Below are 144,179 nucleotides of genomic sequence, written 5' to 3' on the forward strand. Positions count from 1 at the left end.
CTGTTGTGGAGTGGCCCCTACACCTCCCCCCAGTAAAGGTGAACTATAGCTCTTCCAGGGACTGCTGCTGACTTCCTTCCAAAAACAGTTTGTATTTGATCAAAAACAAAGACACAAGTTGCCGGGGTGAAGAAAAAACCAATCTGCCACATTCTGGAAACACTGAAACAGCAAATATCAACAACACAAGCAAGTGTCAGGTGTCAGGCATCAGGCATGACCAATCAATCTACGCAGGCACAGAGCACTAGGCACGCCACACTGCCAGTGGCACTCAAAGATTATGCCCCACAATCATGTAGGTAATTTGACCTTTGAGACAAATTAATAAGTCAGTGTGTCCAAAAATGTTCTTACTGCACTTTGGCTTCGTAGTACTAACAAATATGATACTAAATTAGATTTATAGCCCATTTTTCTAAAAAATGTATGGTTCACAAACCAGTGAAAAGTTAATAATAATATTCCGGGCGTACGCACCAGATGTGGTGAAGATAGAGGTATAGGGCCAGGCTACATTGTTCGCTGTCTATGGTCGTGTCCAAAATTGGAGTAATTTTGGAGGGAGGTCGGGCAGGAAATACAAAAGATTTTGTCAATGTTGTACCAGAAACAAAATACTTTCTCCTCGCCTCTATCCACACCTTTCCTGGGCTGTGTGTGCTCCAGTTCCTGTCGATTTGATCCAATGAAAGCCAATGAAACTGGTCAGATGACCAATGATATCCAATGAAATCAACAGGAACTGGAGCACACACAGCCCAGGAAAAGTGTGGATACCCAGATGGACATAAAATACAAACAAAATAATGTTTATAGATATTATTAGAATAATAAAATCTGACACATTTAATGGAAGAAGCTGGAGAGTAGTGCTGTTGTTTGTTGTTAGTTTTTTTTCTCTGTAGCCTATGCGTGATTGTCTTGTAATGCTCATTGTTGTTTTATCTTGTAATCTATAAATATTGTTGAAAAAAAGAAAAAAGGATATTCAGCCAGATGGCTGTTTAGAAATATTTGGTTGCTCTCATGAGACAAGGAAGGGCCCTTCCTTCCCACCAAAGACAGATGATTAAGGCAGGTATGGTTGCTGCAAAATGGTCATCAATCCCACCCATTCGTCCCTTGTTTTTGTTTTGTTTTTTGTGTGCGTGTATGTCTCTTGTATAGGCTAGTATGTAGTGTTAAGTTAGATTTTCTGTAATTTGATGTCTTGTACTGTGTCTTGAATTTATCTGTATTTCATTTGAATTTGAAAATTCTAAATAACATTCCTTCACAGGATGCACACCAGTCAATGACAATGTTTAAAACAATAGTTCAAATCAAGGCAAAAGTGGCCTACACTTTTGTGTGCTAAATATGGTTTTCAACATTTTAGGAAGAAACATTTGATGTTGGTTTTCTTGGTAAGAATTTGTTTAAACTGTCTCAATACCAAGATAAACTATAATCTGCAAGACAGCAGATGAATTGAACAATGTGGACCCTGTTGTAAACAAGTGTAATGCTTAATTGGGTCGTCCACTCACAGTTGACAGTCTTTGTATTGAGTTTGTGCTTAAAATGTACTGTAAATTCTACAAACTGTTAATAAATATTTCAATCAATCAATCAAACAGCAGCTTGAAAACTAACAAATGCATGGAACTAAAGTAGGGAAAGATAAATCTTTGTATAAAGCTGCAGTGCCTATTGGAACAAAGCAATAAATTATATCCACAGATTAATTAAACTAAAATTCAACAAAGTACAAATGTTTCACTTTCCACAGTTCATCATACACAGTAAAATCCTCAAATGTGTATTCCTTTAATCAGCTGGATGGACTGGTTTGGCTGTGGCTGTGGCGCTATTCGTCTGTGTCCAGTGCGCATGCTCTCTCTCTCTCTCTCTCTCTCTCTCTCTCTCTCTCTCTCTCTCTCTCACTCACACACACACACACACACACACGCACACACGTGAAAGGGAGGCGTGGAATGCAGACCCATATCGGTTCAAGCACATGGCTGGCATCATGTCTGCATTAATGGGCCACTGCAGTGCCGTGCTATGTGAATGAAGCCCTCCACAGTATGAGACACATAGCACTGTCCAGTGTGCATTGAACCACTGCTTCTCAAACAGATTCTCTCTGCTTGCGCAAGTAATAATAATAATAATACTAATACTAATAAGGGTAATAAAAATAAGGGTACTACTAATAATAATAATAATATCTGGGGGTGGGGGGGCTAAGGGGGGGGACTTTATTTGGAAAAGAAAAAGATATGGATTAAAAGCAATAAAACACTACAAAGATTTAGGAGTTGAAATCAACGTCAATCCGGTAACATGTATTTGCCTTCGGCCATCTGAAAAGATTCTGTGACAGGGTCCGCCAGAAGAGAACATTTGTTAAAATATTTATAAATTACCAGTAAGACGCCTGAGGGTGTGAAGCGACCACACATCCGCCTGGTTGACAGCAGACTGCTGGGCGAGCGCTGGCGCTTTGCCATGGGGGGGTCAGATCAACATGGAATGAATTCTGTACTGGCCATATAAGGAGCATGTCTTGAGTGTATAGGGTTTGATGAGGTCAGATCAACATGGAATGTCAGAGGAGATCTAAGGGTGGTAGCGGGGACATTCTCTTGAGTGTAGGCCTACAGGGTTTGATGAGGGCCCTGGGCTGGGGGCCCGGGACTTAATTTTCGGGGCTGTTGAGAGTCTAGTTTTATTTTCGCTGGCTGCCGGGCACGGCTGCACTAATAACATTGGGGCAGGCCCGTCTAGAGTTTGAATGGACAGGTGGCCTTTTGAGAACTCTAGTTTTTGCCCGCTGCTGGGCGGGGCTGCACTAATAACATTGGGGCAGGCCCGTCTAGAGTTTGAATGGACAGGTGGCCTTTTGAGAACTCTAGTTTACGCCGGCTGCTGGGCGGGGCTGCACTAATAACTTTGGGACAGGCCCGTCTAGAGTTTACAATTTGAATGGACAGGTATAAGTCAAAAGGGAGACATCAAAGAGGAAGGATGGATGGGGATACATAAGGAATGTCAGAACATCAACTGTTAGAGATAGTTAACTGCGACCTTCGGTCGTAATTATTAATCTGCTATTTTTGAGGGGCGCTAGCCCCTCCTATGCTTTGTGTCCCGTCACGTCTAACATTTGCCATTGACAGTGAAAGGAGAATTTACGTCATATGCGCCTGAAATATGACGTAAATTTGTGGCAACACAAACATTAAATGCCATTGACAATGAAACGAAAATGTACGTCATATGTAGACGAGCAAACCGGCTAACCAATCACATAAATTCAGTTGTCATCTTACATGATCACGGTGAAAAGATAAGTTGTTTTAAACATTGTATCATGGTTAAAAGATACTAACATAAGTTGACAAATTAATTCATGAAGAAGTATATATTTTTTTTATTGGGTGACAAGAGCTTGTCAGGTTGATGTACGACAACACTTCACACGGGTGTGATTTTTTTATAGTATAAAAGGGTTAAAGTGATTACATTGATTATGATTATGAACTAATATTGCTGGGTATCACCTGAAACCCCTTCAAGGACCCCTGGGACCCTGAGAACCACGGTTTTTCACCACACTATAGTGTGAAATAAAAATGTCAATCAATCAATCAATCAATCAATCAGCTTCCCTACTAATACTATGGGTATGTAATTATATGGAAATTCCTGATCTTCCTGATGTGGTTAGACAAGTCATTTTACACATGCCTACTGACATGGACAGATAAGTAAGAGTAATTAACTTGAAAACAGCATTAAAAGGGAAGTCCCACACTGACTATACTGTCAGAGCTAAAATGACCACTAGAGATTTTGTCTATAATAAAATAAGCCAGGTTGGGATACACACACACACAGGCACACAGGTAGGCACAATTGTCTACTAACATTTCAATGGAGAGGATTTCATTTTCATCACAAATGCCTTTATTGACGTTCTTTTCATAAAATGTAGGCTACGCTACATTACAAACTCAACATAAAACTTGGAGTGTATTTCAGCAGTGCATGCATACAGCAAAAAGATTGAGTGCAAAAAAGAACAGGTCAGACTCCAATATACACACAAAAAAAGACAGGTGGTCACAGGTATGGAATCATAAAATAAAAAGTTTGCATAGGATTTTAAAGAAAGGGATGAAAGTATACCAGGCAGTCGTTATTCAATGACAATGGCTAAAAACGTTGATCATCTGGTGTTGACTGTTAAAACAGTGAGAGAGAAGAGCTGTAAGAGAAACTATACTAAATAAAATAGAACATTAAAGCTAGTAGCTATTCACAGTCAGGAGAAGGTATCGTCATATCCACAGGGATTTTCTTTGTCTTCACAGTTCACTACAGTACATTGGATACATAAGATTAGTCCATCTATCTTAATACATCGCTCACCACCCACCAACTACAATCATAAGTCACTTTATTGTCAGTCAATAATTATTTTTTAATTTTTTTAGAGCCATGCCCCTGTCTCATGATCTCTCATCTATAGATATGTTCCTGCAATAAATCAGATTTGTGCATCTCCATCCATCCTTTGCAAAGTGTCTATTAGCTAGCACACTGTTTCTCAATGTGTGGTCTGTGGATTATGATTCCCATGATGCATTCATTCACATTTTGGCATGGCTTCATTGTCAAATTCACAATAGTTTCTATAATGTGACACTTTTAGCCATTTCTAGGATCATTTTAAAGTGACTGAAGTTCAAAAGATAACTTATATTAATATCATATAAATTCGAAATAAGTGTGCTTTCAGATTCAATTGTAACAAGATTCATATTTTGGGCATCTGCACATGATCATCCAACAGCACACTACCACGCCTTAACCCTTAAGATTCTGCAATCCTGCTTCCGAAATGCTTCAAATGTACAGAACCTATATAGCACTGCACTGGAAAGACATTCAATATGAAATGTTAATGCATTTACACACATCAGTGAGTATATTATTAATACAGTGTATCAGTGAGTTCTGATGTGGAATACACTGTGTATAGGTGTAAATTCCCTATAAGTAGAGTAGAATCCTCTCTATTGTAAGGGAGGCCTCATTACCACATTGGCTTCACATATTGGTCACATATACCAGTCGAAAACCAGGTACTGATATGGAAGAATTCACTTCCAGAACTAATATCTCAAAATAAAGAGCCACGTGTAAGAAATCATTTTTATGATTTAAATGTGCTTCTATGGTATGTAGAACAATTGCACTTTTTTAGCATACTAATATCAACCTATAATGTTCTACATCAAAATTGTTAAAAGGAATTAATTACGTTAGTGCTCTATGAATTGATAAAGTTTGGAACTCAGAATTGGTATCAGAAGTAAGTTGTCTCCTCTAAGCAAAGCAGTGCATGGCAAACTTCAATTCCATGTGGAGATCTCACCTCACAGAGAGGTTTTAATATCATGATGGAAATAATAACTATATTGGCAACAGTACCGCACAGTCAGAGACCATCTCTAATGGACTGACTTCAGGACTTTTTCCCCAAAAAAATTAAGTGGTTATAGGAACAGTCCAAGTTTTTTCCATAACAAGTCTTAATGACTTTAAGTGGACTGTCCCACTGCGACCACCACAGTGATGTAAACAGAGGTGTGAACACAGAATTTAACTCTGCTTTTCATCCAGCTGAGCTGAGTTTTTAAGTAATATATACAGAATAGATTTTTGTTGTATTAAGAAGGCACAGCCCAGTTTTTTTTTTAAACAACAAAATGTATCGTCAGTAGATGATTAAAGAATATTCATATCTATATCTCAACCTATACCAATATTCCATTGAGTCAAGGGGGACAATTGTTGCAAAAATATTAGTACAATACAGCTGAAGCAATATCGTTTGGTTTTGTACATCCAAAACCAGTTATTATGACTGTGACCCTCTTAGCAGCAGTCATCATCACTACCAGATAGACATGCCTTTCTCTGAAAACATATTCACAAAGACAGTACAATAAGGAAATGATGTGTTGAGTTTGGAAAATGACCCGCATTTATATTTGTATTCATAGAAAAAAGATCTTTCAGTAAATAATAATGTCTGTTTCAACCTGAAGGTGAATTAAAATAAAACCTGCATTTGGAATATTGTGAGGTCCACAAGAGGTCTGAGGTAAAACGTACCCTTGCAAGCATGTCCATTATTGTCACAACAATCATTTTCAAGGGGTCTATCCATTCAGAACAAAATGTTCTGTGTAGCCTGCCTATTTACAGTAGAGAAAGGGAATGATGGGAATGGTGGCAAGTGCAGCAATAGTGCATCATTTGCAACGGCTAGTCTTCATCATGATTTAGTGAAAACGGTATATTATACCGTTTTCTATTAATATATGTTACAAAACAAATTGTTCTGCAGAGAAAACACTATAACTTCGGACTGAACATCCTGTACCCTGACTGAACATTCTGTACCTTTTGTGTTTGTGCAAGCCAGGGGGAAGGCATGACTCTGCCACTGGTTGGTCCACTCCAGCCACTTGCTTCTTATTTTCCAGTGCTCAAATCAAACATACTGTATGTACAGTACTGTATAATGTTTATTATGTGATCTGATAATATAGAAGCTTTTGGTGGAAGGAAGGCATTGTAAGATATCCGATGCACTGGATGCAACTCCCCATAAGGCATTTGGAATTAAATGACAGTGGGGAACAATAGCATTAATTCTCTTTAAAATAATTAACTGGCACACTTATTATTAAGACAATGGCAAGGTTCCTGACACCAAAACTGTTATTCTGGAGAATATGAAACATAATGCCGGTCTGGTTCATTTGGGGGAGCTATACGTGCGTCAACGCTGCTTTAAAAACAACGTATGCACTTTTTTAACTGTTTGAGCCAGTCTACAAATCTAGACACATTTTCCTGCGACTGTGAAAGGAAAAGTGATGCGTAAAGTGGCCATACATGTCATGATGGCGGGCACGTTTTGCCGTGGCACGTGTTTCGCTGTTTCATCGTTATATAACGTGTGGACGTGCCCTTATCAGGGGGTGCTGAACTGGACAGCACCCTGATGATAACAAAAAAATATCAAACAACTTCGCAGGCAGGCCTGAACCACCGGGCACCTATCATTCAAGGCTCATCTCAAACCTGTCAAATCTGTCGAGCATATTATGACTATAGAGCCAAGGGTATATTAATTTCAATCAATGTCACAAAATGACAGCTGAGAGTGACTGACAACGGCAGTAAACTCACTAACAACTGGCTATGATCTTCTCTTCATTAAGGTGCCCCATATAACCGTCTGCACGGCGATTACGCACAACATTAGAGGCCAAGACACTTTTAGACACCTCATCTCCGGTATTTAGATGAAGTGGATCCAGCCGTTCTCCCATTCACGCGGCGGGGACATCTTCAGCCTGTGACGCCGCACTTTGTAGTTGATTCCATTGTTATTGTCCCAGTATTCTTCCCCCCCGACACAGTACTTAATGGCAAACTGCAACGTGCCCCCGTTCTCCAGGAATGTCGGCGTGACGATCTTGAAACAGAACTTGTCGGTGGCGCCGTCGCTCGAGTCCGGCACGTAGGACGCCAGGCTGTCCATGAACGTTATCCAGTTGTTGATGGAGTACCTCAGGTGCACGCTCTTCTCAAATGCAATGTTCAACACGCGCACGATGCCAGAGAGACTGGACTCGTCCGCCTCGACGGTCTCCAGCACCACCTTCACCTCTCTCACCTTGTGCTCGAAGCCGGGCACCGTGCCTGGGTTCGTGAACTGCAGCTCCATGAACACGGCCTTGTCTGCGCCGCGGGGGAACTTGGTGTCGATGCGGTGGAGATGGAGCGGCCCCTTGGGGACCATCACCTTCGCCAGTATCTCCGGCACCTCCGGCATGTCCGTGTCGTCAAAGTGCTTCACCGAGATGAGCTCCAGGCCCAGGGAGTCCGCGAACCGGACCTTCTTCTGACTGGTGGGGCTCCGGCTGCGCGGGGAGATCTGCAGGCTCGCCCTCGCTAAGGGCGTCGGGAGAGACTTGCACCTCCGGCGCAGATTGGGACTTGAGGAAGGAGGGGGCTTGAGGAAGATCTCCCTGCCCCGCGGCCTCTCGTCCACCACGGGGCACTCGACGGGCTCGCACGTCCCGTTCATCAGGTCAAAGTCGTCCCCGTCTTCGAGCCTCGTGTTCGCGGCCGCCAGGCTCCCGAACAGTCCGGCTATGCAGCTGTAGTTCCTGGGGAGACAGTTCTTTGGAGGCAGCATGATCACCACGGTCTCCGTTTCCATAAAGCGGGACAGTTTGTTCTCCTCTCTGTGAAGAACCGAAAGTGGTGCTGAGGAGGAGGAAAAAGGACCGCTTGCGAGAAGAGACGAAGCCCGTCAGCCGTCAGGCGTCTGTCTGCGTATAGTGCGTCCGACGCGCGGATAGGATAGGCGCGGTGACACTGTGCAGCCCTGAACCAATAAGCCAAGCTGCTGCAGATGCACCCCCACTACATTTTCAAATTCTACCCATGCATGCGACGACAGCAGCAGTAACGGCGGCGGCTATAAATCCTATCCGTTGAAACCATGCAATTTAATTATTTAGTTTGCAACACTGGGGGGGTTTCCTTCCTTCCTTCCACGCGCGCTCTGCTCGTTTCCAGCAACGTGCCTTTTTTGCAGTGTCCTTTACTTATATCATGTATGCGGAGTGGGCAGAGCTTGATATAGCTCTTGCTGCTGCTGATGATGAATGAAGGGGGGGGGGGGGGGGGGGGGTGCGTGTGTGTTTGTGTGTGTGTCTCAGTGGGATGCTTGCTGCTGGGAACACGACGTACCAATCTGCTAGCTGCGCCACTAAGCAAACATGCCGCTTCCTCTTTGATTAAAGCGAGAAGAACATGCATCTTCCCTTTATATGTATTACTATGCAGACATTGTTTTGTATGCATGCACATATATCATTTGTTAATGTTATTATGCAAATATATCATTTGTTATTATGCAAATATATCATTTGACGTAAATTGACAATATTACGCGTCGGGTAATATTTATTATCGCATAGATAGTCAAACATATATACGCACAACATGATAGGACCCTGAAAGGTGACTCGGATAAAGCAAGAATCAAACACAATTGATCATAAATCAATCATTTGACTATGTTTCTATATGTCTTTCTGTTTGCAATATTTTAACCACTTATAGCTTTTAGTAAACTGGACCTGAGTTGGCTCGATCTGTAGGGCCTACAGAGCCAACAAAAACACTAAGTAGCCTACAGTGTTTTGGGCTGCTGTTCCCCCTGGATCAAGTAGCCTTTAGATACATATTCAAGGAGTTAATGTTGTGCTAATTGATCATTGGATTGGATTGCATCACTATAGTCACTATAATACTGGATGGTATAGGTATAGGCCTAGGCCTATACCATCCTACTTCTATAGTAGGCTACTATATAGATTGAAGTGGGGTGCACAGTGCACTAGTATAAGTGGGTGCACCGCCAGTGCTGTGCATCTCACCCCTCCCCCTTTCCCACTTTCCACTACGTCACATCACGTCTAGTGTGGCCTCTAGGGGTTGCCATGGTGACGCACGGCGTTCCCACTGAGCAGCACTCTATTAAATGCATTTCCGTGTCCGTCTCACTTCTTGTTTAGGTTTACTGCTCCTGATGACGAGCCCCAAACGTTGTTGTACGGTGGATAATCTTGAACACACAATGTATTAATAATGTAATGCCGTTATCTCTTTTAGACCGGAATCGCGGATATTGCAATATTTTATTTATTGGAGTAGTGCACAATCTCCTGCAACCTGCTGCTGACACGCACCAATGCGTGTGCGAATGCACTTCGAACTCAAACTGCGTTTTGGTGAGTGAACTTTTCAAAGTGGACGAACTGGATCTTAATTATAGGCCTACAATAGACTAATACGATTTTATTATGGATTACTTCAGCAGCACAGTCTCATGCAGTTTGCAATCGTCCAAAGAAAAAATAAACTGGAACGGAAACTAATAAACTACACTAAATCCATGAAGCATTTCTAAACACTTATTTGTAACACTTTTTGTAACGTGTCAGTGTTTGTAACACTTTTTAAACACATTTATGTGTTTAAGTTATACAATCAAAGTCAGTCATATATGTGTTTAGAATTAGAACACTATGGTGTTCTGTGAGGTGTCTGAGGTGACTTGTGTATACCAGTGTAGGCTATTTTATATTCATATAAAATTTAAATTTGGCATTTTGATTGATTGATTTATTAACAGTTTGCAGAATTACAGTACATTTCAAGTAGCCTACAACTCAATACAAAAGCTGTTAACTGTGGACGACACCATAAAGTATTACACAGGGCCCACCATGTTCAATTCATCATAACAATTAGAGACGTACAAATATACTCTTCTAGCTAAAAACAGGAAATCATCATAGAGGAGGTAAAAAGGGGGAAAAAACACAGTGAGGGGGGAAAGGGGTGGGTGGGCGATTCAGTCCGTAGGTGCCCTTTGAGAGCAGTTTTGAAGGAGTCAAGGGATTCGCATGTCTTGACTGTTGGTAGGGCGCTCCACATTTTGGTGGCATATAGGAGCAAAATGAATTTAGTCCCTTGTTTGTGCCGAATCTGGGTTGCACATGGTTTCATTATTACACACTGGTGTTTAGGTTTAAAAAAACGCGTCACATGTTCCAGGGATTAGAATCAGTATTAGTGGTGATCTATAGATACAATTAATCTTTATTCTTTTGATTTCTCTGTGTAGTTTTCACCCCCAAATTAAGCCTTAATTCTTCTCACATGATGGCAAACATAAGAGAATGTGACCAGACGACTGGGGAAGACTGCATGGATGAGCCACTGGAGTACTGGGAGCATCCAGGCATGGTGGCAGACCGGGACAACGTCGATGGACTTATAGATATCAGCGAGGACAACTTCTGGAAAGAGCAGGAGGAGCGTAGCGCGTATCACTGTCCCTCTGGCTGGGAAGAGGCTGTAAGTCACACTCACATCCAAGTAACCAGTGTTGATTTCGTCGACTAAAACTATGACGATGAAAATGTTCGGCGACTACCTTTTTTCACTGAGGAATACTAAATGGAAACTAAGCTATGATGACTAAAACTAAGACTAAATAATATATTGACAATTTTGTCAACAAATAAAAACTAGACTAAAATGTTAGGAAGGGACTAGTGGACAAGAGATCCAGTATAAGTCATTTTACACTTGGTTGCATGCTGAAAATAGCAGATCTACAAGCTCGTAGATCAGCTAGTGTAAAATCAGCCATTACGACGCCATCAAGGCCCGCCAAAATACCATTTAGTCGACTAAATCTACTGTAGATTAAATCGCATGACATAATAATAGACTAACACTAAAACATTCCAGGTGACTAAACAATGAGGCATAGAACATTTGTTGCATGCAACATTGAACAAAATCAATTTAGATGAAAATATCAGGATTATATTGGTTAAAAAAACCCAAATAAAAACCGGTAGTTTCATATGTCAACTTTTAGTATTAGTTAAATTATTAGATGCCAGTACTTTATTTACTCAAATCACTTAATAACCACTTAATGACCCTATTGCTTGGATTTTGATGATGTTTTGTTTTTTCTTTTAGTTGCTTTATTCTTTCTTCATTCTGCACAATGAGTACTTTTACTTTTGGAACTTTAAGTACACCAATGACAATACTTTTGTACATTTTGAATTCAGGACTTTTACTTGTGACAGAGTGCATCTATATTGCCGTATTGATACTTTTACTTTAAGTAAAGAATTTGAGTACTTTTAATTTCCACCACTGTTTTTGAAATATAATCAGTGCTCTTGAGCGCATATAAAATATTGTATTCCTGGTTTGGAAACGACATACAGGTCCAGGGCTGGGGCAGCATGTCTCCGGCAGCAGCCTGTACGCTCCAGCCTCAGAGGAAAGGGAATAAGAAGCCCAGGAATGGCGAGCCAGACCCACCACACTGCCTTTTGTGTGTTGACATGAGACTCCCTGACTTAGAGAGCTCGGCCATCACTCCAGAGTCCCACTGTGCTGTGGAGCCACATACTCAACCCCATCATGACACTGGCCTCCACAACACCACCACCAACACCACCACCACCCCGTCATCACGGCTCCTGAGCACCTCCTACAGTCACACCAGTGCATCAGCGGCCCAGCAGGCCAAGCAGACGCCAGAGTGCCTTGTCCTGAACGACCTGCAGAAAGCCACTCATCACCTCTTACTCGGTGGCGAAAGTACGGTAGCGGAAAGGAAGCTCGGGGAATCTCTCCTGCAGCCACACCAACTTCCTTCAAAGTACCGCCTTCTAAGGGGCAGGCCGAGTAACATACTGCTTTCCATAAACAGCTTTACCGTCTTACCTCCGGTCCATCCACCCCAGCTCAGACCCCAGGATATCGCCAGTCAGATCGGCCACGGTGAGCCTGGATCGGAACATACAAGTAGGACCAGCGGAGAGACCTTAGAATCGAATGCGGACAACATCGCCACTTCCAGGGAGGCAACAACAGGTGACGAAAGAGGTGAGGTAACGAGAGTAGACGACACCTACAGTGCAGCGTTCAACTCAAACTGTTGCCCATGTCAGCAGAATCACCACCTGCTATCCACTTTCAGTATCTGTGTCCCCGAGAGGTATGAGGTGTCCCTCACCTCCATGGCCGACACTGCCCCCCGCACCACTTATTTTACAGGCAGGCATCTCAGGCAGGCTCCACGGAGCAACAGTAGGCCCGCCAAACAAACAGCAGGGACACCACAGCTGCCTATACTGTTGGGCACCAAGGTGCCTATGAGGGCGTCTGCGCACAGACTATTGTGAAAAGTTAGTCTTGCTGTGAATCCTCACTCTGTATGAGTGCACAATTAAAAATAGGGATGTCCCGAATCCCGATACACTTCCCGATACCACAATTTCTGTGTTAGCCACCGATACCGAATACCGATACCAGTGTTGTGATCTTGTGTTGTTTTTATAGCTATATATATATATCTTGTGTTGTGTTTATAGCAGACTCCTCACTCAAATGTGCACTTGCAGTTTGGGCAACTCGAAAGCAAACTCACATGCAACATTTTATTTACCTGCCATAGTGTCAACCCCTTACCCCTGTGTCGGATCAGTGGTTAGATTCACCGATACCGATATGACAAATAAGGACCGATACAGTATCAGGACATCTCCAATAAAAAAAATATATTTTTGTAAGATTATATTTATACATAGAAATAAAGCTCAGGTCAAGGCTCAGAAGATTAAGGGGGAAAAAAACTAATTGTGAAATTGAATTTGTTTGTGGTTACAAGATGCATTCGTTAATTCTTTAATCTAGTATGACTCGGCATTCAACTCAACTCATACATTAAAAAGGATCTGTCCAGGTGACTTTGTTTTGTGACTTACTTGAGAAATAACGATGATGGGTCACACACACCAAAAACTGCTTTAGTTTACTTTTTATTCTTGCATAGTGAATAATAGACAAACGTTTCAACTATCCAGCCTTCATCAGTGTGACACTGATGAAGGCTGGATAGTTGAAACGTCTATTATTCACAATCACTATGCAAGAATAATAACTAAAGCAGTTCTTGGTGTGTGCGACCCATGAGTCAGAGTGCGGTGCTCACAAAGAAAAGTGATTTAGTGTGACTTGGAAATCTAGCACACTTGCAACCTTTCAAATGTTGGTTGGAAAACGCTGTATGAAAAAGAATGTTGAGCACCCCATTTTGTGCAAGCCTTGTTAAGCCCTCCTGCTTGGACACACACACACACACACTCTCTCTCACACACACACTTGAAAACTTTAGTTACTAGTCACTTTATATATTTTGATTATTAACATACACTAACCACTTCAGCCCGATATATTTATCGTGATGCGAGCTTATAGATTGGCTATTTTCAAAGGATATTAATATATTTGAAAACGTATGAAATGGGACATTCTGCATAATGAGTACATTCTACTTTTGGTACTTTTAGTACATTTCTATATGAATACTTTTGTACTTTTACTCAAGTAAAAGGGTAACAGCAGCAGTATTGATGCTTTTACTCAAGTAAAAACATGCCAGTACCTTTTTTTCCACCACCGACGTGTACACACAGAGTTCACGTGTACACTCAGAGCTACGCGAACACTCGTAGACATTACTGTGTACATGCTACAATTGTGCTGACAGTTTCCCACAAATGTTTCTCAAGCCGTTCTCGTTGCCCAGCAACTACAGCTGCCATCCAACTAAAAGCAGAGCTATGTGGCTTGCACTTTAAACACTCACCACACAAACAACAATGTGTGGTTGTCCTCCCGGCACAATCCCTGTGCTAAGTAGACTGTAAACTTGAACCACTGCCAATCGGTTAGGTCAAAAAAGAAAAGACAATCACATCTAGTCACATTCACACAATTGTAACTGTTTATCTGCCAGGATAAGCAGAGTATGCAGTTCACAATCTGGGAGATCTTTCTTGAGGAGCAAGGACAATTAGATTATTCCTGCCGATTCTTTGCCATCCAGACACTGGTATGTGTGGTTTCTATAAAATACCCGTGCAGTGTGCAGTAGACTATGGATATTGACGACATATGAATGTCGAATGCAGAATCTTCAAACATTTCATGTTTTACTCAGGGCCAGTTAATTACTTTATTGTTTGCAGGGACGTGCAGAGTGTTAGAGAGGCAGGGGCTGAAATCCCGTAAGCGTAAGCTCAGATAGCTCAGAACGTGTCACTCTGCGACGCGTTCTGAGGTTGTAGATCAGCTATTTTCTGGGCGCAGCCCAGCAGTCTTTAGCTAGTGGAGATGCGGTGTGCGACATGGATTTCTAAACAAATTTGTTCAATGCAAAATACTGTGTTCAACTTCAGGAAAAAAAGCAATTCTCCTGAATGCTGCGTTCCGGCATGGCATTAAAGGAGTGGCATTTGCATTTCTTCCACCATAGTAAATGCTGCATTTGTGGTCTGGAGAGGGCAGTTGTTTTACAGATGGGTAAAAGGGCAGGGGCTGAAGCCCCCTTTGATGTCTATGTGTGCACGTGCCTGTCTGTATGGATTAGTAGGACGAATGTGAACTGCTCCATTACTCTACCTCTGGGATGCTTATATCACTACTTTGTGGCATTGAACTTCTAACAGCAGCCACTATATTCAAATGTTGGATTTACCTGAAGGTGCAGCATGCATTTGTGCGCAATGACATGCAAAATAAAATAGTAAGTAAGTAAAGTCACTGTGTAGCGTTGTTGCTATATCTGGACACTTTGATACAACCCAGATTTCAGCGTTCTGTAAATTGATTAAAGGACCACTTCACCACTTTTCAACGTATCTTCATGTAATAGGTCCTCAGTAATAATCAATAAAATGGCACAATTTCTTTTCTACTCAATCTGTGTCTCATAGGAGGGCTGTGGGCAGTTCAGAAACCCATCCACCAGTGACATCATCGTTAGGCAGATTTTATTTTTAAACAATTTTTTTTTTTACAAAAATGTTTAGATTTTTCTTATCGTGATAACGATGGCTTCCATTTCCGTATTGCAACTTTTCAGGACTAGAAAGCGGGCAGTTTCAATTAGCTTGGATTCCCCATCGATGATGTCACTGGTGGACGGGTTTCTGAACTGCCCAGTCCTCCTATGAGACACGGACAGAGTAGGAAAGAAATGGTGCAATTTTATCATGATTATTAGTGAGGACATAGTATATGAAGAATGGTAAGCCTTTAACTGTAACACATATATAAATATGCTTCAATTGATAGAGACAAATATTTCATTAGCACTTTATTAAGAGTATGTCTTGTAACTGTATAGCTTCGGCAACTAAAACAAGGCAACCTTTAACTACACATTTAGGCAACAGAAACATACTTAAACAAAGGCTACTCCAAGACAAAACGACAATTGCGTTCTGTATCTGCATGCACATTAAAGAACTTTACCGACAACCTATGTAGACATTTACATTGTTTTGTGTGCAGCCCATCAATTCCAAGTTAATGAACAATAATTTTGAATTAAATCTGCTAATATGGAGAGACAACTGGCTGAGCTCAATAAAGCCAACAAGTTCTTGAAGAACAAGGCGTCTGCTGACACAACAAGGAAACAGATCAACTCTCTGATGATGGAACTGATGGAGGCCAGAAACAATTTGGATGCTAAAAACAAGGAGTTAAATGACCTGCACATCACCACAGAAGGGCAGCTGCAGGCACTGAAAACGGACCTAGTGCAGACCACTAGAACTGCCCTCACAACTCTCAGGAACCGAAAGAGTGATCTGGAGGACCTCCATCAAGCAACGAATTCAAGGAATGAAGAGCTGGAGAATGAGATGGATAGACAGCATGCACTGATGGAGGAACTGAGGGCAGAAGTAAGAGCTCTGCAGGGATACCTGGACATAGCCAACGATGAGATACAGGACCTTCTGCTGAAGTGTAATGAGAGGGAAGAGCCAGATGAAACCGCAACAAAAGTCCAGCAGGAGAAACTATGTGAACTAGAGAGAGAAGTGGAACGGCGCACTGTGGAACTGCAACACCTCATACTAGTGTCGTGCGGCAGAAAGAGGAGTCGGCGAGCTGTCAGCAAAAGCTTGGGGCCTCCCAGGACACTCAGAGACCGAGGAGAGACTTAACAGTTGCGAGGTGGAGCTGAGATGTTCACAGGAGGTGCTGGGCGACATGGCGGTCCAGATGAAAGAGACCAGCGAGGCCCTCGAGGAGTCCCTTGGTAAGGTGAGCCAGCAGGGGACGGAGCTGACCAGACTGAGGGACAATCTGAGGAGAACCGAGCAGGAAGTGGACGAGAGAACATCCCAACTCGCAGAGAGTCGCCTGCGCCACGAGGAAGCCATGAGCCGGATACAGCAGGAGGGCCTGAGGCGAGTGGAGGAACTGGAGACAGAGCTCGGTGGCCTCCGAAGAAAAGAACACCAAATTGATTCTGATGGAGAACAGATGTCAAGTGATGGAGAAAATGATTTAATTCTCAAAAAAGACAGAATAATGAAGCATGAGAATGGGGAGGTGAAGAGATGAGCAGGGAAATACCATCTCTGACAGCACCATTATGGATATAGATGTGTATATCTATCTAATTAACACATTGTTGTAGTAACAACAAGGTGGAGGTATAGAACTTTAGAAAGGCCTAACCAGGGACTGGGGTTGCAAATTAGCCTTGGCTACAAACCCATATACATTGCAATGGTTTCATGTTTTTACAACTTGATGCATTGTTTTTTGTATTGTCCCTGTTAAATAAACGTATAAATATTTTTGTTATAAATACAAAATATTTCCACTAGAGAAGCTTTAACAGTAGAACATAAACATTGAAATTCTATATAACAGTGTAGAATGGTTTGGATGCAGTGCAAAAACATGGCCATGTAACATCAGGGCACAGTATCTTGTACATTCATCAAGTTTCAAGGGAACATCTAGAAACGGAAAGAGGGTGAACCCACCCTCCTAAAATAGCCATTAAACAAATGCCTATAAAATAACACAATACTGCATTGACATGACTGGACAGAAGAATGCTTTTCAAACACAAATTACTGAAGGCATTCTAAGATTTCATGCAACAAAAATGTGATTAAACATGCAAATCAAAGATAAACAAAAAAAATATTTTGTACATTATTCAACATTTTAACCATCTAAGAGCAGCAAATTGTCTACAACAAATTATATATATATATATAGTATAATACTATACTATATAGCATAATACTATACTATATAGTATAATACTAGGTTTAAGGCACCAACATAACAAAATTAAGAAATACTCAAGGCCTACATTGTCCCTAGAAAACAGTGTGACTGGGGTGACTGTGCAAATGAGGTAACTCTGTAACATGGGTGTAAAGCCTAGATCAGATTTGCAACTAGACAGAACTGTTTAAGCTCAATTTATACCCGACAGTGTTGCATGACAAACAGCTAGCATCTATTTAAGAGCTTGCTGATCTGCTGTTTTTGGCATGCACCGCCCTCGTACGGCGGAGCACAGAAGAATTGCAATGGTCTGAAGCTCCCATACGAAAACCACATACATGACCAAAGCACTAGGTTACTTTGAACAGTAGCTTGTACAAGAGACAGAAGGAAACAAAGCACGTAACATTGGTAAAAGCTCAAATCCAGGCAATTACGATAGAGGAACTTCAACTAGTTACTGTATAATATGTCAGGTGGTGAATTAGGTGGTGAACATAGTCACATTTCACTCACAGGCAAAAGAGAGGCTAATGCTCTTGGTTTCTGTACAGCATTATTGTATCACTTTAACACAGAGCGCCGATACTGTATACACTTACAGCCAGCTAATGAATAAGTCAGACGGCGACAGTCTAGTCTACTAACTGTCTTTGCTTAACTATAGGGGCCAAAGACAGTACGTTGATTACACGAGACCACAGTTCACAATCACATATCAATAACTGGTGTGACAAGGGGAGAATTTAGCTTAGCAATTTCCTTACTTACATTTCCAATTAGTTCCCTTTGTTCCAGTTAACGGAAACCATAACTTAAGGCCACAGCTACAATGACATTTTTGTGCTTCCAATTTTGTGATGAGTTTGCAGAAGGCTCTTTGAGAATGACAATCCCCCCCCCCCCCCCCCATACAGAAACTGTTTGTTAACATTGGTGAGAAAGAACCTTGCTTGTCTGCAGTCCTTCCTGAACGTAACCCCTTCGAGCACCTTTGGCCGGAATTGGAACGGCAATGTGAGCCAGGCTTAATCGCCCAACATCAGTGTCTGACCTCATTAATGTTCCTGTGGTTAAAAGGAAGCCAAGCACAGACATTATTAATTTATTATGGCATTTTCCCCTTTGCCACTATAACACTACTATTCTGTGATTGCTTTTCACTAGTTGGATTAATTGGAACATTGCTGCTGCAAGTTGCTTCCATTCAGCCACAAGAGAATAAGACAAGAAGTCGCACGTTTACTTTGGATGATCAGGCCGGGCTCGCATTTGACATTCCAATTAATTCCAAAAAGTGTTTAAATGGGGCAGTTGTGATGATGAAAAACAGAGAGATAGACTCAGCCAGCACCTCAACTGAACACATGAAAACACAAGTTTATGCAGAGCAGGGACGTGGAGAGTGTTAGAGAGGCAGGGGCTGAAATTCTGTGAGAGGGCACTTTGACAAAAATAGTGAAAACAGCAGATCTACAAGCTCACAACGCGTCACGCTGCGACACGTTGAGAGCTTGTAGATCAGCTATTTTCGGGGCGCAACCAGGCACTCTTTAGCTAGTGGAGATGTGGTGTACGATATGGATTTCGAAAAACAAATTTGTTCAACACAATTATCCTGAATGCTGCCTTCCGGTATGGAAAGGAGGCGCATGTGCATTTCTTTCACCATAGTAAATCCTGCATTGTGGTCTGGAAAGGGCACTTGTTTTACAGACGGGTAAAAGAGCAGGGGCTGAAGCCCCCTTTCATGTCTATGTGTGCACGTCCCTGCTGCAGAGCACTGTGGAGAATCATCACAACCAACTAATGATGTCTAGGTCTCTCTCTCTTTCTGCACAGTGTTCCGAATCCAAGACAGTGCTCACGGGCACTGCTCAGTCACACTACAATCCCACAAGGCAGGAGGAACAAAACCTCATCTTTGAGAAAAAAGCTGCCTCAGGATTTGAAATTATTAAAACAAATTCCATCCATTAGGTGTCACACTGGAAAGACAAAACCCTTTAGTTTCATTCAGTAGTTTGTGGCAAATATTTTAGTCAGGAGTAAATACTTTAGTTATTTAGATAGTGACAAAGGATGTAATCAAAAGTAATATACATTCACCACCACTTTGTAAGTCGCTCTGGAAAAGCTAAATGCCTACTATAAATGCCATTCTGAAACAGGACCAGACAGTCGCAAAATGTTACCAACAAACTGGAAGCATACAATTCTCTACCATGTCAGTGTAGCTGTAGCAGTAAGATATCCATTCACTGGAACAAAGTGCACCAATTACAAACACTAATTAGACAGGGGACCCACTAACTCACTTGGTCATATACTGTAGTATACCTCTGAAGCATAACGGGTTTAATCGATGCTTTGCAGGGTGTATAAAAGGATTTGCTTCTGCCTTGCAATTATTAAATTGAAGTAGGCTCTACTGACAGAACAGCATGCTAAAATGAGAGGGTGCTGTCCATGAGGAAGTTGACAATCTTGCCCATGATATAAGAACAGCAGGGGCACGCATCAGAGACACAAGCAGACAACTGCCATTACTGTAAATGCATGCTTCAATGTTGGCCCTGCAAGTCTTCATGATTATTTCCAAACTGCAGTAGTAGTGATTGGTTAGAATAGCTAAATTGAATTGCATTTTTATAAAGGGTTCTATCGAGTACCAGACAAACTTTAAATTGATTCAACGAGGTGAATGTAAATTGTCTTGGAAAAGAGGACAATTCAACAGCTTTTGGAGGAGATATTCTCTAATATCATCCTCTGAGTGGAATCTTAACAAGGTAACAAGGTGCTAATACCATTTTCAAACTATTTTCAAAGCTAGTATGACCAAACAATGCCAACTAAGCTAGTGTTCATACACTGAGATGTAGGAGTGAACTGGCGTTTCAGATAAGACACATATAACAATAGTATTTCATGTGCAAATAAATATGTAAACTGGCAGAGGATTCAATAAGTCTTGCCCAATTAACTAATAAAGTGCAGCGGAGCGATCGGCATACATGTCTAAAATCGTTTCTGGACACGATGCCCCCCCCCCCCCCAATGGAATGTTCAGAAACTTGGCTGAATCCTTCCTGCTATGATGGACTTGAACTGTAGTTGCACAGTCGGACAACAGTATAGGTCTCCTAGACTCTAGAGGGAAAGGGCAGACACCAGAGACATGTGCTGCAGGCCAGGGGGGTTAAAGCAGCTCCACACGGGAGGCCTTCAGCTGTTGGGTTTCTCCGGCTGCTGAAAGAGAACAGCGCACAGCTCCTCACACGTCTGGGTCTCCACGGAGCTGAAGTGGGACTCCATGTTCCAGGCCATGTCTGCCGACAGGAAGTCGTCCATGACCGTCTGGGTTTCGTTGCTGGTGAGGAAGAGGTGTCCGAGGCCCTCTGCCTGGCTGCTCACAGTCTGGGTCTCAGTGCTGCTGAGCAGTCTCGTGTGCTCGCTCTGGGAAGCGGCGAACTGTGCCGAGAGACTCTGGGGTAGGGAAGGGATATCGGTTTGTGTTTCCGTGTCCGAAGACTCTGTGCTCATAGAAAAGCTAGACTGGTGCAAAATGCTGCCTAGCGGCATGTGGCTTCCGGCGTTCAGCAAGAAATTGAGGTCAGTCTGAGTTTGAGTATCAAACATGGCCAGCTCCAGGTCACTGGCATGGGTCCGACTCTGGCCATCGCTTCGGTCCAGCTGGGCCAGCAGGAGGCAGTCTGTCTGGGTCTGGATATCCAGAGACTCTAGTGGTGTGTCACCTCCGAGTGCTCCCAGCTCGCTCTCCTCCGTCTGTGTCTGGATGTGTACAGCATTAAGGAATTCCTCGAAGTCAAAGTCGATGCCGGTGTGCTGCTCCTGAACAGAGCCCAGGCTCGGCCCACAGCCTGCGGTGGCATCGGCGAGCACCTGGTGACCCGACAGAATGTTTTCCAGGTCAGTCAGCAAGGTCATGGTTTGGGTCTGGTTGTCCGCGACGCTGTTTGGGTTAAGCTCATCCGTCTGCACCCCAAAGCACATGCCCCCCACGGACTTCTCGTCCTCATAGAGAGCGTTACCTGCTGCTGTGAGGGAGACATCCATGGCCAGAGCGGTCTGGGTGGAAACGTTGAGTGAGCTGCTGTCAAACAGGTCAGAACACATGATGGCCTGGTCGGATTCTGGGCCAGTCATGGGCCGGATCGTCTGGGTTTGCCTGGTTATGTAGGGGGTTGACGTGGAGGAGGTGCAGGGTATCTGGCTAAGGCATGGGATGTCCGTCTGAGCTCCGATAGTGGAGGTGGCTTTGGATCTCGGTGAGAAGGTCTGGGTCTCCACGCTGACTGGCAGCAGGACTTGAGCACTCACACTGATGTCCGTCTGGGCGCAGGAGGACACAGAGGATTCCGCTGCGGTACACACACCCATCCCTACTCCTCCGTGCAAGCGAGATAGGCAAGATATGTCAGTCTGAATGTTTGTGGAAGTGCTCCTCCCCCGCTGGTCTCCGAGGCTGCTGGCGTCTTGGGCGTCCGCAGACTCCAGCCTCGCCTGCACTCCCGTGCTGGTAGGGCCCAGGCTGGAGCGAGAGCAGGCAGGCAGACCGTTCTTGAAGCCCAGGTTCTTGGCGTCCATTTGGGGTACGACGGCCCTCATGGCCTGCGGGAAGAAGTGGAGGGTGCTGAGGGAGCCTTGGCTGTCGACAGCCAGCACCACAGACCTCAAAGCACCACTCTCGGTGGACGGAAGGAGGACAGGCAGGTGGGCCAACTGCATCAGCGGCACGTTGACCAGGGCTATCTTGGGCTTGGGGAGAAGCAGCTTCTGGAGGATTCTAGGGGCTCGGGTGGCCTGCCTGCTCGATTCCGAGGCGTTGCTTATTGTCGGGTCATAACGATAACAAGCCTCTGACCACTCTCTGTCGCCACTCATGATCTGACAGGTTTCCTCTTTGGGCTTGTCCTTCATAGAGCCGCTCATCAGCTTCTCCATCTTGCGCTTTTTAACCGGTGGGATTCTGCAACACAGACACAAATGAAGATAAGGGGGGTGAAATTGTTAGCACCAAACTGATAGTGCAGTGTTACAAGTCAAGCCTATATGCCATATAGACTGTATATCGTTGCTATGTTGCCAACTCCATTTTTATGGTTTTAGATTTTTTCTCCCTAAATCAGTACTATAGACACATTCCGAGACGGGTCACATGGTCGTAAGCAACGTATTTCCTGTAGGTGGAGACAACATAGCTGCGGTGTGAACAGTCGGCTCTTCTACTACATTGAATGGTAAAGTGACTGATGCTGGTCTGCTCAAACGTTACTCTTTTACCTGCTTTTTACTAACACTAACTTTACAAAGATGCCCAGAACATCGGGATGAACCTGTGTAGTTTATGGCTGCTCCAACAATAGTGGCAACATTCAACTTTGAACAAAGAATACACTGCGGTGGCTGAGACCAGAGCCACAGAGTAATGGTTGAGACGAGGCAGTGAAAGGTCCTGAAAGATACATAACGTCAGTCTTACCCAATACCCAATATTTCTGTAAGAACAAATGGCTGCTGTACTTTATACCTCATACTTTAAATGAAGTATAAAGTAGAGCAGCCTTGTGTTGAATGTTGCCACTACTGTTGGAGCAGACATAAACTACACAGGTTCCTCCCGATGTTCTGGGCATCTTTGTAAAGTTAGTGTTAGTAAAAAGCAGGTAAAAGAGTAACGTTTGAGCAGACTAACATAAGTCACTTTACCATTCAATGTAGTAGAAGACCTGCCTGTTTACACTGCAGATATATCGTCTCCGCCTACAGGAAATACGTTCGCTGCGACAAGGTGACCCGTCTCTGAATGTGTCTATAGAACACCCTTTACGTCTGTTTTGAAAAAATATATATATAATGAAAAGTAAAAAAACACGTTTTGGACAAAACCTCTCAACTCCACTGGACCCTCAAACTGTCTGCTAAAGCAACTAACTCCACCACCACCTCTCATGCAATAGTAATTGACAATATAATATAACTTAGATGAGGCAGTATTGCTTTGATTTCAAAATATAAGGTTTACTTAATTTCCTGAACAATGTATATTTTTAATTTCCTGAAAAATGTACATTCTGGAGTTAGGTGGTTTCTTCCTGACAGGCATCAGGTGATGCTGCATGCATTCACCTGTGTTCTGTAGGGACCTCGTGGCCAGTTCTGTAGACATGTGACAGTAAAGCTGCCCTGCTGGCATAAGGGCAGCCACATGTACAGCAATAGGTCTTCCCACAATCCTCTGTGTGGCGTCTCAGGTCCCACTCCGTACTGTAGCCATTGTTGCACTTGGAGCACTTGTGTTTCTTCTCAGCATGCATCTTCATGAAGTGCTAGGATACAGCGGATAGAAGAACAAAAATATGGTCTGCACTTTGGTATTTGTCTGTATGATGGCTGGAGCTGATGCCATGATTTGCTGTTTTACACTAGCATATGGTCACTTTAATAAGAAAATGCATCTATAGTATTGTATACGATGCTGTAAATGACCCATTTCAATTCCTCAGGTCCTGACAAGTTTGCGTAGTCATTATGTTGTAAGGCTTACTTGTTTGACCAGAGAGAACTGGGAGAAGGGTCGGTTTGGCCCTCTTGGACAGCCTTCGATTGGACAACAGTACAGTTTCTTTGAGCCCTTCATGTCCTTACTGATGGTGGGATTGACAAAACCATCCTGACAGTGAGAGAGAATGAGAGAAAGATGTAGGAAAGGGTTTAAAGAATGTAATGTGGAGAAATGCTAAAAACACTACATTGTGTAGAATAACAAATAAAAAATGTTTAAGTTCTGGTTAGTGTGAGATTATTTTGTGCGTGTTTTAACCCAGATAACACAGCTCTATTAAAAGTTTGAAGATCGTTCTCAATAGCACTCAAACCTAAAACGCAACCAATATGTTTCAAATTAATTGTCCAAAACAAAACAAGGAAATCAGCTTGAGAGAGCCAATAGTCGGCAACGATCACATCTCACTCTGCTGACGGGTCGCTTACATTTTTGATGCATAATGTATTTCCAAGATGTTTCATGGTTTGAGAGATCTATGGCTACGTCAATGCATCTAGTTCATGTAGAGTGGCCATAATAAGTTACGTCAACCACCCATTAAGACCTGAGACCGATTCTACAAATGTCTTCTAAATCCTAACAGTTTCCTGAAAAACGTATGAGACATAGCCTGCGGGGTTAGTTCAGTCAGACATACTCAAGGGAGTTCATGCCGTGCTCAAAGGCGCAGTCTATACTCAAGGGGTTAACATGCTGACTTTCTATGTGGGTGTATAAGTGTGTGCAAGTCCCACACTTCATTCGCTGATGTGGCAGTCAGCTGAACAATTGGGTGGGCTACTTAAGCTCTTTAGACTGCATGCTCTTCCTGCCTTCCTCCTAGAAACATTAAAGACGAATGTGCACGGAGGTGCGGCCAGGGCTCCTGCAGGAGGTTTGCACATGTGCAGTGTAAAAAGGAACTGCAATGAGTGTTCCAGCAGAGGTTCTAGAGGTGCATGAGAGTTGCTGACCCTGAACTGAAATAATAAAAAGGATATAAAAAAAAGAGTTGATGTTTTTATTTTAAAAAGTATATCAATTTCATAACTGTGGAAAAAATGTGTATAACAGACTGAAAGATAAAGGACAAGAACATTTACTAAATGACATGTTAATATTTTTGTGGATTTTCCATGTTCTTTAGTACGTATGTGTCAATTTTTTGTGCCGTTTAATTCTCAACTGTTCTGGATCTCATTATTTACATCACAAGTTATGAGCTTTCTATCTAGCACCTCTGCTGGAACACTCAATCATCGCAGTTCCTGTTTACATAGCACCTCCCACAGGAGACCGGGCTGCACCTCTGTGCCTTATCCTCTTTATTTGTCCTAGCCATCCTCCTAGGACAAATGCAGCAGAGACAACGCCAACTCAAATATCATATGCACACTTGTATTCTCATTCTACAATAAATATTGGTTAAATCTATTCGTGAGTTGTCTGACTGAAATGTTGTTATTGGTAAGCCAGTGGAAGCCATGCAAGGTACCAACCAGCACACCGGGAGCAATTTGGGGTTCAGTGTCTTGCCCAAGAACACTTCGAACCACCGACCCATGGATCATTGGACGACCTGCTCTACCTCCTGAGCCACAGTCGCCCACTAGTGTGTGTGTGTATGTGTGAGAAATAAATTATATATACGGTATATATATATATATATAATATATATATATATAGCTTGGAGACTTACTTACAGTAAGCAGACATGTACAGTATATAGCCTGCTTACTGTAAGTGGCTCTGGATTAAATTGTATATATATATTCAAAGATTTGCACAAATGTTAACGCCTTTTCAAAAATAGTAGTTATACAAGCTCATAGTGCAGATCTGCTATTTTTGAATATCCAAATAAATCTAAAATGACAGATTTTCCCCAGATTCCTGAGTTTTACATTGGCTCCGGTTACATGAGGGCTTTTTCATTCAGAATGAAAACTTCAGAATGAATGAATTCAGAAGTAATGTTTTTTGCTGCGTGTTTACATGGGAATGGCCATTCCGAATGAGTGTTTACATGGACAATACTTTTAAATCCCATTATTTCATTCCACATCAGGTTTGGGGCTGGGAAGGCTTCTGATTGGATAGGGGCGGATATGTTTACGTCCAGTGGTGGAAAGTAAATAAGTACATTTACTTTAGTACTAAAGTACAATTTTGAGGTATTTCTACTTTACTTGAGTATTTTCAATTTCCAATACTTTTACTCCATTACATTTCAGTAAAACAAAATAATTATAAAAAAACACTTTTATGCCGTATTACTTTATATTTGATGTAGCCTACTATGAGAGGTTTCTCTCAGAGATGTGAAATTCTAGTGTCTAGTTTCTTAATATAATTAATCGCAAAACAAGAGCATAATATAGCCATACCAATTACATGCACAGAAAGACCAGAATTAACTTCAATCCGAATGAGTGTTTACATGAGTCCACAATTGTTTCAATAGGATTTTAAAATGTAATAAACCGGTCAGTTACATCAGATCTAAGTTTAAATCAGATTGGCCATTTTCCTCTCCGATTTAAGTTTTTGTAGGTGTTTACATGACAACTTTTAATAGGATTTAACTTTTATTCTGAATGAAAATGGGATTTAACTGTCCATGTAAACGTAGCCATTGTGTCTGTCTTGTCTCAGCTCTCCAAGCCATCCCTGGATAGCGCTGCTGAGGAGGCCGTCTGCAGACAGCACATGATTGAATCCATGAACAGCATGATACTCGTTATGTAAGACATGCCGAGCTGGGTGCACTTCCAAATGTTACACGCAGACCAACGTATTGAGCTACATGACATCATTAGCATCATCATAGTGGTCAAGGTCACCTCCATCTGCTGTTACCACTGGGGAGAGCTTATAAGTGGACAGCTTTGCATTCACCCGCTGCATTATGCCATGGAAATAGCCAATGTTCTGAAAGACTGCCTATTATACAGTAAATTAATCTTCATTGTTCTTATGTTGCTGTTACCACAGTATTGAGGTGGACCCACCTTTAATACCAGTTTGCATTTCGATACTTGTATCTGTAGGAGTAGTGACAAGTAAACCTTCTTGAGCTACATCAGTGGACAAAACATCAGGCAATTCAAACGTCTGTTCTAGCAAAGAGAAACCATGCGTCACCACAAACTATAGTCAATAAGTCCAACTATGAGAGCCTATAAAGCTTAATTGTCATTCCAGAAATGGATACCAGCACTGACTGTGTAACACAAACATTAGCGTTGTCAAGGTAATGTGTGGTGGCACTAGCACAGTACCTCATTGAGGGACAACAATGAGTACCATAGACGAAAAACAGTCTAAGTCCAATCATTCTGACCCCTCCACGAAAATGCCTAGTTGTCCTGACCCCTTATCTATCATTTATACATTATGGATAAATAGTGTGGACTTAGACTGTTTTTCGTCTGTGGCATTATTGTCCAGTCAAACATGAAAACGTAGTTGTTGAGCACAGCAAATTGAAAACTGGTGTGCAATGATGCACAAATAGTCTCGGGCCAGACTGTTGCCTTTCGAAATTTTCAAATGCTTCCGTCATACAGTCTGGAACAACGGAAGCTCTATCATGATGAGTAAGCGATAAAGCGGGAGTGAAGCCTCCTCCCCACTTCCGTTACGTCTTTCACAGTGGCACAAATGTATCCTAATATAAATACAAATCGTCTAGTTTGCTACTTAGCAGAAATGGAATTATATATATTTTTTATGCCAAGATATTTTAAAATACATTTTCGTGAACGGAAGCTTCCTTACTCGGATTTCGGGAGGTGTAGTTCCAGACTCTATATATAGCTATAGGACAGTGAGTAATGCCATCAAGGATGTGGCTTGCTTTTGTATTGATGATGGTGGTATCATTATCACTCTACTGTCAGATGCTTAGTTCATCATGCAGCCATGGGGGGAAAAAAAACACCTTCACTTTTATCATTGTGCTGCCTTCACAGTAGGCTTAAGTAAGTACAGTTTATACACCCTTCACAAAGAGATCTCACAAAGTGCTTAGTTTGCATACAGTGAGAAGCACTGCTGCTGTTTACCATAGTTCCCCCTAGGTCCCCTCCCGTCTTGTGTGAGCTTGTTACATCCGAGGATGCTTAAGCATTCTTCTTGCTGGGCATGAGCCACAGAAGGTGCCTTTAAGCCCAAATTCAAATTCTTAACGTTCACCTATTTTTCCAACAGACTGTAGTCTGTTGCAGTCCAAAAGGCAGTCTTTCCAAGAGAAAGGGTGCCATTCACTGAGGGGAATCACTATGCCTCCCACAAGAGTCCTGAAAACCAGTGGGTCAGCAGGTCATGGGACAATGAAAGGCCAGAAGGAGACTTCAATACAAATCGCCAACAGCCTAGTACTTTATAGCAGGTGTCGACCACCTTTCTGACATGAAGTTTTTTCCCCTTCCCCCAAGAGGACCACAATGGAAACAAGCCTAACGGCTTTCTTGTGACTTTATCCTTTTGAAAATTCAATAAAAGAAAAAGTATAAGTGCCACGTTTTCATTTTCTTGATATTCAGTGTGCCATATTGTAGAAAATATCTCTTGACCATAGGCTATATGAGGCAGACAACCTGCAGCACTCCAGGTTAGAACAGAATCCTAGGTGCAAGGCTCGAAGATACAAGATGAAATGAATAAAATGCCAGCACTCATTATATGTCCTTTTCACATGATTTTATTTACCTCTGACGAGTGGACAACGTACGCGTTTCGGCCTCAGCGTTGTGAGGAAGGCCAACAATGACATGGCATTTTCTTCATTTCATAGGGCTACAACAACCTTTATTCAATAATAATAATAATCTTTAATAATAATCTTTATTCATAATCTTTATCTTTACAATTATTATTGTATCTTTGTCCAGATGGCATGAGGTTAAAGAAGCAATACAGGGGGTGCAGTGTCATTTGATATTTAAAGTGCTAGCCATGTGATGGCCTAATTGTTAATTTCAGAAAGTGTGGGTGTAGGAAGTATGATGATCTTAGAAGCATATCAAGCATCATTTGTTTCTTCTTCTTTAGAAATATACATTTATAAATTATATACACATATTTTACATCAGGATGTAATGATCATCCCTTCATAAAAACATACAAGCTTTATTTAGGCTGTAGCTGTGGGATAGGGGGGTCTTCACTTTATCAGTTCATCTTGGGGGTATAAAGGTCACATACATACAGCAGTAGCAAATGAGCGTGCTCGCTAGGAAGGATTATTCTCCTCCTAAACTAATCTCTCGGTTAAAAATAAACAAGCATATGCGTAGGTGTTTTTTTTTTTAAGTAAGCCCGGCGTCGTACGACGGACGGCGTCGCTTGACGAACCTGCTTTGTTATCAGCATAATAAGCATATAAACCTTCTGCTTCTGTCATCAATCAATTAAAAGTATTTATAAACAGATTGGAGAATTACAGTACATTTCAAGCACAACTCAATACAAAAAACTGTTAACTGTGAGTGGACGACCCAATAAAGCACTACACTTGTTTACAAGAGGGTCCACCTTGTTCAATTCATCATAACATTTAGAGACATAACAATATACACTTCTATATAGCCAAAAAACAGGAAAGCATCATCATAAAGGAGATAAAAAGGGGAAAGAAAACATACAGTGAGAGGGGGAAAGGGGATTCGCATGTCTTAAAGACCGTTGGTAGGGCGTTCCCATAGGAGCCAAATGATACTAGTAGTAGTACATAGATAGCATTATTACCTTGACTCTGTGAGACTTGACCAGATGCATGTTGAGTGCAGGCGGGTTGGGGAGGATCTTGCCACATCCCTCCACGGTGCAGAGGATGTTGGTCCGCACCTCTTTGCTCAGCTCCCCGACGGTTGGCGTGATGATCTCCCGATGAGCTCCTTCTCCCACCACCACCACCACCATGCTACTGTTGTTGATCGGAGCGTCTCCTTCTTTGCCCGATGCGGAGGAAGCCATGTTTTCAAGTGTTTTTTTGTGTATTGTTGTTGTTGAGACTAGTCTTCTGATGTGTTGTGATTCTTGTGAAAGCCAAGTTGCAGCAGCCAGCCAGGCAGGCAGCATTCATTCAAGGCGCCCGGGGCGCATGCATGCATTTCAGGGACAGGTAGCGTTGTTGTGTACTGTACTGCTGTACTGCTCTGCTGTGCGACCGGATCATCATCCGCCCCTTTCCCTTCCAAGACTCGACGTCACCTCCGGTATTACGTCGAAACTGATGCTGCATGCTTGCATCATGTTTGATAATTTTATATTGATTGATTTTTTTGCCTTGCCTTGACTTAGGCCTACTGTTATTCGTCTCATTGATTGATTGATTGAAATATTTATTAACAGTTTGTAGAATTTACAGTACATTTTAAGCACAAACTCAATACAAAGACTGTCAACTGTGAGTGGACGACCCAATTAAGCATTACACTTGTTTACAACAGGGTCCACATTGTTCAATTCATCAAAACATTTAAAGACATACAAACATTTAGAGACATACAAATAGACATTTCTATGTAGCTAAATTCATCATATGGGAAGCAAAAAAGGGAAAAGATACAATATACAGTGAGGGAAAATGGGGTGGGGGGGATTCAGATTTTACAGAGGCCAGTTTCGAATTGCAGCCATCCGTAGGTGCCCTTTGAGAGCGGTTTTGAAGGAGTCAAGGGATTCACATGTCTTAATGACTGTTGGTAGGGCGTTCCACATTTTGGTGGCATAGGAGCGAAAATAATTTAGTCCCTTGTTTGTGCCGAATCTGGGTTGTACATGGTTTGTTGCACTCCCTCTGGTGTTGTGGGTGTGGACTTCGTTTACATTAAGGAAGTATTTAGACAGGTACATGGTACCTACAGGTACAGGTACATGCGCATAGGCAGTTTAGGCACAATTCAAGGAAAGTACAAAATCTGCTGTTTACATAATCCATTTCCAATTCATCAGGAAATGTCAGATTTAAATATACACATATATGCAAAAAAAAAAGAAAAGAAAACGGGACTTTTCACAGGAGCCAGTTTTCCGTATAACGTATATACAGGTTTAATGTTTGTTTTTAGTTAGTTTGTTTTAAAAACGACAATGAAGGGATTTTTTTTTGTCCCTAACAAATATTAAATGCCATTAACAATAAAGATATTTAAATGTTTGTGTGGGCACCGTTTGTTTTATATCACCTAATAGACATAAGTTAGACTTTAATATATTGAAGCCCCTCATTCACACGGGTGTGATTTTATTAAATGCATATCCAGCTTCAACCATCTATATATCTATTGTCTCTTATTTAGTGTTGGGCAGTAACAAGGTACTAGTAATATAGTACTGTGACTTTTAGTCAGGATTTGTTGGTTACCATTTGAAAATATTTAATTAAAAAAGGTCAAGAGATTGCTGCTTTATTTTACAGCCTTTTTGGCTGATTGGTGACTCCTCTTCCTCTTATTCAAAACAATTGGATTCAGTTCTAAAATAAGCTGACTAAACATATTGTGTTGTAGGATACTATTTTTGCAGGTGGGGAGGCAAAAGTAATAGGCCTATGTAATATATGTAGTGTGTAATATATTAATCTTGATTCCAAGTAATTGGAAATATAATATGATTACATTTAATATGTAAGAAAAAAATACTCTTGAGAGTAATATTGCCCAACACTAGCTCTATAGCAATAAAACTCTCATTACCAGAATTACACAAAGATTTACATTTATTATACATAAAATGGATCAATTTTCATTACATCACACTATACCTACTATTACCCAGCTCCCCAAGAGCACTGCCATTAAAGTCTTTAATAATGCTGCCACTCGGAAGAAATAGATAAACGGCTGACTGGTAGCCCTTGGGAGAAAAATAAAACAAGTTCAGAAACAGTTTAGAAACCTGTCCACCAGTGACATCATCGTTAGGCAGATTTCTTTTTTACAAAAATGTTTAGATTTACACGAATCAGAAAAATCCTGAACTATCGATTCAAGGGTTTGTTCTGTCAGCATCTTGTTGTGAACCACGTGGTCTTGTGTCTGTGACATGAAAAACATTCCTTCCTTCTCGGGTGATAAGAGACAACAGTTGCGAGACAGGAGTGGTGACAATTCCTGCAAAATGTTAGAATTAAAAGTTCAATCAGCAGAAGAAGTATTCACATAATGCACTAACAATCTATTGTAGGCTTTTTAAACGTGTCTGCCCTCTAGTGGGCAGTTGGAGGTAATATTTCTTGAAATAAATGGCTATATTTTTGAGTGATTTCAGCCCTTATATTGGCAACTGTTGTGCATTAGGGTTTTACTTAACATAATATATTAAACCTCAACAGGGTCATTCTGAACAGTTAAATTATTGTTACATGTCAATCGATGATATGGAAAAAGTAACAAATTAGGGCAGAAATATGTCACGAATCGCTAAAAAACAACAACATTATTATTAGTATTTGGTTACCTTTTTGCGCACAGTCTCTGAGTGATTCTAGCACATTCGTAGATGAAAACCTGACATTGCATCTGATGGCATCCTCTGTTGTGTGTGTGTCATCTTTGAACTTGGTCTCCAACTGAACACAGAACAAGTGTTGTAAGCACATGACTATTAAAACAAGGCACGCATGTGTGTTTTTATGTAACCAGGCAGTCAGAGTAAAGGTACTTTCAGACAGGCAGCGGTTAACGCACCTAGTAATTCATTTTCAATGAGACCCGCATTGTTTTTTTTTACACACGGAAAAGTCGAGGGGCGACGACAACGCAAGCGTATTTACGTGGGTGCGGTCCTGTGAAATTGTCGCGCACGTGCTCGTTTCGTGCACACGGCCACGACCAACTAGACGTGGATTGTGTGGTGTTGATTTTTTTTAATGCTTGCGTTATTACCTTGTAAACTACTGTCTGCAGCTGAGGTAACTCCTGGTGACCAAACGCTTCACAAGCCAGCTCATGTCTCATCGCTGCTTCTGCCAATTGTTCTCCTACGATCTGTGGGTCTATGAAAAACCATAGAATATAGCAGCACAATAGAGCACAGCCATGAACCAGAATTAAATAAAAATGCAATCTATTTGACAGAGTTGTACAGAGATATATTTAAATCTCAGTACTCTGGTAGCTTTGGTCAATATACACAATGATTAACATACTTTCTTGTCTCCTTGTCTCAATAGTACTGCGGTGTATGGCTGGAAAAACCTATAGACAAAAGAGAAGACAGTATTAGCAAACTAGCAGATTGAAGAGTACATTTTGAAGCAAATATTCTGTCTCAATGCCTAAATAAAATAAAATTCCCGTCAGAGTTAGCACCGATTCATACTCCTATTTTACCGCTGTAGTGCTGAAATTGTCAGTAGCACCAAAGAGCCGACTTTAAGACGGTACCCGCCACCCCGAACCTCAAATGACGTCACATTGTAGGCACTACAGAGCCGACTTTTATTCGGCTCTAAAATAGGAGTATGAATCGCGCCTTAGAATGTCAAAGACTGATTATCATGCAAGGTAGTGCTAGAAAATATCATTTAACTTTTGAGTATTATGAGTGAATAGATCATTATTTAGGTCAATAGGCTGTACAAAAGGTCCGGTTGCTCATAGATAGAATGTCATCATCATCAGCATTATTATATCCACCAGCATTTTACTTTTATTTATATTTCTCATTAACGCCCCTACACTGCACAATATTTACTCTGATTATGCTGTTGAGGAGCTTTTTTGACTCTCGCCGACAAAACCCCTAAATCTGACACAAGATCGGGCTTTGATCACAGAGGTTTTGCTCGCTGTGTGAGAAAGGCTCTGACTGAGACGATCCAGCGGCTATAAAAGCGATAGCCGATGCCTTCCCGAACATTTCTGGAAATCTAGCAGGTTTGATATTTGACTCTCTCGCCGACTGGACATCATATACAGTATGAACGGGGTTGCGACCGTACCCCGAGAAGGTCCGTATTACAGCCAATGAGAGCACTGGACAGCTGTGCCCACAGACAGAAAGTGTCTGTATCGATAGATAACCTTTAATCTAGGTGTCTAGGTGGTAGCTGCTAGCTATATTAGAAAAATATTGCTGTTAAATAGTCTATAAAACAATTTAAACCAACGCATCTGATAAAACCGTGTTGGAATCTACGCTGCAGCACAAACATTTTACCATGTGCGCGTGTGTGTGTGCGTGCTCACACATACAGAGAGAGAAGGCAGAAAGACATAATTATTTAATGAAAATCAAGATTTTGCGTGCCGTCTGCTCTACATTTTGCCGTGTGTGCTCGGGCAGAGAGAGAGGGGGGCGTCCCGTCGGTCTCGCGCATGTATCACGACTCACGAGATCCTGCACGTATGTGAGACATCAAAATGGATTGAAAAAAAAGTAGCCTATACAATATGTATCGGGTCTGGATCGCATCTTGGTGAACTCTTGCAGTGTGTGATCCCTAGTCGGCGATCAATCGTTTAGTGTGAAAGCCACAAAGATACAGCCAAAGAATGACTTTCAAAAAAGGATCTGATGACTCCTCGACAACTATGAAAGTCCTACAGTATGTAGGGAATATTAGCACAGATTTCTGAGAATTCAATGAGATTATGCTGTACTGTACTCACAACTTGACCTTCATGGTGGTCCAAAAGTCTATATGATACCAGACAAAGTTTAAGCCTACAATACCTGTTGGTAATTCCTCATGAGCAGGTCCTTGATGGCAGTAAGACTCATTCCAGTGAGATTAGCGTCGTTAACAGAGCTGAATCTGGTGGCAATGCCTAAGGCCTGCAGGGCATAACAGTTTGTTAATGTTGTCAACCGTCGTTACAATATCATGACCTGTAAAAGTAGATCAATTCTTCTCACCTGGCAAATAATGCGCTTTTGTTGTGGTGTCAGAGTGGTCGTGAAGGCATAAGGGGTTTGAAGGTTATGAACAAGGTATACTGCATTCAGGTGATTGGGTTGAGACTGTTGAGAGCGCTTATCTCCCAAGGCTATACGTATCCATATAGCATCATCTGTGTGCTTCCTTACATTGAGACACACCTTGGGTGTAAAAGACAAAAAAAAAATATTTTTTTATAAAAGGAGTTAAAAGAAAGAAGTCATAAACATGGGAATAACAATGATATGTTTCACTGAGATCTGCTTCAGGCATTCTATATCTATTCATGGAAGAAGACTCTTACTTGTCCTGTGACTTCAGTGAGATGGGCCTTAAATGTCTCCTTAAAGTGGGTCAGATCTGCAGACACATCAAAATCTGGGGGAAACAGAAAAGATATACAGACACAGCTTCATCTACAGATCTACAGTACAGACACAGCATCATCTGGGAAAACAGAAAAGAATGCTGGTGTAATGACGAGTCGAACACAACTGTATGCCAGTGTTGGGTTAGTCGAGGCACCATTCCTAATAACCTAATATTACCACTTAAAGATATAAATTAGTTTAAGTTAATTTCCTTTGAACTTGGACAGTGACAGACTGAATAATCTCATGAAGGCTTGCTCTGTCATAAGTGTCATTGGTGATATAAACAGGATGGTGGGAAGGTGGTGCCTGAGGTGAGGGCAACCAAGAAGCTGGTGTATGCCAGGCATTGACAAGGCATACAGATCTATTAAAACAATTGCTTTATTATTAATGCATGCATGCCGTGGCAAAGAGTTGAGAAATGCTTGCTGACCAACACAATTCAACTAGCATGTAACAGTGTGGCTTGGATATTTTCAAGTTCCCCCGAAGTACTATAGTAGTATCAATCGATTCAATTAATATTAATACAACTTTTGATTCATATATAACTAACAAGAATATGGTTAATGATTTTGATTCATCAAAAGAGTAATACAATAATAACAGATAGTTGTAGCCCTACTACTTTGACTTGGCTACACCTACCAATGTATGAATGAATTAACCATTGTAAAGCGCTTTGAGCACTTGGAAAAGCACTATAAAAATGCAATTCATCATTATTATTATTATTCTTACCTTCTTGGTTTTGGAGATGGAGAGCATGCCACTTCCTTTTTTCTGGAAAGTCCATTACATCTGGAAGAAAAACAAAAACAAACAACCATTAACCAGCGATTTGCAGCTTCAGAGCCCATTTCAAGGTGGCACGGCGGCTTGATTATGGATCCTGCCGCAAAAGAACAAGGAGGCGCGGCCTCCGCTTAGAGGCAGGCCCACGGCCGTCTTGAGTGACAGGCTGTCAGGCAGTGCTGTTAAGAACACAAGCAATGCGTTTTTAACATAATAAGAGTTGTTACTTCGCATTTTAACTTGAGGCCTTCGTATGAATGACATTACACAAGTAGTAGAGTTGTTCAGGCATTAACGCGAATGGAAACGCCAAAGTGATTTCTTGATTTCCTCGTATGAGAAGCATTGGAACTTGGAAGTTGGAACTTGGAAATTACACAAGCCTGCGTTCTTAACGTGTATTAGTTTTAACGCGATGTATCTCTTGCATTGGACCCCAGATAGCCACCATTTGATGAGATTAAGCCTCAGACCCCAAACGTACAATTTTGTCATAGATAGATACAGGTCCAGACTCCATTGTTTCATTTTACACTCTCAAGAGTGTTATTATTGATCAACGTTCGTGTCTCTCTCCTATGGTACCACATCTATATTGGGTATGCGCATGCTTAAAGTGAATGACACTAAGCACAAAGGCCACGCCTCATTTTTTTGTGGCAGGATCCATAATCAAGCGGCACGTCGCCATCTTGGAAGGTGCTAGATGTAGCCAAAAGACCCTTCAGAGGATCGGCAGCCAATGTAGGTATGATTACTTCAAACGCGACTAGTGCCGGGACCGTGATGGGCCGTCAAAAACACAGTCTTTGTTTAGAATCGGATGCATTGATTTAGATCCAAGAGTTATTCAAGTTTTTAGATTTTTAATCACATCCATTAAAATGGAGCGGGACCACTTTGGATGACGTCCCAGCCGGAAATGACATCAAATGTTGCCAAATAGGCGCTCCCAGCCTGTAGAGTGGTGCGCTCTGTTGCTAATGTTCCGTCTTTTGATTAATCTCCATGCCGGGATTCATACTCCTATTTTACAGCTGTTTCGGCGCTGTAGTGACGAAATGATTTCGGCTCGTCAGAAATTTTCAGTAGCACCGAAGAGCCGACTTTAGGACGGTATCCGCCCCCCCGAACCTCAAATGACGTCACATTGTAGGCTCTACAGCGCTGAACCGACTTTTATTCGGCTAAGTATGAATCGGCCCTTAGGCGGAGACCTCTGTCTCTGGCTTTTTAAGTGTTAACCACTTAAACCTAGGTAGCTGCAAGCTTGTGAGCAAGCTTGAGAGCTTATAGTTGTTTTTGGCAAAGAGATGTTTGTGTAGACAGAAAGGAGTAAACCAGTTTTGAAAAGCCCTTCATAAAATAAGATTCATGTTCGAACAAAATTATTTATGTTGGCGATTGTGGTGGATAGCTAGACCCTAGCCGCAATTTGCAACTCTATATATTTTTTATAATGGGATGAATCTTGAGTTGCAATACCCTCCATTGACTCCCCACTCATCCAATTTGGTTTGCGATCTGCTTGTCTTAAACGACGTTAAACTCACCAACATTGCAGCTGTAGTCCAAGCTTGAATTATCCTCTTTCAATCTGCCGAGCTTGTTTTTCATAAAAATCCACCGTAGAGATGTTATGAGCTACTTTCCGTCAAGAAATTCTGTGCAGGTGATTTTTTTCTAAGTGCTGGAGTTTGGAAGCACTCGTCATATGTCACTGAACGGCCCTGCGTACCACCTGTTTCGAATTTGCACATAATGCAGAAGGCAGCAGTGCGACCGTTAACAAAAACTAGTGCTTCCAAACTGCAACACAACAAAAAGAATCACCTGCAGATGATGTCTTGACAGAAAGTAGCTCATAACATCTCTACGGTGGATGTTTTATGAAAAACAAGCTCGGCAGATTGAAAGAGGATAAATCAAGCTTGGACTACAGCTGCAATGTTGGCGAGTTTAACGTCTTTTAAGACAAGCAGATCGCAAACCAAATTGGATGAGTGGGGAGTCAAATAGTCAATGGAGGGTATTGCAACTCTAGATTCACCCCATTATAAAAAAATCACACACGTGTGAACTGAGTGGTGCAATTCCCCCCCCCCCCCCCTCTCTCTCTCTCTCTCATTAGAGTCACTACCCCTCTCACTGTTTCTGGCACCCCCTACTGCTATTATTAAGTCACATACTCGTGCTCACACAGAGACACACACAAACAGGTACGAGGACATTGCAAGCTGGTTGTAGGAGTGGTTGCACAAAAAATCTAGAGTTGCAAATTGCTGCTAGCTAGACCCTATGCAGAAGCTTGCCTGTATTACCTTTTTTTGTATTTGGGAAGATTCCCCCCCCCCCAGGTTCCCTCAGAATAACTGTATAGTATGATAATATACTTACACGTCATCTCGAGTCCAGCAATGTGCTTAACAGAAAAGCCGTGTTCCTGTTAAGAATACAAAATATAGCATTAATCATCATGCTCAGCTCTTTACCAGAAAATAGCATGCTGTTGATTGATGGTTGTTGTGTAGTGTACTGATGTAGTAAACTAACGCATGCATGTGTGTTTTGTCACTAACAAACATTACATGCCATTGACAATGGACAGAGTATAATGTTTGTTTTGTCTGGTAGGTATATTAATGACATAGTAAACATGTTTACAAATTATTTAACTGTGAGTGGACAAACCAATAAACTGAATAAAGCATTACACTTGTTCAATTCATCATAACATTTAGAGACATACTAATATACAGGAAATCATCATAGAGTGAGAAGGGGGTGGGTGGGGGATTCAGATTTTACGGGGGCCAAACAACAACATACTTCACAGAGATTCAGCAGGGTTTCGGTTAACTCTCGGGTGCTCAGTTTGAAGTCCAGAGACTCCCTCTGTTCCAACGGTAACCGACCCCACTTCTCCAAAGTGGCGTTCAGTCTCCCCCTGGGGATTCGTCTCATGACCTTCTGTAACAATGAGGCCCGTAACCGTAAGGCCGAGGTATTCATGACTACTACTCGTCGAAAGGATAACGATATTCTACCAAACAATAACACAACGTGCAAATAAATAGCTTGCAATGCTAGCCGAGGAGGTAAACATTAGACTCAAGATTCCAAACAAAACGCGCCTCCAGCAAAGGAACAGGAAATGGTGGATTGAATCGACCAATGAATCAACAGCTTCCCTTCTTTTTCGCAGTGTTGCCATGTCCGCTGCGCTTGTTATAAGCGACTGTGGGCTTGTTTCCCCCCCCCCCCGTGAAGTTGCAGCAAAACAACAGCATGTTCATCGGAACATTTTGGGTGCGTCCGGAAATGCGTCCTTTGTGCGCACTCGCACAAAGGACATTTGACACCCATTAAATGTTTTGTGCCAAATTTGGGTTAAGTTTAATTTTTTTTTTTTTTTTAAGAAATACCAGATGTACAAGCTCACAAAAGCTTGTACATGGCCCAAATAATACTATTTAAATGTGATCATTTTGTAGAGGAGTTGCTTCTTGGGGCTTGTTTTCATAGAGTGTAATGCTTTATGGTGTCGATCGTTCACTCACAGTTAACAGTTTTTGTATTGAGTTGTACTTGAAAATTGAAATGTGCTGTAATTCTGCAAAAAAATAATAATCAATCAATCAATCAATCAATCAAAAACCTGGTCGCTTATTTCTGTCGCAGAATCTGGCAACACAGCTTCGTCGTCTTCTTCTTGACGCTCTTGGGATATTTCTGGATATTTCCCCTATATAACTCGTGAATTACCGCCATGGCGCCATCTGGCGAGTGGCGACAGTCTGACACGCTGGTTTAGCAATTCCATGTTTTCTTTTTTTAGGAGGAAGTAGTTGTTGTTATTTTACGTCATCAGCAGAAGTCCTACCTTTTTGGCTCCGTCTTTTGAGCTAATTTAGAACTTCCTGTCTGAGAGCTAGCTAATTTAAGACATCCGGTTGCCTTCAGAATAAAATAAGGTTATTTAATTAATAATTATTACATTACATTATTAGTATTATTATTACATTACAGTTATTGTAAAGACACACATTATGTTTCTGTGTAAAAATAAGTAATTAAATAACATCAAAAAGTTATCTAAATGGATAAATGCTATTCACTGGAGTGAATATTCTATTATATTCTAAAAACGACTTATAAATCCTAAAGCCTTGTTTATACTTCACTGTGCAACGGTCCTATGCTGGACAATAGCAGATATGCAAACTCACAGCACATCTCATTCAAGACACTGAACTTGCAGATCTGCCATTTTTGAACACACTATAAAGTTAACCATTTATCATGCTGCTCTACGTGGCACTGCATTCTGTGACATTAAACCAAATGGCATTTTCCACTCTATGACACTACTGTTCTACATTTTTGTCTAATAAAATAGGCTATTAATTTGATCAATCAAACTGCATTAACTAACAGAGATACTACTAACCAAGCTATCCATGTCAACATGCTCTATAGGAGTCTCAATAACAGGTATAAGTAACGTTTAATGTTTAGTAATGTTTAATGTAGCAGAAGAGGCCATTCATTGAACAGAGTTTTGCACAATTTTAACATCCCAGATCGATTGAAATATGAATCTACTGTGCTGTGCTACACCATGATATATTAAGAGTACAATAACATTCCATTGTGAATAAAAACCTATTAACCACAGTGTAATGCTAAAGGTTTCATCACAGGGCTGTCTGCTTCATGTAATATCATTAAAAGTGTTGTTGGTGACAGTTATATGAGTTGGAAGCATTAAGACCCATTTTAACCCTCAATGGCTTCCTTTCTGACAAATAACGTTATTGTAAAAAAAAAAAAAAGATTCACGCGTTCATATGTAGCTATTTTGCATTAGAAGCGGATGGGACCAAGGGACCCGGATGTAACGTAAGAGGACTACAATAGATTCGCGGTTAAATCTCGCGGGCGTGGCCTCACACCGGAAGGAAGTGCCGCCGCCCTCAAATACGGAAGAGACGCGTGGAGGTAGGTTTGGTCAGTGTTTGTTTGGAACGTGCCACGTCACCATCGCGGGTCCGTCTTCGGAGCAAGTAAGTGATTAAATGTTATTTAATACTTAACGCTGTTGTTGTTTGTGTGTTCAAACGTCTATCACTTGAAGTTACTTGTTATGATGTTTATATATGATGTTTGTACGAAACTGTAAAACAGTGTTTCAGTAGCCGAATGGTTAGTGTCGAAGGTTTATAAACAACTATGCCCGGCCTCAATGTTTACTAACCGTCGACAGTACCCACTCGACTACCGAAACACGGCTTTAAAGAGTAGTATTTACATATCTAAACACAACAAGTAACTTCAAAAGTGATAACATGTTTGAGCCACGGACCACCATTTCACATTAATAGACTCTCACAATGGTGGTCAGTGGCTCAAATGGGTCTGAGAGACTAGATGGCCTCAAATGGTGGTCCGTGGCTCAAACGCTGAATAAATAATCGACTAGAGGTGAAAATAGTATTGTTTGGTAGGTAAAAGGACAAACAATCTGTGAAAATTGGCACGAAGCAACAAACATTCTTTGAAATTGGTGGGAAACGATCCCGGGCACTCATGTTAACAAAGCTCAGTCACTAACCACTATGCTACAATCAGCATTATATAATCAAAGGATCAAAAGTAGCAATCTTCTACATTCTCTAATTGTGTAGTTTTTTTGGAAATTAAGCAGATGCTTAACAACAATTGAACTATTGAGAGTGTAAAGATCTACTATTGGGGTCAATTTGGTTACCTAAATTAAATTGCTCTGTATTGTGACAGTAATCATTGCTATAGTGTGTGTTCAGTAACAGTGTTAAATAGCTCTATAGTGTGACAGTAATCATTGCTATAGTGTGTGTTCAGTAACAGTGTTAAATAGCTCTATATTGTGACAGTAATCATTGCTATAGTGTGTGTGTTCAGTAACAGTGTTAAATAGCTCTATATTGTGACAGTAATCATTGCTATAGTGTGTGTGTTCAGTAACAGTGTTAAATAGCTCTATATTGTGACAGTAATCATTGCTATAGTGTGTGTTCAGTAACAGTGTTAAATAGCTCTATAGTGTGACAGTAATCATTGCTATAGTGTGTGTTCAGTAACTTGCAACACAGCAGCCAAGTATATGCAGAACACATATACACGCATTTGACATAACACAAACAACAAGACAATTTACATACATAAAGACATGAAGAAAAGAGCAATATCCACCGCTTAGATTATCCTGTGGCTACTACAACTCCTGATTAAACCCTTTTCTATTTATTAAAGAGCTGGAGAGACAGGAATATTCCTGTTACTGAACACACACTATAGCAATTATTACTGTCACAATAACTTTGTACTTTTGCTACTGATGTTTGTGTGCAACATTTGAGCTGGTGTCAAGTCACCTTAATTCAAGTGATAGATTATATACAGGGGCATGCCATATGGTCTACCTGCACAGCCTTTGTGATTACTGGTAGATCACGATGTACCTTTTGGGCACCCCTGCAATACAGGATTCCTGTCCAGAATTGTTTTTTATTAAATATAGAGGGTTTAAGTGTAGGGTTTGTCATGTTGGTGTTCTCTATAACTTTTCGTCCTGGGCATGACGTTAAACTGTCCAGTGTAACTCCAAGTTACATGGGGTGGGTATGGTTTGAGAGTTTGTGATGCTCAGTTCTTTTTTTGCGTCTCGGTTCCTCAGGTGGAAGCTGCATAGTTGGGTTTTTGATGGGTTGGGTTTCAAGTGGCTGGTCGTTTGTTTAGATATTGAAAAGGAGGGGGGCGAGCGCGCTACCTTGTGGGAGGCCGTTCTTTTCGGCTTTCCATTTACTCCTCTGGTCATTTAACTGAACATAGAAGCGCCTGTTGTTGAGGAGGCTTTTCCTGACCATTGTGCGGTGTTGGACAGTGTCGTAGGCAGCAGAGAGATCTCTGAATGCTGCTCCAGTTATTTGTTTCCCCTCAAACCCATCCTCAATGTGTTGGGTGAGGTTGAGCTCTGTCCAGCACAGGAGCGGCTGGGACGGAAACCAGCTTGGTCTTTAGTCAGCTTGGTATCTATGAGTGGCAACAAGGCGTTGGAGTAGCAGCTTCTCATATAGCCTTGTAGGTGATGCAGAGGGAAATGGGTCGGTAGCTCTTTGTGGATAATGGGTCTATGCCAGGTTTAGGGATTGCAACCACGTTGGCCTTTTCCCAGACAGAAGGGATGGTTTTCTGTGCTATGCATGTGTTCAGCATCCCCACAAGCCAGGTCTTTGCGTTGGGTCCCAGGTGCTGTAACATTTCTGCCAGTAGGTCATCAATCCCTGCTGCTTTTCCGGGTTTCAACTTTCCCATTGCAGTTTCAAGTTCTTCTAGGTCGAAGGGTTTGGTTTGAGGGCTGGCTGATTGTGGTTGGTCTGATACCACTGTGCGATGGTATTCTCCTGTGGGTCGGTGGCGGTCTTGGTCACAACTGGTGGCCAACAGTTGTAACCAACACCGCCACCGACCCACATAGAATACCATCGCACAGTGGTATCAGACCAACCACAATCAGCCAGCCCTCAAACCAAACCCTTCGACTTAGAAGAACGTGAAACTGCAATGGGAAAGTTGAAACCCGGAAAAGCAGCAGGGATTGATGGCATACTGGCAGAAATGATACAGCACCTGGGACCTATCGCAAGGACCTGGCTTGTGGGGATGCTGAACACATGCATAGCACAGAAAACCATCCCTTCTGTTTGGAAAAAGGCTGGAGTAGTTGCAATCCCTAAACCTGGCAAAGACCCATTATCCCCGAAGAGCTACCGACCCATTTCCCTCCTCTGCATCACCTACAAGCTCTGAGAGGCACTACAATTTCTGAACAGACTATATTTACATCAATATGTCTGGGTCCCCACCTACTCACTCAGGGTTGACGTGTCACACCTGCAGTGATGGGAGGGGCACCAAAATGTGGTATTTTGATTGTTTAATGGGGGCACTCCCTTAGTATAAAAGTGTATGTTTTGTGTACACATGACCTGATGAAGATCAAATGGATCGAAACGCTGTCAGTATTTCAACAAAGAACGTCTTTCTTATACCTGTGGTGTGCGGGCTCCATCCAATACCTACACCAGTTGTGATGCAACAGAGTTTGCTGTGACCGTTGTGAATTATGGGTGGTGTGGTTTTTGCCAAGACGGTGGATTGTGGCCCATGCCTTCCTGCTGTTATTTGACATGTTGGTGTTCTCTATATCTTTTCGTCCTGGGCATGACGTTAAACTGTTCCGTTCGAGAGGACCAGCGACCCTCGAATGTAAACGGCCACGAAAGGAAATTATGTGTGTGTGAGGTGTTCTCTATAGGTTGGGTTTCAGGTGGTTGTATTGTAGTAGCTTGACATTTCTTGGAGGGCACTTTCAAGGACAGACTCAATCTTCTGGAAGTCTGCTTGTTGGGTCGTAATGCAGAGGTTGTCGGCGTAGATGAAACGCTGGCATTAGGCATTGGGTAGTGGCTGGTCGTTTGTGTAGATATTGAAAAGGAGGGGGGCGAGCACGCTACCTTGTTGGAGGCCGTTCTTTTGGGCTTTCCATTTACTCCTCTGGTCATTTAACTGGACATAGAAGCGCCTGTTGTTGAGGAGGCTTTTCCTGACCATTGTGCGGTGTTGGACAGTGTCGTAGGCAGCAGAGAGATCTCTGAATGCTGCTCCAGTTATTTGTTTCCCCTCAAACCCATCCTCAATGTGTTGGGTGAGGTTGAGCTCTGTCCAGCACAGGAGCGGCTGGGACGGAAACCAGCTTGGTCTTTAGTCAGCTTGGTATCTATGAGTGGCAACAAGGCGTTGGAGTAGCAGCTTCTCATATAGCCTTGTAGGTGATGCAGAGGGAAATGGGTCGGTAGCTCTTTGTGGATAATGGGTCTTTGCCAGGTTTAGGGATTGCAACCACTTTGGCCTTTTCCCAGACAGAAGGGATGGTTTTCTGTGCTATGCATGTGTTCAGCATCCCCACAAGCCAGGTCTTTGCGTTGGGTCCCAGGTGCTGTAACATTTCTGCCAGTAGGTCATCAATCCCTGCTGCTTTTCCGGGTTTCAACTTTCCCATTGCAGTTTCAAGTTCTTCTAGGTCGAAGGGTTTGGTTTGAGGGCTGGCTGATTGTGGTTGGTCTGATACAACTGTGCGATGGTATTCTCCTGTGGGTCGGTGGCGGTCTTGGTCACAACTGGTGGCCAACAGTTGTAACCAACACTGCCACCGACCCACATAGAATACCATCGCACAGTGGTATCAGACCAACCACAATCAGCCAGCCCTCAAACCAAACCCTTCGACTTAGAAGAACGTGAAACTGCAATGGGAAAGTTGAAACCCGGAAAAGCAGCAGGGATTGATGGCATACTGGCAGAAATGATACAGCACCTGGGACCTATCGCAAGGACCTGGCTTGTGGGGATGCTGAACACATGCATAGCACAGAAAACCATCCCTTCTGTTTGGAAAAAGGCTGGAGTAGTTGCAATCCCTAAACCTGGCAAAGACCCATTATCCCCGAAGAGCTACCGACCCATTTCCCTCCTCTGCATCACGTCTTTCTTATACCTGTGGTGTGCGGGCTCCATCCAATACCTACACCAGTTGTGATGCAACAGAGTTTGCTGTGACCGTTGTGAATTATGGGTGGTGTGGTCTTTGCCAAGACGGTGGATTGTGGCCCATGCCTTCCTGCTGTTATTTGTCATTATGGTGTTCTCTATATCTTTTCGTCCTGGGCATGACGTTAAACTGTTCCGTTCGAGAGGACCGGCGACCCTCGAATGTAAACGGCCACGAAAGGAAACTGTGTGTGTGAGGTGTTCTCTATCATTTCATTCCAGACTTCACTGTCTATCTCCTGTGTTTTCCATTCATCTTGAGCGTTACACAGTCGTCTGATGTGCCGGGGGAGGTGCCGGCTAGCGCATAAAGGCACCGACGGGACAGGTGTTGTCTTGACCCATCCCGTGATGATGCGACAGGTGTCATTTAGGGCTGTGTCGACCAATTTGGTGTGACGTGATCGGCTCCAGCTTGAGCAGGCATACTCTGCTGTAGAGAAAGACAGGGCCATGGCAGTTGCACGGATTGTTTGTGGGTCTGCGCCCCACTTGGGAGTTCACTAGTTTTCACAGGATGTTATTGTGGGTGTTGACCGTGGCTTTTGTGTTCTCCAGGTGTTTTTTTGAAGAAGAGTGTGTGTGTCCAGTGTAACTCCAAGATACATGGGGTGGGTATGGTTGGAGAGTTTGTGACCATCCCAAGTGACGCTCAGTTCTTTTCTCGCGTCTCGGTTCCTCAGGTGGAAGCTGCATAGTTGGGTTTGTGTGTCTTTCTTTTTCTGTCTTTCTTTCTTAGGACGGAGATCAAGGTAGACGCCATAGGAAGGCTCAACACTAGCCGATGCCCCTAGAGATCCATCCCAAAGCTTCCCTCAGGGAGCACAGCAAGCCAGCTAGCCAGCAAGCCTGCCCAGTCAGCCAACGCAGCCAGTCAGCTCCGCCAGTCAGCCAGTGTAGAAAGTCAGGCTGCCAAGCCAGAGCATATCAGCCCTTGCAGTCAGCCATTGCAGCCATACCAGCCTTGCTCAGTCAGCTCAGCCAGGCCTCTCTTGAGGCCTGGCTCTCTGTCTGCCTGGCCCGGTCTGCCCTGCCCTGCCTTGCAGCAACAGAACCAGCCTTTCTGGAAAGCCAGCCAGCTCAGAATGCGAGCTGAGCAAGCCAGTGCAGCAGCAAGCCCAGACTAGGTTACCGCAGCCTTACTGTGCAGCCACAGCCACTCAGTCTAGACCAGCAGGAGCTGGCCAGGCTCCAACCCTTGCAGCGCAGCCTTAGGCCGGACAGTCCCCCTGCCTGCACTTTGTTGCCTTCCTGGCCTGTCTGCCTGCCTAGGCGCCTCGGTCTTCCTGTCTGTCTGCCTTGGCCTGCCAGTCTGAAACTGGTTTAGACTAACTGCGTGCTTGCCAGCTGCGCTGGCTTGCTGAGCTCGTATTCTGAGCTGGCTGGCTTGCCAGCAAGGCTGGTTCTGTTGCTGCAAGGCAGGGCGGGGCAGACCGGGCCAGGCAGACAGAGAGCCAGGCCTCGAGAGAGGCCTGGCTGAGCTGACTGAGCAAGGCTGGTATGGCTACAATGGTTGACTGCAAGGGCTGATGTGCGCTGGCTTGGCAGCCTGACTTTCTACACTGGCTGACTGGCGGAGCTGGCTGGCTGCATTGGCTGACTGGGCGGGCTTGCTGGCTAGCTGGCTTGCTGGACTCCCTGAGGGAAGCTTTGGGATGGATCTCTAGGGGCATCGGCTTGTGTTGAGCCTTCCAACGGCGTCTACCTTGATCTTCGTCCTAAGAAAGAAAGACAGAAAAAGAAACACACACACAAACTCAACTATGCAGCTTCCACATGAGGAAGGCAGGCAGGCACGCAGGCAGGCACAAGCTGCCTGCGTGCTTGCTTCGCCCTCCAGTTGCTGCTCCAGTTATTTGTTTTCCCTCAAACCCATCCTCAATGTGTTGGGTGAGGTTGAGCTCTGTCCAGCACAGGACGGGACGGAAACCAGCTTGGTCTTTAGTCAGCTTGGTGTCTATGAGTGGTATGAGGCGTTGGAGTAGCAGCCTCTCTTGTAGGTGATGCAGAGGAGGGAAATGGGTCGGTAGCTCTTTGAGGATGATGGGTCTTTGCCAGGTTTGGGGATTGCAACCACTTTGGCTTTTCTCCAGACAGAAGGGATGGTTTTCTGTGCCATGCATGTGTTCAGCATCCCCACGAGCCAGGTCTTTGCGTTAGGTTCCAGGTGCTGTATAATTTCTGCCAGTATGTCATCAATCCCTGCTGCTTTTCCGGGTTTCAACTTTCCCATTGCAGTTTTGAGTTCTTCTAGGTCGAAGGGTTTGGTTTGAGGGCTGGCTGATTGTGGTTGGTCTGATACCACTGTGCGATGGTATTCTCCTGTGGGTCGTGGCGGTGTTGGTTACGACTGTTGGCCACCAGTTGTGATGCAACAGAGTTCGCTGTGACCGTTGTGAATTATGGGTGGCTCCCTGAGGTCCTTGATCGCCATTGGGTCCAACAGTGGTCATTGAAGCGTGCACACACATGCACACATGCACCTACACACACAGGGGCACATGCGTATGCACACCTGGACCTTTAAATGAACAACAACACAAAAACTAAGGCACTGGTGTCGGACTTCTGGTTTACCGGAACGGGGTTCAACTCCCTGCAGTGCCCTGCTCAATGTGTTGTATTTCATTCATTGGTCCATGGTCTCAGGTCATTGAGCGGCGCGCTATAGTGTGCGATTCTTCATCATTGTTGAGGATTTTTTAAAGGTGAAAATCAAGGAAAAGCAAAAGGCTATAGTCCATGGTCACGGACCGCATACTGGTCAAGGTCATTTATACTGGTGAAGATCATTTACTAGTCTTCTAAAGGTCATTTATACTGGTGAAGATCATTTACTAGTCTTCTAAAGGTCATTTATACTGGTCAAGGTCAATTACTAGTCTCATGAAGGTAATTTATACTGGTCACAGTCATATACTGGTCACGGTCATTTCTACTGGTGAAGGTCATTTATACTGGTCAAGGTCATTTGTACTTGTCAAGGTCATTTATACTGGTCAAGGTCATTTACTAGTCTTATTGAAGGTAATTTATACTGCTCAAGGTCATTGATATTGGTCAAGGTCATTAAGTGGCACGCTATAGTGCGCGATTCTTCATCATTGTTGAGGATTTGAAAAAAGGTTAAATTGCAGAAAAGCGAAAGGCTAAAGTCCATGGTCACGGAGGGCATACTATAGTATGTTGTTTTTCTTTTTTTTGGTGGTGTGCGGGCTCCATCCAATAACTACACCAGTTGTGATGCAATAGAGTTTGCTGTGACCGTTGTGAATTATGGGTGGTGTGGTCTTTGCCAAGACGGTGGATTGTGGCCCATGCCTTCCTGCTGTTATTTGTCATGTTGGTGTTCTCTATATCTTTTCGTCCTGGGCATGACGTTAAACTGTTCCGTTCGAGAGGACCGGCGACCCTCGAATGTAAACAGGTGTTGGGACAGGGTCAGGTGTTGTCTTGATGCATCCTATGATGATGCCACAGGTGTCATTTAGGGCTGTGTCGACCAATTTGGTGTGACGGGATAGGCTTGTAGGTGATGCAGAGGAGGGAAATGGGTCGGTAGCTCTTTGGGGATAATGGGTCTTTGCCAGGTTTAGGGATTGCAACCACTTTGGCCTTTTTCCAGACAGAAGGGATGGTTTTCTGTGCTATGCATGTGTTCAGCATCCCCACAAGCCAGGTCTTTCCGTTAGGTCCCAGGTGCTGTATCATTTCTGCTAGTAGGTCATCAATCCCTGCTGCTTTTCCGGGTTTCAACTTTCCCATTGCAGTTTCACGTTCTTCTAGGTCGAAGGGTTTGGTTTGAAGGCTGGCTGATTGTGGTTGGTCTGATACCACTGTGCGATGGTATTCTCCTGTGGGTTGGTGGCGGTCTTGGTCACAACTGGTGGCCAACTCCTCTGCATCACGTCTTTCTTATACCTGTGGTGTGCGGGCTCCATCCAATACCTACACTAGTTGTGATGCAACAGAATTTGCTGTGACCGTTGTGAATTATGGGTGGTGTGGTCTTTGCCAAGACGGTGGATTGTGGCCCATGCCTTCCTGCTGTTATTTGTCATTTGTCATTATGGTGTTCTCTATATCTTTTCGTCCTGGGCATGACGTTAAACTGTTCCGTTTGAGAGGACCGGCGACCCTCGAATGTAAACAGCCACGAAAGGAAACTGTGTGTGTGAGGTGTTCTCTATCATTTCATTCCAGACTTCACTGTCTATCTCCTGTGTTTTCCATTCATCTTGAGCGTTACACAGTCGTCTGATGTGCGGGGGGAGGTGCCGGCTAGCGCATAAAGGCACGGACGGGACAGGTGTTTTCTTGACCCATCCCGTGATGATGCGACAGGTGTCATTTAGGGCTGTGTCGACCAATTTGGTGTGACGTGATCGGCTCCAGCTTGAGCAGGAATACTCTGCTGTAGAGAAAGACAGGGCCATGGCAGTTGCATGGATTGTTTGTGGGTCTGCGCCCCACTTGGGAGTTCACTAGTTTTCACAGGATGTTATTGTGGGTGTTGACCGTGGCTTTTGTGTTCTCCAGGTGTTTTTTTGAAGAAGAGTGTCCTGTCCAGTGTAACTCCAAGATACATGGGGTGGGTATGGTTGGAGAGTTTGTGACCATCCCAAGTGACGCTCAGTTCTTTTCTCGCGTCTCGGTTCCTCAGGTGGAAGCTGCATAGTTGGGTTTGTGTGTCTTTCTTTTTCTGTCTTTCTTTCTTAGGACGGAGATCAAGGTAGACGCCATAGGAAGGCTCAACACTAGCCGATGCCCCTAGAGATCCATCCCAAAGCTTCCCTCAGGGAGCACAGCAAGCCAGCTAGCCAGCAAGCCTGCCCAGTCAGCCAACGCAGCCAGTCAGCTCCGCCAGTCAGCCAGTGTAGAAAGTCAGGCTGCCAAGCCAGAGCATATCAGCCCTTGCAGTCAGCCATTGTAGCCATACCAGCCTTGCTCAGTCAGCTCAGCCAGGCCTCTCTTGAGGCCTGGCTCTCTGTCTGCCTGGCCCGGTCTGCCCTGCCCTGCCTTGCAGCAACAGAACCAGCCTTTCTGGAAAGCCAGCCAGCTCAGAATGCGAGCTGAGCAAGCCAGTGCAGCAGCAAGCCCAGACTAGGTTACCGCAGCCTTACTGTGCAGCCACAGCCACTCAGTCTAGACCAGCAGGAGCTGGCCAGGCTCCAACCCTTGCAGCGCAGCCTTAGGCCGGACAGTCCCCCTGCCTGCACTTTGTTGCCTTCCTGGCCTGTCTGCCTGCCTAGGCGCCTCGGTCTTCCTGTCTGTCTGCCTTGGCCTGCCAGTCTGAAACTTAGACTAACTGCGTGCTTGCCAGCTGCGCTGGCTTGCTGAGCTCGTATTCTGAGCTGGCTGGCTTGCCAGCAAGGCTGGTTCTGTTACTGCAAGGCAGGGCGGGGCAGACCGGGCCAGGCAGACAGAGAGCCAGGCCTCGAGAGAGGCCTGGCTGAGCTGACTGAGCAAGGCTGGTATGGCTACAATGGTTGACTGCAAGGGCTGATGTGCGCTGGCTTGGCAGCCTGACTTTCTACACTGGCTGACTGGCGGAGCTGGCTGGCTGCGTTGGCTGACTGGGCGGGCTTGCTGGCTAGCTGGCTTGCTGGACTCCCTGAGGGAAGCTTTGGGATGGATCTCTAGGGGCATCGGCTTGTGTTGAGCCTTCCAACGGCGTCTACCTTGATCTTCGTCCTAAGAAAGAAAGACAGAAAAAGAAACACACACACAAACTCAACTATGCAGCTTCCACATGAGGAAGGCAGGCAGGCACGCAGGCAGGCACAAGCTGCCTGCGTGCTTGCTTCGCCCTCCAGTTGCTGCTCCAGTTATTTGTTTTCCCTCAAACCCATCCTCAATGTGTTGGGTGAGGTTGAGCTCTGTCCAGCACAGGACGGGACGGAAACCAGCTTGGTCTTTAGTCAGCTTGGTGTCTATGAGTGGTATGAGGCGTTGGAGTAGCAGCCTCTCTTGTAGGTGATGCAGAGGAGGGAAATGGGTCGGTAGCTCTTTGAGGATGATGGGTCTTTGCCAGGTTTGGGGATTGCAACCACTTTGGCTTTTCTCCAGACAGAAGGGATGGTTTTCTGTGCCATGCATGTGTTCAGCATCCCCACGAGCCAGGTCTTTGCGTTAGGTTCCAGGTGCTGTATAATTTCTGCCAGTATGTCATCAATCCCTGCTGCTTTTCCGGGTTTCAACTTTCCCATTGCAGTTTTGAGTTCTTCTAGGTCGAAGGGTTTGGTTTGAGGGCTGGCTGATTGTGGTTGGTCTGATACCACTGTGCGATGGTATTCTCCTGTGGGTCGTGGCGGTGTTGGTTACGACTGTTGGCCACCAGTTGTGATGCAACAGAGTTCGCTGTGACCGTTGTGAATTATGGGTGGCTCCCTGAGGTCCTTGATCGCCATTGGGTCCAACAGTGGTCATTGAAGCGTGCACACACATGCACACATGCACCTACACACACAGGGGCACATGCGTATGCACACCTGGACCTTTAAATGAACAACAACACAAAAACTAAGGCACTGGTGTCGGACTTCTGGTTTACCGGAACGGGGTTCAACTCCCTGCAGTGCCCTGCTCAATGTGTTGTATTTCATTCATTGGTCCATGGTCTCAGGTCATTGAGCGGCACGCTATAGTGTGCGATTCTTCATCATTGTTGAGGATTTTTTAAAGGTGAAAATCAAGGAAAAGCAAAAGGCTATAGTCCATGGTCACGGACCGCATACTGGTCAAGGTCATTTATACTGGTGAAGATCATTTACTAGTCTTCTAAAGGTCATTTATACTGGTGAAGATCATTTACTAGTCTTCTAAAGGTCATTTATACTGGTCAAGGTCATTTACTAGTCTCATGAAGGTAATTTATACTGGTCAGTCATATACTGGTCACGGTCATTTATACTGGTCAAGGTCATTTGTACTTGTCAAGGTCATTTATACTGGTCAAGGTCATTTACTAGTCTTATTGAAGGTCATTTATACTGCTCAAGGTTATTGATCAATATCAATGACCTTGATGACCCCAAGGTCATTAAGTGGCATGCTATAGTGCGCGATTCTTCATCATTGTTCACGATTTGAAAAAAGGTTAAATCGCGGAAAAGCGAAAGGCTATAGTCCATAGTCTCGGAGGGCATACAAAAATGTGTGGTGCTATACAGGCCGTTCTGGAAAATTTGGGACAGAGGTTCATCGTTGGCATCCAGGGAGTGTGTGTGCAAAATTTGGCATCGACCGGGTTAATGGTGCTGGAGATTAGCTGTTAACAAACTGACGGACACACACACACACACACACTCACTCAGAGTGCAAAACATACTCTATCCCCATGGCTTTGGCCAGGTGCCATACCGTTATTAATTATTGCCTACAATGTCAATTGTGAAATTACTTTACCGTTGCAATGCAAAATTTACATTTCAACGAATGGACCTCGTAAAACAAAACAAAAACCAAGGCACTGGTTGTGGTACTTCTGGTTTACCGGAATGGGGTTCAACTCCCTGCAGTGCTCTGCTCAATTTGTTGTATTTACATGGTTCATTTTTATTTTCTGCTCATTGTGTTGCCTTTTCATAGATGATAACCCCCAGGTTCTTTAATGTGTTTGCACTCCCTACAGTTAGGTTACCAAGTCTATTTATTTATTATTTCTGTTCACTAGAACTAGAACCAATTACCAAAGTAGGCTTTCTAATGACACAACTCGCCTTTGTTTTTATGTGTAGCAAAAACGTTCTTTTTATTTACGCCAAAGAGTAGAGGCTGGTCTGCATTCATGCGAGCGGGGAAGTTTAGAGTAACATAGCTCTAAATGAAACGCATTAGAGCTATGGACCAGAGCTAGTAGTCATAGCACTTCATGGTATATGCATAGTTTATATAGTTTCATTATAGATATATTAAACAGAGAGGACTGGAGTCAATTGGGTTATATTATGTTTAACACTAATTTGAAGCTGTCAAAATCTGACAGACTTCTGGCGGCCATGGCCACGCCCACCTTTTGGTAACGCCCACTTTCGGCCAAGCCCACAAAAAGGACCCCCCATGTCATTTGCCAGGCAGGCTCCACTCTCAGACAGATATTTGGCTCCGTCTTATGAGCTAATTTAGAACTTCCTGTCTGAGAGCTAGCTAATTTAAGACATCCGGTTGCCTTCAGAATAAAATAAGGTTATTTAATTCGTTAATTAAATAATTGTCAATGCCCCAAGGCACAGCACTTTTTTGAGCGTTGACCTCAGTAGAAGGTCTGCTGCCGTGAATTTTACACCTCTCCCACTTAGCGGAGAGTGGGGTGTGGTACAGGACATCTCCCCGAACGTGTGGGTATACTGCATCTACAAGTAGTACAAGATAAATTGAAACCATTGACACCTACTTCGATGGTTCAGTTGTCATCTATGCCGGGGAATTTAGCAGCTCTCATTCAAGCGTTTTTTCAAAATCCAGGTCACACATTTGATTGCAAAACAATCTGTGGTGTCACTCAACAACTAGTGAATAGCATCTTACTTGGCCTTAGGAATGCACAATGACCCATTAGATTTTATACACAAACTAGTAGTTTGGTTGAGTATGTGTGGTGTCCACACAGTTGTTCAAGCAAAACATACAGACATCTGTACATTCTGTGCCTGGACAGTTGAAAGCAATTAACAGAACAATAACGGAGGACAATTTGGAAGAAGATGATGATGATGTGGTTTTATGCAATGAAAGTCTAAATGACAATATGTGTGAAGCTATACCATTACCAATTCTAACATTTCTACAACAGACATCTGCTATCAAAAAATGTCACACACGGCTTGAAGAAGCAGCAGCGCAGGACTCAACATTTAGACGGAAACTTGAGAAATTCAATCTAGCCAACACATCAGTGTCATTAGTGTCTCAGAAATGTTCTAGGACAGAAGTATGCACCATATTAAATAGATTTGTAGAATACACACTTCGGTCTCCTTTCCTTTGAGATGACCTGCTTTGCCTGAAAAGTCTTAGTCTGTATAGTTGTACTCAATGTGGTGACAAGGCCTTACCATCTACAAAGAATGTCACAATTCATAGTGCAGCCACTTGACGTGTCACAAAAAGGCATCTTAGACACTATTGCACAAATATTACCTGCTCAATCTGAACAATGTGAAACATGTCAGCAGGAAAAGAGCTTATCAACATATGAAGTAATTAACAGCCCACAGACCTTACTTCTCCTGTTAAGAGCTGGCACATAAATTCCAAAAACGTTCAATTTATCCTGTCTGTACCACCAAAATGAGTATGCTTTGACCAGTATGTGTGTATTTTTCGACAGGCCACCATATGCGTCATTGTACATCCTTAAAGATCATAAATGGCATATCTGGACAAATGAATCGAATGACACAGCAGGCTATACCTTTGAGCTGATGCAAAGAACATCCGCTCGACAGCACACAAAGACAGTAGTCACAAGTAGTTTCTATGTCGTGTCATACGAGAAAATAAACAGTCGAGAAATAATCAAGTTTCGTCAGGACAAACAAATGCATAAATGCACAGACAGATGCAATCAACGCACACAAGTGACACCCATTCCAAAGCTAGAGGTAACTCCTTGACCTGACTTAGCTTGCGTAGAGAAAGTGATTTCATGTCAATGCCCCAAGGCACAGCACTTTTTTGAGCGTTGACCCCAGTAGAAGGTCTGCTGCTGTGAATTTTACACCTCTCTCTCTTAGCGGAGAGTGGGGTGTGGTAGAGGACATCTCCCCGAACACGTGGGTATGTCCAGATAGTTGCCTCGCGGAGGCCTCTTTGTCCAGTGTCCATTCTGGGTCCGGAAACGGTACTTTTTGTCAGCATTGACCCCAGTAGAAGGTCTGCTGCTGTGAATTTTACACCTCTCCCGCTTAGCGGAGAGTGTGGTGTGGTAGAGGACATCTCCCCGAACGCGTGGGTATGTCCAGATAGTTGCCTCGCGGAGGCCTCTTTGTCCAGTGTCCATTCTGGGTCCGGAAACGGTACTTTTTTCAGCGTTGACCACAGTAGAAGGTCTGCTGCTGTGAATTTTACACCTCTCCCGCTTAGCGGAGAGTGGGGTGTGGTACAGGACATCTCCCCGAACGCGTGGGTATGTCCAGATAGTTGCCTCGCGGAGCCGTCTTTTGTCCAGTGTCCATTCTGGGTCCGGAAACGGTACTTTTTGTCAGCCTTGACCCCAGTAGAAGGTCTGCTGCTGTGAATTTTACACCTCTCCCGCTTAGCGGAGAGTGTGGTGTGGTAGAGGACATCTCCCCGAACGTGTGGGTATGTCCAGATAGTTGCCTCGCGGAGGCCTCTTTGTCCAGTGTCCATTCTGGGTCCGGAAACGGTACTTTTTGTCAGCATTGACCCCAGTAGAAGGTCTGCTGCTGTGAATTTTACACCTCTCCCGCTTAGCGGAGAGTGGGGTGTGGTACAGGACATCTCCCCGAACGCGTGGGTATGTCCAGATAGTTGCCTCGCGGAGCCGTCTTTTGTCCAGTGTCCATTCTGGGTCCGGAAACGGTACTTTTTGTCAGCCTTGACCCCAGTAGAAGGTCTGCTGCTGTGAATTTTACACCTCTCCCGCTTAGCGGAGAGTGTGGTGTGGTAGAGGACATCTCCCCGAACGTGTGGGTATGTCCAGATAGTTGCCTCGCGGAGGCCTCTTTGTCCAGTGTCCATTCTGGGTCCGGAAACGGTACTTTTTGTCAGCATTGACCCCAGTAGAAGGTCTGCTGCTGTGAATTTTACACCTCTCCCGCTTAGCGGAGAGTGTGGTGTGGTAGAGGACATCTCCCCGAACGCGTGGGTATGTCCAGATAGTTGCCTTGCGGAGCCGTCTTTTGTCCAGTGTCCACTTTATAAAGTCCATGCACTCCAGTGAATAGCATTTATCCATTTAGATAACTTTATTATTATTATTATAAGGATTTAATTACTTATTCTTACACAGAAACATAATGTGTGTCTTATAGCATCATATAGCATCATTTAAATGCTTAATTTGTAGTTTTAATGTGCAAATTAAACTTTTTTTCAATACTCTAGAGGGTACTCTTATTTTGAAGAGATCGTCCACCGGAAGTCTTAAATTAGCTCACTAGATTAGCTCACTAGACGCTGCCTACCTTTTTGGCCTTGTCGCGCAACAACTGATTTCATTGGATGACCAAACTGATAAACGGACGCCGATTCGCTCGTACGTTGTCACTCACGTCATAGATATAGATATCTAGGACTCACGTCACACAGTGACGTTCCTTTACTGCAGAGCCGTGCTTTACTGTAACTGAACTGTTGAGAGCGTGAGGTACATATGAGCGTGTCCTTGCTACATTTATTTGATTCATTGCATGACCACATGTCGCATATTTTATAACGCATATAACTTGTCTGAAAGATAGTTATAATAACATTACAATACAAGGACGGAGCAAACATCGCATAGGCGTAACATTGCCCTTAAATTGTTAGCTAATATAGCATAGAGTGATTCTTGTTTTTAAAAGTGGGAATATGATTTAGGCCCATCAAATGTCATTAGCCCAGTCATTGGAATGTATATCAAATGATCCAGTCATCATTATCATCATCAATCTGGTAAGATTCATACGATTCCGATCTACAGAATGTCAATGAGCAACGATTCTTCAGACATTGATTTTGTTGTTGTGCTAATTAAATTGCATGCCTGTCTGCATGACTTTGTTGTGAAACTTCCAAGAGTAGGCTAACTAGGACAGCGGTTCCCAAAGTGGGGTCCGGGGACCCGCAGGCCAGGGGAGAGAGTTCCCCAGCTATATGATAGTTTGGAACGAAATGGACCCTACTCTCAGATTTTACAATAAATACAATAAATTACAATAAATTGGGGTCCCAGAGATAGAAATGCCATTAAATGGGGTGTAGACTAATAGGCTATGCATGTCAAACTGGGGGTCCTTGAAATTAAACGGGTTGAGAATCACCGCTAAAGCTGTAAAGATCTTGTCTTATATGGGGTCCCTGGCATATCTTTCCAAATGGGGGTCTGCGGGCCAATTAGTGTCAATGTGGGGGTCCTTGACATGGAAAAGTTTGGGAACCATTGAACTAGGATACATGGTGAACACATGTCCTCGCCCCATAACATAATACATATATATCTTTCTATCGTTCTGCCTTTCTCTTTCGTGTGTCTCCTACAGTCTGGAATTAGGGAACAGCTCATCATCACAATGACTGATCAGCCTGGAGAGGGATTGGGAGGATGGAGTATCCTTAGAACAGTGCTTACCATTAAACATGTGTTGACCATGAAATCATGATCTAGTATGTCATAATACAATGAATATTCTGTCTGTGACCATGTCAGGCAGCGAATTGTGACAGAACACATAAAATATAGGCTAGTAGAGGGTATGCGCGTGACATCATCATCATACCTGTAAGTTATGCTGGAACGGCTACTAAGGGGCAAAACACTACATTCTGGCCATGACAGCCCATACATCCAAACAGAAAAGTCCTATCTGATTGCATTAAATGACAAGCTCACTTAATTAATTGTATGCATGCACACTAATGAGCCCGCTGACCCCCATTTGAAAACATGCCAGGGACCCCCATAAGAGATGTTTACGGTTCTAGCAGTGATTTTCAACCCGTTTAATTTCAAGGACCCCCAGTTTGACATGCATTAGTTTACGGACCCCCATTTAATGGCATTTCTCTCTGGGACCCCCAATTTATATTGTAAAATCAATGTTAATTTAACTCTGAGAGTGTACAAATGGCTGACGGGTCCATTTCGTTCCATTTGTACACTCTCAGAGTTACAGACCCATAAGGGTCCATTTTGTTCCAAACTATCATTTAGGACCCCACTTTGGGAACCACTGAGCTAAGAACCTTACATCTGTCTAAGAGTAGAATATACTGTATGTACAATGAAGTATGAAGTACTATGGAATGTCTACATAAATTATGCTATCACACACTTCTGTTTGTCTCCACTGCTGGAGAGATGGAGAGAGAAGATGTACAGTTAATGGCTAATGTTTAACAACTGTAAATAATCACTGCACTACTATTCGATTTTTGTTTTGTACAACCTTTGACTTTTCAGTATTGCAGGAGTGGTACTGTAAACCCTTAACTCAACATGCACCCCGACTTGTCGCCTCACCTGCACACGGATGAGTGTAATGAACTGATAACTCTTCTAAAGCAGTGCCACCAGGAGGTAAGGCAGCAGTGTTGGGTCAGCTACTTCGAAAGCGTAGCTTGTAAAGATACAAGTAGCTCACCATGGCAGTAGCTTGATCAAGCTACATTTCTGCCTCTGGGGAAATGTAGCTTGATGAAGCTACAGCTATACATAGAAAAAGTAGCCCAGCTGCCCAGCTACTTTGAGCTACTTTAAAAAAAATTATATGCTTTATTTAAGGACATCAATAATCATGTTATGCAACATTTTTGAAGTAACATTTCTTTGTCCACAGGTTTTTATATATATTTTTTAAGCGAAGAAAAGAAACAACAACAACAAATAAAATAAAGTGTATGGGAGAGATAGAAGATGTGTACATACATGTGTTAAGTACAATACAGTATGATACTCATAAGTAAACAAGAGAGTATGTGAAGTTGTGAGCAATAATTAAAATAAAAACAAAAAAAGACACATTCAATCCTTGCCACTAAAATATCTGGTCGCAAAGCTATTACATATTTCACCCAATTAGACCAAATCTTTATACAGTAAATGTCTCCTTCTGCAGTCTGAGAGAGAAAGTGATCTGTTCCATATTATAGATATCATTTACTATATCTATCCATTATTTTATGGTGAGGGACTCGGGAAGCAACCAGTCTCATGTAAATACTTTTCTTTACTCTTCTTTGCAGTAAACTGTAAGGGCAAATTTGCACAAAATATTGTATTTATTCATCTCTGAAATTCTGTCCAGAAGGTTCTAATCACTGGACACTCCCAGAAAATATGCCAATGGTTAGCCTCCCGAGACCCACACTGTCTCCAGCATGTCGCCTCCCCATCTGAGAAATGAGCCTTCTGTTTAGGCGTAATAAGGATTGAGATACTTTTCTATTTATAATTTTTCCTTTTTTTCAGCGTTAAATTGAGAATGGAGAGAGAGTGAGTGCATTTTGCGGCAGCGGCATAAGCCGCAGAACACCCGCGGCAGGCGGTAGTGTTTCACAGCGGCATCAGTCCGACACTCTACCTCTAAACCTAACCCTAACCGCAAGCACGACGCAACGCATGTCGGACCAATGTAGGCGAGCAGCAGTTGAGTCATAATCCCCCCATTTACTCCGGCATCTTCCGCCCCTTCTCCCGGCAGCGCCGCAGCTGTTGCGGCGTGGTGTGGCGGCCGTGAGATGGAGCGGCAGTGTAGTGTCATAATCCCCTGGCAGATGCCGCCCCTCCCCCTGGCAGCACCACGGTTGTTACCGGCAGTTTACCAGCAGTTGCGCCGCGGCACCTGGGAGAATGTACATGTGGTGTATGTGAAACAAAATATATATACTGCAAAAAAGTCACATGCCACGTTGCCAGCCGAAATATGCCTCTCAACTGAGTTTTATTTCAAAAAGGAACAAAAAAGAGGATCTGGTACATCAGGGGTGGGTAACTTTGATGATGGAGAGGGCCACTATATTTCCAGACTCCAGAGGGCCACATTGTATACTTCTGTCATAGCAAAAATAGCTGATCTACTAGCTCAAAACGTGTTGCAGTGCAACAAAGCAACTGCGTCGCAATGCAGCAAAGTATAAAAAAAAATAACACTCAAAAGGTTAATCAATTTGTTGATATGAAATAAAAATAAATTGATGAATCAAAAAAGTGATTGAACAAAAGAACATAATCCATAGTTGCAGCCTCCAATATGGACTCTTACACAGCTGATACGGCCCGCCTTCTTCTCCTCCTCACTTGCTTCTTTGGCGCGGTCCTTCTCGCGGGCCTCCTGCGACGCCCGGTGGACTTTCTGCGTCTCCTGGTGGTGGTTTTGGCTGCAGCTGCACGTCTCCTCCTCCTGGGCCTCATGGACGCAGCGCGTCTCGTCGTCCTCCTCCTGCGTCTGACGGTTCTCTTGGGACCCGCCGCCTTCACCATTCTCCTTCTCCTCCTCCTTGCTTCCGCCTTTGCTGGGGAGGCGGTGGCGTATGCTGGGACGATGACTGCCATCCTCTCACAGTTTAAGAATTAGTTTGACTTAATTAATTTTAGTTACCGGCTTTTGGAACGAATAATTACTGACACACTGAACTGTAATTATGAGCAGATATTAATATAGTGCTTAGTGGCCAATCTATGACGTCACTCTGGGTGTTGTTTACAAGCTATTGTCCACACCCTTTACCTGATTGCTAGTAGTATGACAACTTTGAGACCCCTTTTCTCACCTTCTTGGTTTGGTCTTTAATAACAACATTCAAATAAGCACATCTTCAAATATTTTCAGATTTCAATGAATGCCACATCATTTGAAAGCGTACATTCTTGTACTTTCATAATCTGTAAAAAAATAAATAAAAGGGAAAATTACCCGCGCTACATGAGGATCAAAGCACTGTACTGTGTCACTTATCGTTAAAATATGTTTTGAGTTAGGTTTACAACTAGGAACACATTCAAATTGGGATTAGGATTAGACATTGATTTAGGGGTTGGTTTTTACATTACATTTTAGTTAGTGGTTACGTTTAGGGATTAGAGCTACTGTAGGCACTGCTCTGCCTGCTCAGCACGTATAGACAGACACTTCTGTCTATGTGCGTGTGCACGTCAAACTTGTATACAAGTCAAGCCAAAAGGAATATATATTTTTAGAGACTCATACTGAAACAAACAAATAAAATTGTTTATTCTCATATTACCCACAGCATGTCGTCCTGAAGTTCTTTGGCACATGCAACGATATGGACCGTGCTATGCGGCGGTGCCTGAAGAAAGAGGTAGGGGGCTCTCACTTATTTGTGATATCATAAAGGCAAGCGATTACATGCACAGATTTGAGATCAGACTATTCTTTTTCGATAGTGTCTTTGACCATTTTCTCCTGTCCGTTCAACAGAGACTGGAAAAGAGGGAGCGCAGTAAGCAGCATGCGCTAGAAATGCAGAAGAGGTTGAAGAAGGGAATTAAAGAGGCAGAGCAGATCTGAAGGACATATGGGCTCTTTGAATTTTGAGTACCAGAATAGAATGCTGGGAGACGGACATAAGCTTACCAGGACAAGCATTCTTCACCACCTGAATGATGTCCTTTCCATTGCATAGTCCCGGCTCGGCACGCCACAGCTCTACCCTAATTTGTTGCCTAGTACAAGGTAGTTGGAGTTTGTATTGTGGACAAAACTAGAACAGACAGTGTCCTGTGATGATGACTTTGAACTAGTGGAAGACACCTTTGTCATCCTGAAATTGGTTGACATAATAAATATCAACAAGCAAGCAGTCAATAAGGTAATATTTCAATGATTTCAATCAAATATGTAAATCCTGTGAACCTTGCAAATGTTTTATGAAAGCCTTTATTTATTGATGTTGGTAAAATTATCATTGATATTCATTAAATCTCCATCTTGTTGAACACAAGCCTGAGTCATACTTAACTAATAAATACTGGGAAAGCATCTGTGCAATTTTAGATTTTTGCATTGGCTATTCAGAAACACCAGATATACAAGACAAGCTCACAGTGCGGACTGTGCGGTGCATCTGCTATTTATTCAGAAACACCAGATATAGAAGACAAGCTCACAGTGTGGTACATCTGCCAGTGTGAACTACTGTTTAGAAGGCATTTGGAGAATGAGAATCGGACGCATGTCTTAATAGCTTAAAGGACCACTTCACCACTTTTACACCTCTCTTCATATAGGTCATCACTAATGATCATGGTAAAATTGCACTTTTTCCCCTACTCATGGCAGTTCAGAAACCCGTCCACCAGTGACAACATCGATGGGGAATCCAAGCTAATAGAAATTGCAGGAGTTGCAATGCGAAAATGGAAGCCATCGTTCTCACGAAAATACAAATCTAAATATATATATTTGTTTTAAATCTTTTAAATAATGTATAACATCAAACAAATAGCATGTTGAAAGTACTGTTCTTTATTTACAACTGCTCTGCTTCCCATGACAACGTATGGATTGATCTTTTACAGAAATAAGACTTCTTCTAAGGCACCACAAGGTATAGTTTGTAGAGTTGGGAGGGAGTTAAAACTAAAGGCCGATTCATACTCCTATTTTACCGCTGTAGTGCCGAAATGATTCTGGCTCGTCAGAAATTTTCAGTAGCACCGAAGAGCCGACTTTGGGACGGTACCCCCCCCCCCACCTCAAATGACGTCACATTAGGCTCTACAGAGCCAAACCAACTTTTATTCGGCTCTAAAATAGGAGTATGAATCGCGCCAAAGCGTGCTCTCGCGTACATGTAAAGGATACATGTGCACTATTTTAACGTGATACATAAGATGTCATGGAAATAAATAGTATCAGTGAAAAACAAAGAAGACCCCAATGGTGCCATAATGAAACATGCACTGTAAAGCAGACATTTCAGTTCATTACATTACATTTCTTCAAATCATTACTCCCAAATAACAAACGAACCCCTTTTGGTGTTTTAAGCATTATTGTGACGGGGGTCGGCAGCCAATTACATATAATTTTTTGGGGTCCTTGACATGAAATAGTTTGAGAACACAAAACATAGAAACAGATTTTTCAAGAAAACTGAGGATTTAGAAGACATTTGTAGAATCGTCCTCAGGTCGCCACACCAAGCACTTTAACTATAAGGTTATTGTTTTAGAAATCGTTGGACGGCAGAGTCCACACCACAAATATGACGACAGTGGTGAAACAGTGCTTGGTGTATGGACAGCCCTTAAAGCCAGACAGAGCAACTACAAGTTAAATTAATTATATGTACTGTAAAAATGTGCATTTTCATTTAAATTATTAAAAAATAAATTACAAATAATAAAATGTTCACCAGGGTACCATGTCCAGGTGCACTAGTGTGCACTCCAATCAGGCTTTGTGATTGCTACTATTGCCACACTGGGGCCATGGGACTATAAAACAGTGGTTTTCAACCCTTTTCATATCATGGTCCATTATTTATTTGGCATTTGCGGCACGGACCACCATTTGATGACATTTAGCCTCTCAGACCCAGAACTGAAGAATATTTAGTTAGGGTTGGATAATTGATAGATAGATATTGATGTGGTGCCATTAGGAAAGATAACAGGCAAACAATCAAAATAACAATTATCTACATTCTCTAATTGTGTAGACTTAAGTAAATTAAGTACTGCAGATGTTTAACAATAATGTAACTCTTGAGAGCGTAAAAAGGAACCAAAATTAGACTCGTATGGGTCCATTTGGTTTCAGTTTACGCTCTCAAGAGTTAAAGATCTATAAGGGTCCATTTGGTTACCAACTGTCCATTTAGCTGGGGTACCACCTGGAAGCCCCTCAAAGACATCTGGTGGTTTGAAAACCACTGGACTAAAACGACACACATCGGCCCAACAGCCAAACAGTTATACTTTGTCGTACTGTATCACGTGCTGAAAATCTCCGATCTACAAGCTTACAAGCTATTTCAGCTTCTCAGACAGTATCACTTCACGGCAGTCCCACATTCACTGTTCTAGTACTGACTCACTACGACTTAACTAAATATAAATTAACGCTATTCTGAAACACATCTAGTTTAATGAAGCCAAGGAGAGAAATAATAATCACATAAGTAATATGAACTAATAAAGCATATTAAATTCAAGCATGGCTCTTAGTTTTTTGGTAATTTGTTGTAACAGTGATGATGCTCAACCATTACATTTCATCACTGCACCACACAGAAGAAAAACACAACTATGATTCCAAATAACATATTTGATCTTAGTATCATATAGGCTTGATTATAAGCGATGGTGTTGAACCACATTTCTATCAGTTGCTCCTGTGCTCTTTGAGTGGACAACAGGTAGCTCTGTGTTTCTCTCTCTCTCTCCATGGCAAAACATGTCTAAAAAATATTTTATGCATTAAAAACAATAACCCAATGACAATAACTTAGTGTTGAAACAAAGTGTTTTGTTGTTCTACAATTACATTATATTTTTTGTGAGAATGCACAGAAGAGAATTAATCACCTGGAAAGATATTAAAAAGACAACTGGGTTTAAACATTTTGATACAAGTACATGACTGAACTGCCATCATGCCCCATGCATGACATTAATGTATTAATAATGGACACTCCTGGGGTGGGTGACCCAGTATTGAGGAGAGCCTCTTCAATACTCTGCAAGAAAGGAAAGGTTATGGCACCGCAGACCCACAAACTATTCTCAAATAAATACAAAAATAAACTGTGCAACATTTGTAACATTACTTACAATGCCAATACAAAACATACCCTGAAATATAAAGTATTCTGACAGGCAACACTTATCTACAGTATATTACATGCATCATTTATGCAGTAAATCAACCTACATAATCTGTACTGTATGTGTGCGACTCCAAAAATGACAATTGCCTGAATTATACAAAACCATTTTCACAGAACTATATTTTTTGGTAAACCAAAATATATCCTGACATAAAATATAAGTTGAAGTATTTCCTGAAACTATTCATCACACGTGGATAATGTCATTAAATGTCTGCTTCAGCTGCATGGACTACTATACTGCAACTCCACAATTTACATGACAGACAATTAGTGCAGTGATAAAAATGATTATTCAGGACATAACTAGAAAGAACAAAAGTGAATGACTGCAAGATAATATCCAGAAGACCCTTTGACATTTCCAAACGGCAATCACAAACTTCACACAACAACACAACATTACACTGCCAACTCGGGGCAAGATTACTCCATTATGCACTAGTAGTCCTACCATTGTTGCTGCACACAGATATACACTACAGTAGTACAGTGTATCACATACTGTATGCAGTCACAACACAACCAATGTTGCTCCATTGGGGAAATGGCTAATTGTATATTAATTTACACAAAGATTACTGCTACTGGTGCACCTCCTGTATTCTTCCTTCCCACGTTTAATTCCTGTGCATTTTGATGAGAGGACTGTATACACTATACAACATGTCACGTTCTAGAGATCGTATCGTATTGCTGCAGCAGGTTAAGTTAAGCTTACAGTAAGGAAAGGACAAAAGCACAAGACAAATTCATGGATGGATTTTGGATGAAAAATAATGGTAAATAAATAAAACAAATGCATGGTTTTATGTAGGACAGTTTTGTTAATATCAGAGTATCCATCTTAATTTGCCATATTGTGGATGGTCAACGATCTTACATGAATGACTTCATGGTGCTTTATTCTAGACAATGTACGTATAGCTTCATTCTGTCCAACAAGGGATGGAATGTGCAATAAGGAGAGAGAAACAGTCTTCTACTCTGTCCTCATACAAACTTTGGTTATCTCTATGCTTCACTCAAAACATTAAAGCTCAAAACTGTAGCAGACAAAAGAGCCTATGTTTATGCTCAATGCACACCACTATACCTTTTAAATCACATTTTAAATAAATATATATATATTATTATTATTACCACATACTGTCCCATCAAACACATACATTAGTGATTCCATCAACACAAATTATCCTGCACGCACGCACACGAGCGCATTCACACACACGCACGCACAAACAGAGTACCTTCCTGAAGAAACTCCATCAATTTTGTAATTTCATGACCAATGCAGATTTGGCTCTTCTCTCTCCATTTATAGAATGGAGATATAGAATGGACTCTTGGCCACTTGGCCAGACATGAATCAAACAGAGAGGATGCTGTTTAAAAGGCGATGATGATAATGGATCTTATATTGTTGCTAGAGATGTTAGCAAACAGCTAAAGCCTAGAGTGCCCTCTGCTGGTTAAAAAAAAAGAAATAATGAAAAGAAAAGAAAAAGAAAACATGCCTTTTCTCTTGCAGTTGAAGGCCTCATCACCATGATTGTTCCTCTCTGGCTAACTGTAGACCAACATGGTCTGCGATGCTGATGATGATCCAATGGATGGTGTAGGTTTCCAGGTAGAAGTGTGTTCATTTCTCGTAAGCCTTGTTGTGCAGGTAACTGAAAAGGGCCTCCAGTCCTTTGGTTGAGCACCACAGCTGTTTGAGCATGTGGCACTCCTTCTCGTTCACCTCCTCCAGCACGGACATCACAATGCTCCGCACCAGACATTTGGATTCTTCTAGGACCTACGACGTGGAGGGGGCAGAGAGAGATAGGTGTGGTATGTTAATGGTGTGTGATTGATTGATTGAAAATGTTATTAACAGATTGCAGAATGGGTACAGTTAAAGGAAGGTGCAGGTCAATACAAAAACTAGCCGGACACTCAGCCTGAATTTTCATTTAGTTTTCACTCGCCAGAACATATTGTTTTTAATGCTAGCGATTCATGGCTGGAGCCAGGCAATACAAAAACTGCTAAAACCAGAAAAAACACCAAGACTTGTTTACATCAGGGTCCTCCATTTTCAATTCATCAAAACCTTTAAAGATGTACAAATATACACATCTACACAAAAACATAATAATGCACGGTTAAAATACAGGGAAAACGTGTACAGTATAGAATTTTCTTTTAGAGCGGTTTTGAAGGAGGCTAGGGATCCACATTTCTTAATGGCTGTTAGGGCGTTCCACATTTTAGTGGCAAAGGAGCGAAGTGAATTTAATCCCTTGTTTGAGCCGAATCTGAATGTGGTTTGTTCTACTCCGTCTGGTGTTGTGATTGTGGACTTTGTTGACATTAAGGAAGTATTACATGGGTATCGTAGTGGTGTAGCGAATCTCGTAGACCAGACGTTTGCCCGCATGACCCAAATTAGTGTAGTGTAGTGAGCTTGTAGATCGCTATTTTCACTTCTTCTTAAACATTTGTTCTTTTTCTTTATTTTATAAAAACAAATGGAGTGAAAAAAAAGAAGATATATGTTAATTTGTTTTGAATTCATGAACATTTCTAGCTTTTTGGGGTTTTCTTTTTTATGTGTTGAAATAATAATATTAAAAAAAAATATTAAATAAAATAATAAAGGGACCCGTAAAATGTGTCCATGACCCACAAATGGGTCATGTAATGTCCAAGCCCTATGCTTGAGTCGAAACATTGTCCGTTGAGTTAATAAAATATAGTTATTATCGCCGTTGTCCTATAAAAAGTGTTTGTGAACCAGAGCTCTAGTCTAGGTTATGTATGTAGATATCAATGCTTACCACTGCACTGCACAACGCCATTTCTTTTACCCGTAGCATCACTTCCTGGTTGAAGGTGGTTGGCCAGAACACCTGTGACACCAGACCTCGGCTGCAGGCTTCCTGGGCGGTGAGCTTCCGCCCACAGAACAGCATCTCGTTGGCCTGGGGTTTACACAGGGATGTGTGAGAGTTGTTATAAAAACCATGAAACAGAACAGCATCTCGTTGGCCTGGGGTTTACACAGGGATGTGGGAGAGTTGTTATAAAAACCATGAAACAGAACAGCATCTCGTTGGCCTGGGGTTTACACAGGGATGTGGGAGAGTTGTTATAAAAACCATGAAACAGAACAGCATCTCGTTGGCCTGGGGTTTACACAGGGATGTGGGAGAGTTGTTATAAAAACCATGAAACAGAACAGCATCTCATTGGCCTGGGGTTTACACAGGGATGTGGGAGAGTTGTTATAAAAACAAAGAAAGACATGAAACACATTCCTATGTTGTCTCAAAATTCACAGTCCTGTCTTGACTCTGACCGATGTCAGAATTTTTAGTCCATACCAGAGACAAAGAGTTCTTATACAGTAATGCATGTCAAGGGTCCGTTTTCTTTTGCAAATGTTCTAATGAATTTGAAGACCTGGTCATGACACCTACAGTATAATGTCATGCCCAAAATAGAGCACCGAAGTCTGACGTCAAGATCGGTAGAGGGCACGGTTCATGTACTTTTTATTTGCACTGTAATCACCATAGCGGGATTGTAGATCGCTTCATATAAGAACTGTGTTTGAAAAGTAAACATGTCATCCCGGCCGTTTCACTCATATGGATATGAAGAATCACTGACTGAGAGAAAACGCTATTGTTACCGCTACTAAATTAGTTAAAATTTCTCTAGAAACAGACTATCATATATGAGTGACTGACTGTCGCAAACGATTCGGGGAGGTGTCTCTGTATCGTTTGCGACAGTCAGTCACTCATATATGATAGTCTGAACAGAGACACCTCCCTGACAATAACGCAGAGACAGCTTGTTTATTTGTGGGCCGCTTATATGAAACGATTTTAAGATGAGCCCATGTTATTCTCCATAGAGAAATTACTTACTTCCGTGAACCAGGGGATGAGCGAGTGACGTCAGGACTTCAGCCCTCTATAGGGAAGCCAGGTTAAAAACCAGCACACATATCGGCTGCATAAGTGCTGATGCCGTGTTGTGCATTTGTATATCAAAAGTCCATAAAAAATAAAATTGTAATTACTTCCTTAAAACAAAAACGTACTGTGTGATGACGTGTAGAGCTACACATCAATAAAAGCCAATAAAAATGAAGCTCACCCGTTTGATTCCCATTGCTGCATCGTCCTCCAAACACAGGTGCTTTTGATTAAAGAACTACTCCGTTTTACTCTCATCGCCCAAATTAACCATTTCACCACGTCTTTAAATATGGAATGCCGTGATCCCCCCCCCCCCCACCCACATGAACATCAGGTACAAAAACAAAACAAAAAAGTGTACAGAAAGTGTTAAAATTATGTGTACAACAGTTCTGGTTTCCAGGTGGGTGGTGAAGGGTGATGATCCTCCTGAAGCTGTGAACCCACAGCTGTTGTTGAGGGGCGCTATCCCCTCCTATATACAGGTTTAATGTTTGTTTAGTCGCTAACACAAACATTAAATGCCATTAACAATAAAGAGAGTTTGATGTTTGTTTTGTCTGTGTTTGTTTTACATCACCATTACATCACCTAATCATAGCAACATGAGTTAGACTTTAATATATTAGCGCCCCTCAATTCCTCAATGTGATTTTTGTATGATGAAGGGGGAGGGGATGATATTGTGATGTCATTATATCACTGTCATTTCGACTGGGCCTTTTGACTCAAAAGCCTTCAGCTTTTTTTTAAATACACAGGGAAGACATATTTCAATATTCTAACCACACCTGGGGGTCTATTAGACAAATGTTAACTCCATAGACACATACAAAACAGAAAAAGGTACAAAAATCACTTTATTAATGCCAGCCACTCACCAGTGCTACTCCCAGGATCTGTGGAAAGGTGTAAGAGGAACAGCCAGACGGTGTGAGGCGGAGGGCAGCACATGGGGTTTGGAACCAGGCCCGTTCGCTGGCCCACACCACGTCACACAGGGGCAGGATGGAGGCTCCGAGGCCCAGAGCCGGTCCGTTAATAGCCACCACGATGGGCTTCTTAAAGTGGATGAATGCCAACACAAAGTCCCTGGACGACAAGTCACACAGCGTCACGTCAGCACAGACCAGAGGTGGAAAAAGGTACTCAATTGTTTTAAAGTCTTAAAGTAAAAGTGTCAATACTGCGACGCCAATGTATAACTATACTGTATAACTATACAAGTAAAAGTCTGGAATTAAAATGTACTTTGAGTAAAACTACAAAAGTATTGGCATCAAAATGTACCTTCTTCTTCTGAAAATAGCCAATCTACAAGTTCACAATGCGTCGATTTTCTTTGCTGCGTTGTGATGAACTGAAGAGCAAATGGAATCGCGCACACGGCACAAGCCGCACAATTGCTGGCAGGCTGGCACAAATAACTTCTTTGACTATACAATTATATAAACACAATGGACACAAGGAAGTGGCAGGCATTCACTTCAGCTGATTATAGGAAAATTACAAAGAGATGCAATATGAATATTGGAGAGATGAGGCAGCCTGATGCCATTGAAGCGTGCGGTGGCCGCTCTTTACCAAACTAATTTGGTACGGCTTACGGGTGCTTTTAAATGCCACTATCGCTTTCCCAAATGTATGTGACCAAAATAGCAATTTAGGGGAAAGCGTGCCAACACGCCCATGACTACACCTCTAGGTGCAAATACCGGTGTCGGCCAAAACGATAGCGGGTGATACTGGACGAAAATACCATTAAGGGACAGAGAATGCTCCTATATTCGTATTTTCCGGGCAGCGGCTGAATTGCGGGCTGCGCTGCGGGTAAAGTCGGAGACAACATTGGAGCCCTATGCGTCTAGTTACAGCACCCTGCCTTTTGTTTGACTCTGCTCATTCAGATCTCACACATACATGACAAAGTTGCTCTGGATAAGAGAGTCTGCACTAAATTATAGCTGTAATTGTCGCGTGTTTCGCACATGGGGCTCTCTAATCTTACCGTACGGCGTCTGCGATGCGGCTGCTCTCTTTCCTGCGATCAGTAGACAGACGTCCTATCAGGTAGGACGGTTCCAGGCCACTGCAGAACACAGTCCCCACGGCACTGAGCAACAACACTTTACTGTCATCGGCAGCGGCGTTATCCAGGGCCCGACACACCTCCTTCATTACCTACAGGAAGAAGGGAACGTTATCCAGGGCCCGACACACCTCCTTCATTACTACAGGAAGAAGGGAACGTTATCCAGGGCCCGACACACCTCCTTCATTAACTACAGGAAGAAGGGAACGTTATCCAGGGCCCGACACACCTCCTTCATTAACTACAGGAAGAAGGGAATGTTATCCAGGGCCCGACACACCTCCTTCATTAACTACAGGAAGAAGGGAACGTTATCCAGGGCCCGACACACCTCCTTCATTACTACAGGAAGAAGGGAACGTTATCTAGGGCCCAACACACCTCCTTCATTACTACAGGAAGAAGGGAACGTTATCCAGGGCCCAACACACCTCCTTCATTAACTACAGGAAGAAGGGAACGTTATCCAGGGCCCAACACACCTCCTTCATTACCTACAGGAAGAAGGGAACGTTATCCAGGGCCCAACACACCTCCTTCATTACTACAGGAAGAAGGGAACGTTATCCAGGGCCCGACACACCTCCTTCATTACTACAGGAAGAAGGGAACGTTATCCAGGGCCCAACACACCTCCTTCATTAACTACAGGAAGAAGGGAACGTTATCAAGGGCCCGACACACCTCCTTCATTAACTACAGGAAGAAGGGAACGTTATCAAGGGCCCGACACACCTCCTTCATTAACTACAGGAAGAAGGGAACGTTATCAAGGGCCCGACACACCTCCTTCATTACTACAGGAAGAAGGGAACGTTATCCAGGGCCCGACACACCTCCTTCATTAACTACAGGAAGAAGGGAAAATTATTCCTTTAGCTATAGGAAAATAGCAGATCTACAAGCTCATAGCGCGCCCGCGCTACGAGCTTGTAGGTCTACTATTTTAGAAAAATCGACTGACATAGAAACATAGACATTTTTAGAATCTGATCTCAGGTCAAAATGGGCTAACACACGGTACAAGTTAAACGCCTTAACCATATATTTATAGCATGGCATAGCAAGGATATATGACACGTTCTTGTACTTTTTGCACCATAATGATATGACAAACTGCAGTACACAACAAATAGCCCCAGGATCACCTCGTTATTATCCATGCCGAGGGAGAGAGAGAAGCACACAAGATACAGATAATCACCTTTAAGGCCTCACTATGTTGAATTATGTCCACAGCCTACACACCTGAGAAATAATGGTAAACACCCGGAATGTCTTAGTGTTAGTCTAGTTTTAGTCGACTAAATATCATAGGACTAAATCTACAGTTGATTTAGTTGAAACAGTTGCCTGTTTTTACACTTTGCTGAAAATAGCCGAGATACAAGCTCACTCACAACGCGTCGCGTAGATCTGCTATTTTCAGCATGCAAACAAGTGTAAAATGATTTACACGGTCTCTTGTCTTCTAGTCCCTTCCTATACATTTTAGTCTAGTTTTTATTTGTTGACGAAAATGTCAGTATATTTAGTCTTAGTTTTAGTCATCATAGCTTATAGTTTTCATTTCGTTTTTGTCAGTGGAAAAAGGTAGTCGACGAACATTTTAGTTTCAGTTGATGCCGATCGTCTAATTAAACCTTTTTTAAATATATTTTTAAATCGTAAAATATGGCTAATAAGTTTAGGGATAAGGGGTAAGACTCTCTCAGTCTCCCAAACTCATTGTGGTCTATAGCAGGCGTTCTCAACCCGTGGGTCGCGACCCCTCGGGGGGTCGCCAATTTATTTTCGGTGGGTCGTGAGACATGGCCAAAGCATTTCCGGGGGTCCACAGCCAAAAACGTTGAATAGCCAGATCACCCTTCCACAACCTCCGCCTATATAGAGTCTGGAACTACACCTCTACCAAAGGAATGTCGGCTGAAATAAATCAGGAGACAACTACAAAACTCTCTGCCTCCTTTTTCGGAGACACTCGCCATCACAACTGGCCCAAGTTACAACTGTCAAAGCCAACACGAGCAAGCTGGATCCAGGCACTGTCATTGAGAAGGCTGTTAAAGCAGACCTACAGTAGGTGTGCTGTGAACAACATGTGGGACCACAGGCACAGCATCCATCCGAACACTGCAGATTCTGTCACTTCGTAAATATCCTTAGCAAAAGGGACATTGGGCCTGATTCTTCAACGTGTTTCCGCTGATATATTGCCGTGACGCTGGCGGAAAGGCATTTACGTGGATTTCCCACATTAATTTGGAATTCATGGAAATGGCCGTGAACTTGACGCTGACTTTGGTTGGTCGGAAATTCCGCTAAATCCTCCGGGACCTCTTTAGGTGGCGGAGAAATTTGCGGAAGCATACACTTGCGTATAGATTTATTCAGAAGGCTTTAGTCTTCATGCTGAATCAATAAATTGTTCCCAAATCTCAGATAAAATATGTAGGCATGTGTCCCCAACATATTGGTCGATCAGCACATAAAAAAATGATAGCCTATATATATATATATATATATATAAAAGCCGAGTGCACTTGTATGCCTAAATGCATGCATTAGGATATTTCTATCATGCGCGATTGCTGCTCACTCGGCAGCCTTCTACTCGAAGTGCAACGGTTGTGAGCTTGTAGATCGGCTCTCGCGGACTTGCGCTGCATGTTAAAAAACAAACTCACAATTATAATAAGAACATAGGCTTATCTGCATTCTGCACTGTACGAATCCAACATTGTTTAGTGTAGGCCTAGTAATGCCTGCAGTAGGCGGCAGGCCTATTGAAATTGTTTTGTTACGGAGCTCCTTGAGTCAGTTGACTGTCGGTCGGTGTGTGTGTGTGTGTGTGTGGGGGGGGGGGGGGGGGCAGACAGCAGCGTGCTGCCGATCCGATTCACATTGGAAAATGAATAGGGCTATATAGCCCTATATAAAAAATAGAAGACCACATTTATAGCCTAATGAATGGCATCAGCGTGTTTGAAAGCCAGCTCTCTCTCTCTCTAGCTCTCTCTCAAAAGACGACTTTTGCATTGACATATATCCGATATTTTAAATATCGGATATGTTTTACCTCTGCAAAGGTGTGAGTGAGCACCCGCCAATAAATTATAATTATATTGCTTCAGCGGAGCACGCACCCGTTGTAAGCTTGGAAATCTTTTTATTTCCTTTGATGGATTGATGTCAGTTTGTACATATATAGTAGCCTACAGTGGTAATATACAATGGTGCAGTCTGCGGCTGCAAAGCCTTTTTTCTTTTTTTGACAGACGGATCTCAAACTGCTGTCTGCTGAGTCATGGTTGAAGCCTTTTATGGTACGATATGGGGCGTGGATCAATGCAAATGAGGTTGTCGGGTGCTTTTCCGATCACTTTGCACCAGCTGAATTCAGTATGACATACACCTGCGATACGCCAGCGCACCTGTGTTACACACCACTCTCTGAATAACACGTCATCTCAACGTAGCTTGATCGGACGGATAAATACGATATCTGTTTCCGCCACCGTTACACTCTGGCGCATTTCGTTTTTGAAGAATCAGGCCCATTGTGCGGGAGGAATCCACAGCTGCTGAAGCTGTACAGTGCATGGGTAGCCTGAAGCCTCGGTACCCAGGCTTTCATTTTCGTTCACATTCGGCTCAAAAATGAAAGCCTGGGGAAACGAGACACATTTCCTGGTCTAGGAGTGGGAGTGAACTACAGTGCAGAGGAGCGTCGCTCCAGATTCATCAGTGACATCAGTGTTTTCTGCTGTTTTCTACCAGGGAGGGGAGGGGAGGGGCGGAGGGGGGCGGGCGCTCAGATCGGTGAACCAATGTGATCCAACGCCGTTATCCTGACGGCACCCGCCCCTCTAGAACAGAAATCACGGTCGCTGGGCCAGTCTAATGGATGGGTGGCTTACAGATAACGTATTTTGAAATGATCATCCTTCTACCCTAATGGAAGCACATGGCCGTTTATCCGTTCTCCTTCTCCTACCAAACCACATAAATATTACTTTTGTCAGACACGCAACATTTCGCTGTGACGCAAATTACCCACTCCCCGCCCCCTCCCACTGCGCACGCACGGAAGCACGCACACACACACACACACACACACACGTCACACACACACACACACACACACACACACACACACACACACACACACACACACACACACACACACACAGTGAGCATGATCCAGTTAATAGGGTCAAGGACAGAAATCAGGTTATGATGCACAATAGGAGGTACAACTATTTATCATAGGAATAGATTACGTGACAACCAGAAATAGTCTGGTGACCACCGCAGAGACGGGTGACAGCCGGAATGTAGACGGCAACCGGGAGCAGTATGGGTTGACGCCCCAGCCTGTGTCTTCCGTGAGGAGGAAGCCCAACAAACGCTTGGTGAGGCCTTTAGGAGGGCCATTCAAGACGCAAGCGGAGCCTGCAGCACCACCGTTGCCCAGGTGGAGCCTGCAGAACCATTGCGGCTCAAGAATCCACCACTCCTGAATGTAGTGCCTGGTGCTGGGAGTCAACCCACAGAACGACGTGCCAGATTGATCTACCTCCCAGTCCCGGCATAGTAGTTCCGGAGCAACGGATTGTGTGGCCCTGGTCTTTCCGGTCCGAGAGACCCGAAAACCTGATGACCTTGGGATACATCACTGAGGAATATGTCCCAGGTGCATCCATGCGATGTTTTTTTCGTTCAGTGAAAATGTAGACCAAGTGTACTACATTAGCCTATCTATACTTTAAAATACTTAAATTCCCCTTAAGACAATTTCACGTCCTTCTGTAGGCTACGCAATTCCAGGAAAAGAGACACCGTGTTTAAATTACTTTTTTGATGAGTCAAGACACAGCTTTCACCTTGTTCCTGTCCTTCAAGGGCTCGAACACGTAGAGCACCGAAGTCTGACGTCAATATCGGTAGAGGGCGGAAGTACACAGGTTCATGTACTTTTTATTTGCATTGTAATCCCCATAGGGGGATTTTAGATCGCCTCATATAAGAACTGTGTTTGAAAAATGGTGAACAGGTCATCCCGGGCCGTTTCATTCATATGGATATGAAGAATCAACTGACTGAGCGAAAACGCTAAAGTTACTGCTACTGAATTAGTTACATTTTCGCTAGAAACAGACTGTATCAAATATAAGTGGCTGACTGTCGTAAATGGTACAGATGCACCTCCCTGACAATATCGCCGAGACAGCTTGTTTCTTTTTGGACCACAATGCTTATATGAGACGATTTCAAGATGACCCCATGTTATTCTCCATAGAGAAATTACTTCTGTGAACCAGGAGATGAGCGCCCTCGATTCCCCTTTATTGCATTTTAAAAGCATCTGTCTCTCTGGTTTTCCTGAAAATGTCACATTTGAAAGCAAATTTCAAAGCAGGGAAAGTGCTTTGAAATTTGCTCCTAGAAAGTGCTCCTCCCCCCTCCGCGATCCTACATCTCAACAAAAGCAAAAGACTGACCACTCTTTCCACAGCAGTTATTATTGTTGCTGTGCATATCTCTCTCTCTCTCTCTCTCTCTCTCTCTCTCTCTCTCTCTCTCTCTCGCTCTCTCTCTCGTTGAACCAATTGAACCAATGTCCAATTCACGTGAGAGGTAATGGGTATTATTGCTGTGGTTGATTGAAGGCCACGCAAAGTAAAGCTAGCAGAGGTCTTTTCTTTAGATTATCTCAGCTAAAGCCATTAGTAAAAGCATCCACAGACTCCTTTGCTTTAGCAGCTTCCAAAGACTCAAAGACTGAGAAAGAGCACCAGAGCTGTTTGATAAGCCCACAGCTAAAAGGCTTACTGTCTGTCGTACATTCACACATATTATGCCACACACACACACAGTATAGTAGAAAGCCACTTCAATGGCTGTGAAAGACAGCCAAGGGGGCACGGTGGCACAGTCGGTAGTGCTGTCGCCTCACAGCTAGAAGGTCCTGGGTGAGGAGTTTGCATCTTCTCCCCGTGCCCCCTAGGGTAGGTACCCTCACAAAAAACCTACAGTAATCCTGGTCTCTAAACTACCTTCCCCTGGCCGGCCGGAATAACGTGTTCCTTCCACGGGTCCGGCCAGGGAAATTCCCCCCTGTCAGGTGAAAAGAAGCAGCTTGGACTCCTCATGCTTAGAAGGCAGCATGAGCATCAGTCCGCTGCCCCCCCCAGGTTGGCAGAGGAAGTGTAGTGCCCAGGATTACATTAGATAATTGACACTGGGTGAAAAAACAGCCGACATGCAGCACCATGCAGACGCACTGATGATTCAAACCAAGACAGCTTCTCTCTAGAGAACAATACACGACCTTAGATGTATTCAACAACCAGAAGTGCAGGAACACCAAGTTTGCTTATATCAGTCGGCTACGTTTACATGAGCAGTTAAATCCCCTTTTCATTCCGAATAGAAGTTCAATCCTATTAAACGTTGTTATGTAAACACCTACAAAAACTTACATCCGAATGAAAACGCTCGATGCGATCTAAAAACCATTCCGATGTCAATGGCCGGATTACTCCGATGTTCAATGTGATTGAAAGAAAATTGGACTCGTGTATACACTGCTTCGGATGTAAATTAATTCTGGTCTTTCTGAGCATGCTCATTTCCATTGCGCTCCAACTCCAAGGCGCTCATAAGCAGTGTTGGGCGCGTTACTTTAAAAAAGTAATTAGTTATAGTTACTAGTTACTTCTCCAAAAAAGTAACTGAGTTAGTAACTGAATTACTCTATTGTAAAAGTAACTAGTTACTAGGAAAAGTAACTATTTGCGTAAAAACAGTTGTAATATGTCTAAGAATTTGGATTGATTTTTCACAAGGTGCATAGAGTAGAACAGCATAGACAGGTACTTACAAGTTACAACTTACACATAAGACATAATAACCTTTTGCCATGAGGGAGAAATAAACTTCAATATATGTATTGCACTTCAATATAATATTTATTGAACCTCAACAGTAAACCAGGTGTAATTGCCTACACCAGTGGCTCTCAAACTTTTTGGACCTCAAAAGTCCAACAACTTCAGACAAGACAACTGGTAGACAATACTGTCTAATTAAAGACACAAATTGGCTCAGAACTTAAGACAACTGGTCAGTGGTCAGTCACACACACACACACACACACACACACACACACGCACAAGCACACACACACACACACACACACACACACACACACACACACACACACACACACACACACACACACACACAAGGCCCTCCCCTGCATCTCTCTCTCTCTCTATCTCTCTCTCTCTCTCTCTCTCTCTCTCAAGCACGCATGCAGTCAGGCTGTCAACATTAGCTTTAGCATTAGCATGGTCTGTGTAGCATCAAGCTTTCACAACTGACTGCTATGTTTGTTTTATTCTAACCGTGTGTGAAGCCCAACACACACCGGCTCCGTCCGACGCGGCGCGGCGCGTTGCCGTGCGGCGCCGCCTGGAAAATAGAACTGATTCTATCGGCGCGCCAGGCGACGCGGCGTGACGCAGCGGACGGAGCCGGTGTGTGTTGGGCTTCATGTTTGCAGCATCAGCCCCATTGCACACACGCACACACACACAGAGTCCCAGACACACTGTCAGCCGGCCCGTGGTAACAAAAAGCTTTGGGACGCTTAACATAATAACGGAGCACATTTCATTGTCAGTAACGGTAACTGCGTTGTAACAATGACAATTGTAATTAATTAGATTACCCGTTACTGAAAAAAATAACGACGTTAGGTAGCGCCGTTTGTTTAAACGCCGTTATACCCAACACTGCTCATAAGCCTCATATCCAAGGCGCGCCGAGGAGTTTGCACATAGAGCGCGTTATTTCGTGCATTTTGTGTGTGTGTGTGTGTGTGTGTGTGTGTTCAACGGTCTCTCTCTCTCTCTCTCTCTCTCTCTCTCTCTCTCAAAAATAACGAGCGACCCGATTCTTGCGGTTAGGTTTAGGTTAGGGTTAGAGATAGGGATAGTAATTTCGGAACAATGAACCTTCTGACTAATGACACGGCACCGCAGCAGGTGGGGAAAAAAGACGGTAAACATAATATGTCCGTCCCTATCCAAGCAGCAGCCTCAAAACTACTGCGGAATGAAATGATGGGATTTCAAAGTGTCGTCTTTCGTCTGAAAGTCACAATGAATGAACTGCCTATATTTTATGTGTCCAACAGATGGCGTAGTTTCACGTGAATTAACATGTATCATGTCTTCTATCACTTCTCCATATAAACACTCATTCGGAATGTCCATTTCCCATGTAAACTCGCTGCAAAAAACATTACATCGGATGTATTTTATTCTGAAGTATTTATTCGGAATGATCACCCTTCATGTAAACGTAGCCATTGACTGTCAGGATTGAGGAATATGCCATGTCAACCCTTTTCGCAAAATCTTATTTTAATGTTTAGGACACAATAAACCCTTTCCTGGTGTGTAATATGTTTTTTTTTATACATGTTTGTGACCAAAAATCTACCAAAAAATGTCATGAACATGAGGTCTCACTTCCTTTCTGGACTATAAGGCCCAATCCCAATTCCTTTTTTAACCCTACCCCTCAGCCCTTGCCCCTTCCCCTTGTCCCTACATAATGAGTGTCAAGGGGTAGGGAGATAAATCATCCCCCTAGGAATTGGAACGTCCCTAAATGTAGATATTGATATACAACCTGTTCTCAGAAAATAGCTGATCTGCAAGCTCACTACAGGCCAGTGGTCCCCAAACTTTGATGGCATTTCTGTCTCTAGGACCCCCAATTTATATTGTAAAATCAATGTTAATTAACTCTGAGAGTGTACAAACTATAATTTAGCCCATAACCCACTTTGGAAACTACTTTCCATTTGATTTAAGCTGTAGAGATGGAACGTAAATATAACATTGCTGTGGTTATGATTAAATAAATATATTGTAATTTTGTCTCATGTTGGTAGCCCACCATGCAGAATGTAATTCAGCTAGATATAGCTCATTCTGACACCTGCTCAACAGTTGTACCTGATTAATTGATTATTGTTTGTATAGCATGGGTACAGATATATATACAGGGTTAGAAAAAGGAAAAACTATTTACAGTAAAGAAAGAAGGGGCTGTGGTCACTGTTCATTGTTTTTAATATCATTAAGAACAGAGTAATTTTCTATCAATGAAAATGCCATCGTGATTCATCTCCATCCAATGTACAGTCTGCACGGCAGCTTGCAATCTGTTCTGTAGCTGGTTTGCCTGGGGAAAAACAACAACACCATTGCTAATTAGTTATGTAAGTTTTGCAACTTGTGGGGATTAGCTTAACATTGGTCATGATAAAACCATAGCTATCACTGCAGCGCGAGTAGCCAACGTTATGCAGTGACAGCGTTATGTAGGTACAGTAGGCTATTTCACGGCTTTTAAGAGCTCCAAAACTGCAGAATGTTGACATATCGTGGTCTGGGGGGTCGGACTGATGCCTGCTAATAAGCTAGCTTGCATCCAAGTTGTATCACCAGCGCACCGGCGATAAATGAATGGGTAACGTTGTATGAATGCAACGCCGTATCATATCGTTAGTTCACGTGAGGTAACGTTAACCTTTGCTAGAGATTGCGATATTTTTGGCGATGCAGATTGTTAATACATTCAAATAATATTGGTTATTATAATATTTTTCCATAATAAAGGACATAAAAGGCTTCTTACCTCGTCCGCCTTTCAGCCCTCACTGCCCCTCAGTGATGTTGCTCCGTTTGAAGTCCCGTCGAGATATCCCTTCAAACGAAGGGGATTCTACCCCTCGCCCTCGGCCCTACCCCTCGATCCAAAGACAATTGAGATAACCCTTCCCCCTCACGTGAACGCGCATAAGCAAGGGCAAGGGCTAAGGGCCAGGACGAAGGGAGGAATTGGGATTGAGCCTTAGTCACACCTCCATGCAGCCTCCCCTCTCTCCACAAGGAGGGGAAGTGCACTAAAGCATTCATGGTCATTGTAGGAATTCAGCGATGCAGTCAAACACACAGACTTCATTATCTTTCTGGCCATATAGGGTTAAAATGTATTGTGCTACTGTTATCTATATACTACAACAAATGCAATTAACATTGAGTGACTGCAGTTTCTTCCAGTGGTGAAATGTCCCTTTTTAATTATGACACCATGACATGAAAATATAATATTTCCATCTGATTTTAATTGTCCATACTGTAGGCTATGCATACGACAGCCTTTAGAAATATTCTCTTTCACACCAGGATGTATGATAATTAGACTAGTAGCAATAACCCAACTATCTCCCAGACTGCCCAAAGTTTGAATGAGTGTAGAATTACATTAGGCAAGAACAATAAAGCAAGGCAATACATCACATACATAAAAACTTAAAAAGTATAGTATTCATGAAACATGCGTAAGCTAAGAACGTAACAGTGGAATCTCTATATGAAACTATAGTACTATACATGTAAACTATACATACAGTATATACTATATAATGAATATATATTTGACTCCCTTTCTGTCAGGTTTCTTGACTCCCCAGTCAAGAAACCATTTTGTGTTTTAAGCAATCTGAACGATGCATCAAGAGCTTGAGAAGTCTTTTATTGTTGTTGCTCACAGTATAACTATAGGATATCATGCTTGTTGTGCTGTTGTTGTAGTAAGACGGTTAACATTGAAGTGAACAGCGATTCATCCACCAGATGGCAGTGTAGGCGACAACTCCTCTACAGTACTTGGCACCTGACCTCCAAATATAGCAGGATTGCCAGTATACTGCAGAGGAGAAACAGGTGACAATCAACCAAGATCACATTTAGATATCACTTAGATATTTTATGTAGACATAGCACTATAGTATATATGCCGTTTTATTATTCATTATATGTATTTCATATAGATATTCCACTGTTAGGTTAGCTTACGTATGATACATGACGAAGTCAAGTGCCAATTTTCAGCAGGTTTTTACACATAAAAAACGTGCTAAATCTGGCTGTCATGCTGTATAAAACTCCCCACTAGCTCAGCTGATATTTAGCTATACAGTAACAGCAGATGGCACACACCTGGATGAGAGGGATGCGCAAATCGTCGCTGTCGGGCAGAGTATCTCCATGTTTCAAATGTTATTTTAACAATTTTATTAGTGCCTAACTTCATTAAACTACAGTGTCACACAAAAGTAGCAATAATAGGCGATCCATGAGTTCAGAGGACGTCGTGAAGTGACCTTGTAGATTGGCTGTTTTTGCTGTGGTTTAGTGCGTCTTTTTTATTTACTTATTAAAGGACCTATAACATAAAATTCTACTTTTTCAATTTCTTTTGTGTTTCTGGGGCTCCCATATGTGTTTTCTATCCCCACAAATAACCAATTTTGAACAATCAGGCTTTCATGTCATATGGGTGTTTTAATGGAAATTGCTCTCAGGAACAGCTCGACTGATTTTGGCCTCATCGTGATGTCATCAATGTCACCCTACTTTGTATAATTCCTCCTCTTCATCAGTCTTCAGTTCCAAATTTGCATTTCCACTTGTTTACAATGTCCACCATTGTTGATTTTCCAAGCTGGCATGGAATGGAAACAAGCCTGGTTTTATCTAGAATCAGTATTATAATGACTCAAATATTAAATAATCTGCATATCAGCACCCCCACCACCTCAGGACATTGTGGTACTGCAGCTAAAACTGCTTTCAAAGTCCAGAAAGAAATGACAAGGCCTGGTTATATCAGAGTGGTGATTGAGGCTCAAACCATTAGAAATAACTTTGAGGGACATAGACAATATGATTATTAAATATTAAAAGCAGTTTTAAAATGCATGTTATTTGCCCTTTAATAAATTCCTTGACAGCCATAACCTCTATAGGGGTTAATGGTTTGATTACCGTTCACAGCCATTAAACTCTTTTGGTGCTTTATTCGTTTTTTGTATTTCTTTCTAAGAGTTGGTCTACTAATAACCCCCATGAAGTTGGCATCCAGCTAGAATACAATACAATACATTACAAAGCAACAGTAGAGTACAGTAACTATAACAATAACTGTATAGTTGCACCGCTCACTTCACACAGTGATTTTTTATATCCATTGATTATGGTGCTCAGCTGTGTCCAGTTTCCCCTCATAACAGTCCCGTTTTCATCCAAAACCGTAAATTAAAATTTCGCTGGCTTATGCTTGCTATGGGACACAGCATCTTAGAACGTAAATATCTCGGTTTCACTTTTTAGACCAAAATGCAACCTTGCTTTGAGTCTGATGTATCCAAACAATAGTATTTCGCTGATCAAAAGTATGTTTTGGGTGGATTAAATGACAATTGCGGGACGGATATGTTAAATAGCGGATTTTACTTCCCGACTCAGCGGTTTCTGGACAACGTGGTTTCAAAGTAAGAGTACCGCTGATCATTGACATTGCATTATGGCAACGATTTTCATGAAAAGGAACGATGATGTCGGTGATGTGTGCGTGCGTGCGTGCGTGCGTGTGACGGCCAAGCTACACCAGCCTTTTCTCGCGCGTTTACTCTAAACGCGCGTATCGTGCGTGCGCAAGCCAAATGCCCTGGCTACATCGATCTGTCAGACGCACGGCAGGTTTGTGCGGGACCTTCCGGGAGGATATATAGATACGCGTGCATGGGGGAATACGCACGTAATTTTTTTTTAACCGATCCTATTTTTAGAGCACACGTAGGATGGCCTGCGGTATCCGTGCGTCTGGTGTAGCTGGTATCATTGACATATATTGGTCCTATCCAAACGCACTGTACGCGCGCAGTAAACGCATACGCACGCGCGCAAAACTGCCTGGTGTAGCTTGGCCGTGAGAGAGACGAGTGTGTTGACTTGACTCACCTCAGGTGTCAGAGCGTTGTTGTCCGTCGTTTGACTGGAGAGGAGAATGTGCGTGAAGCCCTCCTCTTTCCTGACCACGATGTCTCGGAAGCGACAGTTGCTCTCATTCTGTCGCACGTTGTACCGCAGCCGCTTGTCGAACACGTAGCCTTTGTCCTCGGCCAGCTTCCGCTTCACTGAGCTGTTCACGTGACTCCCGCCGTTGGCCAGAGGGGAACCTGTGAGACAGAGGGGAGAGTCAAAACTGTCCAGTGTTCCGTGTATGTTACTACTAGGCAGTGGTGTGAAGCAGGGGCTTCCAAACCTTTTCATGTCAAGGACCCCCAAATTGACACTAATTAGCCCATGGATCCCCATTTGAAAATATATGCCAGGGACCGCCATAAGAGAAGAGTTTTACATCTCTAGCAGAGATTCTCAACATGTTTAATTTCAAGAACCCCCAATTTGACATGCATTAGTCTACAGACCCCCATTTAACTCAGGTATGTACAGTATATACGTCGACGCTAGGTGGCGTCATATCCCAGGTCCGTATATATATATACGTACCCCAACGTATTTGTCTATATAATGGTTGATGACTACGGAAGCCTTTAACATTGGTCCAGTTCCCATAGCAACACCCCACCGTTCCAACTATGGGATTGCAAATATATTCACAGTGCAAAGCAGTTGAAGGGAGGATTTTCAAACGAGAGGTATTACTCTGGGCATGGCTGTCTCCCTTTATGTTGGCGATGACACCATTGACAGCTAAGTGGTGCAGGATAGCAGCCATGCACCAGTCCAGTGGAGAGAGTGCTATACAGTCTGTCTCCTCTGCTCATCCTGCAGTGGCTAGTATGAAACATACTTTGTGGTCACTGATCCGCTTTTTGACCTCCCTTTAGAAGTCACACCACTCTTCTTTTTTTTCTTTCTCCACAATGCTGGTTCAGGGCTATAGCAGAAATATATACAACACAAGCCAAAGTTCCTCCCCTCATTTTGTTTTTGCTTGCTTACTACTACTAGGCATTTGTGAGAGTGTAACACAATTCCACACTGACTGACTTCTTCACACATTTGATGAAATACTTCAGTTCGAAGTGTGGTTCCTGTGCAAACCTTTACACATAATGGACCCTGATGATGTCAACCTGATGATGGATTAGCCACGTCTGTAAGACTGTAACGTGGATTACAGACATAAATCTGTACAGATTACACGTTACAGATGTTACAGACGTGGATTACAGACGTACGTCTGTAATCCACATCTGTGGATTACAGACGTACGTCTGTAATCCACATCTGTAATTTGACACACACCCACAGGAAGTGCAGTGTCCGGTAGTCGGTCGGATACACGGTTGTCCAGAACCGCCACAAAAGGCCTTTTTCATTTCATATTGGATTTTTGGTTGGCTCGGTTAAAAACATTAAAGTGATGACCCAGAGGAATGTTCATGCCAAATTGCACGCTTGTATCACCAAGTGAAAGATCGTTCCTAGTATCTGCTGTACTAAACTCAAATCTTTGATTTTGGGGGGGTGCCTGGAAAAACATATTATCAGATGGGGGTCCGCAGCCAAATACAGATAATTCTGGGGGTCCTTGACATGGAAAAGGTTGAGCACCACTGACATATTATTTTTTTGTTGAAAACCGTTAGGATTTATAAGACTTTTTTGAGAATCAGGTCTAAATAGGTTCAGCTATGTTCAGCATTTTCTACATTGTGATGTGTGAGTGTGCTCCCCTACAAAGTCAGGTATATGACGTTAGGAATGATTGCCTTGCATGGGTGTTTAAAGGGTGTCTTGAGTGCAATCGAATCAAAGACACAGTCGTTCATCTTTCAGCCTTATATCCTCCTGCTGTCAAGACAGGTTTAAACAGTTTAAACAGTGGGGTACATCCAACAGTATGGAAGGAAGCTAAAATCATCCCACTTCCGAAAGACAAGAATACAACATTTACTGGTCCAAACAGCCGTCCTATCAGTATTTTACCGTTGCTAAGCAAAATATTTGAAAAATAATTGTATTCAAACAGGTCATGGACTACTTTGCCAATAACGATCTACTCTCACCCTTTCAGCATGCTTACAGGGAAGGTCATTCCACAAGCACTGCACTTTTACAAATGAATGATGATTGGTTATCTTCCATGGACAATAGGAAATGAGTAGGTGCTGTTATGCTGGATTTCAGTGCAGCCTTTGATGTAATTGATCACACCTTGCTTGTTGATAAGTTAGGGCCGATTCATACTCCTATTTTAGAGCCGAATAAAAGTCGGTTCGGCGCTGTAGAGCCTACAATTTGACGTCATTTGAGGTTCGGGGGGGCGGGTACCGTCCTAAAGTCGGCTCTTCGGTGCTACTGATTCTCTGACGAGCCGAAATCATTTCGGCACTACAGTGCCGAAACAGCGGTAAAATAGGAGTATGAATCGGCCCTTACAGTGTTACGGTTTCACCTCCAATGCATCATCTTGGTTTATTCATTATCTCTCAGGGAGACAACAGAGAGTCTTCTTTAATGGCAGCTATTCAAAATGGAACGCCATTAACTGTCAATTTGCACCACACAAATTGAACAGGTGAACACAATAAAACTTCTGGGAGAAACTATAGATATGTCTTTATCTTGGTCCAAACATAAATAATATTGTCTTCAAAATGGGAAGAGGAATCGGTATGACTAGGAAGTGTTCTGCTTTCATCACTCCCTCTATAATGAAATATGTTATTCATTCTTTGGTTTTGTCTCATTTAGAATACTGCCCTGTTATCTGGCCAAAAATCGGATCTGAAAAAGTTGCAGATTGCTCAGAATAAAGCGGCTCGTCTGGCACTAGGCTGTTCATACCGGACAAGTATTAGTTATATGCACGAACATCTGGCATGGCTAATGGTTGAAAATAAATGAGCAGTGAGTCTTCTAATGCTACTGCGGAACATTATTTCCACTGGTAAGCCGTATAGCTTGGCTCACCAGTGAAAAATTACTCCTGAACATGGTTACAACACCAGAGGAGCAGCTTCTGGCAAAAGTATTGTATTTGTTTTATTCAGGACCCCAGGAAGACTAGAGGCTCAGTCAGGTGTATCTAATGGGGATCATTCAATAAACATAAACATAAACAGGTGGAATGGGAGGGACGTGATTTAACCCCTAATAACTTAGTTGACTGCAGCTAAATGATGGCCTTGCCTAGAATCAACAACAAACGTGTGAATAGAATTGAAGAAAGTGGCAATAACAAACCTGTCAACAATTTCTCTCTGTTATAGTACCTATCCAGCATGATATATAATAAGTGTGGCCCAACTAGAGGCAGTATAGTGACCAGGATTAGCATGTTTTTTGTGAGGGTACCTACCCTTGTCTTAGGGGACACGGGGAGAACATGCAAACTCCACACAGAAAGGCCCTTTTCGGCAACACCAGCTAGGGTATGGGCACTGAATGATGATGATGCGGGGGAGAGAACACACCCACAGCGTCCCCGGTGGTAATCGAACCCGGGACCCTCTAGCTGTAAGGTGACAGCACTACTGATGGCGAGCCACCCTGCCCCCCCCCCCCCCCCCCCATTCTCCCACTCCCACTTAAGATGTAAAATCCAGCCAAAGATCCAGCCAAAGAAGAAACAAAAAAAGCTGTGATGACCTCTTGAACAGTCAAAGAATGATTAACTATGACAGTGGAAACTGGACTGTGACCCAGCCAGGAGTGAGATCCAAAGGTCTTATCAGTTACTTCACTGCTCTGTCGGGAGTAGTCATGGATGAGGCTGAATGACAGACTGGCATGTGTAACGCCCGGGATTCGAACTCAGGTCTCCTGAGTGAAAGTCCAATATCTTAACCACTAGACCAAAGGGACATCCCTGTGGACTAGGGGAGATATTAGATATTAGGCTCTGATCCACTGCTACACATGCAGCCTTATTTTGTTATTAAGAAATGTGTATTTCTCACAGAAACTCTCCAGTTTGTTTCTACAGCTATTGTGCGCACCAAAGTTGTCACTAGACATGCACTAAGTGGTAACTTTACTTTACCTCTGCCCAGAACCAATGCACTTAAATCTATAGCTGCCGCTAGGTGGCAGCATAAGCACACGTAAGGACTGCCACCCGTCCGCTCCAACGCTGCAATCCTTGTTTCCTTTCCGGGTTATTCAGGAAGGTGGGGGCTTTTGTTATGAGCACAGTATTCACTCGCATTAGCTCAGACCCCTTAGCTATCATTACAACCAGTTACATGTGCTCAGCGATGCGATACAAACTCACAAATGATTTACGATCGTCGGGTGCGCGGTGGATCATCATGGACAGCCCTCGAACGTTTTGAGATACAGGCTCAATGGAACTGGATTTAAAAATCCCATATCTGGTGGGGACGGAGGCTCTCCATACTAACCGGAGGAATGCTAAAAGGTAAATAGACGGTTGCTGCTTTCATATATGGATTATACGGTTGTCTACGAACATACACGTAGATAGCACCAGTAGGTACCGATAGCCTAGATACATTTATAAACGTAGATGGCGAAAAAGTTAAGATAACAGTCATATAGAGCCTGACATTTGACTCTAACCAGAAATCCGTTCTGATATATAATTGCTTCCTTATTTTTATTTTCGAAACAAAAAATATAAATAAGTAAGCAATTATATATCAGAACGGAAGTTAGATTAGATTAAGTCATCTTTCTGCTTTTTCCAGAAACCTTTAATTCTTGTTTTACTTTGAATGTAAATGTTGTTCTCTAAATTTGTTTTTTTGTTCACTAACATTGATGGTGCTGTACTGCATTTTATGATTTGTATTGTGATTTGTTTTTTGTGTTTTGTTGCCTGGACCCCAGGAAGAATAGTCTGCACTACAGTGTAGACCAATGGGGATCCCTAATAAACAATAATAATTATGTCCCAGCACCGGAGACACATTTAATCTCCAGCTCTCTGCAGTTTACAGTAACAGCACAGTATTACCATCAGGGCTTTATTTCAGCCGGAGCTTGGCAGAGCTCCGCTCCAGTACCTGTTACTTCAGCTCCCCTAAGTGTAGAGGCAACTCCGGTACCTGTAGGGGGCGCCGATTGGTCCTATACGCAGATTGCCAACAAGGCCTCCACCCGCCATGCACAAAGAACTACGTTCAAAGAACGTTGCACAGTGTACGCTGCTCAGAAGGGTGAAATCTTCCGTCAACAGCGTACCTTAGTGATCAGAATCAGAGACATGCCGACACCGCAGTAGTTATTTCCACCACGCGGAAACGCCCCCCTTTAGTTTCAAAGTGTTTTTGCTTCGGTGTAAATCGGTTCAGGTTCGGACGGGAGAGTTTATTTTAAGACAACAACACACGGGTCTATCAGTCATCATGAAGCGACTTTATCCGTTCAGGATATGAAAAAAGAAAAGGTGGCAGCAATCAGGTAAATAAACATGTCAACTTGCAGCCTTGCAGTGTGAATGCCGGTTGTTGTTACTTGTTGTTGTCAGGGGTGTCACTAGGTTCCAAACAAAGCTATCGGGTGGTCAAAGTGTGTGTGTTTGTGTGTGTGTGTGTGTGTGTGTGGGGGGGGAATCACCTATATGTGAGAGTGCGGGTGTTGCGACTCACCGTGAATGGTGGTGACGCGCCTGGTTGTTGTTGTTGTGTGTTGTACAGGCTGAGCCACGCTAGCAGTACTGCTGCTGCAGTTTGTAATCAATAATCATCTCTCTTATCATGACATGGTGACTGGCTGTAGTCTCACTCTCTGTGACTGTACAGTCTGATTTGTGAAAAAGTGTTTGGTATACCTGCTGTCTGGCTGTCACTCTGGGGCAGAATTACCAAATAACCGGCATAAATACCCCCAAACCCGACGGCATGTGCTATGTGACGGCATGTGTGACGGCATGTGCTATGTGCATGTGCTAAGTTAATGTGCTACTCATAAGCATGGCAAAACAAATGACTATCCTCAGTGTTAAGGGCCTATTTTTCACACACAGACTTTTGAAAGAATATTCATATATTCTTTTCTTCACTCATGCTCATTATAAGACGGCACCATTGTGTGCCGTGGACAGTTGAGAAACCTGCCTAGCAATGACTGGTCAACTATGGTCACCTCAAAACAAATTTTATTTTTCATTGATGCAAGAACAACATGGCTTCAATTTCGGTGTTGCACGCTAACTTTCCAACAAGAGGAAGGATGTACAGTTTCCATTCACTTGGAATCTCCACCAATCATTGGTAGGCAGGTTTCTGAACGGTCCATCCATATACAGTACCTCTTATCATTTGTTAATCAAAGTAACATTGTGTGATTAAACGTGTATGCTTTCTAATTCCAGTTAAGTTAAAGTCAAAAGCCTAGTAAAGCCTAGCGACTCCAAGTCTCTGCTCCGGGCTCCGGAGGCAACTGGTGGCGGTGCCCTGACCGTGTCACTCTGTGGTCAGAGTGAAGTCTGTTAACAGGCAGGCAGAGCGTTGCGAGGCAGCTGATTCATTCATTCTTCATTGTATGCCAGTGTCGCATGGCAAATATAACAAATCTACAAGCTCACAACGCGTTCAATGGCGCATTGTGGACTTTTAACTCGGCTCACGTTTACACACGGTACCCGCCGTACGATTAAGTAAAGCTTTAGGGGAGACTTCTCCCGCCTTCTGCCCCTGACTGTGGGTTCTGTGATCTCGTGAGACAAGCCGCCGATTAACGTTGCGTGGCCCAGTGTCTCGCAAGAACTCGACAGCATTTAAAAAACACATTTTAAATTTGAACCTTAATTTTTTTTTATATTCGATTATTCTTAATTTTGTTATTATTCGAATATTCCTTCGAAAATGTAATATTCATTTGCATGCAGCGTGTAAGTGGAAATGGCACCATCTTATAATGAGAATAGTGAGGACCAAGATAGGGTTGAGACAGAATAATCCTGAATGGCATTATAGCCACCCAGAAATAGATAATCCATTAAGGACTGGAACGCATCTGTGTCACCTTAGCTTTTAATCAATTTAACAATTTTTTAAAACTTTTAACTGTTGAAAAATAGCAGATCTACAAGCTCATAGCGCCGAGTGCCGTGCTATGAGCTTGTAGATCTGCTAAAAAAAATTAAGTTGTGAAAATGTGTGCAATTCTTGGAATACATATTATTTCACAGTGAACGCTTTTAACTCATAACTTTGCTTCTGGGGGGGGTTCCTGGAACACTGGCAGTTCCTGGACCACTGGCAGCCAATTACATTTCTGGGGTCCTTGACATGAAATAGTTTGAGAACCACTGAAATAGAAATATAGGGTTTTCAGAAAAACATTTTTGAATACCGGTAGTTAAAAAAGCCAATCTACACACTCACAACGTGTCGATGTAGATTGGCTATTTTAACAATGCAAGTTTAGGGATAAGGGGTTTAGCATGGATGAAGAATAGAGCCCTTAGATCCTTACCTAGTTCAGTAGGGTGTTGTGGCCCAGTAGTATCCACGTGGCCTAATGCCCTCTCCACTCGGTCCGAGGGCAAGCCATGTGACATTGCTGCTGCTCTGTACATGAGGGGCTCCGCCTCGCCATTCTGGAGTCCATTATGCGGAGTCCTCAGTGGAGGAACAAACTGAAGATTCCCTGCTGGAGGGGCCTTATATGACATGCTTTTACTCATCCTGTCTGTCGTGGCCTGCTTCCCCCCTCCTCCTCCTCCTCCTCCTCCACCACCCGCCTTCCTGTGCTTATGCGCGGCTCCGGAACCAACAGTCATGCCTGACCCAACTCCCACTCTGACCCCAACCCCTGGACCACAAGTCCTTCTCTTCTTGCGGGCCTCCACCCGAGCTCTGGAGGGGTCTGGGGCGGAGGGGCGGCTGGTACTGTCAAGGTGCTGCGGGCCGGCAGCCGCCGCCGCCCCTCCAGAAGAAGATATCTTGGGAGGTTTCGGCCGCTTGTGTGTCGTGTGCGGTCGCAAGGTGTGGAACTGCTCGATGAAGTCCTCACAGTGCAGCAGGTGGTGTTCCGGCTCCCATGTGTCCTCCTTACTCCCGTAGCCTTTCCACCTAATCAGGTACTCCCACTTCCCCTTCTTGTTCCGCCGCCTGTCCATGATCCGCTCCACCTGGAGACCAAACAGGAAGACAGTACACTGTAATGTTATACCCATTAAGACCTGAGACCAGCTTCTACAAATTAGAAGCTTCTACTTATTATATTATATATCAGTGGTGTGCTCTAAGGACCCCAAATATGATATTTGGCAGCCGGACCCTCATCTGAAAATATGTAGTTCCAGGGAGCCCGCCCAAGAAGCAAAGATTTGGGTTAAAAACGTTTGTTGTGAAAGAATATATTATAATTCAAAGATTTGCACACGTTTTCACGATTTTTCAAAAATAGCAGATCTACAGGCTCGTATAGAGCGTATGCGCGTGACATCATCATCATACCAGGAAGTTATGTGGAAATGCCTACTGAGTGGCAGAAAACTACTTTCTGGCCTTGACAGACCATACATCCAAACAGAAAAGTCAAATTGATTGCATTAAATGACTTTAATCAACATTAAACTCACTTTGTCACTCATTTTGCCACTCGATCTGCTATTCACTTCATGCAACCTCTATAGTGCGGCACTCTGTGCTACGCACCCGCTTCAGAGACGGTGTGTGTTGGGCTTCACATGCCAGTGAGGAGCCCCCAACGGGAGTACGTATAGTGCCTTCGTCCTACTCCTCTCGCCAAACACTCCCTGCTGACAGGTGCCGTCCCCCCAGCCTATAGGAGTATACAGTACCACTCCCTGCTGACAGGTGCCGTCCCCCCAGCCTATAGGAGTATACAGTACCACTCCCTGCTGACAGGTGCCGTCCCCCCAGCCTATAGGAGTATACAGTACCACTCCCTGCTGACAGGTGCCGTCCCCCCAGCCTATAGGAGTATACAGTACCACTCCCTGCTGACAGGTGCCGTCCCCCCAGCCTATAGGAGTATACAGTACCACTCCCTGCTGACAGGTGCCGTCCCCCCAGCCTATAGGAGTATACAGTACCACTCCCTGCTGACAGGTTGTCCCCCCAGCCCGTAGGAGCACAGTACATGCAATGAGCGATGTCCCCCTGCCCGCCCGGCGTCCCTCTCCACCGAACACGGGCCAATTGTGTTTGCATAGACGCTGGATTAAGCCAGATGTACCGCGGTGGATTCGAACCCACAACCTCCGTGGTGGTGGGCAAGGACTTCACCACTGCATGCGGCACCCGAGTATAGATCTGCTATTTTTGGTTCGAATGGTAACCCCAGAATAGGGATGGATGCTAGTGTTCATGTGGTTGAGTCTACAGAAACAACTATATTTAAGATATAATTAAATAACTACTCATATTTAATTATCCTAGATATGTCTATGAATTTGATGTATGTATTACGCTGTGTTGTTCTTGTTTACTGTAAATAGCTCTGGATTAAGAGCGTCTACTAAATGCCTAAATTGTAAATGGTCAAGATTACCATTTTGCGTAAACACAGCGAACAAGAACAATGTCACAGCCATGCAGTGACAAAAGAAGGGAAAAGGGTGATCGTTTCATAGTCACACAGAATACTGCTCAGTTTTATATCTGAGATGAAAGGGCAAGATGACATTTCACTAAATATTCATGTTTAGAGTTAATTTGTGAGAATGGATTTCTATTCAATATTCTCTGATTCCTTGATGCTGTGATCAACACAACCTTTATATTTTATCTCATAATTTCAGCATACAAAATGCAGATTGTTTTTTTCCTACACAAATGCGGACTCTCAAAATCAAATGTGAATAATTTAACAACTTGATGCTGCACAAGTTGGTTGGGTGGCACAAATCCATATTTTCATATAGGCTAGACCAAGTTATGTGTATGGACATTGGTCTATCTCTGTCACTTCCATTCTCTACAATCTATTTCAAGTCTACATGTATCATTAAAGTTATGCTGAACGTAGGCAAGAGAATATAATGTTGACAATACAAATACGTATCATCAGGCCTAACTGATGTCATTATAGCAAGAAAGATAATTGCATAAATTAACTAGAAATGCACTCTGTCGAGGTGCCAACTTGCACCTTGCACACAAGTAGGCCATGCATGTACTGTATGGCCTACTTGTGCGCAAGCAGAGTGCGCCATGAGGTGCACTCACCACTGACATCACCGCTTCAAAAATAAAATATATTTTATATATATTTTATATATCATATGATATATTGTGGTAGATAAAACACTGTTAATCTAAGATGAAGTATAAACAAGAATTGATGACATCAATGAATTACCAGCTGGTGCCTTATATCCCAGGGCTGAGAGGTCGGCTAGAGGCAAAAAGTGTGTGGTTGCCTAGAGACGAGGCAGCCAATCAGGACGATAGGTTGTCAGTGCAGCCAATGAGAAACATAGGTCTCAACTACAGCAAGTGGGCGTGATAGCACGGCAGAGAGAACATTAACCAGCTGTGCTTACACAGCAGCTGGTAAAACAAAAATCACACCCGTGTGAAGTGAGGGGCGCTTTGTGTTGCCACAAATTCTGTCGTATTTGGCGGACATTTGACCTAATTTCTCCTTTCATTGTCAATGGCAAATATGAGCCGTGTGGGAACAATTGATTTACGTCATACTTGGCAGACGTTTGACCTAATTTCTCCTTTCATTGTCAATGGCAAATATTGAGACGTGTGGGGACAAAAGCTGTATATAGGAGGGGCTAGCGCCCCTAACAAAACTACTGCATCTTCTGAATTAAGTCTAACACAACTGCAGTTCTAAATCCTTTAGCTTTAGACCCATTATTGACCTTATACCAACCTTGAAACGTACCTTAGATACGTCACCAAGAATGGCGGTCCCTTATTGGCGTTCACCACTGACATCACCACTGGTGATGCCAATGACATCACCACTGGCATCACCAGGAATACTGCTCCCTCATTGCCTGTTAATAAAGACGTTACCAGAGATGCTGGTCCCTGATTGGGCTACGCCGCTACGGTCTTAAGCAAGAGAGGACACCGACATACATACCCCGACATACAGCCCAGCCGATCGTAGTACTTGCTCGCTCTGCTTGCGCAAGTCATAATAAAAATCACACCCGTGTGAAGTGAGGGGCACTCTTATCATCTTACATGATGATGTAAAACAAACATTAAATGCTCTTTATTGTCAATGGCATTTTTAAAACAAACATTGAACTAAAAACAAACATTAAACCTGTATGAAATAAACAATAATAATAATATAGGCGGACATATAGGCTTTATATATGCCGATCAAACTGTAAATGTGGCTTCATGGATATACTGTACATTGTATGGCTATATGGCAAAACTTGGCAAAGAAACAAAAAAGCTCAAATCTTCTATTTTCACAGAATGTTCGCCCCCACAATAGGATATGGGTTAAAATGGTGGTTAAAATTAGCCCAACCCCAGCCTGTGTCATTGTGACTGGGCCTTCCAGATAGAAGTGATGTCCTTCACTATAGAGATAACAGCATGCATCCTCAGGCCGTTCAAACAAAGCCAACAAAGCACTTATATGAAAATCACTTTTAACTAACAACTGCATAACAAGGACTCCAAGAGACGTTTCCAGGGCGGGTCAAATACAAAATGTATATTATTTTGGAGACATGTTGTGCCTGTAAGATAAGGGGCTTTTTTTCAGTGTGGGAGTAAGATAAGAGGCCATAGTTGATAATGAGTGCCATCATGAACATGAAGAAACCTTAAACACACGTCAGTGTTGCATTTCAACGTCACCCGAACACAGTGGTTTTAAATCCTTTCCATTTCAGGCTTGTTATTTATTCGGCATTTCATGGACCACCATGATGACATTTAGCCTCTCAGACTCAAGACATATTTTGTTGTAGAGAGGAGATAATCTGGTAAAAGATCTAAATAAGAATTATTCTACATTCTCTAATTGTGTAGACTTCTTGTAAATTAAGTACCGGTAATGCAAGATGTTTAACAATAACTCTTGAGAGCGTAAAATGAAACCAAATTGGTTTCATTTTATGCTGTCAAGAGTTAAAGATCTACAGTAAAGATCTAACCAACTCTCCATAATTTAGCTGGGGACCACCTGGAACCCCCTCAAGGACCACTGGTGGTCCCCGGACCACTGGTTGAAACCCACTGCCGTAATACACTAGCACAACCTGGCATTCCACTGGGGTTACTAATCGAGAATTTACGTCGTATGTGGACGAGCAAATTGGCTATTTTTGAGGAGCGCTAGCCCCTCCTATGTACAGCTTTTGTCCCCACACGTCTCATATTTGCCATTGACAATGAAAGGATAAATAAGGTCATATGTCCGTCAAATATGACGTAAATTTGTGGCAACACAAACATTACATGCCGTTGACAATGAAGGGAAAATCATATGTAGACGAGCAAATCGGCTAACCAATCACATAAATGTACTTCATGTATGATGATAAGAGCGCCCCTCACTTCACACGGGTGAGATTGTTTTGTTTTACGTCATGATGTACGATGATAAGAGCGCCCCTCACTTCACACGGGTGAGATTGTTTTGTTTTACGTCATGATGTACGATGATAAGAGCGCCCCTCACTTCACACGGGTGTGATTGTTTTGTTTTACGTCATGATGTATTTTGTGAAGGTCTATTCTCTTATAACCCAGCCTGCACTGCAGTGATGCATGGCATGATCATTTTTTGGACCAAACTTATCAATACTGACATAGCTTATTAGCTTTAATATTGAGATCAATTCTTTATAGATATTGACCGGGTGTGGCTCGACACAAACAGGATATGTCTACATCAGTGCTTCCCAAACCTTTTCATGTCAAGGACTCCCAAATGTACATGCATATTAGTCTACCGACCTCCATTTGATGGCAATTTATATTGTAAAATCAATGTTAATTTAACTCTGAGAGTGTACAAATGGAGAGTGGTACACTCTCAGAGTTGCACACCCATAAGGGTCCATTTGGTTCCAAACTATCATTTAGCTGGGGACCCCCTAGAACTCCCTCAAGGACCCCCGGTCTACATAACATGTTTGTCTACATAAAATAGCCATGGCATAACACAAATAATTATATTAATACAAAATTGTTTATCCAATTCCTTAGGAAAAAACAAACAAAAAACTGTTTCTTAATACTGTTTTGTAATGTAATGTATAGTATTAGTATTTTTAATTCACCCAATAGGGCTCCAAACACATGCATGGGCCTGGAGCACATTTGGTGATAAATCAATTACATTTCATCCAAACATCAGTGCTTTATATATTTATCACCACTTTTCAACGTATCTTCATATAATTGGTCCTTTCTAATGTTCATGATAAAATACCACATTTTTTTTCTACTCAAGTCTGTGTTTCATAGGAGGGCTGTGGGCAGTTCAGACCCGTCCACCAGTGACATCATCGATGGGGAAGCAAAGCTACTATAAACTGCAGGCTTTCTAGTCATGAAGAGTTCCAATGCGAAAATGGAAGCCATCGTTCTCACGATAATAATAATATAAACAGGTTTGTAAAAAAATCTGATGATGTCACTGGTGGACGGGTTTCTGAACTGCCCACAGCCCTCCTATGAGACACAGACACAAAAAATTGTGCCATTTTATCATGATTATTAGTGAGGACCTATTATATGAAGGTATGTTGAAAAGTGGTGAAGTGGTCCTTTAATAATGAAGCTGTTGAAACATGTCCCCATAAGGTTTTTGAAATTGACCAGTAGGGTGCTTACATTTGCTCAACAGGTCATTCTCCTGGAACAACAGGGACCACGTGTTGCCCTCAGGGGTCATGTCAGGGCAGGGGCCCCGGAGGCCACAGGCACACCATTGCTCCAATCCGCACAAACACTGTTCAGGCCAGGGGCCTGCCATGACATAGTCCCAGCAGGGGCCACATTAGGAATCCACAACAATATTATTATAAAAATCCCACACGTGTGTGAAGTGGCACTCTTATCATCATATGTCATCGTACATCATCTAATTCTGGCCAATCACAATTTGCGTCCTCACTTTTGTCTTCAATGTTTGCGTTTACACACTTTTGTCTTCAATGTTTATGTTTACACAGACCCTCAAAACTGGGTGTAGGAGGAGCTAGCACCCCTCAATAATATTCCTGCAGGCGGACCACTGGCGCAATTTACAATTACAATGTACAATGTAGGCATTTAGCAGATGCTCTTAATCCAGAGCGATTTACAGTAAGCAAGAACACATGGTAATACATCAAATACATACACTATACCTAATACTATACATAAATAATTGATTGATTGATTGATTGAAGTATTTTTTTTAACAGTTTGCAGAATAGGTACATTTCGAGCACAACTCAATACAAAGACTGTTAACTGTGTACGACACCATAAAGCATTACAGGAAACAGGAAATCATCATAAAAGGAGGTAAAAAGGGTAAAAAGCATATACAGTGAGGGGGGGGGGGGGGGGTGGTGACCTGATTACGCCCACACATATTCAGCAGCACGGTCCCCCTCACTGGGACTCTGTTGTTGTCTATGAACATACGTGTAGATGGCACCAGTAGGTACCATGGCACAGAAAAACACCACAACCCAAGTCTCCAAAAAGGAGAGAGGTCTGGCTGCTTGGGACTGGGTCAGTCTGGTTTCTTGCGAGTTCAAAAACAGTTGTAGCGAGCATGCTTGGTAAACCTCTCCCCCTCAGTGTGCCAGTGATCACCCGGGTGCCAATGTACCCCCTGGCTGTAAGGTATAGAGTAACCCTGGACTATGAAGAGAGAGCAACAGATTTACATATTAGACATTTACAAAAATATCTATAGTCCACTGGTTTCTATCTATCCATCCATCCATCCATCCATCCATCCATCCATCCATCCATCCGTTTGTGCAAACACGAACATTGAATGCCATTGACAATGAATGGTCAGCTTTGAGTGTGAAACACAAACATTGCGTAAACACAAACATTGAAGACAAAGGTAAGGACGCAAATTCTGATTGGCCGGAATGAGATGATGTATGATGATGTATGATGATAAGAGCGCCTGGTCCTCACTTCACACGGGTGTGATTTTATTCATGTAAATAACTTTACTAAATGCAATCTACCATATTACTTTTTATGGGCTTGACCTCTAATAAAAATCTAAACTTAACCATAAACGCAATAATCACTAATAAATATACAATCACTGAACCTGACTGTAGCAGGATTTAGCCAAAAGAAGAAGAGAAGACTGACTGCGATGTGACACATTGTGAGCTTGTAGATCAGCTATTTTCAAATAGCCGCTGCAGCCTATATATAGGGTTAAAGTGGTACAGTACATTTTGCTAGGGACCCCCCGGAACTTGCTCAAGGACCCCACTTTGAGAACCACTGCACTATGCTACCCGGATGCCCCATGCAGGCCCAGGGTATCTGACAGGGTGTGTTTGTTACCCGGATGCCCCATGCAGGCCCAGGGTATCTGACAGGGTGCGTTTGTTACCCGGATGCCCCATGCAGGCCCAGGGTATCTGACAGGGTGCGTTTGTTACCCGGATGCCCCATGCAGGCCCAGGGTATCTGACAGGGTGCGTTTGTTACCCGGATGCCCCATGCAGGCCCAGGGTATCTGACAGGGTGCGTTTGTTACCCGGATGCCCCATGCAGGCCCAGGGTATCTGACAGGGTGTGTTTGTTACCCGGATGCCCCATGCAGGCCCAGGGTATCTGACAGGGTGTGTTTGTTACCCGGATGCCCCATGCAGGCCCAGGGTATCTGACAGGGTGCGTTTGTTACCCGGATGCCCCATGCAGTTTGGGAACCACTGTACTATGGAGCTCTAAAAACAAGTGTGTGGATCCTTGGCACGGATCCGTTCAGTCGTAATGCAAGTCTGGCTGTGTGTGTTTGCAGGGGAAACTCCTACTACTGCAACGCCATGCCACTTTGTAACATAATGGTATGAAAGCTACAACCTGTACGTTTTATGTCCATTCCATTGACTCGGTGCTCCTGAAGTAATTGCAACCATGGCATATCAGCCCAGCTAGGTTATAGCTACTTTTACTGACATCAAGGGAAGTGACAATATAGAAGGTGCAGTTCAATACACTCAGTATTGACTCAGTCAGTGTAACTGTTGCCGTCAGAGCATCACTTTGTTTCCTTTGCTTTTCCCCCCAAAACAAATTCAAGAGGAGTTTCGAGTATAGTCTTAGGTCACATTCCCACCTAATACTTCGGTAGACTCATGCGTATGGGCGGAGATTTTGGGATTCTTGCATATTTAATTAGCTGCGGTTTGCCTTCACACTGTCATCCGCAGCAATTGGAAACGCAGCAGGGGGGACCTTTATCAATGTGTTCCATTCATAAACTAGCCTACACAGTGAAATCTACAGTGATAAAATTATACTCATAACGTGCATGTGTCGTGCCGTCTGGGACTGGACCCCCCCCCCCCCCCTCTCTCGCTCTCTCACTACCAGCCACGCACTGTTCTTTTGGGCATGGAGGCACAGCGCTGAGCGCACTGATATAACAGAGTAAACAGACAGCAGTGCAAAATGTTTACACGTTTATTGAGATGAAAGTTCCTACTCCCCACTAGTCCCCACACAGTGACAGCACAGTGACGCACAGACAGACAGAATATTCTGTACGCTATAATACAAGTAAGACGCGAGAACGCGGGAAGCGAACGCAGATCGTAAACGTTAGCCCATATGCACACACTAGTACAAGCGGGACACACAGACATTCAGCCCTTGCTGTCTAGCTGCACCCTCTGGTGTGTCGTTGTTGAGCAGCAGTAAACAGGACTGTGACTGCTTAGCTAACGTTAGCCCATATGCACACACTAGTACACATAGCCTAGTTTTAGCTAACGTTAGCCCATATGCACACACTAGTACACATAGCCTAGTTACAGACAGTGTCGTTGTGACAGTATTATTTTTATGTTGGGCCTAGTACAGCAAGTTAGACAGTGTCGTTGTTAAGCAGCGGCGGGTGGTGTAACAGCGAGCAAGTTACAGACAGTGTCGTTTGTCTAGCTGCGTCAGCCCTTGCTGTCTAGCTGCGCCCTCTGGTGGCGGGCGGGTGGTGTAACAGCGTGACACACAGACATTCAGCCCTTGCTGTCATACTAAGTGGCTCACTGCGTTCGCAACTATTACACTGCACTGCAGTGTTTATGTGTTTTCTTAAGCAATTGATTAATGTACTCGTCCTCATTTCGATCAGGGCTTCAGTCTCCTCATTCGACCACGTCTAGTATCCACGGTAACGGGACATCTTTGCGCTGCGTAAAATATGCCTTCTCCGTCTCCAACTGTGTTCAGCTCCTCACCCGCCACATTGTTTGCTTCATTTCCTTTATTTACTGCGGATTGCATTCACACCTGCACCGAATCGTAATCAAGTGCGATTGGAAGCGAAGCGAAACCCCCGTTTTTGCTCGGAGTAGCAAAAACGGTTCTTTGATACGCATTACGATTCGAATGAGCCTTCACACCTGCCAAACGAAGTGCACTTTCTGAAAATGCGCAGCAGGATTCGTTTTAATCGCAGCAAAGCTCTCTGGTATGAATGTGACCTTAGTCTGCTATCTTATCCTATATGCTATAAATGTGAAAAATCTCTGTTCGTGTCTGTCCATCTGTGGATGGACATGGAAGTGGATATATGTGCATAGAAGGGTCACAGACAGACAGAGACTGTAGTATATCCATATATGGGCATGAAGACTAAAAAAGGATACAGGCAGAGACGGGTACAGCGAGTACTCTTAACACCATTTTACAAGGGTCTGGAAGAGTAATAAGCTATAACGCTAGCCATCCATTACAGGTCAGTGTGACAAAGCCTCACAAAAGGGGAAGGTAATGAATGAGAATGGGTTGCTCACTGCACAACAAGTAGGCTATCAAGTTCTCTCTCTTTTGTGCCATCGGATTTGGGCTAAAACAACCCTTTTCCTTTTGGATAACTGATGTGTATTCATCTTCAAATTATTTCTCTTTCAATTTTTTCCTCTTTTCTCTTTTTGTCATCTCTGTCAAGGCATGGAGCGGCCTCCAAAAGTATAAAAGCAATAGCACTCACACCCATAGGTGCTAGATGGCTGCACGCCACAACTGACATAACCCTGGACTAACTGGTCAATTTCTGTCAATTTCATGTTGTAGGACCTTAAAAGGTAAGGAAAACTGGGTGAAATATTTATATATATATATACTCTGGCACTAGTGAATGAGTTAAACGAGAAGAAGATGATGATGATGATGCATACCATACCACAACACTCAGATCATTGCATTCAAGAAAGGCAGAGAGAGACCGGAGAGGTTTGGCCACACATGGTACTACAAATGTTTGGCTTATTAGAGATGTAGAAATGTCCACGGTCAACTGTCAAAGCCTCCCTATACAACACGGTAGAGTCTACAGTATATAGTAGCATCCAGTAGCAACCAGGAAATGGTGAACAGGACACACAGTGGTGCCTTAAGTGGCAATTTAGGTCAGTGACAGATCCGCTGGAGGAGCTGCCATTCAACATTCCTCTGAGCGACGTAAACTGACTGATTGTTTATTACATAGTCAAAGTACTTTCTTATTTCTTTTGTACGATACACATGAGATCACATCTCAATATCTAATTGTCAAATCAACTGTGAAATTGAAAATGCTATAATCCCAGTTCACATTCTATTGGATAATATTAATTATTTCCCATTACCATTTCCTATTACTGACTTTGCTTTGTTACCTAGCCAGAGGGGTCATATTTCAGGAGAGCTGAAATGTGGGCCTTGTTAAATTGTAAATTATTAGAGCGGGATGATTGCAACCGTAGGTCGCATTCACTATGGAAACCTGCATTTCCGTGTGTCACACACGTCTATCCTAATTTTTTATAGCCAGGTGCCAATTGCCTGACACCGGGGCTCCACCGGGCACGTCAGCGTCTCCGTCAACGTCAGGGAATGTTCCCTTTTTAATCAATGAAGGGTGGCTCCACACAGGGAGAAAATGCAAACTCCATACAAGGTCTTTTCGCCAACCCCACCTGGGGTCAGTATGATTTTCAAATTTCTACTATGGTAACAATCACAGTGGAACCTTATTGCCGAAGTCCATGAATTAATTTGATTCATTTCCAGTTTTGATTGACTGGTCAGTTCAACAAGTCACTCTCCAGACATATCCATATCTATTTTCCATTTGTCTCTCATGCATGTCTCCCTTTTTCTATCTTGCATGTCGGTAAGTTTCTTTTACTTCCCTCTGTGGTGTGTATTGCCTGACATCATCATCATCATCATCATACGCTAAAACGTATTTCAAAAGAAAAATGGACATCCTACTTGTGATAGCCAAAAGGATAATTATTTCAACGTAGTTACTTTACAATATGGTGGTGGCGCCGGTAACCTCTGTAGATGTTTCAAGAAAATGAAATGTAAAATTATAATTTCACTTTCTCTTTGGTGTGTGTGTGTGTGGTGTGTATTGGCTGAAACGTTACAAGACCAAATACAAGTTTTAGTTTGTTTTACTTCTATATTCTGTGCATTTCCGTTCCAGTCGTTCATAAATGTAATGCACATTCCTGTGTGAATCATTTGGATAGTTCAATGCCCTATTCACAGCGCAATGCATCGGCGTACAATGACAGCTGACAACACGTAAACGTGTTGGTGTGTGTTGGGGAGCGCCAGTGCTACCAAGTCAAGAAATTGTGACTTAAGAGCAGGGGCTGCAGGAGTACACTTGTGGAGGACATTTGACTAATAGCAGGGTTGTTGAAAATGGAAGCAAGGCCTTAGTTGAAAGTATAGATAGAAGTTTGCATTGGTAATTGGTGCCAGACATATAGGCCTGTGTTTTTACTTTTTATATGGCTTTTCGTGATTTCCAAATTGTCCACCGAGCTTAGTTCTCTGTCCAAGACAAGTGATCACATAGTTTTTCATACATTGGCACTCCTCAACTAACAGTGCTTTCTCCCTTCCTGTTCACCTTGGACTTCAACCACATCACGGATGACGACAAGGAGGAGAACAGAGCCCTGGCAGAGAGCTTTGTATATACGGTTGTGTGACAAGAATCACCTCCAGCTCTGTCGGAAATACCAAGTAGACTACCAGTAGAGCAAGAAGAGGCCTCCAAATCCCATCACCAGTACCGCTGCCAGGGATACTGTGCGCACGCAGTGTGCGTGGGGCAACACAATGTGCCAAGCCGATCCTCATAATATCTCCGCCGATCCGCCGCTTAATAGCGAGCGCCCGTGCAACATAAGTATGTCATCGAGTTGCATGCGTGATCTGCTCAGAGCTGAAGCACTGAAGATGGAAGCCCCTCTTCCCCGTCCGGTCTAGCAGTGAGTTTAACCCATTCTGGGCGGGAACCCCTTTTGGTGTTTTAAGCATTATGTTATACTTTTAGCTATAGCAGATCTACAAGCTCATAGCGCGGCACAGAGTGCTGCGCTACAAGCTTGTAGACCTGCTATTTTTGAAAAATTAGAAAATGTATTCTTTCAGAGCGAACGTTTTTAACTCAAATCTTAGCTTCTGAGAGGGTCCCTGGAACAACATATTTTCAGATGGGGGTTGGCGGCCAAATACATACATCTTTGGGGGTCCTTGACATGAAAATGTTTGAGAAAGACTGACACATGTTTTTCAGAAAACTGTCAGGATTTAGAAGACAATTTTTTTATTTTGACGTCAGGCCTAAATAGGTTAAGTGTAATGTAGCACCAACAATTAGGACAAATAAAAGTTATCAAAAGGCAAAAGTAGCCGAGGTGCATGAGAAAACATGACGCTCTCGTCAGGGGGGGGGGGGGGGGGGGGGGGGAGCACAATCATATAAACCACAGGCAACCAAATAGTCAGCGGTGTCCCTGCCCCTCACCTTCAGAGAGGAGGAGGTGGAGTCGGTACAAGTTTGAGGCCCTACATACAGGAAGGGACAGAGTATATTTTCCCCCTGAGGAGACTGAATGTGTGCATACTACAGCAGGCATAGCTTTATTGTGATTTGCACATTTTAGACGGCACTGTCCAAATTAAATTGATTTCAGATTAACCGCTAAAGTAGAGAGCATGGTGGAAATTCTAGTCTTGGGGATGAGTGCTTTTCAAGATATATAGTGGACTTTGAGATTTTGACAGAGATAATAAAACTAGTGAAACTAACATACAGGGGTATATTCTCTTCATTTCTATTTGTCTTTAATTGGAAGGGCTTATATCGGTTTTCTTTGTTTGTCATGAACCAAACAGAAGAAAATGTGTTGCTGTTGTATGTATTGTATGTGGAAAGGGTAGGCAGAATAAAGCATAAGCTTATTAGCTTCAGCCTTTTTTGGTCATAACTATGTAATTTATTATTGTTGTTGTCATTTTGATTTAGTACTGCTGTGTTTCATGCACATGGAGTGCATTGTTTACATGGTTGAACTGATGACCAAAATAAGATTGCAAAGTGAAAGTGAACTGTGGCAAGAATGTGTCATGAAATATGAATCTGGATGCATTTGGAGAGACAGCGAGCTCATTTGTGACCTATGATTTATGTTCATGTTAGCCTTTTTTACAAAGCAATTGGGGTGGCATTGATTATTAGGTAACTTTCGGGGGATGTCATGGTGTAGCTAACATTATCATGGTTAGTTAACATTTTGATATCCCTGTACCGTAAGTGTGTGTGTGTGTGTGTGTGTGTGTGTGTGTGTGTGTGTGTGTGTGTGTGTGTGTGTGTGTGTGTGTGTACGCACGTGTGTGTGTGTGTGTACGCACGTGTGTGTTACAAAAATGTGCAGTGGCGTGCATAGACATTTAGAGGAGCAGACTAGCGCATTGTTACGCTGATTGACTAGATGGGTCTGTCTGCTAAGGCAACTACTACGCCCACTTTTCATGCAGCCTATATGGGCCCGACCCCAGACTCATATGCGGGGAGGAATCTTCAGTGAATCCCCGCTATGAGGCTAGCCAAGCCAGGATACTGTAGATTTGCAATACTGATATTTGGAAGCCTGGGCCATGTACATAAACATACATGAACTGACCACGAGTGGCCTAACAAATAATAATTTAGCAGACATGATAAAGAGCAAAGCCAAACAACTTTCCAAATACTTCTGTTTCGGCTGTTATATAGGCAGTTTGTCTGTGTGGAGGAGAAGGTGCCATGTGTATCCTTATAGGTGCCCATGAACTGTCAACCCTGTTAATTGTAATCTGCGGATTCAAATTAAGAACTAAAATGTGTGTTTACGTGTGTGTGTGCGCGTGTGTGTGCATGTGCCTGTCACTGTTCATTCCATGTGGTGCTGAAATGCATGTGCTAGGCTACTTCCTCCAACAAGTCATGTAGGCTGGTTATTGCATGTTTATGGCAGGCCCAAGAACGGCATGGGAAACGGTGAAGCCATAACCGCCCTACCCAACTGGCCAAAGATGGAACTGCAGGTGGGCAAAATACTTGCACGAGCAAAAGAGCGTGCAGCTGGGTTTAACACAGAGCACTCGTTCATGAATCGATTCAGGCGCGTTCATGGAGTTAGAATTCATGCATTTGGGCACCAATATGATCAAGAAAAATCACATGGTAATATTTGTTTAAAGTGCTCTAAACAAACATTTAAAAAGTCCATAGACTTGGCTGCTACTCTATGTTTGTTGAACACATTCTCTCCCGTTACACTAGGCGGGCCAGTCAAATGCGCAAAATACCAGTAGAAGAAGAGATACTGGGCAACCCCCCCCCCCCCTCACCACACTACAGTGTGGCTTCACTCTAGGCAGCGGAGGACCCGCGATGGAGTTGTTTTGATCCACGCGATGTAAGAACATGGAATAATAACCTTCCAAACACCGGATTTAGGCTCATTTTGAGCAGAAAAGGAGTAATAAGCGCACGTGCACGTCGGTGTGGTGGTGTGACAACAGGGATTTAACTTAATGTTATTGCTGTGCGCAACTTTGCATGTTTTGCATTAACAACTGAAGTGACTATTTTGCAAACTATAAGTCCATTCTCTCACATTCACTCTCTATTTTGTTTCTTTCCTCGGTTCGGGCCATTTCTTGAGAACCACACTCAAGATACTGGTCCACGCTCGCCAAGTGTGGACCAGAGGGTTAACTATGGGAGTAGGAAGGAAAGGTGCTACATCCTCCCGGTGGGGGCTCCTCACATGCGGCTGATCAAGAAGAGAAACGCAGAAATGCGAGGGGAGCGCCAACAAACACAATGACAAAATCCTGAGGAATAAAGGGCTAAATGTAATGATATTCATAAAAATACAAATAATTATTACATGGCTTGGTTGAATGCTTGATTCTGATTGGTCAGTCGCTGAATTCGGTGGTGTTATTTCTTGATAACAGACCTCTCTGCTCTATAACAGACCGCTGCCTAATCAAACCCTCTGAGCACCTCCTGGGCCCCGCTGATTTACTGCCTTTTACAAAATGACGCCAAGTAAACACTGTGACACACAATGTAATTTACAGCTAAACATTGCTCGCAATTTTTTTTTTTTAACATTGGCCAGTAGCCATGTAATAAGCGTGATATAATTCACCTTCAGGTGACTCCCTGTCGGTGAATTATCTCCCGACAATGACCACCTAGCCAGATATCATATTATCCCTTACATAATATGCCTTATTCATTTCAACAGTCAACCCTGGTGTGAGTAAGTGTTCTCACACACACACACACACACACACACACACACACACACACACACACACACACACACACACACACACAGTTTGTGAAAATGGATATCCAGTTCCTTATCTAATCTAATTGAATATGTAAAGTTGTAAACTATTGAAAAACATCTTGTTTGTCATTTACATATAAGTGCAGAATCCAGTCAGGTGACTAAAATTAAAGACTATTAATTAGGGTTTTTTTATGTTCAGTGGTACAGGGAGGATATGGGCGATATAATTGTACAATGTGTAATTTGCCTTCTTATGAATTACATGTATGAGCCTTATCTCAAATTAACTGCCCCCCCCCCCCGCGCGCGAGAGCGCGCACGCACGCACGCGCAAGCACACACACACACACACACACACACACACACACACACACACACACAATTGTCACCGGCTCGGTTTTAACACGGCCAAGAACCAATGCTTGATTGCATCATTATGAACATAGAACAGTGTAAAAAGGCCAGCCCAGCCCCCCCCCCCCCCCCCCCCGGACCCCCCAAATAAAAAATCTGCTTCCAAAGTGATGTTGCGCATGTTGCTAACGAATGTGCCCTTCCATCCATCTACCAGGGTAACTTTTACGCCCCTAAAAACTGCTGCCAGCTGAGCCATAATAAATTCACAACAATTTCTCCCAGCCATAAAGTAACACAGAAACAAACTCGGACAGAGTTTACAAACTATATAATGTCATCAGCCGTTTCAAAATATACACCATTTGTCATCATGACAAAATATAATTTGGCATAGGCCTACTGTACGACATGTATATGCGCACCTTGTGTGAGACCCCCATTATCATCACTTCGTCAGACTGTAGCTATTCACCCATACAATTGTCCGTCCGCTAGGCACACTGACTGCTGTCAGCCTGTCTGTCACTTTACCAACGACTTTCAACTCGGCTAAACCGACAAGGAGTTCAGCTCCCTCTATCTCATCTACTATCTTGCAGTCGTCGGTCGTACACAATTATTTTAAAGTATATTTGAAAGCGTCTACAATAAAGTGAAACGCATAAATTAACGTGCCTCGTCGGCGAGCTTGTTTGGGAAGGGTTGGTTATAGTTGGTTTCGCCTGTTAAAGGGCTTATAGCCAGGACATCGTTTTCCTGCCCGTCCGTAGTACAGTACGCGACGACCGACCTCCCCTTCCTTTACTTCCTAATTCCATTATTCGTCAACATTACAGTAGTATTTCCTTCCCCTTGACATGGTTGTCAGCCCTACCTCATAAAGGTCTCCTGAAGCCATGGTTCTGGGGTGCGGACTGGACTCCAGCGGCGCGGCGGTTGGTCTTGTTGCCTGCCTGGTTGGGTTGGTTGGTTGGGCTTCTTTTTTTTTCTTTTTTTTTACCGCGACTCACTGACTCGGTGTTTCGGCGTAAAAGCCCCGATAGAGACGGCCGGGAATTATAGCGAGGAGAGCAGCCTTGTTATTCTGAGCAACCAACCAACCAAGCCGCAGTAGCAGATCAGCAGCTAGACAGTGTCAATCGAGCGCCGGCTGCTCTGCTGCGATGGATCGCTCTCTCCCACACACTTAAAACAAACAACAACCATATCGAGGCGGTGCTGTTTAGTGTTTACCCACTGCCATGATCCAAGTGCATGGAGGAGTGAAATGAGTCGAGCTATTATGTATGAGTGGACGTAGCCTACAGTAGGCTAAATCCGAATGCACTGCAGGCGTCCTACTGTGCTGCCTGGCTGCTCTAGACTCTCTGTCGTTGTAATCCCACTAAACTCAAGAGGATATGTCTTAACCGATGAGTGATACCATGAACTGAGAGTACTAATTCATTTCTATACCTGTCCTGTCCTGTTTATGGACATGTAGGCTACAGTAGGTTTAGGCTACAATACATGGGACGTGAGAATGCGTGACATGTCTATACTTATTATTTTTGACAAATAGCCCTAACACATGCTCTTTAATTAAGGTATGTGAAATACCCAGGGAGTCTCAGGACCATAGGTTAATTACCCATGTGACCATGTGTGTATCATACATGTTGTGCTTCCTATTTTATCACTTCAATAAATACCAATCCACTAAGTAGGCCTATTTTCAATATAGTATTAGAAATGTCATGGTTGCTGCAATTAAATAGGCTATACAGTTTTGAGATTATTCGAGTGCCTCAAGCACTTGAATCAATCAATATCTATCTATCTATATCTATCTATCTAGAAATCTAGAATATGTCCATAAATCATTATTGATTTATTACTTTATTCACTTGTCCATTGGCTATTTTATTCAGAATTATACAGGTTGATATATACTTTGCCAATTTGTCACCTTTGAATTCTGAACTTTGAACAAAAGCTTGTTAGAATCCAAGTGATCTTGTGTCATGTGGAGAGAAAAGGCATATTGAATGTACACAACCATCATTTAGTGATAATAATATATTTGTATACAAGTCATCTGTCTTTCTGTCTATCAAATTGATAGATTAAGAATCACTTCATTAAAAACTATGGACCAATATTGAGTTTTAGCCTAAAGCAGTGAACAGGTCTACAGTTGGAGATTTGGGAAGCCGGCTGGGGAAGACGATAATCATCACTGCACGCAATCCTATACGGGGAGGCACCTGTCAGCAAGGAGTGTTGGGCAGGAGGAGTAGGACTAAGGTTCTGCGTCCTCCCGGTGGGGGCTCCTCACTGCCACTGATATTAAAAATTAGTTAAAAAAATTGTGTGGAGTTTGCATGTTCTCCCCGTGTCCCCTAGGGTAGGTACCCTCACAAAAAACATGCAGTAATCCTGGTCTCTAAACTGCCTCCCCTTGGCCAGCCGGGGCGCCTGATGGAGGGGAAAGGAACTGGTTGGAATAACGTGTTCCTTCCACGCGCTACGTCCAACCAGGGAAACTCCCCCCTGTCAGGTGTAAAGGAGCAACTTGGACACTCAAGCATGAAGGAAGCATGAGTTAAGTCCGTTGCTCTCCCCAGGTTGGTGGAGGGTGTGTAGAGCCCAGGATCACATTAGATGATTGACACAGGGGTGAAAAATGGGTTACAAAATCGTGGGATAAAAAATATATTAGGAAAAATAAAATACAACCGAATGACAAGATGACAGTGGAATGCAATACAAATAAATTGGCCAAGCAAGGATGACAAAATGTTTGCAGAATAATATCAAAAAAAATAACAATATCATATCCTCAAGTATAAGAAAGTGTGCATTTTTGCCCAATATGCCATATATTTGTCCATTCGGTAGTGGTATGCATCATGCACGCTGTGTCAATGTGCTACATTTATTTATTGCAAGTATAGTGTCTATTGTGCTGTAATAGTATTGTCCATGTTGTCCAATGACCTCAATCAACCTCCAATCCCTTTTCTCGGCATGTCATAACAGGGAAACATACTTCAAAAATAGTGGATGTGCAATGCATTGTGAGCATTGTAGAGCTGCTACATATATGTTGGCCGAAAATATTTGGACTATAGAGGCAAAAAAAGAGGGGACCAACCCCCCAGTCATAATAGTATATATATTGTTTTAAATAGTTTGAGTATACTGACATAACTCCCACCAACAGTGAACTGCAGCACACCTGGTGCCGATACCACTTACTGGTACATTTCAATTCACAAAACAATGCTCTGCCCTCTGTATCAAACATGGAAGAGAAAGTAATCAATCCATGAGGGCCTCCGGGGACTTACACATTTGTTCCATATGAAGATGTGTTGGTTTTTGGTATGCAGCAGGTGGCTGTGAACATGGAAGTAGGACGCGTATGGTCCTAACTGTTGTATCTGTGGGTAGTACTTGCATGTGGAACACGCTGAAGGAGCTGAGCCTCCTCAAGAAGAACACCCTGCTGCTTGGTCTGAAAGATACTATTTATATAAATATATCGCATGGAAAGGTAGACTTTCCATGCGTAATCATGACCCACAAAGAGTACAGTGGCCCACTGATTTATAACAATCGCAATTGAAATTAGTGCACAACATTATACTTTATAACAACTTCATAACTTAACTTATTTCTTTCATAGCACTTTTGCTTAGGGCCCGCATGCAGTTGTTCCCATATCCCCCATAATCATTAGGACTATAGTATGCCACCCTGAACATACTGTATACTGTAAGTGTAAAGTATGTCAAATTATTCATAATCATAATAATAATAATATCTGGGACTGATATAGCGCTTTTCTTGATACCCAAAGACGCTTTACATGTGTGGGGGCTGGGGGGTAAAACGAGTAAAACGAATAAAAACGAATAGAACAGTACATGTAACAAGTTAAAAACACATCAGCTATGGGAATGCTATTCTGAACAGGTGGGTTTTCAGTGTGGTTTTGAAGGTGGGGAGTGAGGGGGCATCTCGGATGTGTTTGGGGAGAGCATTCCAGAGGGTAGGGGTGGCCACAGAGAAGGCCCTGTCGCCCCAGGTTTTGAGCCTGAACTTCTTGGGGATCACAAGGAGGCCGGCGTCGCTGGACCTGAGGGAGCGGGATGGGGCGTGTGGCTCGAGGAGAGCGGAGCCGGAGAGGTAGGGGGGAGCCAGGTTGTGCAGTGACTTGTAGGTGGTGAGGAGTACTTTGAATTAAATTCTGTGTTTAACGGGGAGCCAGTGGAGGTCACGGAGGACTGAAGTGATGTGATCTCTGGAGCGGGCTGAGGTGAGCAGGCGGACCGCTGAGTTTTGTACATATTGTAGTTTGTTGAGGGTTTTTGCGGTGTTGGCATAGAGGATGCTGTTGCAGTAGTCCAGTCGGGATGAGATGAAGGCGTGAATGAGGGTTTCGGCAGCTGACGGTGTCAGGGAGGGGCGGAGACGGGCGATGTTTTTGAGGTGACAGAATGCTGGTTTTGTGATGTGGTTTACGTGGGGGAGGAATGAGAGGGTAGGGTCGAAGATGACACCTAGGTTGCGGATGCTTGTGGAGGTTGTGACAAGGGAGCCGTTGATATTGAGTGAGAAGTCTTGAGTGGAGCAGGTGAAGATCCAAGTTTTTATGTCTGAGGCAGGTGGTGAGGGTGGAGTCGATGGTTGAGGTGGAGAGGTATAATTGTGTGTCGTCAGCGTAGCAATGAAATTGAAGGCTGTGGTGGCGGAGGATCTGACTAAGGGGAAAAGCAGGGGGCACAGCGTCTTGGGGGACACCGTGAGTGACTGGGGCAGTGGAGGAGGTGCAGTTGATTCATAACATTACTGAATGATCTCTATGAGTTGGTTTATTAAAGGGAAACTTAGAACACTTTCCTGGGGGTCTTTATGTGTAATATGTGGTTTTAGATATTTTAGATTTTAGCAATGAGCCCAGTGTCTCTGATGTCATGGACACTGGGCTCACTTACTTACTGGACTACATGTTGTCTCAGTAAGACAGCCCTCCCCCTATCCACAAGGAGAAGTGCACAAAAGCATTATGGGAATTGTAGTCCAGGAAGGAAGTGAGCCTAGTGTCCATGACATCATAGACACTGGGCTCACTGCTAAAATCTAAAATATCTAAAACCACAAATGACACACATAAAGACATGAAAGTGCAAACGTCATTAACATTTTTTTTGTGCAAAAAGGGTGAAGTGTCCCTTTAACAAGTGTAAGACTGCATCTGCAGATTCAGTCCCATAAAGATATGTGATATGTGTTTGTGCGAATGTGTGGCTATAACCACAGCCCTCCTACACAACTCCCTGCATGCAACTCATCTAGGCCTGCATGACAAATCTGGCTTGGTGGGCTGCTCAGGACTGTTTACCATGCTGTTGTCTGTTACACTGATACACTGCCACATTATTATGAGCTGTTGTTGTGGTGATGAATCCTGCACTGACGGTTGTATTGGAACTTCCCATAGTGATTATTAAGGTCAGGGGATTTGTTTGCCTTTTTGAATAGAAAGGGGAACATTGGACGTTTCCTCATGAGGTCACATACTTCCATGACCCAAATCTGCTTTATAAACTGTTACACAAAGAGAGAACATACACGTTGTGCAACCAAGTGTGTTTTCTTTCTATACCTTTTCTTGACATCGAGTTGTGGAATATCGCTACCCTGGGGTCGCCTAAAATGCAGCTTTGAAGAAAGGACGAGGAAATGACAAAACAGGAAGTGTTATATGAATAGATTTCAGTTGTCTGAAGACATTCCCCCCCGGCCAGGGATGGGTGGGTGTTGATGGAGCTATGGGGATCATCCATGTTAAAAGCCCACAAGTATTTGATATTTGTTGTTTTTGTCGACTAAAACTAAGGTGAAAAATGTTGGTCGACTACCTTTTTCCACTGACGAAAACTAAATGAAAACTATAAGCTATGATGACTAAAACTAAAATACTGACAATTTCGTCAACAGATAGAAACAAGACTAAAATATTAGGAAGGGACTAGTGAACAAGAGATCCAGTATAAGTGCATGCTGAAAATAGCAGATCTACAAGCTCACAACGCATTGCGCTGTGACGCATTGTGAGCTTGTAGATCGGCAGTGTAAAATGAGCTATTACGACGGCATTAAGGCCCGCCAAAATACATCTTCAGGCGACTAAATTAACTGCAGATTTAGTCAACTAAAATCTTATGACATTTAGTCGACTAAAACTAGACTAAAACATTCCAGGTGACTAAAATATGACTAAAACTAAATGAACTTTCATTCCAAAGACTAAAATTGAAATTTGCTGCCAAAAACAACACTGCCATAAACCCTCAGACTTAAATCAAGTTTATCGGCGAAGAGTGAGGTTCCCAGGTTCGATCCTGGGCTCCCCCAGAGTTAGTGTCGAAGTGACCCTGAACCCCTAACAATTGCTCCCGATGTGCAGGTTGGTGCCTTGGCCTTGCCTTCCCCCATTTAGATGATCTGAATGGGTGAATGTACAGTAATGCACAATCTTACTGCAATGCTCTTTATTCAAATCTCAACAAAGGATCCATACACAACTTACAATTAGTACAGAATGTAGCAGCTATAATTAATCACCGGGACCAGGAGGTCAGAACACATCACCCCAGTTTTAGTGTCACTGCACTGGCTGCCTGTTACTTTTAGAATTGATTTTAAGATTTTATTGTTGACTTTTAAAGCCCTTAATGGCCTGGCACCCGAATACATATCGGACCTCCTGTGCCGGTCCATTGCTTGAGGTCCTCCAACTTAGCCCTAGAGGTCCCTAAAACCAATTTGGTGACCAAGTGTGACAGGGCATTTGCTGACACATTTCTACAGAGAGGCCTTCTTAACCCCCAGAAATTGACACCTTTATTCCCCCCTGATAGTGTTGTTGTTATATTTTTGGTTGTAATTGTTGCGATGTTTGTGATTGCTTGATTGTTTTAATTATGTTGTTAAGGAACATTGTTCAAAAAGGTGCTATATAAATAGTTTATTATTTTATTATAATCTATGTAAAGCGCTTTGGATAAAAGCACCATTTACCATTATCAAATGCAGCATAAATACTGCATTTTGTCATATATCTCAGAAGCACACACAGCTAGAAACTGCAGAACACTGTCAAAGGGGTGTTTGACAGTTGACACTATTATAGGCTCTATTTTCGTCCATGCTAAACCCCCAATATCCCTAAACTATGTTTCCTTTTTTTTTTTTTTTTTTTTTCCATATTGAAAAACATTTTTGAATAGTTAAAATAGCCAATCTACAAGCTCACGACCTGTCGATGTAGATTGGCTATTTTAACTCTTCCAAACAGTTTTTCATAATAGTTAAAAAAAGGTGGTTTAGGGATAAGGGGTTTAGCATGGACGAAAATAGAGCCCTGCCATCATCTATCCATATTATGCAATTGAAACAGAGGCACTACCGTAAGACAATATCATACGGTAAGAATTCTCTCTTCATTCCGTGCCTCATATACTGTGCAGAAAAGTAGGTGATTGCTCTGTTGTTGAACACATCTAATCAGATAGGACAGGAAAACCAGGTGAAGTGTCAGGAAGTAAAGTAAACGGTGTGGCTCGCATGTCAGTCTTGGGCTTCATGACGTGGTCAGGCAGGTCAGTCAGTCTGTGATGGCACTCTATAGATAGCTCAGGGGTTATCAACCCGTGGGGTTTTCTTTTTTTCTTTTTTTGCAACTGAATGGCTGGAAAATGGAAATGAATAGTTTACATAGTACACATAGTACATGCATACACCTTCCCCCAATGATTATATCTGGTTTCAGTATTTATTTATGGTGTATTGTCTCTATTATTAAGGTTATTGTAGCAGTCAATTTATATTTGGGGTCGGGAGGGGGTCCCAAGACATTGCCAAAGCATTTCCGGGGGTCCCCGGCCGAAAACGTTGAGATCCCCTGATCTAGCTATGATTGCAGATGTGGGCAAGGTTTCAGCAGTTGCCTACCATAGTCCCATTGGCTTTGTAAAATAATTCCACCCGTGTGAAGTGATGGGCGCTCATACATCATACATGATTGATTGTTGTCTCCACAAGACTGAAAGCCGGGAAATGGAGACATATTCTTTCACTCGTCTGTCTGTGAAACCTCACATCCACTATAGTCCTAATGGCATCAAGCTATTATCGAGCCATCGCTAATTAAACTGGCAGAACACAATCAAAAACATTATTTTTGGTCAGTACAGAGCATAAGAATTTAGCCTATACTTCCATACTAATTTCAAAAGGACAAGAGACAAAAGGAAGAGGAGATGTGCCATCATGAGTCATTGACATTTCCTATCTAAATGCTACAATCTCTGGGGCTCACTGCAATCTTGTCACTGCAAGCCAGCTAGCAATACTGATTATCTGGTCTGTGTCGGCCCACGGCCCGCTTTTCTGGTAGAATGACACAGAATGAGCCACAATAAAAACCAAATCCCATCAGTATTAGGTTGACCCTGACCTTGGTGTTAGGGACGCCAAGGTTAATGTGGTTAAAAGCAGTGGTGGAAAAAGTACTCTCAATTATTTACTTAAGTAAAAGTATCAATGATGAGAGAGAGAGAGAGGGCAGCAGCAGCAATAACGTTCAGAAACAGAATTGTTCAATATTTTCCAATGAGTAGCAAGCAAGGGTATAATCATAACAAAACATAGGACAAGGAGAAAGAACAAGAAGAAGATGCCGAACAACAGCAGTGGGATTAAATATGACCCAAGTCCTGTATTTATAGCTTATAGGGCTTATAAAAGTTACACACTGTTCAGAGGTCGGGGAGAATCATTCTTTGCAGATGGGGTTTAAGTATAAATGCCCAAAGCTATATGAACCCTGACTCTTTGTGTAACAAGCAGGGGGAATACTGCACAACATGCAAAAGTCAGGTTTTAATTAAACTATGGATATTTAACAAAATGTATAGTAACGATAGTATGTGTGTACAGCATGTAATCGTGTATGAGATATCAGTAATGTGAAGACATGAGGATGAGTGAAGTGTGTAAATGTTGAGAGATGCAAATGATCTGATTTGCTAAAAGGTCCTTAACCTCGCAACGCTATATACCAAACCTGTTGGACACAGTCAATTACAGGTTTAGATGTTGTATTCAGCTGTTAGTTACTGTAGGTGTTAAATCTGCCTCTCTTAATCATAATCCAATATTAAAATGGCACTCCCTATATCATGGTTATTTGCATCTAACTGTCCAGAGTCCTCATATCCAGCAGATGTTCACAGTGTTCCCTCATTGGTGTTTTCTGCTGTACCTGTGTTAATTATCTCTGCCAGGCCAGAAGGTGTTTTTGGCTGTGTGTGTGTGTGTGTGTGTGTGTGTGTGTGTGTGCGTGCGTGCGTGCGTGCGTGCGTGCGTGCGTGCGTGCGTGCGTGCGTGCGTGCGTGCGTGCGTGCGTTCCAGCCTATGCCCAGTCAGTTGTTGGAGGGTCTCGAACTTTCAACAGCTTGGGGTGTCGGTGTCCAGAGGCGAGGCAGAACGTAAGGACTTGCAAGGTGTTGTATTGTCCCTGTTGTACTGTCTGAGCCACCATACAGACCCTGTTGTACTGTCTGAGCCACCATACAGACCCTGTTGTACTGTCTGAGCCACCATACAGACCCTGTTGTACTGTCTGAGCCACCATACAGACCCTGTTGTACTGTCTGAGCCACCATACAGACCCTGTTGTACTGTCTGAGCCACCATTAGAAGAGAATTAAGGCTCATTCATAGTCTGGATTTTCGGTGGTGAGGTGACCACTGGAGCTGAAATAACGTTGAGCGGTGGTGAGTAAGAACAGAGAGAAGGGCTGGGGCGGTGGCAGTGGTTTGCTCTTCACCGCGGCCCGCCGAGGGGTTAGCAGGTGTGATCAATTTGCTAATAAAGAGCGAGGTCGTGCAACATTGTGATGTCAGAAACTCACTGTGATGTCAGAACTGGCCAGTTCCATATATGGAGATCTATGGGTGATCAGTGCTACCGGGCACTGGTGCATTTATAGATAGATTGCAAGACAGGGTGAAGCATGACTGATATCACATACTACAATGATGGTCTGGGTTGACCCTGCCACCCACCACACCCAGGTGGATAGTAACTAACATGTAATAGCAAAGCTTTATTTATCTGTTATTACAGTGCAATACTGCCACCATTTGGTGGCCAGTTATACTGGTGTGATGTGTGCTGATGTGTCCTCAAAGTGGCCTTATCAAGCTATGCTGCCTCCACTTGGCCGGACATTGACACTGCAGGGCCTTGATTGGGGAAAACCTGATGCGATTCTATTGGCTGTTGGTGCGTTACCACTATAGGCACCAGGGTGGACACTCTAACCACAAGGTCACTGAGGTTACAGGGACATCGCTGACCACAAGGTCACTGATGTTACAGGGACATTGCTGACCACAAGGTCACTGATGTTACAGGGACATCGCTGACCACAAGGTCACTGATGTTACAGGGACATCGCTGACCACAAGGTCACTGATGTTACACGGACATCGCTGACCACAAGGTCACTGATGTTACAGGGACATCGCTGACCACAAGGTCACTGATGTTACAGGGACATCGCTGACCACAAGGTCACTGATGTTACAGTGACATCGCTGACCACAAGGTCACTGATGTTACAGTGACATCGCTGACCATCTGGTTGCCCTCCTACTTGCATATGTTTATGCTGCCCCCCTGGCCCCCTCCCGACGAGAGCGCTGCGTTATCTCATGCAGATCAGCTACTTTCGGCGCTCAATTGCGAGGACCCACACATGGGCGTGCGTTATTACGCGGCGGAGCCGCAGAGAAAATTGTTATTATGAGGTTCGGCGACTTGGCTTGGCACTTTTTGGCACAATTCGGTGCTCACCTCGGTGTGTTGCCCTACTCGCAGTGCATATGGTGTGTATTGCGATGGCGCTGCATGGCTGGTTATGCACCACAGTGCATATGGTGCGTATAGCGATGGCGCTGCATGGCTGGTTAGCACCACAGTGCATATGGTGTGTATTGCGATGGCGCTGCATGGCTGGTTAGCACCACAGTGCATATGGTGTGTATTGCGATGGCGCTGCATGGCTGGTTATGCACCACAGTGCATATGGTGTGTATTGCGATGGCGCTGCATGGCTGGTTAGCACCACAGTGCATATGGTGTGTATTGCGATGGCGCTGCATGGCTGGTTAGCACCACAGTGCATATGGTGCGTATAGCGATGGCGCTGCATGGCTGGTTAGCACCACATTTGTTGTGTTTGCTTCACTAGGCCAAGCAGGTAACTCCCGACAGTAACTAACTCCCCCTAACTGAACTTTTATTTTTGACTGGAAGTCAAAGGAGTGGAAAATAATTTGGAAGTCAATATGACACAGTGTCAATATGACTTCATTAACATGATATATTGACATAATGTCAGAGAAGCCACCATGGTATTAGACCCTAGCTGTCTTGCTTGGCTCATGGACATAATTTGGAATGTCTCACAGACTGTAGCCTGGGGTCCACCTATGCTTTCTATGGCATAGGCAGCTCCCGGCCGGATCCGCCGGGAGTATCTAGACACAGCTGCGCGACATGAGACTGATTAATTAGAGCGACAGAGAAACATGTGTGCGTGTGTGCGTCAATTTAACAAAGATGCAGACAATCCGAAATCAGCAGAGAGTGATCGACGTTTGCGCTACTCTATGCCGAATTGAAGTGGACTCGGACCCAGACTTTTTTTTTCCTCCCTGGAAATAAAAACGTCTAGGTTTCCGAGGCTACACAGACTGTGAACGTCTGTACCGGGCTCATATCTCTTTAAATGTCCAGCAGCTCACGTTGCTTCATTTAAAGACGTAGTGAAATGAAAAATAATTATTTCAGAACATAGAACATAATTATCTGTGGTGATCATATGGGCATATACCTAACAATGGGTGACAAATCAATGGGAATATTTCCAATATTGTGTATTTTTATATCAAACATCTATAAAAAACGAAAATGTGATGCGTGATGACGTATAGACTCCCGAAGGAATCTGCAGTTCCTCCGGACACAGCTGGATTTGATTACTGAACTACTCCATTCTTAATGACATCCAGACAGTGTATTACTCATTTTAAACTTAATCACCACGCTAAAATATGTATCTGAAAACATTATAGGTTAGAAATAAGGCACGTAGCTCTGCATACTTTGCCGCCCGTCTGTCTATGACTTGTAAACAAACACACTCCACGTGTCGCAGATGCATCTTTGACTTGTGGAGTCAAACCCCTGGCTTAACGATGAGTTAAAGATGATCATCAGGTACTAAGGTTATACTGGAGGAAGATTTATTTAAAAAAAATGTACAGAAAAGGTTAAAAATATTTTACTCACCAGTTCATTAGGTATACCTGGTTTTCACCGTGGCACCACCCACCTGAACTTAAGCCTTGTCCACAGCTGTTGTTGTATGAATTGATTATGTGGTAGGGGTTAGGGTTATGATGTCACTAAAATGGTGTTATTTCGATTGGGCCTTTTGACTCAAGGCTTTCAGCTTTCAGGAAGAAACCAAAAATACACAGGGAAGACATATTTGAATATTATAACCACTGGGGGTCTATTAGAGTATAAACTCCATAGACACATGCAAAACAGAAAAAGTACAAAAATCACGGCACTCCATCTTTAAATGCCCAAAGCTACAATCTGTGGCTCAGGAGGTAGAGCAGGTCGTCCAATGATCAGTGGGTTGGCGGTTCGAATCCCGGCTCCTGCTGTCCACATGTCGAAGTGTCCTTGGGCAAGACACTGAGCCCTACATTGCCAGACAATGAGTCGGTCGGTGTGAACTTGCCACCACTGGTGGGAAGTGAGGACGTTGGTGTCGGTGTTGTAAAGCGCTTTGGGCAGTGCGGTCTCCCTCGCCACACCGATCGAGCTCTCAATCTCTCCCGGCTCCCTCTATAGGCCTAAATACCAGAGTTCGATCAGAGGGAAAGGATACTAAATGCTCGGCCCCCGAATAGGGATACTAGGGTAAGCAAATCTATAGCCGACTAGACCCCTACATGCAGGTTACACACCTGCATTCCAAAGCCTGCAATGCCGACACACTGCCATTCCGACTAGCTCAATACTAACCCTGTCCCTAAAACCCTAACCCTAATCTACACCAGCTATACAATCTAGAGTCTTGCCCATTCTATTTCACACAGGTTATTTTCACTTGGCGAAGATCATTCTGTCCCAACAAACCGCCAGACCAGTTTAGTGTAAACTTAAATGTAATTATTAAAACCCTGTACAGAAAGTAAAGTACAGAAAATAAAACCCAAATTAAAAACAGACCCCACATTTTCAATAAAATAGAATAGAATAAAAAACATAATAATGTTGGTTACTACAAGTCCATAAGAACAATAAAACCACTGATGGTCATCATCATCATCATCATCATCACCTTTATTCATACTCGGAAGCCCTCATTTTCAATGTAGCCAAGGTTGCAATACATATAGTACAATCAATACATCCAAAACACAATACATTATAAATCAGAATAAATTACAAAGGAACTTTATGCAGAGCAACCATGCAGTCAAACACACAAACAAACAAAGTGCTTTGAAGCATTCCTTTGAACTGACCGAATGATGGCAGGGAGCTCAGTTTTAAAGACTTTTGGAGTTCATTCCAGGATGTTGGGCCGCTGACATTTGCCCAGCTCTGTCTGAGCATAAGGAACCTTGAGCATTAAGAAATCACTAGAGCGGGTCTGATAGGTGCTATCATCCAGTTCCAACATGGAGCAAATATAGGCAGGGAGTATATCCCTGGCTTTATAAAAAACGGCTTTATATAAAAAACATAGGTATACCAGTGTTTATCCCGCCTGTCAGTCATTCAGAATTGTCCACATTTACTTAACCCTATAGAACACTAAACATGGGTGATTTTCACCCGGACGATTATATTTTTGCAATGTTCTTAATGTTGCTGATGTCTGAGGTGGGTGGGTCTTTCAGTGACATCATAGAAGGTATTTATTTCTCTGCCCGCACATCCCTGATTTTTCCTACAGGCAGGTGTGATAGTGTTATGGAGATAAATCAAAAAAAAATCCAATACACGGGCCACAATGGATATATATATATATTTTTTTTTTTCCACTGGACCAATCTCACATCTTCAGTCTTAGGAATGGGTGGACCTAAGGAGAAGTTTCCAACTTAATTTCTCTTTTTTTAGGAATATTTAAAAAATAATATTCACGTTTTTCACCGATTTTGCACCCCCATGATAGGCCCCCCCATTAAATCATTTTTTGGTGAAAAATCATGATGAAATATTAAGATTCATTTTGTATTCATCCTTAGGACCCCAAATCACACCTTAGAAAGCATGAGCAGAGAACTACAAAACACGTGTTGGAGATTAAACAACAAATAACAGCCAGAACCAGCAACTGCATTTATTTAATCACATGTGAAAAATGTGGTTTACAATATGTCGGAGAAACGGGTAATACAATAGCTACAAGGCTGGGACAACACAGATACAATATTAACAATGCAAAAAAGACAACCACAAGGTGTCACGGTCCGTGACATGTGTTATGTTTTTCTAGTGTTCCTTGTTCCTAGTTTGTGTGTTTTAGTGTGTACTCTTATTTTGTAGTCTTGTTCCTGTGTTTCCTGTCTGCCTTGTTTGATGTCACCTGCCTTGTCTCACCTCCCTGTATTAGTGTAACCCTAGTCACCTGTGTTCTGTTTGGCTGTTAGCCTATCCTAGTGTTAATTGTCAGTTGTGTTCACCTGTGTCCTGTTTTCCCCTGCCCTTATATACTCCCCATGTCTTTCAGTTCCTTTGTCAGATTGTTATTGTAAGTCTCGGTGTGTTCTGTTCCTTCGTGGTTGAATAAATCTGTTATATTTGAGATCCTCTGCCTCTGCCTTGCTGTCTGCTCTTGGGTCCTACCCTCCTTGCCCTGCACACGTGACAGAACAATCTGACCAGTTGGACCCAGCGGACAGGTTCGGATAGGTTTGTTTTTTGTTTTTTGGATTTTTTGGATTTTTGCCTTGCTGCTAAGGCTGTCCACAATGGCGGATAGCCACCAGCCCAGCCTACCTTTTGCACCTAAGGACTTTGGTGTAACAAGGGACGTCTTTTATGAGGATACTCAGTTCCTTGTTCAACTGGAGAAATATTGGAGGCATAATCCTGTATTTGCCAAGTTTATGGGTTTTTTCCGATGGGAGAGTCGGGGAGCCATTTTTCCCCAAGTGCCTCCTCTGCCTGCAGTCCCGTCTGCAGCCCCGCTTCCTCTGCCTGCAGTCCCGTCTGCAGCCCCGCTTCCTCTGCCTGCAGTCCCGTCTGCAGCCCCGCTTCCTCTGCCTGCAGTCCCGTCTGCAGCCCCGCTTCCTCTGCCTACAGTCCCACCTGCAGCCCCGGCTCCTCGACCTGCAGCCCCGGCTCCTCGACCTGCAGCCCCAGCTCCTCTGCCTGCAGCCCCAGCTCCTCTGCCTGCAGCCCCAGCTCCTCGACCTGCAGCCCCAGCTCCTCTGCCTGCAGCCCCGGCTCCTCAGCCTGTAGCCCCAGCTCCTCTGCCTGCAGCCCCGGCTCCTCAGCCTGCAGCCCCGGCTCCTCAGCCTGCAGCCCCGGCTCCTCAGCCTGCAGCCCCGGCTCCTCAGCCTGCAGCCCCGGCTCCTCTGCCTGCAGCCCCGGCTCCTCTGCCTGCAGCCCCAGCTCCTCTGCCTGCAGCCCCAGCTCCTCAGCCTGCAGCCCCAGCTCCTCCGTCTACAGCCCCAGCTCCTCAGCCTGCAGCCCCAGCTCCTCCGTCTACAGCCCCGGCTCCTCAGCCTGCAGGCCCAGCTCCTCTGCCTGCAGCCCCAGCTCCTCTGCCTGTAGCTCCAGCTCCTCTGCCTGCAGCCCCAGCTCCTCTGCCTGTAGCCCCAGCTCCTATGCCTGCAGCCCTGCCTACCGTGCCGCTTCCAAGGTCTTCCGCCTCGCCTCGGCCTCCAGGCCGACCTCCTGACGGAACCCCCCTCTCGTCCCGGCCTCCAGGCCAACCTCCGGACGATGCCCCCCTCTCGTCCCGGCCTCCAGGCCGCCCTCCTGACGGCGCCTCCGCTGCCCCGTCGCAGCCTCCAGGCCACCCTCCTGACGACGCCACCGCTGCCTCGTCTCGGCCTCCAGGCCGCCCTCCGGATGACGTCACAGCCTCGTCTCGGCCACCGGGCCGGCCCCCAGACGACAACTCTGCTGCTTTGTCCCAGTGTCCAGGCCGTCCCCCTGAGGTTACCCCCGCCTCTGTCCATTATCCAGGCTGGCCCCCTGACATCGCCTGGTCTGCCCCTCAAGTTGTCATGTATTGCTGTACTGCAATATATTTTGATGAGAAATAATATTTTTTATGGAATATTTTATATTGGGTAAAATGTTTAGTGATGGTGTAACAAAAAATATGTTTAGTGTTCTAGGGTTAAAGGTAAAGTAAGTAATTTTCTTTGGTTAAAATAAGTAAGTAAAAAGCTCTAGGCCTATATTGTGATAGTACTCATTGCTATAGTGTTTGTTCAATGTTCAGTAACAGGAGTATCCATGTCTCTCTAGCTTTTTATGAAACAGAAAATGCATTTTCAGGTCGGGATACCAATTTTGTCCAATCAGGATAGAGAACGCAGTCAGCATACAGATTAAACATGTGGAATTCTAAGTGATGGCACAAAGGAACCGGAACACTATAAAGATTAAGCTGATAAATGGCTACTTTCTCCTGATTGGCTGAAAATGTGTTACCTACCTGAAAATGTATTTTCTGTTCATTAAAGAGCTGGATATGAATACATTTGTACTTTTACTTATGAACATTTAGAATTCCAGACTTCCATTCTTCCAGACTTCCAAGAAAGTAAAAGATTAGTGTTAATATTATTATTATTATTATTTTTTTCATTTGCTGCTTTCTTTGTCGTATAGTGTTTTTTAGCTATTTTTGACGGGGGGGGGGGGGGGGGGGGGGGGGGCATTCTAACACCTGGAACCAAGGGGGCTGCCGTGCTGTGTGTGTCCTAGGTTCAATTGTCAGTTTGTGGTTTGTCAGTATACGTTTTTTTTAAAGTGTGCAAAGCAGACACATCAAAAGCCATTAACTGCAACGACGTCAGTCATGTCACACTGGATGGAAAACGACCTGTTTCCTGAACGGCCTGTTATACCACCACCAGGAGGCCGACTTTTGTAAAACACATTTTTGTATATTACTCCTCCATATTTTGTCCACAAATCCTGCAAATCGTTACACAGTATCTCTATAGTCATGTGCTCAACACAGATCTGTCAGATATTTCATATTCCATCCTGATTGGCTAACATTGGCTTTCAAAGTTTACAGGATTGGCCCGTTTTGAACAAAAAGCCTCAAATCATAAACGCAGCGTGCAATTTATGTGAAATATTTCACAGACGTTCCTTCCTACTAGGCCAAGGAATATATCCCACCCTTTTCACATTGTTCTGTTATAGCGCCACCAACAGGTGGATTTTTGCCAAACATATTTTTGGAACAAAATGCCTCAAACCATCCAATTGCCATCCGTAAGAAGAAATGGCACCCTTTTCACATTGGCTTATTATAGCGCCACCAAGAGGCCACATGACCTGCCCTGGTGGAGACCTGTGCCCCGAGGGGCCCTTTTTCTAGTTTCCATTTTGCAGCCATCCAGTTGCAAAAAAATTGGCAGGTTGAGAAGAGAACCCCTGGACTAGAGAACAGATGGTGGCAGAGGCGGCAGCTACACCAGTGAATCCATTAGTACAGTCAGGGCCGGCTACTTCAGAGCAAACCTAAAAATATCACAGTGAGTCAGTCAGGTTGCCAAAGCAATCACATGCAGTGATTGATAGTGATGGAATTTATAGACCCAAGAATAGATGATCTACTTTGCATTGTCGCTGAGGAGTCTGACTGATATGAATGATATACACTAAAGTAACTCAGTGAAATGTACTTAAAGGACAACTTTAGTTTTTTTCAACCAAGGTTCATGTTTTAGGTTGTTAGTAAAGAAAGTAAAAGATGGTGTTAATATTATTATTTTATTATTTTAATTTTCTGCTTTCTTTTTCGTATAGTGTTTTTTAGCTATTTTTGACAGGTGGGCGGGGCATTCTAACACCTGGAACCAAGGGGGCTGCCGTGCTGTGTGTTGTAGGTTCAATCGTCAGTTTGTCACCTCCTCCTTCACATTCAATAGACCCCGCAATCTTTTGTGGCTAGATGTAATTTCCTGTGGTCTAGTAGGACTATAGTAAATAATAATAAAGAAATCGCTGTAAAACTGTGTAAAAAAATACATATTTAGCCACGTGTTCGAATGTCCTGTCCCTGTAAGAAAATAGCTAAAATAATTTCTCTAATAACAACCTAAAACATGAACCTTGGTTGAAAAAACACAAAGTGGTCCTTTAAGTAGGCCTACTGTATGCTACTTAAGTACAATTTTGAGGTATTTGTACTTTACTTGAGTATTTCCATTCCAATACTTTTACTTCTACTCCACTACATCGATCTCAGAGCCAAATATTGCAGTTTTACTACACTACATTTGTTTGAAAACTTTAGTTACTATTGTTACTTTGTAGATTTGTATCAATATTACAAAAACATACAGTAACATACATTAACCACTTCAGCCGTATACATTTCGACCATTTGAAAATAGCCAATCTACAAGCTGCAAGCTGCAATGTAACACACTGAGAGCGTGTAGATCTGCTACCATGCTGACGAAGTATGCTGACCGATTTTGGCATAATTGCACTTCGCATCGCTTGCCAGTGTTGTTTTCGTCGACTAAAACTAAGACGAAAAATGTTTGTCGACTACTTTTCAACTGTAGATTTAATTGATTTAGTCGACTAAAATCGTATGACATTTAGTCGACTAAAACTGGACTAACACTAGAACATTCTAGGTGACTAAAATGTGACTACAACTAAATGAAAATTATTCAAAAGACTGACTAAAACTAAAATCTAAATTTGCTGTAAAAAACAACACTGACTCTTCGAGTGTAAAGTGAACTAAAGCCCCTGCAGATGGGGCTTTTAGGAACTCAAGTAAAGTAAAGTCAAAGCAATATAATATACCAATGTAAATGATTCCTTATTTAATATATTTTTTCTGGAAAATACATTTCCCAGAAGACTAATCCAATAGAGATCAGATGGGCTGTGTGTTTTCTTTTTTTGGGGGGGCATTTTATGAAGAGCTTTGAAAAATAGTTTGGCTTGTTATTCACTAGATGGCAATATTGTATTGCAGAAGACTTGCCTTCCAAATGGTGGAACCATGGAAACAATTTCTCCATTCTACCTCATGTAGATGTATTTTAATATACAATACCATACATTCAGAAAGTCAAACATGTTTTATTTTCTTTAATCGAGTAGAACTTGCCTATGACATTAAGTATAGCCTACATACAGTACTGCACATTTACATGTAGAGATATCCTTCTAGCTTTTACAGTGAGGAAATGCCCTTAATTAATCTTACCTGGTAGAATTATTTCTCTCACGATGAAACATTGCTATAAATTGACCATTTAATTTAATTTATTAGTTTATTAGCAGTTAATGGAGGATCATTAACAGTAGATTAACAGAGCTGTATCACATGTCAGTGTCAAGCAAAATGTATCACCTCATATTCACTCTATAGTCTAATGCCATTTGCACACTGGTGCCTTTGTCATGGTATACCTTGGTAAATTATGAAGTGTCATGTCAAATGAAATCACATTATGTCTCCTTTGCTTCCACGTACTGTGAATGACGTATAACCAGTGGCAAAGCTTGCTGACAGCAGTTTTACAGTCACTAGAAAGATGTAAACATACATTTAACCTCTATTTGACATTTTAATTTTCACATTTTAAGACTACATTTTGAAATTGTGCATATAATGCACAATAAAACGCTGTGGTTGTACTCCTCTGGAAAAGGTGTCCAATGTCATATACTGCAGTCTTTTATGTAAAGGCTTGCAGTTAATTTGGTTGCATAATATAAACGATGAAGTAATTTAAATCGCTACTTCTCTGCCTGATTTTTTGTTATTCATTTTAACATAAAAAAGTACCCCAAATCCATGGTTGGTGATAATTAAATTACTGACCAACAATATGATCCAATCTGATCATTGCCACTTTATTCATCATCACCTTGATGTCATCGTAAGCAAAACATTTGAATTGAATTTCATGATTATTTATTATTGTTGTTATTATTATTATTATTATTAGTTTTATTTGTAATTCTTGCAACTGCAAGGCAGATCCTTTTGTTGCAACACAAACATGGCATTAAAAAAACTCTCACAGTCCTACAGAGGGCAGGCAAGACCTCAACATATTTCACCATCCACAAATTCACTTGTGCCTGCAGACACACAGCACACCGTTCTGACAAACTGAGTGTGTTTACACAGACACTTGGATTCAAGTGCACACTAGATTATTTGGATGTATAACAAGCTGCAATAGCTGGTAATCAGTATGCTGTGGTCTCCTGACTCTAATAATTATGACAACCATCCTCTTTCACCATGAACTTGACCTGAACTGGAATCGGTAATAGTGTAATTGTCCAATAAACAAAATCATCCTAATTCCAATTAGCGACAGAGTCACCATTCTAATGTGCCAGAGTTCAGCCCTGGCTGCCACGTCTAACTCACCTTTTCAGGCCCCTCTCTCTGAACACTAACTATTAATTATTCAGCCACAATTAGCATGATGTCAATAGTAATTGCCACCAGTGCAGTGCTCCTCTGACATTGAAACGGCCTATTGTGTGAGTCTGAGCTTACATCTCACACATGTTAATATTATCCATTTCAATCAAGTGACTGTATATAATGAACGTACGTGTGGTCCTAAACCTAAACACACCAGGACACTCAGATAGGTATGCAGGCACACACACGTGCGCACACACGCACACATTCTCATATGCATGAGTCAACACTAAAGGCCCTATTTTGGGGCAGGCAGATTGGTGTGAGGCATGCAGCAAATGGGAATTTTGACAATTTCAGGAGGCGAAGTGGGGTCATTATTCATGTACCGCCTTTGTGTGTGTTTGTGTTTGGTATTTTGGGGACTCCAATTTTGGGGTCAGCAGGGCCAAGCTTTTGCACCATCCACCTGCATGAACCATGTCTATCACTGTATACTGTATTAGGGAGTCACGTGCTTGTCCATAATATTTTTAGCACACTTGCAAAGTTGCGTAGATGAAACTCCAAAAATGTGTCTCCAAAATCACAGTTCAAATTAAATAGTGTTATGCTTCAGACTTAGTTGTGAATCAAGCTGGAAAAGTATTTGTAGAATGTTTCTTGACGCGTTCTAACTCACATGTGACAATGGTTAAATGATTGTATTCAACACAACCATTTCAGTGTGCATCATGACAAGCAGAACTGATTAAAGACATGATATCCATATAGGTTTCTCAATAAAAAGTAAACTAGATGGATTATTTATAATTATTGCCAGGTTCTGTGTGGCTCATCACCAGCTGTCATTGAATTGTTTATTTGAAATCAGGGAGCAGAAATCATGTAGAAAATATGCAGTACATGGATGTAGTTTGCAGACTTTTGCCTTTTTATAGTCCACTGTACTAGAAACATATTCAGGGTACTATAGCCCCATTATACAGACAGCATTTCTTGTGGGTAAGTAGTAAGTACTGTAACATGGATAGATACAGACTGACACAAATAATTACTGCTGCATGAACCTCCTATAGGCTAGTGGTTTTCAAACATTTTCATTTCAAGGCCCATTATTTATTTCGCATTTGAGCCACGGACCACCATTGGATGAGATTTAGCCTCTCTGACCCGGCAGAGACTAAAGGATATTTCATTGTCCTGCACAATTCCATGCTGTATTGAAACATTCATCAAAATAACAATTATTTTACATTCTCTAATTGTGCAGACTTCTTGAATATTAAGTGACGCAGATGTTTAACAATAATTTAACTCTTGAGAGTTGGACCAAATGGACTCGTACGGGTCCATTTGGTTTCATTTTACTTTTACACTCTCTTGCAACCACTGCAGCCTGCTCAGCTTAGGGTCTGCTACAGCAGCAATTCCCAACCTGTGGACCGCGGCCCACTATGGTGAGCCGTGAGGTTATTGGGGCCCTCACATAATTGAGAAGTTATGCTAAGATTGTATTGATAATATATAACATTAATTGCGACCAAAGGTCGCAGTGTTGGTTGGTCGGGCATGTGACATCACGTGACATCATCAGGGATGGAGCATGTGACATCACATGACATCATCAGGGACCACACTATACAGTATGGAGATCCCTGATGTCATAAATATTGGCCAGAAACTCTACATCTGACCTCAAACCTCAAACCCTTAGATCTCCATACATGGAACTGACCTGTTCGGACATTCCATATGTTGATCCTTCTCCATCCACCCTTCCTCTTCGATGTCTCCCTTTTGACTGATACCTGTCCAATTAAACTCTAGACGGGCCTGCCGCAAAGTTATTAGTGCAGCCGCACCCGTCAGCCGGCGAAAATTAGGATTCTCAACACGCCCGAAAATTAAGATCTTACCCCCATGCCAAAGCACCAGCGCTCGCCCAGCAGTCTGCTGTCACCTAGGCAGATGTGTGCACACATATATATATATATATATATATATATATATATATATAAATAAAATAGCTTTAATATTTAATATATTAAAGCTTGGATGCAGACAAGTTTGAGAAGTACTGTGCTACAGTGTGTGTTTGCGCAGAAACTATACATCCAACATACTACATGTGTATTTTTGGTGTCTGTGTGTAGAACTAGTTTGTCTGGGAAATATGAATTGGGCTTTACACTGAGAAACGCTTGTGCCAAATGTATGAACTGGGTATGTGTTATTTTCTCCCAGGATAATTTTACATAATCTGTTCTTGGCAGTCCGTTTGAGGTGCTGTATATTTTGTTGTTTGATGATGACTGTGCAGTGTGCACCTCCCGCACCGCACAAGGACATCGGTTTACTCATGGGATGAATTCCTTTTCCGAGACCTTTTTCTAAAACACTGCTGTGTAAATTGGCAGTACGTACACCCTAGCTCTGGTCCATAGTCCTAATGCGTAATCTGCCTTGTGTAGCCCCCAGCCAAGACCCAGCCCGCAACAGCCCTGCCAATCGGGCTCAGCCCTATTGGCACGGCAGGTTGCGTGTTGGTCTGGCGAGTGGGAGGCCCGGGTTCAATCCCGCTTCCGCGCAATGCTACAATCGCATTAAAGCTATGGAACTGATGGCTTCTATAGCTCTCTCATGAAACGCTGACCAGCCTCTCGTCTGTAGTGAAATTCTAAAGAACATTTTACCTACTCACCAATACAAAGATGGGTTGTGTCATTAGAAAGCCTACTTTCCTTAGTGTACGCACTCCCACCACACGTATAAAATGCACTTTTTGGGCAGAAAGTCATTTATTTTCACCAGAAGGAAAATCTTTTTTCTCTCTTGGCGGTAGAGTGCACAGTGGAGTAACTAAAAGTATTTTTTTCCCGGTGAAAATAAAATCCCTTTCTGGCCAAAAAGTGCATTTTATACGTGTGGTGGCCTGGTGGGGGGCTCAGAGACCCCTTTTCCAACGGTTGGTTCCCAATGGGAACCGGTTCAGTTCTTTTTGGTTTTTAGTCCATGAGCCAGAGCTCCAAAATTGGTGGGCAAACTATACCCTATATTAAATTGTTTATAGGATCAATACAAGTAAATTAATTGTCTTCGTGTAAGTACTCAATTGGGGAAGTTTAATGGTGATAACAATCTAATATAGTATGGTTTTGCCCACTCAATTCATAATTAACGTTTCAATTTTGGAGCTCATGGCTCATGGACTAAGAACCAAAAAGAACTGAACTGGTTCCACCAACCGGTGGAAAAGGGGCCAGAGTGCGTCCACTAAGGAAAGTAGGCTTTTATTTTTATTTTTTACTAATATATTTTTTATCCCGCGATTTTGTAACCCATTTTTCACCCCTGTGTCAATCATCTAATGTGATCCTGGCCTCTACACACCCTCCGCCAACCTGGGGAGAGCAACGGACTTAACTCATGCTTCCTTCATGCTTGAGTGTCCAAGTTGCTCCTTTACACCTGACAGGGGGGAGTTTCCCTGGTTGGACGTAGCCCGTGGAAGGAACACGTTATTCCAACCAGTTCCTTTCCCCTCCATCAGGCGCCCCGGCTGGCCAGGGGGAGGCAGTTTAGAGACCAGGATTACTGCATTTTGTGAGGGTACCTACCCTAGGGGACACGGGGAGAACATGCAAACTCCACACAGAAAGGCCCTTTCGCCAACCCCGCCTTCAGGTATGGGCACTGATGACGCGGAGGAGGAAACACATTTTATTCAGCCAACCGATCTCACTACTTCACTGTGGTTATATATACTCAGCACAGAAAATATGTCACTACACTCCACTCCACCATACATGCTTCATACAAGTCATACAAGTTAAGTTTTATTAATTTTATCCAGTGAACATGCTAGTATTTACTACATGGCCGGGGATAGTTTTGTCCAAATTATATATTGCATTGTATACAGTAGCAGGCTTACTATTTTGCAATATATCGAATATTGTGATATTGATTAGTTTAGTTAGTAGGCCTACTATAATAGTAGTAGTAGTACCCATTGTTGTGGACAGACAATTTGTATGTGATGTATTGCCATGCTTTTGTTCTTGCTTAATGTAAATCGCTCTGGATTAAGAGAATCTGCTAAATGCCTAAATTGTAAATTGTAAGTTGCAAAGTTACTGTTTTGAGAAGGCAATATTCATGTACTGATTGGCCAGTTTGTGACACAATAAAATATTGTGTAAGATTTTGGAATAAATACATAATTCCAGATTTTGCAGAGCCACAAGCAGGCAGATAAAGTTCAATGATGATGTATTCACAAACTGGACAGGACATACATGGCAGGACAAGCTGTGGCAACAACTAGGGCCTATAAACTGGCAAGGGAACATTGAACACAGGGAGGCTTAAATAGACACAGACACATAACTAGAACTGCACTCTGTCGAGTGCATACTTGCTTGTTGCACACTAGTAGGCCATAAATGGCCAACTAGTGCGCAAGCAGAGCGCGCATGTACCAAATTGTGCCTGATCTGCTGGGACCAGAGTACGTGGTGTGTATCATTTAGAGCTAGTCATACATCAAATCTGTGCCCGGATTGCTGGACCAATGATGACGAAATGACCATATTTCTTACATACACACCACGTACTCTGGTCCCAGCAGATCAGGCACAATTTGGTAAATTATTTTTTATTGATTATGTATATAGTATACGTATGACTAGCTCTAAATGATGACGTAAGAAATATATATAGTATATATATAGTATATAGGCATATACTATATATGTATACATATACTCTATACTCTATACTCTATACTGTATAAAGTGTGTAGTTGTAAGTTGATTAGCGGTATTCTGTGATCGGCCTGGTCCAAAAACCGTGACAGCCGTTCCGCCATTTCAGGACCCCCCCAGAAAAACATCAAATCTGTGCCCGTATTGCTGGACCAATGATGACGAAATGACCATATTTCTTACGTCATCATTTAGAGCTAAATGATGACGTAAGAAATATATATAGTATATATATAGTATATAGGCATATACTATATATGTATACATATATACTCTATACTCTATACTGTATAAAGTGTGTAGTTGTAAGTTGATTAGCGGTATTCTGTGATCGGCCTGGTCCAAAAACCGTGACAGCCGTTCCGCCATTTCAGGACCCCCCCAGAAAAACATCAAATCTGTGCCCGTATTGCTGGACCAATGATGACGAAATGACCATATTTCGTCATCATTTAGAGCTAGTCATACACGTATGTGTATGACTAGCTCTAAATGATGACGTAAGAAATACGTGTATGACTAGCTCTAAATGATGACGTAAGAAATATGGTCATTTCGTCATCATTGGTCCAGCAATACGGGCACAGATTTGATGTTTTTCTGGGGGGGTCCTGAAATGGCGGAACGGCTGTCACGACAAATGGACCAGGCCGATCACATTACTTGCGCGCTCTGCTTGCGCAAGTAACTACAAACAACACATGATTGGTTGAGACTTAAATGGCCACACACAGGTGAACTACAAGGTGAGACAAGACAGACAGGTAGCAACAAATAGAGCAGACAGGAAACACTAGGAACATAACTACACAATAAAAGTACAGTTCATGACAGTGACATAATCATGATTTGTTTTGCCTTTATTGTACCGTATACATAATTATTACATACTATTGCGCTGTTATGTGTCTGTATGGAGTCTGTTGCCAGGTGTATCTTATTGAATACCTTTGTTTTCTTTCTGAGCCAAAGTAATGCAAAATGTGTTTGTTTGTAATTGATTGTTGTTTAGATTTGCTCATGATTAGTTGGATTGTGTGATGCATTGTTTTTTTTTTTAGCTCCTTCCTTAAGCAATGCAGCCATGGCAAGACCCTTTCATATGGCCTTCCACTATATCATCTATATTGATTTGCATTGTGCATGTTTATGCAAACCTAGCTGTGCCCTCTCAAACATTATGCGCAGGAGAATCCCACTTCAGGACAAACCTGTGTATATTTATATAACCCATCTATATTGCTGCATCTGCTCACCTCCACAGATCTCCATCGGTTAAAGTCTTCAGAAATAGGAGCTCATGTATTCGTTGTGCTGTAGTGTCATATAGGAATCATCTCTGGTCATGTGATGCTTCAACCGACAAAGAGCATTCCAGTGGATGACATACTTGTATCGAGATAAATAATTCCATACAATATCGATAGTGGGCACTGATGTGATTTGATATTGGTTGACATATTATTTGACATAACTAACACTGTCATGAAAATTCATAACAAAATGCTGTTTGCCTCCACAGCGCTTTTTCGGAAAGCAAAACAAACACATAATTTGAGTGTGCTGAATATTGAGCTCCTCTTCCTCTCTACTTTCTTACAGGCACAATAGATCAACTGTAAAAACAAGTACAAAAACATTATCATAATACAATTATACAGTATAGGCTATTTAAATGCTTTGGAAGCAGGGTTTTAAAGAGTTGTCCAAATTCTTAAAAGGGATTCCTCATTTTCAACAAAATCTCATTTTGGAATCACGTGCATTTATGTTATCTTGCACAAAATAATTTCACCCACTCCATTAGAGGGGGGGGGGTTAACAATCAACATTGGGCAGCAGAACCTCACGATACAGATACAGTATGTGTGTAGCTGTAGGCAGAAGACATTATTATCTTACAAAACATGTAATCTTGTTTAATTGGCCCACTGTGTGTTAGTTAGTCATTATTCTTTTGATCGATTTAAATTATGAAATAGTACTGATACAGGAAATATATAGCCATGTTTTGATGATTTATATATAATTTCTGTTTGATTAATCAAATTGTATACATGGACCTGTGACAATAATTTTAACAAACCGTGTACATGCTTGGCTGGCGGAATTATTGAACGTCTGCTGCGCCGTCAAGGTCAAGGCTGAGCAGTCAACCCGCATTAATATACAAGAAAATTAGATCCCAGGCCCTGCCAAGTAGGTCAATAAGTATTATCACAGCCATATAACCAAAGTGTTGATGTTGCGGAATCGAAAATACATTAACTTTGTTGCTTTGCATCATGATGCTGCGTACAATGGTAAATATTGCTACAGTTTGCTCGATTCTATACTAAACACTACTGTAAAATGAAGTATGTCATAGATTTGTGGTAGAGCTAGCAGTGTTTGGGCAGCTGCACACTGTGGGGGGGGGGGAGTATTGATGGAGGTGATAAAGACATGTAATAATGTCATAAAAAGCCAGCAAAGACAACGGGCTGTAAGTGGAGATTGGTTGGACAGTGTAACCCGTAATCAGACGGAATAGGGTGAAAAATGACGGGGTCAGGTGCATGTGGACAGAGATGGAATAAAAAAAAGGGGGGGATGGGTTGGAGGGAGGTTGACCGAGGTGAGCGTTCTCTGAGGGGATGGACAGGGCCTGTTGTGTTGCTGATTACAAACCATAGGTCTCAATTTCACATGACAATGCCAAGTATTCATTTGGGGCGGTGTCAGTGTGTTATGGATGTGTATAAAGTGGAGGGCAGAGGTTCATGGCCCCTTTAGGGCTGAAATTCATTTCTAAAATAGCTTCCAGTGGTGGATAGTGATGAAGTACATTTACTTGAGTACTGTACTTTTTTAAAGATTTTAAAATACATATAATATATCTGTAGCCTACTTTAATTGGCTATTTGTATTTTTGAATATTTATGACTTTCACCCCATTATTATTTAGAAGACAATGTATTACTACGGACTCCACTAGATTTCGATAGGAAAAACTACAATATGGAGTAACCGCTGAAGCCCTTCCACAAATAGTGAAAATAGCTGATCTACAACCCGCACAGCAATAGAGACACGTTGTGAGCATGTAGATCTGATATTTTCACTATTATTGGTATTTTTGGAAACCGTTTTATGTCTAAATTGTAATACAGTAATGCATTGACATGCATTTGAATACTTAAGTATTTTTAAAAGCAAGGTACTCTGGCGCTTGCTTTAGTATAGTAAGTTAACTCAAGTAAAGAATTTGACAGAGCAACTTTCTAGCTGAGTAATATTTTACCAAAATATTATCATCTTTCTGTGATGTGACCCATATAATGTCCCTCAACAATGACAGTGTGTTTAACAAAATGTTCTGCTCACTGCAAGGCTTTTTTCTTTTCTCTTTAAAAAAAAAACTTTGGTCAATCTTAATTGTACGTAAATTGATGTTGATGAACTATGTGATGAAATGGTCTTTTATTCCTTTGTCCTCCCCCCTCTCCTTTTTTCACATTGTTGTTCTTTTTAAGGGACCTTATGCTGTATTCATCTAAACATATTTGTATTGACCACATCACCCCTGTAGTATGTAAATTATGTTCTATAGAACAATATACAATCCTACAATATACCAGTAAGACGCCTGAGGGCAAGAAGCGACCTCGCCCTGCATGCATCTGCCTGGATGACAGCAGACTGCGGGGGGAGCACTGGCGCTTTGGAAAGGGGGGCAGATCAACATATCCGCTTGGGTGACAGCAGACTGCTGGGCGAGCGTTGGTGCTTTAGCATGGGGTGTAAGATCTTAATTTTCGGGCATGTTGAGAACTCTAGTTTTCGCTGGCTGACGGGCACGGCTGCACTAATAACAGGCCCATCTAGAGTTTAAATGGACAGGTATCAGTCAAAAGGGAGACATCGAAGAGGAAGGATCAACATATGGAATGTCAGAACCGGTTTGAGGTATGTTCTATACAACATATCTGAGAGTGTACAAATGGCTGGGTTCCATTTGTACACTCTCAGATTTTGCACACCCGCACAGGGCCATTTGGAACCCACTCAAGGACACTTTGAGACCCACTGGTGTAGCAGTGTTTCCAGTGAGCCAACATGTTCTTTCCAAAATGACGTGTATGCATATAGTCAATTTGCTTCACCATAGTGAACTGCAACCCGTCTATGGGTTGCAACCCGTCTATTTCCAAGCGCGCCCTATAGCACGCAGCTCCCCGACCTGAGTGAACTCATATCACACCACACCATTCCCACTACTGTGAATGAGCCCATCAGTCTGGCAACGTTTAAACTAGGGCTGGGACTATAATTACCGATTCATCTCGATTACTGACTAATTAATTACAAAAACAATAACGCCATTAAAAATTAACTGCACTTAGTTTTTGCACCACATACGGACCCTTTCTCACTGGACGAATTTCAGGCGTACAGGTCATACCGGTGCACGCAATGGGATAATTAGCTGATCTGACCGCTTAGCTGGGCCCAGTGGATGCGGGAAATGTATATATATATATATATATATATATATAAACTGACAAATTGATTCACTCGTATATATCGAAATCTGTTTTAATAGATGAAAAAAAAGTTTCTCAGGTCAAATATTGATATGTGATTAATTTTGATTAATTAATTACAATGCCTTGAATGAATTGGATTTTTTAATGGTCCCAGCCCTAGTACAAACAGATAAGACCATCCCTTCTTACTGTAAGTCACTAACACCAAATATGCATTCATTTCATCCAAGAGACCTCAATTGCATCACACGTCATCTTGTTAAAATATATGTGAATGGCAGTGTTGAAATATCACTCACTGGTTGGTTATATAATAACATGATTTATGCATGGTTGAAAATCTTTCCTCACTGCAGCAAAATATGGTAGATTCAGGAATCCTACAACCTCAAAGTATCTTCCACAAAAGACATCCACGACTAGTCGTATACAGCAGTTAGGAGGAGACGGAAATGGAATCTTGCAAGATGGGAGTGTCTGCCAAACTTGTCTTTGGCTGCTGCATATATTTGGGGTCTGATGAGAGATGTTTGCCTGCATGTGCCTCATGTTGGAATATAGTGGTGAGTCAGATGTAATGTTCAGTATAAGTATATCATCATGAGCAGCAATGGTTCTCCATGTACAGTATAGTATCTTAGAGTCTATATTACAGTAATGACATTTCTACATGCCACCTGCCAGAGCAATGTGTTTTTGCAGAGGAATAATCTACCGTATAGATAACTATTATATATCTATTCTCCATCACCCAATCTCTCAAACCAGTCTGTATACCGCCACATCTTACTATGAGGGGTTTGTGACTTCAACACTTCTGCACTGCTGTTGCTGGCTTCATACTGTCCTTCCTATTGTCTTTCTGGTCTTTCCTAAACTCCCGTCACCACGTCCACCTTGGACGAAAGCCTGGTCTGTGTTACTAAATTGTATGATGTGTGATCGGAAGAATAATACCTTCCCAATTAAAAGCGTAGTTTCTCTTATTTCTAAAATACAAAATAAATATAAATTTGAGTGTGCTTTTCAGAGACTATTTAGCGTCTGTATACCTTTGTTATGCCACAGGGAAATTCTATTCTCATCTCAGGCTACAAGAGAGCGAGTCACGCTTCTATTGGGAAGGTATTATTCTTCCGGTTTGAGGGAAAGGAAGTTCTGGTTTGAGGGTTCCGGCTCAAACTGACTACACCACAACATGACGTAACAATATCATCCGCTCCCAACCGGATCATAAACCCGAAAAGGAATGCTGCCCAGGCTAGTCTTTCCTAACACAGCTGAAGGAGTGGCTCTGGTCCGTTCCTAATACAGATGCAAATAAGTATAACACACCCGAGCCAGTGAAGGGGTATAGTCTTGCAGTAGATGGATATCTAACACCTGAGGCACAAGACAGAGTTGGGCAAGACATATTTCTCTGTCAGTGGCCCAACTACGTGGAATTAACTCCAAAACTCTTTAAAACTGAGCTCCCTGACATCTTTCGGTCTGTTGCTCCAGAACATTTTTCACTGTGATTTCTCCTGCTTCAATTGACCTATAGCCAAGCCCCTCCCCAAACTGCTATGGTCCTGCAATCACAGCTATAAGCATGGATGACAACCTCAGTGTCATCCAAGCCTTTTTCCACCTCCACAACATCGCCCACCTTCGTCCCATGCTATCCCACACTGCCACTGAGACACTCATTCATGCCTTCATCACATCCAGACTCGACTAGTGCAATAGCCTCCTGTATGGCGTCACCACCAAGGTTCTCAAAAAACCCTGATCCAGGGACCACATCACACCTGTCCTGTCCATTGGTTGTTCTGCATAAAGTTCCTTTGTAGTTTATCCTGATTTATAACATAGTGTGTTGGATGTATTGTTTTTTACTGTATTTTGTTAATTGTAACCTGGGCTACATTGAAAATGAGGGCTTGCCCTCAACTGTATTTCCGAGTATAAATAAAGGTGATGATGATGATGATGATGATGATGATGATGATGATGATGATGATGATGATGATGATGATGATGATGATGATGATGATGATGATGAACTGTTGAGAAGTGGTTTCTTATCATGGATTTATTTTGGGGACAGGATTTCCTTGCTTGGCTTCTCGATTTTGTTGAAGAACATTAATAGTTAGTGTAGGTATAATATCAAGTCAAGTCAAGTCAAATCTGACAACCATAGCCTGTTAGCCTCAAATGTGCTTTAATTATCTACAGTTTAATTAGCTAGAGTGATTTGTTTTCTTTTTTGAGAGTTTCTTGTTGGCCTGTCCAAATCAAGTAAACAAAAATAAACAAACATTTTAAAAAATCCCCTTTTCTTGTTTTGCCAGGTGAAACCTGACTAGTGAATACTCATGAAATGTATACGACAAGATCGCCACCTAGTCGACATAGTTGTGATTGGCTGCTTCCAGCCAATGGGACAGCTTCTGGCCAATTGGAAGGGGAGAGGCAAATATCCCTGCAGCCACGCAGGCTGCAGACGGACAGTGCAGAGCAACACAACATGATTACAGTCACACTCACAGGGTGACGGGGAAGGAAGAGCTCAACCCAACACGGCGCATACTGTTATTTGACACCAAGCGCAGCGCAGCCAATGCAAAGCTACAACAAAACACAGTCATTGAACCACACAGAACGTCGGAAACGCAAATACTAAAATAATTGCGAACGCAGTGATTGCGAACCCAGTGAGCACTAACTATGAGACCCTGCAGATCATGTCTGTGTGTGTGTCTGTCCGTGTGTCTGTCTGTCCCGCTGTGACACCACCCGCCCGCCACCAGAGGGCGCAGCTGTAGCACACACACACACACACACACACACACACACACACACACACACACACACACACACACACACACACACACACACACACACACACACGCAACCACACACACACACACACACACACACACACACACACACACACACACACACACACACACACACACAGTAGAAAACTTAAAAAAAATTACTAACTAAAAAGAAACGTAATTTATTCTAATTGTTGTTATTGCAATTTACGAGCTGCGTTCGCTTCCCGCGTTTGCGCGTCTTACTTGTAATTAGACTAATATGTGGCGTGAGGTTGTATGTTTGTGACACACAAACATGCACCTGACAAATAGCCTATCACTATCACGAAGAATAGCCAAATCATTTAAAAAAACTTCACATATATGCTATGATAATGCATGATGGAAGCCTCAGGAAAGGGCACTTGTTGATCAGTTTCCTCATGCATATAGGCTACTCTAGCTACAACTGCAGAGTGCACTTGTTGTACGACTCACTATAACCGTATCTTTTTGATGAGCAAGTGATTTCTTAAATGCAGTAAGATTTGACTGAGGTGACGAGGACCAAATGCTTTACTTTTAGTCCTGGAAAAGAATGTCCTGTGATTTCCGATGCCAGATCAGCTTGTAGTTCGGCTATTTGTTTTTTGGCAAAGAGATTTGGATGTATAGGGCAAAAAGAAGGCCGGGGAGTCGGGGACCCCTGGGTCTATTCTTAGACCAGTCAAAGAAGTGTATAGGGTTTTAGTGGTTAAGGCTCCATGGAGGCTTTCCCCTCTCCCTTGAGCTGGGGTGGTGCCAAGCATGCAGGCGTTCATCTGGCATGCAGCCCCGTCCCCTCCCTCCATATTTCACTTCTGTTTCTACTCTCTCTATCTGATAGCTTTATCACTGCCGAGGGGTCAGATGCTGACACCAGCATAAGGGCCGCTTAAATCGCTCTAAACAACATCTATCATGGACCCTATAAAACAGGCTTCGTGGCACGCACAATACAGCGGCCTCGCGCCGGAGAGCGCCTCGTCTATCATACGGCTGCTTGACTCCAGGAAGCCCCTTTTTTTGATGATGTGTACAGTACTGAAGAAGAGAAGAGGTTCTGATTCTGGCCTAATCAGTCTTTATGAGTCAGCTAGGAGGAAAAGAAGATGGTGGAAGGTCTATCACTCATCAGCATGAGGCAGGTTCTGTTCAGGACAATTTTTCTTTTTCTTTTTTTTGTGTGTGTGGAGGTGACAACTAGGGTTGTCCCGATCCGATCATGTGATCGGAAATCGGGCCGATCACATCATTTTCTAATGATCAGAATTGGATCGTGAGCAAAAAAACTAGTATGATATTATCAATATTATATCCATATCTTGATATTCGACTTGAGATTGTCTGTGATTTTGGATATTGTATACTATTGTGATATGGCATAAGTGTTCTATAACGGGAAAAATTGGTATCGGGATACTCAAAATCGAATTATCGGAATCGGATCGGGAGCAAAAGAAAAAAAAACTTGATCGGGACATCCCTAGTGAGAATCTGAGGTTCTGAGTCGTCAGATATCTGAGAAACATTCAGTGTAGTTTTGTCAGCTAACCTGAATGTAGAGTAGTGTTGATTTCGACTACCTTTTTTCACATGAGGAAAACTGAATAAAATCTAAATAAAAACTAAGCTATGATGACTAAAACTATCACTAAATATAAATATATTTACATTTTCGTCAACAAAATAGACTAAATTGTTAGGGAGGGACTGGAGAAGAGACACCTAAACTACAAGTCATTTTATGTTTGGTTGCATTCTGAAAATAGCACAGCACGTCATGCGTTGTGAGCTTGTAGATCTGCTATTTTCAGCATGCAACCACAAGTCTAAAATCAATCATTACGACACAATCAAGGCCTGTTAAAATGCATTTTAGTCAACTAAATCAACTGATTTAAATCTTATGATATAGTAGATTAAAAGTAGACTAAAACATTTCAGAAAATGTGACTAATGTGTGAATAAACTAAATCAAAGTTTGCTGTCAACACTACAGCAGAGTGTTGTGCAACCGCTATAGAGAGCATGGTGTGGGTGAGGGAATGGGGGAGGTGGGTTGGGTGGGTCCGATGGGGTTGGTGGGGGAGGGGCCCGTGGAGAACGATAATTGACTTTGATTATTGGCCTAATATTATGGCACTCTGACAGGTTTAGCACGATTTACGGCTTTAGGAAAACAGAAACAAATGAAATGCAGGTGCTTGAGTATAGGCCTATAGAACGAGAAGAGACGCTTGTTATGGTCCTTAAATCACAAACACCCACTGCAGGCAGGCTGCTCGGCAACCAGCTTGATTAATAGCCGGATGCTAATAGATTACAGTAAATTGTTAGTTCTTCTAAAGTCAAACAAAGAAATAAAACAAGTATTAAAAAAAAAGAAAAAATAACTTTCTGCGATGTGACTAATTTCCCTGCTTCAACAATCGCAGTGTGTTTAACAAATGTTCTACTGGCTGGGAGGCGTTTTATGGAGAGTGGCTGGATTAAATAATTAGATCTCAGACAGCATGACAGCTGCTCGTTTCTGCCTTCCGCCT

The 144,179-nt window shown here is 42.9% G+C and overlaps 7 protein-coding genes across 12 annotated transcripts; 3 read left to right on the forward strand and 4 right to left on the reverse strand.

Annotated features, from left to right (window-relative positions):
* Window positions 1-6,932: 6,932 nt before the first annotated feature.
* LOC310853338 (protein phosphatase 1 regulatory subunit 3E) lies at window positions 6,933-8,642 on the reverse strand. The gene has a single exon (XM_083757647.1). The coding sequence runs from the start codon at window positions 8,300-8,302 to the stop codon at window positions 7,376-7,378; it is 927 nt and encodes a 308-aa protein (XP_083613773.1). The 5' UTR covers window positions 8,303-8,642; the 3' UTR covers window positions 6,933-7,375.
* A 1,103-nt stretch (window positions 8,643-9,745) lies between these two features.
* Window positions 9,746-12,878, forward strand: cUnh16orf46 (chromosome Un C16orf46 homolog; the record flags this gene model as incomplete). The annotated part of the gene is made up of 3 exons (XM_083759335.1): window positions 9,746-9,884; window positions 10,784-11,016; window positions 11,913-12,878. Exons 1-3 carry the CDS (start codon window positions 9,845-9,847, stop codon window positions 12,876-12,878), a joined length of 1,239 nt encoding a protein of 412 aa, XP_083615461.1. The 5' UTR covers window positions 9,746-9,844.
* Window positions 12,879-15,953: 3,075 nt separating this feature from the next.
* LOC310879596 (uncharacterized protein) lies at window positions 15,954-19,624 on the forward strand. The gene is made up of 2 exons (XM_083794367.1): window positions 15,954-19,492; window positions 19,587-19,624. The coding sequence occupies exon 1, from the start codon at window positions 16,104-16,106 to the stop codon at window positions 16,713-16,715; it is 612 nt and encodes a 203-aa protein (XP_083650493.1). The 5' UTR covers window positions 15,954-16,103; the 3' UTR covers window positions 16,716-19,492; window positions 19,587-19,624.
* Window positions 19,481-30,502, reverse strand: atmin (ATM interactor). The gene is made up of 4 exons (XM_083794358.1): window positions 30,128-30,502; window positions 24,377-24,502; window positions 23,959-24,158; window positions 19,481-22,798 (listed from the first exon to the last, which is right to left on the reverse strand). The coding sequence occupies exons 1-4, from the start codon at window positions 30,458-30,460 to the stop codon at window positions 21,034-21,036; spliced, it is 2,424 nt and encodes an 807-aa protein (XP_083650484.1). The 5' UTR covers window positions 30,461-30,502; the 3' UTR covers window positions 19,481-21,033.
* Window positions 30,503-32,216: 1,714 nt separating this feature from the next.
* cenpn (centromere protein N) lies at window positions 32,217-39,445 on the reverse strand. The gene is made up of 10 exons (XM_083792282.1): window positions 39,266-39,445; window positions 38,834-38,879; window positions 36,383-36,442; window positions 35,572-35,645; window positions 35,246-35,428; window positions 35,063-35,164; window positions 33,534-33,582; window positions 33,271-33,380; window positions 32,843-32,954; window positions 32,217-32,496 (listed from the first exon to the last, which is right to left on the reverse strand). The coding sequence occupies exons 1-10, from the start codon at window positions 39,398-39,400 to the stop codon at window positions 32,372-32,374; spliced, it is 996 nt and encodes a 331-aa protein (XP_083648408.1). The 5' UTR covers window positions 39,401-39,445; the 3' UTR covers window positions 32,217-32,371.
* Window positions 39,446-57,397: 17,952 nt separating this feature from the next.
* cmc2 (C-x(9)-C motif containing 2) lies at window positions 57,398-62,719 on the forward strand. Of its 5 annotated transcripts, XM_083758230.1 has the most exons (5): window positions 57,398-57,709; window positions 58,297-58,363; window positions 59,263-59,333; window positions 62,006-62,077; window positions 62,197-62,719. In XM_083758230.1, the coding sequence occupies exons 1-5, from the start codon at window positions 57,644-57,646 to the stop codon at window positions 62,284-62,286; spliced, it is 366 nt and encodes a 121-aa protein (XP_083614356.1). In that variant the 5' UTR covers window positions 57,398-57,643; the 3' UTR covers window positions 62,287-62,719. The 5 variants fall into 5 exon arrangements, with proteins under 5 accessions (XP_083614356.1, XP_083614357.1, XP_083614360.1 ...); XM_083758231.1 differs by lacking the exon at window positions 58,297-58,363 and having other exon boundaries at window positions 59,217-59,333; XM_083758234.1 differs by lacking the exon at window positions 58,297-58,363 and having other exon boundaries at window positions 59,225-59,333.
* A 1,021-nt stretch (window positions 62,720-63,740) lies between these two features.
* LOC310854762 (chromodomain Y-like protein 2) lies at window positions 63,741-109,824 on the reverse strand. 2 transcript variants are annotated; one of them, XM_083759439.1, is made up of 7 exons: window positions 109,593-109,824; window positions 92,029-92,686; window positions 84,571-84,788; window positions 71,597-71,769; window positions 70,470-70,680; window positions 68,437-68,580; window positions 63,741-67,412 (listed from the first exon to the last, which is right to left on the reverse strand). In XM_083759439.1, exons 1-7 carry the CDS (start codon window positions 109,614-109,616, stop codon window positions 67,254-67,256), a joined length of 1,587 nt encoding a protein of 528 aa, XP_083615565.1. In that variant the 5' UTR covers window positions 109,617-109,824; the 3' UTR covers window positions 63,741-67,253. The 2 variants fall into 2 exon arrangements, with proteins under 2 accessions (XP_083615565.1, XP_083615566.1); XM_083759440.1 differs by lacking the exon at window positions 109,593-109,824 and adding an exon at window positions 109,141-109,146.
* Window positions 109,825-144,179: the final 34,355 nt, after the last annotated feature.

The sequence above is a fragment of the Protomyctophum parallelum genome (genome assembly GCF_964188405.1).
Source record: "Protomyctophum parallelum genome assembly, chromosome: 2".
In the NCBI taxonomy this organism is placed as follows: domain Eukaryota; kingdom Metazoa; phylum Chordata; class Actinopteri; order Myctophiformes; family Myctophidae; genus Protomyctophum; species Protomyctophum parallelum.

Excerpts from the sequence above, each read along its gene's own strand:
- LOC310853338 (XM_083757647.1), bottom strand. The coding sequence starts at position 8,302 with ATGGAAACGGAGACCGTGGTGATCATGCTGCCTCCAAAGAACTGTCTC.
- LOC310879596 (XM_083794367.1), top strand. The coding sequence starts at position 16,104 with ATGGAGAGACAACTGGCTGAGCTCAATAAAGCCAACAAGTTCTTGAAG.
- atmin (XM_083794358.1), bottom strand. The coding sequence starts at position 30,460 with ATGCTGCCTGCCTGGCTGGCTGCTGCAACTTGGCTTTCACAAGAATCA. Across the intron at positions 24,503-30,127 it reads TCAAGTCTCACAGAGTCAAG|GATGGTTTTGTCAATCCCAC; the intron begins GTAATAATGCTA and ends TCTCACTGTCAG. Across the intron at positions 24,159-24,376 it reads AGTTCTCTCTGGTCAAACAA|CACTTCATGAAGATGCATGC; the intron begins GTAAGCCTTACA and ends GCTGTATCCTAG.
- cenpn (XM_083792282.1), bottom strand. The coding sequence starts at position 39,400 with ATGAGACGAATCCCCAGGGGGAGACTGAACGCCACTTTGGAGAAGTGG. Across the intron at positions 35,646-36,382 it reads CCATCTCCAAAACCAAGAAG|ATTTTGATGTGTCTGCAGAT; the intron begins GTAAGAATAATA and ends TGTTTCCCCCAG. Across the intron at positions 32,497-32,842 it reads CAGAGACTGTGCGCAAAAAG|GAATTGTCACCACTCCTGTC; the intron begins GTAACCAAATAC and ends AACATTTTGCAG.
- cmc2 (XM_083758230.1), top strand. The coding sequence starts at position 57,644 with ATGTCATTAGCCCAGTCATTGGAATGTATATCAAATGATCCAGTCATC. Across the intron at positions 57,710-58,296 it reads TCATTATCATCATCAATCTG|TCTGGAATTAGGGAACAGCT; the intron begins GTAAGATTCATA and ends TGTCTCCTACAG. Across the intron at positions 62,078-62,196 it reads GGCGGTGCCTGAAGAAAGAG|AGACTGGAAAAGAGGGAGCG; the intron begins GTAGGGGGCTCT and ends TCCGTTCAACAG.
- LOC310854762 (XM_083759439.1), bottom strand. The coding sequence starts at position 109,616 with ATGGCTTCAGGAGACCTTTATGAG. Across the intron at positions 92,687-109,592 it reads CTTCAGGAGACCTTTATGAG|GTGGAGCGGATCATGGACAG; the intron begins GTAGGGCTGACA and ends TTTGGTCTCCAG. Across the intron at positions 71,770-84,570 it reads ACAACGCTCTGACACCTGAG|GTAATGAAGGAGGTGTGTCG; the intron begins GTGAGTCAAGTC and ends TTCTTCCTGTAG.